Source organism: Zeus faber (assembly GCF_960531495.2).
Source record: "Zeus faber genome assembly, chromosome: 7".
NCBI lineage: Eukaryota > Metazoa > Chordata > Actinopteri > Zeiformes > Zeidae > Zeus > Zeus faber.
This window is the reverse complement of record NC_137203.1, coordinates 32,082,678-32,226,856: the sequence shown is the minus strand read 5'-3', so window position 1 is coordinate 32,226,856 and position 144,179 is coordinate 32,082,678. Positions and strand designations below refer to the sequence as shown.

Genomic DNA, 144,179 nt, shown 5'->3' with positions numbered 1-144,179 from the left:
ACTCTGGATGTCTATTTTAATTATGTTACTTAACGCCCTGCAAACCGCAACGTAAAAAAACTACAACCTGTAGAGTAGTTCCAACTCGTATCAGCAGCCTGCCGGCTTGAAACGTATTTGCGATCTATTTTGATGGATTTTTTTTAATGTTCTAAACCGGCGGGGTTTTATTTCGGTTGTTTTACACGATTGTCTATCATCTGTGTTTGTAACATGTGTTTTGATGAGTTTTATATAAATAAAATGATTATTTACTACATGTGCTTCTTCTACGGATAAATACGTGATTCATCCCCAAAGGGAAATTGCGGTGTTAGAGCAGATCACATAAAAAAGATATAGGTATTTAATAAGTAATAATGTACAAAATGACATTATGTAATAAGGCTTAAAAATCAAAATAGGTTGGGAATATACAATAAACGTACACAATTAACAATAACCCTCTATCAACAATTCACAAAAAATAGGAAGTTCTGCAAGTGTGTACTAGGTTGGAAAACAAAATGGTCACTATTATAGTTGCTGAAAAGTTGTTGACACGTTTAAACTCTTTATGTATTCTTCCGTAGATTTCACCTCCTAGTTTCACAGCATTTAGCTTAAACTCTAGCCGACAGTGATGGATGAAGAGCCAGAGAGGGCCAAGCGGTGGGAAGGAGGCTATGAGAGGACATGGTGAGGCATGGTTATCTGGACATGGTTGGAGAAACTGCTTGCCTTGGTGGACCGATCTGTGTGGACTGTGCGACATGCTGCTGAGGTTTCTGTGTTCTGATCCTACAGGGAAGTACTCAAGGAAGATGAATTTGGGTCACTCAAAGCTACTGTAGAGGAAATTTTGTTCCAGTCCAAAAGGAAAAGGTATGTGAGTGTACAGTAGAGCTGATCAATTTGGGAAAATAATCAAATTGCGATTTTTTTTTTTAATTGCAATTGTGATTTAAAAAAATAAATAAATCCATATTATTCACTAAACACAAGCAATAAATCATGCTTTGGTATGACCAACACAAAAATGGATACAGTCAACATATAAACTGCTCTTTCCTGTAGGCTAGGCCTCCGTGTTATGGTGAAATTAGATGAATTGATGCATGAATTGATATGAATAACATTTCTTTTTTTAAACTATTGAATTGTAAAAAGAAAAACTTTCAATCACAGTAGAATATTCACTCATTGGTTTAAACTTTATGCCTTGTAATTTTTTGAATCTGAAAAGTAACATTTGAAAAATATGCAGTATTTTAGCAGAAATGTCTTATTTGGCATACGGCCACATACACAGAGTGCCGCTCCGTATGCTCAGGGACAGGTTTATGCTCATTAAAAAAAACCTAAACAAACAAAGCAGACGCATTATTCTGGAGGGGGGTCCATCTGGACTCTACAGGTATTCCAAGCTCTATTCCTGCAGTACACGACTTGCACAGCGCACCGTGGCCTGCGCTGGAGCACCAGTTCTCACCGAGGGGCAGCGCAGGAGGATTAAAACAATCGCTATAGGCAGTGGGCATGGAGTAAGTGTCCCCACTGTGAACTGTTTCGTTCAATACGCACTTGTTTCATTCCAATAGGAGACGTAAAAAAGAAAAACACTGTCCCCCCCTAGGCCGCCGCCTCTCATATCTATAGCTTGAGCCAGCCCTGGACAGCCCTATTGGTTAGCTTGGCTAGCTTAATTTTATCTGATAGAGAAAGTGAGGATTGCCATGAAAGAACGAGAATGTTTGGTGGTCACTGATGTTTGATTTTTAATTATATTTTCTTCTTCTTTATCATTATCGTAACCGTGTTCCTTTATTCCCCTGTTAGAGCACAGGAGAGCCATGGACAAGTGCGGCTTGGGATGGTGAGTGATTCTGATACAGCCGATGCAGAATTTTCTTGCTGGCGGTGATAAGAGTTTGTGATTCAGTGGACTCACACTCAAATTTGGAGTCAGTGGCCAGTTCATGAGGTCCACCTATCCAGGGTTGCCTTTTGCCTCCAGAACAGATTTGAACTCATCGAAGTGTTGCAAACACTTAGCTTGGGCCACATTACGTAATATGTTAGGCCGATTTGACGATTTAAGATTGTGTAGTCCGGAGTAGTGGCGCTGTAGAATTATAGCTGTTATTGATATGTGTGTGTGAGTGAAAGACTCAAATCTGTCTCTATACAATCCCAACTGACCAGATCACAATTCAATCAAACATCTTTGATTTTGTCAGGGCTAGTCTTTACAAAATCCTTTTGTGTGTGCGCATCAAAGCCTCAAATCGCAACAGCAATTTTCCACAGCCAATGAAATTGTGTGCCTGCACAATGGCAAAGCCAAAGAAAGCAGCAAGTGGGAGAGTTGAGACTTCTGAAATGGTGACTTGTGGAGTTGTGGCAGACTCATGAGGGTCTGATTAGTGTATAATGTCAGCACTGCCAGTTCGCTGCAAAACAACCACAGTTGTGAGCTGTATGGCATCCATGGTTGTTTTGGTTTCAAAGTATTGCAAGATAATTTGCCTCTCCTGGGAAGAGACATTCTTGCGAGTGCTGGAGTACCACAAAAATCTTTTCTCCATCTTTAGATTTGTGCTCCCCAAAAACAGCAGTTATTATATGTGTGCGCAGACTTCAAAGACTTCTAAAAGAAAAGGCACATGGACCCCCAGCATTTAGCCGCTCTGGGCAAACGGAGCAGCACAGCGGAGCGCTCCACTGTGCGCACATTACGGGTGCGCCGAGGACACGTTCCTCATGAATATATCTTAACCAGGCAATCCGCTACCTCTATATCCATTCACGCAAAAAAAAAATACGTGCCTGATTAAAAGGGCACCAGGGGGCAGGTGCTTGCCCCCCCCCCATGTGCCTGCTGCTTAATATGCAAATGTTGTGATAATATAGCAATATGTTATATAATCTCATAGAGAAAGATTTTGATTTATTTTGTTTCCTTAGTTTCTAATCCCCCTTTCCAACTGCATCAAAAACCCGGTAAAACCCGCTAACATCTGGCATTTTACAGTCACCAGTGAGAAAGGGAAAAACCCGGGTCGTAGTCCTGGGTCAAATGATCCGGCAATAGACCCAGGTTTTAATCGGCTCCACCTTCGATCGGATCATGATGTGAACAGGACACCCGGGTCGACACGCTAATTTTGGCCACATGTGATGTGACGCGCGTTGAAAATTCTGGACATTGCCGCATAAATAGACAGGAATATCCATGTATCATTCGATCATTTCATATCCTATTTAGAATCCAAAATCAGAAGTTATTGACTTTTTTTTAACGTATGGGGAACCAGGAAATGTTGTGAGTGTAGGGAGCACAGGGGAGAACGGAGGATGCTGCTTCTACTGTAATGTTCGGTCATTCATGAGCAATCTGATTCTTTTGAACGGCTCAAAATATATTTTTTTCTCCAAGTTTTACAGTTTTATGTCATTGTTTGTTTAAGTTTCTGTCTCCTCTACTGTTTTGTTCCCGATCACACTGGCACCATGACACACCCCTTTTTCGGCATTTTCATGACGTCGAACGTGACACACACGTCCTGCCAATGTAAACCTAACTCTTTTTTTTTGTTTTGTTTTGTTTTTTGTATCTCCTCCAGGCAGTCGTGTGCGCCCGCTCCCGGGCCTGTCTTTTATTTTTTAGCTCTATTAAATGTCCGTTTATTCAATTTTTTTCAGGATTTGAAAAAGCTTTGAATACATTTAAACAAACTTCAGCTAACAACCATAAGGTGACATTTGTAAAAGCTATGTGGATGAATTCCAGCTCATTAATGCTTCCTTATTTATCCAAACACATTTTTAAATATTTATGTTGGACAGTTCTATTTTTAATCGGCTAAAGTTGTTGGGGCTGTTACCTTTTGAGTACGATATTGTGGAAAATTTAACAAATTCACTTTGTTGTCGTACTATAATTTTTTCCCATTTAATAAATGTTTTTAATTCTGTGCACATTCCATTTATTTATTTAGAGTTGCTTTTGAGGCCGGCCCAAACGAGAGCTGTATAGATATCTTTACAGAACAAACTAGAGTAGAATGTGTCCTTGAATGAGTAACTTAGTTAAGCCTTCATACCGCTGATTAAAGGGGACCTATTATGCTCTTATTCAAGAAGTTAATTTGAAGTTTATTTTGCTGAAACTACCCCTCAGATTATGCATTCTAGCTTTTCTAACATGCTAACCCATCCTGTTTCAGGATGGTCTGTTTAGTGGCTGGAGCCACCCTCCGGAGGCCCCTAGTTCTCTGAGCCAATGGGGTTTGAGCACAAGTTCCGGGTTCTGTAAGCCATTGGGGTTTGAGCTTTACTTCCGGGTTCCGTTGTATTTAGTCTATAAACTTTCACTGATTTCCCGTAATCAGTCAGGAATGCAAATGTGTCACCTTTCGGCGAAATGAAGGTTACGTATGTTTCGTAGTCCTGAAAAAGTCAGATTAGTGAGGGTTGCATTGTGTCGAGAGGACACTGGCATGTTTTGTTGCCACTTCTCACCTGCGTGTTTGCGTGTCTGTTTTCGTTTGTTTCTCGTCTCCCCGAACTTTTGGCTATCGCTACTTCAGTTTTGGCCCACTGCTGCAACTACCTGAGGCTATTTTATTTTAATTTTTTCCGCTGAAACTGGATCAACGGCTTGCCGAGTTGTCAGCTCCCAGGCCTGTCATCTCGTTGCTAGCCCTCCCTGCTAGCTAGCGCCGCTAGCCGTTAGCGGTAGGTAGGTAGGTGCTCACCTGTTGCTGAGATGGCTCCTAAAATACTCTGCATTGGAACTCATGAATCTCTCCTATCACTCTACTCCAAACTGCCTCGAAACTTAAATCCATCCGACTCCTGCGCTGCCCTGCTATGTCCACAGGGCTGCTCGCTGTAAGTCGATTTACTCGGATTGCACTATTCCATCCATAATGTCGAATCGGCGGAGGCAACCTCATAACAAATCCCATGTGCACTCTGTTCTGCAGCTGCTGGTCTGTGTTGACAGGCTAGTTCCTCCCAACTCTCCTGCCTCGCCTTCCATAGTTAAAACTGCAACATTTATGCTACAGAATGCACAATCTCTCAGCAATAAAACACTCCTCATTTACGACATCATCATGAACGGAAAATTTACTTTCTCTGTTTAACAGAAACTTGGCAAGTTCAACAGGACTTTATTACACTCAACCAAGCCAACCCCGCCTCATATGTGTACATACAGAGGCCCCGCTCCATAGGTCGTGGTGGTGGGCTGGCTGTAATACACCGACATCCTGGTCAAAGAACTCTCTGTGCCAAACACCACCTCTTTTGAATGAGTTGCATTCTCTCTCACTACACACCTCCAGGTTGTCCTCATCTAGCCCCCCCTAAAGACTCCACCACCTTCGTGTCTGAGCTGTCTGAACTGCTTACCCCTGTCTTTTCCATGTCCCAATCTACCCTTCTGCTTGGTGACTTCAACATCCACGTGGACTCCACCAGCTGTACGTTTGCCACGGATTTCCTGTCACAGTTGGACTGTTTTAACATTACACAGCACGTTCAAGGTCCCACCCACGCCAAAGGCCACACGCTCGATTTGGTGTGCACCACTGGCACCTCTCCCTTCTATCTTTAGTGCCTGGACCTAGCTGTTTCTGACCACCATGCTGTCCTGTTCACTGTTCCTGTCCCCCTGCCCAGGCAATGCATTAACCACACCATCACGTTCAGGAACCTCAAGTCATTGAGTACATATTTTAATTGCAATTACCAGCAGCACATATTGAGCACTGGGGGGGGGGGGGGTTCCCCCAGGGTGGCCGGTCGCTGGTGGGTTGGTGTGTGGGCATGGTTGGCCGGGGGGTGGTCGGGTGGGCCCCCCCTCCCGGCTGGCTGGAGTCCTGACTGATTGCGCCTGGTGCCTTGGGATGTGCTGCGACCTGGCGGGGCTGCGGAGAGCACCGCTGGGTGCCTTCCGGGGCCCCTGGGTGACAGCTTGCTGTTGTGGGTGTGGGTTGGAGTGTGGGGGGCGGCTGTTGGCCTTTTGCTTCTGCAGGCGGCTTCTCTGCGCCGGGCACCCCGGGTGCTGGGGGTGGCGGAGCGCCTGTATACCTGGCCGCCTGCTGGCATCGCCGGCGGGGGGGTGTAACATCGAGGTGACCCACGCTGGGCGCTCACTGTTACGTGTATGGGCACTTGGCACTCACGCCGGGCAGGGCGTCTGGTCAGCTGCGCTGGGCCTCCCCCTTGTGCGGGGCGTGGGTTGTGCGTGGGAGTCCTGCTGGCCCGCCCGTAAGGCGGGCGGCTCGGGCGGGGTGCTTGTCTGTCGCTGTGGGGCCATGATCCGGGCCCGCGGTCTGTGCCTTGCGCCCGTGGCCTGGGTTCTGTGTCGGCGGCTGCGTCTTGTGCCTGCACCTGGGGGTTGGTTGTATGTGTGCCCCCCTAGGGTGCCGGGTCTCCTCGTGCTCCCTGGGACTGGGTCATGCTCCTCGGGGCTGGGCTTTGGGGTTGCTCCACGGCCCTCTGGCTTCTCTGGGGGCCCGGGGGTCTTCTGTGGCCGCAGGGCAGGGTACCCAGGGATTTCCTGCAGCCGAGGGGTGTCCACGGAGCTGTGGAGTTCGGGGGGGCTTCGGCCCCTGTTTCGCTGCTTGGAGGCGCCGCGACATAGTACTGACCTTCTACCCCAGTACCAATGGGTCATGTACACTCACCGGTGGACATCTTACACACACACATACACATACACACACACACACACACACACACACACACACACACACACACACACACACACACACACACACACACACACACACACACACACACACACACACACACACACACACACACACACACACACACAACTGCTTCAAGTGCACCCCAGCACCCTCCATTCCTCTCCTTTCCTCCTTCATTTGCTGTCATAATTATGACAGGAAGAGGCCACGTGACCAGTTGTAGTTCCATTTTTCCTCGACCTAATTCACTGTTTTTCAATACATGTTGTCATCCAGTGTTCATGTTTTTGTGTAAATGTTGTTTGTTTCTATGTTTATTTGTCTCACCATGGTGATTCTCCCGATCTTGGAGTAGTGATTAGTTGTTTATAGACCCAAACATGATAAATAGTTCTCCAAAGAGGGGGGCTGGTGGTGGCTCTCCATAACCAGAAACTGTGCTCTTGTCATTCTACAGGTCATCCACAGGACAGAGTTATTGCAGCAGTATTTGATGATTTAAGAATTAATAAAGAGTTGCATTGCAGGTTGAGAAGTTGAACTCCACTTGCAGACTAACTTTGTCCTGAATGCAATGACATACAAATACTCTGTGTTGTATGCCCAGCATGCTGACAGCACAGGTAAAAAAAATAAAAATAAAAGAGTACACCAGCCCTGATCAACACCGTCGCGACCCACCTGGTCCTAGATCCCCCTGACACCACTGTGGAAGGCCTGGTTGTCCATTACAACTCTGCCCTCTCCCTCAGCCTCAGTTCTCTTGCCCCCCTCAAAGCCCGGACTGTCTCCTTCACTCACCCTGCTTCTTGGTACACCTCTGAACTCCGCACCATGAAGGCCAACGACCTTCAGCTGGAGAGGCTCTACAGAAGATATTGCCTCACTGTCCACCTTGAGGCCTTCAAACGACATCTGACAACCCTAACCACTACCGCCCGATCTCCAACCTTCCGTTCCGGAGCGAAATCCTGGAACGAGCAGTTGCTGCCCAACTCCAACTGCACATTTCCAACCATGAGCTTCACGAACACCTTCAATCTGGATTCAGAACTCACCACAGCACAGAGACCGCCCTCATTAAAATCACCAACGACCTCCTCATTGCTGCTGACACAGGCTACATCAGTACCCCCTTTTGTCTGGGGATGGTAGCTCAGGAGGTAGAGCTGGTGGTCTAGTGATCTAAAGGTTGCTGGTTCGATCCCAGGCACCTCCTGCTAGCATGCTGTAGTGTCCTTGAGCAAGACACTTAACCCCTCATTGCTCCTGATGGCTGCGTCCGTTGGTGTTTGAACAATTGTAAGTCGCTTTGGATAAAAGCGTCTGCTAAATGACTAAATGTAATGTAAATGTAATCCTCATCCTCCTTGACCTCTCAGCTGCCTTTGACACAGTCTCCCACACTATCCTCCTCAACCGTCTATCTGGTTACCTTGGCCTCTCTGGTACAGCACACTCCTGGTTCCAATCCTATCTAACCAACAGGAAGCAGTTTGTCACTATCGGAGACTCCTGCTCCTCCCTGGCCCAGTTGACCAAAGCGTGCCTCAAGGCGCTGTGCTTTGGCCCCTCCTCTTCACCATCTATATGCTCCCCCATCTATATACGCCACCACGGTCTATGCTTCCACACCTACACCGATGACATCCAGTTATATCTCAGCACAAAACCATGCACCCGGCTGCCTCCACGACATCCAAGTCTGGATGTCTTCAAACCTGCTCAAACTCAACAATAACAAAACTGAACTCATGGTTGTGGATCCCAAGGCACTGCTCAGGAAGGTTGGAGATCTGCTCCTCGTTGTTGATGGCTGCTCTATTTTCCCATCCCCCGAAGTACGCAACCTAGGCGTCATCCTCGATTCAACCCTTTCATTTCACTCACACATCAAATCCATAACCAAATCTGCCTTCTTCCACCTCAAGAACATCTCCAGACTCCGCCCATCACTGTCAGAGTCTGTGGCAGAAACACTAATCCACGCTTTCATAAACTCCCATCTGGACTACTACAATGGAGTCCTGTCCTAGGTTCCAAGCAAAGTCCTGGACAGGCTCCAGTATTTTCAAAGCTCTGCTGCTCTGGAACTCTCTCCCCACTGACATTCAAAATGCTCCATCTCTGGCCACCTTCAAAAACCTGCTCGAAACCTACCTGTTCAACGAGGCCTACTGCCCCTGACCCTTTTTGGTTTCCTTTTTTTTCTTCCCTGTTCTTTATTTATTTTAATTTATCTACCTTGTCTTTGTTTTGTTTTTTTGTTTTCCAATGTAAAGTGTCCTTGGGTTTGTGAAAGGTGCTATATAAATTTCAGTTATTATTATTATTATTATTATTATTGTTATTATTATTATTATTATTATTATTATTATTATTATGTTGTGAACTATTTGAGATAACGCAAGTTTAGTTCTAAAGTGCGACAATCCTCCATGTAACGTGGAAAGTGATGATGACAATGTAAGTCAAAGTTTTTTTGATTAGTATCATTTCATTGTGTTCAGTAAAGTGACATCAACTTGGTGAGAGGGACCCTCTCCGTTGACACGGACCCTCGGGGTGAATTAGGCACATAGAAATTTGCGTAGGGCGCCATGGAGGTCAGGACCGGCTGTGTTGGCAACTGACCACTACGTCCACTGCACACTTAATTCATGCCACGCAACTCAAGGACATGCACTGAGTTGGCGGTGCGTGCCGGCAAGCACCCACACAATTTCCCAGAATTGTCTAGTTTAGCAATGTTGTTCTTGGGGAGTATCAAGTTTTTAATTAGTTATGTACCTAGTGGGGCTGCCTTTTCCACTTTCCAAATTCATAATTTGTATTAAATTTTTCCCAGTAATTATTTTAACTTGTAATCAAGGGGATGGTAGCTCAGGAGGTAGAGCTGGTGGTCTTGTGATCCAAAGGTTGCTGGTTGGATCCCAGGCTCCTCCTGCTAGCATGCTGTAGTGTCCTTGAGCAAGACACTTAACCCCTAATTGCTCCTGATGGCTGCGTCCGTCGGTGTTTGAACAATTGTAAGTCGCTTTGGATAAAAGCGTCTGCTAAATGACTTAATGTAATGTAATGTAATCAAGTCAACCCTAAAGTAATCTTAAAATTAATCACAAATGAGCATTTAGTAACTTACTTTTCAAAAAGGAAACGCCCCTAGAGCATAACCCCGGAACCCCCTAGTGGGTCTGTGTTTTTCTCTGTTCACGCATCCTTCTCACCTTTTTCACCCCTCAACAGTTTGCTTGCCTGAATCTGTCCACCAAATTGGTTTCTGAACAAATTTGAGGCGAGAAATAAGCAATCCAGTTGCTGAATCTTCACTCATATCAGATCTACAAGGTGTAATTTAAAAGTTTGTTCCGTCTTTCATTGCCGACATTTGTTTTGTGTAAACATCTGAAAATAAAATAAATACATCTGCAATAAAAACAGTTTATTTTTTATTTATTAGTTTTGTTTGGAGAAAAGCACAGCGGATTACGCGCCGCAGCCTACGGTCTATCTACCACATACTTTTTTTTTTTACACACACAAAGCAGAATTATTTTTTAAATACTTACATTTCCATCGTCTGCAGTTTTTTCACAGACAGTTGGTATTAATTCCTCTTTCTTTAAAAAGATTTGTGCTGGTCTGTGAAACAAACAGAGTAGTTCCTGGCAGTGCTTGTTATTTCTCGAGTTGTTGGTGGAGTTACTCAGATGGAGGGCAGTTCTAATTCTACTGAGGCACCAAGGGACGTAGGATGGGATCGTAAATCTGAATGGGTTGTTTCATCACATGCTTTCTGAAATAGACAGCTCATAGAAACTGTCTTATTTCACAGTTTGTGCGTTAGTAGGCCTCTCAGAGACTAAAATGTATGTGGTAAGCGCTGCAAAATTTAGTTTTTCATAATAGGCACCCTTTAAACCAGAGGTGGGAAAATAATTTTTACAAGGGGCCACATGAGAAACCTGAGCTGTGTTGGAGGGCCGAACCAACATTAACTTGAACTTAATTCTGCTCAATATAAATTTTCTCCCATTGTAAAAAGCAGTAAATTATATATTTTGATTAGCTGCTGCTGGTAATCAGAAGAATAAGGATATTCTGTAAATATTTATATAAACATATGAAATTGTGGTATAGGTCAAATAGGAAAATACTCCTATAGAAGTAATAAACAGTAAAAACAAAAACAATCATTACATCAGTGTTTCATTTTATTTTTATCATGGTAATCTTCACACATACTGAAAAAATGTTTTGCAGTATGTTAAAGATAGGCAATTGGTCAACTTGATACAAAAAGCAATAAGTGATTTGAATGTTTTTCAGTACATTTTACTTGTTCAGTGGGAAAAATCCAGTCTGTTTTGGGTCTTGAACAAGTGCATTGAAATCGGTCTGATTGTCTGAGGTGGATATGCCAAGGACAGCTGAGAGGTGATCATCAGTGATAGAGGATCTGTATCTGGATTTGTTGAACTTCATCACTGAGAATGTCTGTTCACATACATAGGTAGATCCAAAGAGGACTAGAATCTTCTGAGCATGCCTCCTCATGTGTGGAAAGTTCTCCTCTTTAAGGGAAGAGTAAAAATCAAGCAGTGAGACTGATCTAAAGTGCTCTGCCAGAAATTAGTCAGACTGCAGGTCAATGAGTTCCATCTGAACATCACTTGGTGCATTATTCACACTGCAAGTGAAGGGAGAAGAAACCATGTGCATTTCACTCTCAACTGTTCTAAAGTCTTGAAATTGCCTTGAAAACTCACCATACAGTACTTCTAACATGGATGAGTACCTGTGGAGGTGGTCAGCTGATGGTGTGGCTTCTTTCAGTGTCAGCAAATGGATGGAGCTTTTTAATGAAAGTCTTCACATTTCATGCACAAAAAGGCCCTTGCATTGCAGTTTGACATTTAGTTCATTCATTAGTGCAGTCACATCTACAGCAAAACCAAGGTCTGCCATCCAGTCTGCATCTGAAGGCTGTGGGATGGCATTTCCTTTCTTTACACAGCACTCATGAATCTCTTCTCTCAGGTCCCAGACACTTTTCAGCACTTGCCCAGGCTGAGCCACCTGATAGCTGTGTGGTAGCTTATGTCACGATGTTCATTCTGATTTTTCTCCAAAAGTGCAACAAACTGTCTGTGATTCAATGCGCTTGCCCTGATGAAGTTTACTTTATTAGTTACAACATCAACAACATGGTTAATTTTCAACACTGACTTACACAACACTTCCTGATGTATAATACAATGTAAAAATGTCAATATCTGCTCAGGGTTCATTTCTGTCACTTTATCCTGCATTCTCTTCAAAAGTTCAACATTTTCCCCCGTCAGATTTGGACAACCATCTGTTGTCACACCTGCCAGCTTGTCCCATTTCAGTCCTAACTTGTCCAAATGTGCATTTACCCTTCGTAAACAAATCTCTCCCAGTTGTTGTCCCTTTCATTGACTGTATGGCTGCCAGCTCCTTCGTGATTTTGAAGTCTGTAGTTATCCCACGTAAGAAGATGAGTAGCTGGGCAGTGTCACGTACATCGCAGCTCTTATCCAAAGCCAGGGAAAAAGAGTCAAAGTTGACCGCTCTGTTCTTCAGCTGAAACTCCAGATTTACCGCAATGTCCTCAACCCTCCTCGTTACAGTGTGTCGGGAGAGGGGCACGTTCTCAAATACTCAGTTTTTCTCTGGGCATTAGTGCTGCAGAGTCCAACAAACGCTCCTTAATAAACGCTCCGTCAGAAAACAGTTTACTTTTTCTAGCGATTTTGTGGGCAGCTGCATCTCTGGATGTGCAAAGTTGAGTAAAAAATCCTTGTTGGTTTTGCAGCTTAGCTAGCAAAGCCTCCCACTCCCTTGCTTTCTTGATCAGACAAGTTCTTGTATCTCTCCTCGTGTTTGGTCACATAGTGGTGATTCAAATTGTAATCTGTCAACACAGCGACCTGTGTACCACAGACTAAGCACACGGCTTTACCTTCGACTTCTGTAAATAAATATTTAGCAGTCCATGTCTTCTTGAAAATGCGGCATTCGGTATCATTTTTTCTTTTTTTGGCGTGAGCTGACATTTTGAGGGCTAGCTGGCCAACATCACTTGTAGCTGTTCACCCACACATGCGCGCTCTTACGTAAATTTAAAAAAAAAACACACGCTTTCCAAAATAAAAAGCAACACAGTTGTATTGCGTTTGTTTGTACAGTTGTATTTGTGTTGTAATTTACGATTGACCTCACGCCGGACAGGGATGCCCAAAGAGCCGGATTTGGCCCGGGGGCCGCAAAGTCCCCAGGTCTGCTTTAAACTATTACTCTTGCCATCTAGACTACTCTCTAAATCTCTTTCCTTCCCTTGCCACAGCTAGGTCTGGGATTTATGTGTACAATGGATCACAAGCATTGCAGTTTTGCCGCAATGCTTTCTCTGGTCAAATAGCGTCTAAATGTCCACAGCTATATAAAGTACAACTTCATAAAGTCCAACACCAAGTTGTTACACAACAACGCCATGCAGAGGCTCACAGGCGCCGCTGATTGATTGCGTGAATTGGCGTGTGGTTCATTTTTGTAATTTAACAAAAAAGAGGCCAAAAGACGTACAATTATCGGAGAAACAATGAGTTATTAACATTAGATTTTCCACATAAATCTATGAAAAATGATATTTGAAAATAAGTCAATCCTTATCATACACGCTATGAGTGGGAATTTCCATTCCCATCTCTCAATGCAATACTAAAGAATCGCACTGCAGACATTTCTGTGATACCTGTTGAATTGTAAGTATCATTTGCATTTCACCACAATATTGAAGTGAATCAATACAGAAACATTATCGCTGAAATAGTACAATTACTTTTCTATACAGGAATAAATGAAATGCCTTGTCACTTGTCGTAACAGTAACTTCACCATAGCTATTTGCGATTGGCGCATAGCAAATCGTATGTGCACATATCAATTGTAACAAAGTAATCAATAAAGACAGCCTCATCGCTAATATCCTGTGTATATATTCCTCATACGCAATAACATGCTTTAGCAATGAGAAATCCCAAGTGCAAAACCCGCAGTTACTACTACATGTAACTCAAAGTGTTTACGTTCAAAGAAGGCCATCAAGTTGCGACAATAAAAGCATAGCAGGCAAAATGCATTTACAAAGTAGAATAATAAATATAATGAAAAAAAAAACAGGGTAAGAATAAGCTAATGAAGTAGATATATGCAATTTTGTTTCATAAAAAAGTTTAAATGTTTAATTGTTAATTGTATAATAAAATAATTTAACACTAATTTGCTACATCATTTACTCACAATGTGATCTCTAAACATAAAATCAATACATTAAACTTTGTCAGAAACAATAGCTAAACAGTTGGTAATACTGTGACCTTTCAACCTGTAACTTTAACATAACTTCCATAGCCTGTGTACACAACAGTCTGTTCAGGCACATTTAATGGGGATCCATAGCCATTTTCACTACAGATTTGACAAAAGACTTTCTATTACACTTTGCAGCTGCCATTGTCTCGTAACCAACTAATGCAAGTTTGGTGGGAAAGGGTGGGGGTGGGGCTGGATCTATTGAATAGTAAGTTTAGATAAACAAGGTTTTGCAGTTTTTATTATAAGGTCCTGTACTTTGTGTCCTTCACCTCTTCTTTGTGAGCACTATTGAGATTGCCCTCTTCCCTAGATGCGGCACCTTTATGTTGTGATTGATTCTTCAAGAAGCATGGAAGACCAAGACTTGAGGCCAAGCCGCCTCACCACCACACTGAAGGTAGGGCCCTTTGCACCACAGAGCTGTAAACACAATTATCCGAAACCATCTGCTGACATTGTCTGCAGCTTTAAAGTGTTGCCTTAATATGTTTTTATCCTTTCTTTTCTAGCTTATTGAGGCGTTTGTTGTGGAGTATTTTGACCAAAACCCCATTAGTCAGGTGTGGTACCACTTTTCTAGAGCTTTTTAGAAAATTTTAACTTCTATGATGTTTTATAACAAATATATTGAGGCAAGGCTGTTTCTACCAAATTACCCACACATGCTAGTATGTATATAGCATGTCTGTTTTATATCGTTAGCTCTAGCACTGCCAGCATCATCACTATGGTCAATGGTTGATATAAGTTGGTTTCTAGAAGGCACGTATTACATAGTCATAGTGCAGAAGTATACTGCCATTATGGCAACCATTACTGTGTCGACAGTAGACATGGGACCTATTGAGGTGTTGACTTATGAAAGCTATAGTGATGAAGTTTCCTCTGTCTAGGTTGGCATAATTACTACAAAGAACAAAAGAGCAGAGAAACTGACTGACTTGGCAGGTGAGAAATTCCTATGGCATGCTCTTTTTGCTGTGTTTTGCTATGTGTTCCTTACTGTACCTCAGTCCTGCAGCTCACTTATACCGGACGCTTCTCTTGTCACTCTCTCTGGAGAATGAAGAGCTGCATTCTGTTAACCTCCTGAAAAAATTGTTAAATACATTCTCAACATTCGCACATTCTTGACTATTTCAATGCGATGCAACTGCTACCTAGCACTTTACAAGGGGCTAGTGAGAAACAATTCAAGTTGTACAAAAATTGTATTGGTAATGGGAAAACATGCTATTTTGCCAAATCATTTTTTAAGTAGTAAGTCCCATTTTTAATCAAATGGTCCTTTTTTTTGACGCACTTGCACAGGATGTCAGGTGTAGGTTTTCAAGATTCTGAATTGGAGGTCTGGAAAGAGAGCGTAAAAAAGCTACTGGTAAAAAAGTTACTTGCACAAAAGTTCGTTTTGTTTTTTTGTTTGTTTTGTTTTTGCTGTGAAGTACATTATTACTAGCTAAGTGAAGTAAAACAAGTATGCATAGCTCTGAGTCCAGTACATCTTTTCCAGTAATTCTACAGGGTGATTTGGACAAACTAAAGTATGTAAAGTAGGGTAAGCAGAGTGAGCCGAAGTGAAGCCTTTACACTCCTTTTTTTTTTACATTGTTGAGAATACCCAAGGTTCAGTAAGTACTGCTGCTTTGCTTCAATAGGTTTGACAAATAATACAACTTTGTGCTTTGTCGAAGCGTGACCGGTTTTTGTCCTGTGCTCTCCCGCCCACAGGAAATCCAAGGAAGCATATAGCCACCCTGAAGAAAGCGGCGGACTCCACTTGCATCGGAGAGCCCTCGCTCTACAACTCCCTCAACTTGGCCATGCAGACTCTCAAGTACGTCTCCGATGATGGTTAAAATAAATATCTTCCTCCATATTACAGTGGCTTGGTTTATGATCTTCATCGGGATTTTGTGTCATTGTCTGAAGGCACATGCCCGGCCACACGAGCCGGGAGATTCTTATCATCTTCAGCAGCCTCACCACATGTGACCCAGCAAATATCTACGAACTGGTCAAGGTAAGGCAAGGGATTGTTTGAGCCCAATGCCGGTTGTTTGTAACATAAAATTAGTGAAGCGAGCAACGCTTCCTCTGGGTTTAGTGACCCTCAGAATCGAAGAAAAAAAACTAAACATTTTTCTCCCACCATCCATCAGTGTCGTGGAATATTATCTAATACGGTGTTGAGGACTGCATAAATAGAGTCCTAATTTGAATTTATTCTTATAGCTGCTATGCAAAACCAAATTTCGGGCTGTGTTGTATTTTAGAGAGTGAACACATTCCAAGGATAGAAGGTCTGTTATGTATGTTGTATTGTTGGATTGGCCTGTCTTATCCACCTTGCTGAAAGGGATGTTCAGGTGTTTTTTGAGAAATTGTTTTAATGTCTAATCTCACCCAGATTCAGACAAGATGGTGTTATCGGTAAAAAGGTCTGTAACAATTTCATCCCTGTGTGAATCACAGAGTGCTAAATGTTAGTTCAATACAAGGCTGCAGAGGGGATCAGCCTAGCTCCTCTGGGAAATTAGTAAAATACCAGCATCTCAAAAGCTGAGTTATTTAAGCTTGACGCGAGGCATTGCGGTCCGTACCTACCAACCCCCCCAACTCACTTGAAGCAGCACTTTACAGCTTGTAATTTCCCCCTGCAGCCTTGCATTGAGATAACACAGTTATCATGACGCCTATTGCTGTCTCGGGCGTGGATATACCAGGACTAAATTGTATTGACCTTGTCCGAATTGGGTTAAGATAGACCAAAAAAGAATTTCACCAAAAAATGGGATTCGTTTTTAAAGTTTAGTTGTCGATTGCCCAGACTTTGAAAGAGCTGAAGATCCGGGTGTCCGTCATCGGTCTGTCGGCTGAGGTGCGTGTGTGCACGGTGTTGACCAGAGAGACAGGGGGCACCTATCATGTCATCCTGGACGAGAGTCACTTCAAAGAGCTGCTCATGTTCCATGTCAAGCCGCCTCCAGCCAGCGCCTCATCGGAGTGCTCCTTGATACGCATGGGTTAGTGTGCGCCAAGTCATGTCATGTTCATTTCACTGGGCCCATAAACGATAGGTTTGCTATTTCAACCCAGGCCTAGGGGTGTAAGAAAATATTGATAAACTTGAGTATCGCAATGTTATGTTTTGTGATACTGTAAAGATTCTCAAAAACACTATTGATTTAATTTATAGTTTATATGCAAAGATTTGTGGCAGTGGTTCATTTTGTGTTGTGTTTAAACCCCGGACCGATCAAGTTATCAAGCTTGACGTGTCAGGCGTTGCAAGAAAAATATACCCCATCACTACCGAACAATGTCAGCACGCTGCTTTCGTCTTATCCACTTGCAACTGTCACCAAACAGGATAAGGGGGGGTCTTCAAGCTCTGGCTTCTCGTTTGCAATTTTCCATGACGTTTGCCAGCCAGATTCTTGCCAAGACCCGCCCCAGGCCCTATTAAAATGTTGGCTCCCATTCATTCATAACTCTTCATGGAACAACTTCGCTGAATGCTTTACTATTCGAGAAACTTACCATTCTGCTGCAACTTCTCACTGTGCTTAAATGCAGTCCAATGGGGCAACCGTTTAGGCCTTAAAAAATGGAAAACAGTTGTTATAGTCATCTCTTTTTTTCTTTTTTTTTTTCTTTTCGTTTTGAATAACAGAAATGTCACATTTTATTAAGAACTTTTTTTGCAATTGCCGCTGTACATCGCAAGCACAGCTTTGGCTTCAGTAGATTACCAATAGGAGGCAGCGTGACTTCCTGTTTCTAGTCTCTAGTCTATAATGTAAGCTTCCAAGTATTACTGTGCTCTGCATCTTTGTGTGGTCCAACTTCAGTCCTCCGTCTCTTCAGGATTCCCCCAACACATGATTGCTTCTCTGTGCGACCAGGATGCCAAGCCATCGTTCAGCATGTCGTAAGTGAGACACGAATCATGTGATGTCAACTTGGGGGAAAAAGGCTCTCAAATGTAGCGAATTGCAGCACTTTTCTGGATAAAAATATCTGTCATAGGAATGTAAACAAACCGATCACATTTACCTATTGAAAAAACTGAAACATATGGAAAAAATTCCCTTCGGTTTTGCATGCCACTGTCTCACACTCTAGCTTGTATTTCTTGTCCCCAGCCACTTGGAAAACAGCAGCGATCCAGGCCTGTCTCTTGGGGGCTACTTCTGTCCTCAGTGCCACGCCAAGTACACTGAGCTACCTGTGGAGTGTAAAGTCTGTGGTATGAGTTTTGCTTTGGAAGCTACAATAGAACCTTGTTTATCTGAACCCTAAGACAATGATGGCCCTTAATAAGACTGGAATGTTCAGCTGACGAAACCTGAATGAATATACATGAAAGTGTTCAATCCAAAAGTCAATCCAAGTGGTTTATGTAGCTGCCAGAAACAAACACATGAATGTCTGACGTTATTTACTTGCATTATATACTTGCATTATTACTTGCAAAATATGCATTGTAATCATACTATCAATACATTAAACCTGCATATAGAATACTCCTGTCGGGAGCATTAACCGGAAGCTATAACTTTTTTTGATAAGACACAAAATTATTTTGTGCGTTGCGACCGCCATTGCCTACCAGCAGACCGACGTAGCTGGTGGGGAAAAAAGCAGTTTTTGTTGACCCATAAAAGTTTGGATGAATGAGATGAAGTGCTTCTGCTGGGGCTTTGATCACACAGACAATTAATTATATTATATAATTATATAACCCAGAATCACGATTGTGGTGCTGCCCCTTCCATATCTCTGTCGCAATGTAGCTGAATGTTATTCTCCCTTGTAAGTCGCTTTGGATAAAAGCGTCTGCCAAATGACTAAATGTAAATGTAAATGTAAATGTACAATATATGTATGTGACAAATAATCTCTTGAACCTGAACTTGATCAGCGTTCTGTTCCCAGGTTTGACCCTGGTGTCAGCGCCACATCTGGCGCGCTCCTTCCATCATCTATTCCCCTTGGAGCCGTTCATGGAGAGCCCAGTAGAGGAGCACCAGGGAGAAAGGTGGCTTCCACACCCTCCCTCACACAGCACACCCATTGACTGTCTCCCTTTCTTCGCTGCCTTAAATTCTTTTGCACGTTTCTGAACTTTTACTGCTTCTGTCGCAGGTTTTGTCAAGCTTGTCAAGGAGAGCTGAAGGACAAGTGTGTAAGTTGTACATCTTTTGCAAAATTCTCTCCTTTTCCTATTAGTAGGACACCATTGGCAAAGTCTGTATTCTCACTTATGGAGGAACATTTAGGATCAAATTTTATTTATATATATATATATAAATCAAAATAAGGAAGGGTTAATGTTCCGGCAGCTGGTCGTTTTTGCAAAATAACCCCTTTGAGGTGATATTGCGCATGACTGGCTGTTCGCTATCCTGCTTATTACACAGCTATTTGCCAAATAAATGATCCATTGCCACAATATATTGATTCAAAATTGTTTTATAACTAGTATTCCTAGTTCCAGAGCTTCCTCTAAGTGAAATAGTCCGCTGCAATTTAGCTAACACTGTGATGTAGAAGTCAAAGTCTTCTCCCTACAAATGACTAACCTATTTATGGTTATTCATGTTAAATTTGACATTTCCATGCATCATGAAATGAGACATGTTGAATGGCACATTAATATTTTGACCAAATAAATTGAAGTTGATATTAAAGTCTTCCATTGTAGTTTGTGTGTTACAAGCGTCACAAGATGTCACCACTAGCTAGTCTTAACAAGAGTGTGTAGGCCGAGTGATGGGACATGAAACCAGGCACAGAGGTGGTTGCCCGTGGCACAGTTATTGTTAACAGATCAGCGGTCATTATTCAGATATAACGGCCTGCTTATTTAGCGCTATTGACCAATTGGAATGGAGTATTTCACAGAGCCTTGTAGTGTTTAATTATATTGTTGATGTGCTAGTATACAGTTTAAATAACACTACAATTAGATGGGAGCTTTACAATTTTAAAGTAGCATGCAATGTATGTATTGTTTATGTTTTATAGTATATTGTATTATTTATTTCAACGATGCTCTGCACAACATGAAATAAGACTTGCAAATTAAAAAAAAAAATCTTTACTTAAATCTTTACTTAATTACTTGTAAGTAAACGTTTATTTGTATAGCACCTATTGAGACACAGTTACAGAGTGCTTCAACACATTGATATCAACACAATACAAAGACAGACCTAAACCAAATGCAGTCTGGACAGAGGGGTCTTTAGCTGCTTCTCAATGCATCACTTTTGATTCACAGAGCTTCCTGTGGAAAGTGAATATAGTATATGCAAGTTGAATTTCATCTCACAAGCAGCGTTATTGAATTAAATTATGTATACAATCTTGTACCACATTTAATTATCTATGCACATATGTAATTTTCAGTATAATTCATGTGTTTTTCTGTCTAGGTGTTCACGTGTCCTTCATGCAGCAGTGTGTTCTGCACAGAATGTGACCTCTTCATCCACAACTCCCTGCACTGCTGCCCCTCCTGCATTCACAGTCAAACCCCCCGTTGAGAATCAGAGAGCACAGCACACAAATTATTATTGTCATTATTTTGTATTTTTATGTTCTATATTATCATAAACATTTACAATAAAACCATAAATGGTGTGTGTTTTTTTTTTAAATATTTGTATACTGCAGACCTGCCAACCTCGGGAAAATATTCAGAGTACCACAACAGTGTATCAGGGGCTCCATGGCGGAGTTACTGCAGCTAAATGACTCCATCAGTTATTCACACCGTAGCTGTCTTGTAATAAGGCTCATCACATAGTATGCAAGCTACTGCAGCTAACTATATACAGTATACAAATTCATATCATTAGGATATACCCCTTGAAATGCATCATCTTGTAAAGTTACCGAACATGTTTACCAATTGGAGATGCACCGACTGCAATTTTCTTGGCGGATTCCTATTTCAGATTTTTTTTTAGGTGTGACCTGCAGATTCCGATTTCCAATCTGCTGTACGTTGATGTCAAATACATCCTGTGTTCTAATCACGCTCACGTGATAGGACACCTGCACATACGGTCTACACTGCAATTTTCAGTTACCACAAGAGTGAGATTGCTGGTTATTATTGTTCATTATTCATTGTAGAACAATAATAGAACAGGAAACTCACTGAGTTTCATTAAAATTGTATATGGGACTGTCACCAAGTTTCAGTATAATAACTGACAGTTTTTGTAGGACACAATATAAAATAACTCACTTTAAGTGCAAATATACATTTATATTATATTTATATGGTACTTCGCAAATAAATTGCAGTCATTACAAAGAAATTAACAAATAAAATAAATGGTTGACTCTTCTCACTCTCGTTCACTGGAAGTCCTCCTTCTCTCACCGTGCATTAAACCAAGTTAATCAAATCCAATGTAAATAAAAAATTAAATTAGATAAATAAAAAAATTATCAAATCTTCTTTGTTTACCGTGAAGTACCGCTAAACACCTGACATTTTCTTTCTTTCGTTACATTACGTTGGTCTCGGGTTTGAGTATTGGAGCATTTTTACGAGTACAGTACATGAGCACAGTATAGGGCGTGTAAATTTGACCGGCACAGAATGGGAAAATATGTCTGACACTGATCGGCAGATGAAAACAGACCAATTCCAGTCTCCGGCCGATTGATCGTGCATCTCACATTTTATATGTTAACATTACAGCGATTTTTGTGCTTTATTATAAATATCCTACTTCCCATTTTACCTCACAATGCAACGTTACACCTCAGTGGACAATAAAGTACTGCTTAGTGTGCTGTGTATCCTTAGATGTTGAGTGAGAGGAGAGCGAGGGGAGGGGATACAGAACCGACTTATTTTTAATATATGGTATTGTAGTCAGTGTTTATGAAGAAATTACCAATGATCCATGTGTTAGATTAAATAATTTATGACCAATTCTTATAAATGTGCTAACCCTCTTCTGCCCTATGCATAATTCTGAAATACATGCCTAAATAACACCCAAAATAAAAATAAAAATTCTCCTGAAATCCTGAACTATATGGACTGCAAGCATAAATGTGGTACCTACAGAGAAAAAGCATCTGTGAAACTGCAACTGTAGTGTCAATACAGGAATGTGGGCATTCCTGAGTAAGTTCAACGGCGATAAACCATAGCAGAAAATACTCAGTATTTTGCCCATCCCCGCACAGGCTTGGGTAGAACAAGTTAAGGCGTTTGTCCTTGTGTTTGTTCCCTGTTAACAAAACTCAGGTGAGCAAACTCATGTTTTTTAAAGTTAAATTTTCTAGCTAACTGGTTTTCAATTAAAAGCATGGCAAGGCTGGTCAACCTGTCTGGGCACATTGTAGATCTTAAATAGTTCTTTATAAGTTTCAGCATACTGAAGGCAAGTTCACCTCCAGCAACTGTTACAGGCATTGTACAGAAGATTCACAGTGCAATCAATGCACACCTCTACAAAATACTCTAGCTGCATCTTGTAGATGGCATTTAGGAGCTTTGCAGGAGAAAGACCATCTGAAAAAGTGGCACAATATATCCTCTTTAGATGTTGCACTTAATTTTCAAATCCATCTGTGAGATCTTTGGAGTACTTGTCTCTCAATTTGTGGCAAGGTCTATGAATTTTGTCTGTCATTTTGGAAAATGAAAGTATTTACATTTTACTTTAGTATTTTCTGGTCGGACCGCAGCAATACACGCACGCCATCGCGTGTCTGAAAGGCGGTTAAGACAGCAGCCTGTCTTCTCCTTGAGAAAAGCACATCGCCCTGGGCTGCCATTGAACAGATTGTAAAGACGATTCACAGCCAAAAAAGGTTGATACTTCTGGGGATGACTGAGATGCATGTACACCCTCAAGATGTAGAGTATGGGAGGCACAAGGTGAGTATGTGGCAACCAGATTCTTTTGCAATATGTGCTTGAACTCCCTTTACTTTCCGACATATTTGCACTCTATTTTAGAAATCTTTCGGTTCAGTTATTTCACATTCTGTAACGTGGTATGCTGAGTGGACCCAGGTGCAGAGAACAAGGCAGAGATGCAGTGGCAAAAATAAAGGTTTTACTTGTAACAAGCACAATAAAAACAGACAAAAGACAAGCAACAATTTCATGGGCTTGGAAACAAGCGCTTTGCCATGAGTCTAGACAAACTCTCAAGACTCAGCAAGGAGGGACACAAAAGACGGGGTATAAATAGGAAAGACAAAACGAGACACAGGTGAAACATATGACATAATGAGGCTGGGTAATCAGAAACAGAAACAGGTGAAACAAAGCAACATTGATGAGGCAGTACTGGCAGCATCTAGTGGCCGATGCCAGAAGGACCCGGGCGAACCCTGACACATTCACCTGTTCCCTTAACTTTATCTTTGTGTACATACCTCATTCAATCAATAATACACTTTGCTCAGTATGGGAAATGTTTGGAGTTGCATCACATATCACCGAGTAATAGATTCCATCTTCTCTTTCATAGAGTATTGTTTTCAAAACCCTTTGACCACATATTCCTATGAACTCGTTTTGGCTCTCAGGGTTGAGGTAATGAGTCAGTCATGCTCCTTTCTTTTTGTCCCTGACTTTCTGTAAGTGATCACGTAATAGCGGATCATAATTTGACAACAGTTCAAGTAAGCCAAGGTAAATGTCCATCATGCACATCATCAAGATTGAGTGAGATTTCCTCCGGAATGGCAGATTCTTAGATGTGAAGTATAGTGTCACATCCAAAATCCTTTCTAGAAGGATCCTAACTGTATTTGTTTCTGCAGCTGACTGTCTATACCTGTTGCTGTTGTCAAGGTATGCTGCAGATTTTTCCATTTCCAGTAACTGTTCTTGTGAGACAAACCATCCTCATGCACTGGTAGTTCTCCGTCATTTTACTGATGACATTGTTGAAAGTTTCACAGCTGAGGTCTGTGAAGGAGAGAGCCTGCACCTCGGTCATTAACAAAACTCAGCCCGAGGTTTAAAAACACTCAGTCTCGGCTCGGCGCTCTTATCTTACTCTGACCTTCAAACTTGGAAGAAATCACTGGAACAAAACAGAAGCTGATGCATACAAGTTTTATTGTGTATCAGAAAAGTACAGACACAACAATGAAACTCTTCCTTCCTCTGCCTATCTCGCCTCTTTTTGTGTCAAAAAATAATCAGAAATGTGTTATGAGCCAATCGTAGTCTTGTTTCTTTATTTAGCAGTTCTCTGATGGTGCTTCTCAGCCAGCCAATCACAGCCTTCATAGCCGAAACCCCCCTTCTTTCGAAGATGGTGTTCATTTGTTGTTTTCTATAGACAGCCAGTTTCCAAAATAACAGAAAGACTGATTTCTGCTGACTCTTCAGTCACGGCTTGTTCCTTACATGACCTCGGGAGATAGTGCCCTCTATTGGTCATACATGGCTCCATTGGGTGGTTGACAGAGTGCACTACTTTTTAAAGGTATTTTTAAGAGATAGTTTTATATTACATTTGGTATTAAATTTGGCTGTTCTTGCATCAATTTTAGTATAACATATTGTGGGTTTTCATGTGGGGTGACTGAAATTTAACCATAACAGGTTACTAATTATACCACAACATTATGCTATAGCCATCCTTACTATTCCGAGAACTGGGTGGGGGTTTACTTTGCTCATGAGGTAAAAAAAAACCAAATGGAATGCAATATAATGCCTTTACACTCTTACTATAAATAAGCCAGTCTCTCTGCACCTTTTCACTTCCGTTTGCTGACCTACTGAACTGTAAATAGTTGGGGAATGGCTTGCCTTCTGAGTCTTGGGGCATGATTTTATACAGTTCTGTCTCCTAACCACACCGGTTGGCAAGTCTGCGAACAATAGCTTCCCTTTCATGGTATTGTACTTTCTCTGGCCACAGTGCCGGATCATCTAAAACCTCATCTTCCTCACTTCGAATCTGTCCATACTCTTGCTTTCCCTTATTACTTGCTTGTTCAATCTCTTCTGTCACTCCTTCACGGGCACTGCTGCTACTATTTAACTCCTCTTCCTCCACACTGCTCTCCTCTGCAATCGAACATGTCTGGAGATCTTTCAGTTATCAAAATCAACATTTCAGATAGGCGAAAGCTGTTAATAATACATTGTGCACAAAGCCACTAGTATTCACATTTCAAAAACAAGGCAATTCAAAGTGCTTTACATAAAAGATCAGAAGCATTAAAACAATGTGCAAAAAAGAAACACCTTGTAAAAGGAAAGAGCACATTATAAAGTTAAGAAATAGAATACAGCGAATGCATAAAATGAAGTCATAAATGTTCCAGTGCAGTGAAGAAATGAATATTTGGTTTAGTAAAAGGCAGCAGCAAAGATAAAGTCTTCAGCCTTGTTTTAAAAGAGTGGAGAGTTGCAGCACACCTGCAGTTTGTCCAGGTATGTGATGCATACAACCTGATTCTCCATGTTTAGTTTTGACTCTGGGGACGGAGAGCAGATCAGTCTCAGACAAAGGGAAGAGAAGAACCTTTAATTGTCACACAGCACACCACAATACAACACATGCACGCACACACACACACACACAAGCACACATGCACATGCTTTGGATGGTGGCCGGTGAAATGAGGCCTCTGCGTTTAACCCATCCTGGCTTGTCCTTCATCTGGGGGGGCAGCCAGGAGCAGTGGACAAGTGTCCATCATCCATCGGTGGAGGAAACCCCATGTGAGCACGGGGAGAACATGCAAACTCCACACAGAAAGGCACCTGTTTGGGAGATAACCCACCCGGAGAACGGTGCCAACAGCGCCCCAGGCGGGAATCGAACCCAGGACCTTCTTGCTGTGAGGTCTGGATGGTTCATAACGTAGCAGAGAATCAGAAATGTGTTTCAGCCGTAAACCATTCACTTTATTAACCAACAGTAGTATTTTGAAATAAATTCTTGCATCGACAGGAAGCCAGTGTAAAGATCTGAGAACTGGAGTACTATGATCTACTTTCTTGGTCTTAGAGAGGACTTGAGAAGCAGCGCTCTGAATCAACTGCAGCAGTCTGATCCATATTTTAGGGAGACCTGTAAAGACACAGTTACAGTTGTCTAGTCTACTAAACATGAATGCATGGACAAGTTTTTCAAAGACTGGTGAGACATAAGTCCTTTAATCCTTGATATAAACTTAAGGTGATTGTAGGCTGACTTTGTAATTGTTTTCAAGTGACTGTTGAAATTTAAGTCCGAGACCATGACTGCACCGAGATTTCTGGCTTGGTTTGTGCTTTTTAATGTTATCGATTGAAGCTGAACACTGACATACTGACTAGTCGTTCTTCCTTGGCTCCAAAAACCAAGCATGACAAGAGTCTGGATTGAGAACTCATTTCACACAGTGGAGGCACCACCAGCCTCCGCTCTTTTGCAGGCCTCAGAGAGCGGGTTGGGGCATATGGCCTGATCGTGGTGCAATGTATGGGTGCAGATCCAGTTACTTCCCTGTAGGCCAGCATCAGGGATTTGAACTTGATACGGGCAGCTATAAGCAGCCAGTGGAGAGAGATGAAGAGAGGCGTGACATGTTAACACTGCAGAGATTTAACAGTGCGCGCTGGTAGACCAGCCAGTAGAATGTTCAGTACTCGTGACATTACAAGCGCCTGGACAAGGAGCTGCTCCCACTGGTACCGTCTGATCTTCCTGATGTTGTACAGAGTGAATCTGCAGGATCGGTAGACAGAGGAAATTTGATCAGAGAAAGTTAGCTGGTCGTCAATCACTTCCCCAAGATTTCTCACAGACTTGGATGGAATTAATGATGATGAGCCGAGCTGAACATTTACAGTATGTGGTATTGAATGGTTGGATTTACGGATGATGGATGATGGATGAGACGACATGGATGAGGAATATAGTCACCTATAGTCACCAGGAGAAACTAAGCAGCTGGATGACAGATCCCAGTGAGGCGGTAGAGAAGAGGAGAGAGAAGAGGGTCAAGCACAGATCCCTGTGGGACACCGGCCTTTACCTGGTGTGACTTGGACACCTCTCCCTTCCACGACAACCTGTAGGATCTCTACCCGAGAGGTAAGACCCAAACCATCTGTTCGAAGTCCTTGTAAAACCCAGATCAGAAAGACTAGACATGGTGGTTAACAGTGTCAAAGGCTCCAGATAAATCAAGCTAAATCGGAACAGATATGTTACTCGAGCCTGCTCAAATGTGTCTGGGAATGTTCAATGATCAATCATCAATGATGTGTATGAGTGAGGTTATGAGAGGGTGGAAGAAATGGCCTGCAGAATGTGAGGGGATGGGGTCAATGGGACAGGTAGTAGGGTAGCTACAGATAATATCTAATATCTAATCTCCTCCTCTCTAGCCACCCTACTATCACATGTCAGCATCGGATAGGGGGGGAAAAGAGTGAAGAGAGTCAGGTGTTGGAAGGTTAGGTGTGAGAGACATGAGGTGAGTGTTGAGCAGAATGTGTCTGTGGCATTAATAACATCAAGTGAGAAAAGGTGTTCAGTAGGGGGGAGGGAAGAATAGACAAGAATGGAGAATTGAGCTGGGAAGAGCGAGCGAAGGTTTTGACGGTAAGAGACACAAGGAGGGGGAACCGTTGGACATGGAGGCAGAGAGAGTGAGAACTTAATAAAAAAGTGATGTGAAGTCTGTAGTGGGGTGACAAGAGTGTTGACAGTGATACAATTACAGTATGTGCTAAGATGAGGTTCAGTTTGTTGCCTGCTTTGTGTGTCCCTGGGGTGTGGAAGAGGTCGAACGAGGACAGCAATGTGAGGAAGTCAGCAGCTTGAGGTTTGTCCAGGTGGATGTTGAGGTCACCCATGATACCAAGCGGAGAGCTGTCCTCTGAAATGGATGAGAGCAGCATGGCCAGTTCCTCCATAAAGCTCCTTCCTCCTCACCCAGTCGAGCAAGGGGTGTGGGAGAAGGAGAAGTGGGACTAGAGGGCAGCAGGGGTTGCTGTGTTCTCTGTGGAAGCCCAAGTTTCTGTAAGTGCCAGAACTTGGAGTGCAGAGCGGGTTGCGAAGGTAGGAATGAAGTTAGCCTTGTTGACCGCAGACTGGCAGTTCCACTGTCCCATGGAGAAGGAGGTGGCAGCAGCAGATGCTTTCTGAAGCGGACGTAGGTAGGCAGGGTTGCAAGTTCTACTGGGAAAGGAATGACATGTCTATCTATTCGTGCGGGCTGGCCAAATCGGTAGTTTGTTCCGACTACATGATTCACGAGAAAACAAACGTTGTTAGATAAATGTGTGTGTATAAACGGCTCGTTAGGGCTTCCGTAACAACAGGAAGCCTCCATTTTTTTGTTTTTTTTAACTTTTTGGCAAAGTCACATGGAAAAATACCCAAGTTTTGTGTGCGTTTGCGGGAGACCCACCGGAATCACGTGGCCATAAACAGTCAGGTGGTGTGAACCATAGATATACAAACATAGATACCTCTTTGGCCCCTGCTGTATGTCACCGCTATGCGTCTGTGAGTCCGCCATATTGGGGCGGTCAAGATCCGCTATGAAACAAATACAATATGTATTGAGAGATGCGGACTTCTCTAAAAAATCTCTCCAAAAGACCAGACACAACTGGTCACTCACCAACAACTTGATTGTTTTACTGTGTATTGTTTTCTTATTTAAAAAAAATAGATTATATTTAGTATTTGGCATTCCCTGGGGGCGCTGTTGGCACTGCACTCCAGAGGGTATCTCCTTATTCTGGGCCTCTCTGTGTGGAGTTTGCATGTTCTCCCTGTGCTCAAATGGGGTTTCCTCCATATAACATTGTTAGAACCCCACCAAAAACATGCACAACAAACATTGTTTGACCAGCAATGGACATGGAAGTTGGTCCCCAGGCGCTGTATTGTGAGCTGCCCACCGCTCCTGGCCTGCCCCCCGGAGGAAGGACAAGCCTTGATGTGATAAATGCGGAACAGGCATTTCACGGCCTCCATCTGCGTGTGTGTGTGTGTGTGTGTGTTTGTGTGTGTCGGCCGTTGATGCACGTAATGCATGTGTTGTGGTGTGTTTGGGACAATAAAGACAAGCTAAGCTTGTCCTGTTTAATCCTTAATCTATTTAAATAAAATCGGCTCTGGCTCTTGTTGTACAGGGGGCACAGTGGCTCAGTGGTTAGCACTGTTGCCTCACAGCAAGAAAGAACCACAGCCGTCCCAGGTCCTTTCTGTGTGGAGCTTGCATGTTCTCTATGTGTTTACATGGTGTGGCAGACCAAGGGGCGTGGTCAAGCCCGGGCTGCAGACAGCAGCACGGCTCCCTTTCCTGCGGCCACCAAGCTGCCTAGAATCGGTTGAATCAGCGCCTGTGCAGCGCTGATTGGTCCGCCTCAGGGCAGGACGCTTTCTTAATGTTTGTCTTGTACAGGCTTGTCAGCTGACCAGGATCAAGCTCGGAACACCATTCATCTGGCGCTCGTCGCCGATTTATACTCGTGTCCATCGAGCCGTTCTGTTGAGCGATTTAATTAAAAACTCTCGCCATGTCGGGAAAACCACGGCCAGGAAGACTCCATCTCCGTCTCTAAACCCCTATCAATGGGCAGAGACTCCCACAGGTGGGTTTCCTCCCAACATCAAGACATTTATGTTGGGGGTTAATACTCCTGTCAGTGCCCCTGACTAAGGCACCGTCAAAAGAACTGGAGTTGGTCCCCCGGGCACTGCACTGCAGGCAATGCCCACTTCTTCTAGGAAGGGTCAAATGCAGAGGATTTGGACAATAAAAAAGATGTTCTATTCTAACTAGTAATGTAGAGGTTCTTTGGAGTGGGCAGGACTCGGCTGAACATTCTACAACTGTGCTTCTATCATGAACAGAGATGTGCTGGGGCGGCTGCATCAAGGCAGGTGGTGCAAACAGACTGAATAAGCTTATAAAGAAAACTGCTTCAGTCCTTGTTGTGTTCCTGCACTCTGGAGGAGATGGCAGGAGGATGAGGAGCACTGTGTAAGGATCATCATTTTTATAATCTATTGTTAGGTTTATTCTTGTTTGTTGTCCATTTTTAGGTATTGTCAATATCCTTAATGGGCTGCAATTGATAAGACAAGAAGATTCATGTACCATGACGCTATACTACTTTTGTAAAAATATGAGCTGGCAATGATTAAACCTTTTCTAATGGTAAGGGGTTTAAATGTCTTCAAATTCAGAGAAGGGTCTTTTTTGATCTGAGGGCAATAGGGAGGCTCACAGAGTATGTTTAGTCCTAGCATGTTCACACAATTTATAAGTGCCACCAAACCTGCCATAGCACCCCACACTTCCACTGATACATGTGATGGCACAATAATTCGGAAGATGTGCTTTCTGAAGCACCTGGTATTATGTGCCACAACACCACCAAGACCTCCAGTGGCACCCGGAGATCCAGGAAAAAGTATATTTTCCTCTCTGTGACCAGTCATTGTACTTCAAAAAATTAAAGATGCATCTTATCAGAAGGCATACAACAACAGAAAAGGACATAAATGCAAAGATTCCGTTACAAAGTCAATGTGTTTATCCTGATAGAGGAGTCTATTCTGAATTAAAAGCCTTCTGGGGATCTCTTGTACTGATCCATGTAATAAGGAAGATGTGGGGTTCAAACCCCCAGCTATACATGTGAAGTTGATGATTGCCATGTAAACATAGAACTGTCAGAAAGAAAGCGTCATTGTTGTCATCTTAGGTCATTAGGTTACTCCAAACCATTTCAACCCACAGAAGACCTTAAGGAGGGCACTCTGACCAAAATGGCGCCAGCCAAATGGTTTGGTGAGGTCGAGAACAACCTTTGTCGTCAGCTGCTCGAAGAGGATCTAAGGATTTGTTAAAAAACAATCTTTATACTCGCATACATATATGTATATGGTAATACAAAAAATAACCTAGGTGCTATTTAAGTCCATTGATGAAGTGAAAAATGTACTTACTTCCCAAACCACTGTTATCAACAACCAAACTTACAAAGAGCAAATTGTATTGCACGGATTATTAACTTTTACTTAAAAAATTGTTTTATTCTTTATTGGTTGATTATTTTTTTTTTTTAACTCAAATAATTGTTTAACAGTTATATTTTCCATATCCACACAAAATAACGTACTTTGGAAGAGAATGTTACAATTTAATATTGAAGGTTATTAAAAAAATTAAAAAGGTTCTATTCAGGGTCGTCATCAAGCCGCGACGAAAGGAAGAGTCGCGGCTTTGACGTAGCGTAAACGCGCGTTTCCTCGTTGTTGTGTTTGGCCAAAGGGCGTTTCTCCTTCCGGCGTCCGGCGGGAATAGGAACATAATCGCCGTAGTGGTAACCCTAACCCTAACAGTCCAAGGTAAGAAATTACTGGTCTTATCTTTGAATTCATTTACTTTTCTTTTATTTCGTTTCAAACGGTTGTAGATGCATGTTCGCGTTCAGTTTTTTTGTATTGTACAATGGGCGGTAGGTTATGGTTACGCTGTAAAGACGTAGGGGACATATTTGAGGGATCCTATTTGTTGTAAATATATACAGTATGTGTGTGTATGTACATATACACTACTCACAAAAAGTTCGGGATATCTGGCTTTTGGGTGAAATTTATGGAAAATGTAAAAAGTTCACGCTATTATGTCATGAAAGTCGGGCATTTAAGTAGAAGCATGCAATGGTGATTTCCTCATCTCAAAGAATTTATTGAAACAAAAGCCAACAACAGTGGTGGGTATACCACAATAAAAATGTCTCAATAACTTGTCATGTTGCCTTGAGCATCAATTACAGCTTGACAACGACATCTCATGCTGTTCACAAGTCGACCTATTGTCTGCTGAGGCATGGCACCCTTCTCTTCTTGAAGGGCGGCCCTCAGGTCATTGAGGTTCTGGGGTACAGAGTGACTAGCCTCTGTACGGCGACTCAGTTGATCACATAGGTTTTCTATGGGATTCAGATCTGGAGAGAATGCGGGCCACTCCATTTGAGGTACCCCAGTCTCCAGCAGCCGTTCCCTAATGATGCAACCTCGATGAGCTGGAGCATTGTCGTCCATGAAGATGAAATTAGGCCTGTGTTGTTCATGCAGGGGCACAATGACTGGATTAATGATGTTATTCAGGTTGTATGGGCTTGTCACTGTACCATTCACAAAGTGTAGGGCAGTTCTGTATTGACTAGACACACCTGCCCACACTGTAACACCACCAAAGGCTCGTCTGGTAACAACAGTGGCTGATGTATAGCGCTCTCCTTGACGTCTCCAACATCGTTGGCGGCCATCATTTCTGCTCAACATGAATCGACTTTCATCAGAGAACAGCACTGAGGCCCACTGGTGCCTCGTCCAGCGTAAATGCTCCCTGGCCCATGCAAGACGATGATGCCTGCGCCTGGTGGTGTGGTCAGGTACCCTTGCTGGTCGTCTAGCATGCAGACCACGCTGATGTAAACGGTTTCGAATGGTCTGACTTGACACTTGGGTGCCTCTCACCTCCTTTAAATGTGCCTGGAGTTGAGTGGCATTCATCATCTGGTTCCGCAGGGCACTGTTCACAGTGAAGCGGTCATCGGTGAGGGATGTGGCCAAAGGACGTCCACTTCTATGCCTTTCTGTGACTCTTCCAGTCTCTCTGTATCCCTGTTGGAACCTGCTGATGACACTGTGACACTCTAAGCTCAGTGGCCACTTCCCTCTGAGAACATCGTGTTTGAAGCCTCACAATGGCGAGGTACTGTTGATCAATTGTTAGGTGTCGTCTTCGTCTCATGATGTCAAAATGTGAACAGCTTGATGAAGAGGACTGTTTAAATACCAATACTAACTGAACCAGTAACTGTATTGGTCGATTCATGGATTAAACACCTGTTGTGAATTTGCCGTTCAGCTCCTTGTTAGAGAACAGCAAGTTGTGCAAAAAGTACTGAGTCATGAACAGTTGGACATGTGCATTTAAAAGTTTAGAGAAGGTCAAATTAAGTTCACCTGTAAAGGTTATCGTGCATTTTAGGTCCATCCTGAAATTTCACCCGAAAGCTGAATATCCCTAACTGTGTGTGTGTGTGTGTGCGTGTGCGCGTGCCGATCGGCTCTGATGTGAACAGGACACCTGGGTTAACCCACTAAATTTGGCCCCTTTACCTACTATGTATGTATGTATGTATGTATGTATGTATGTATGTATGTATGTATGTATGTATGTATGTATGTATGTATGTATGTATGTATGTATGTATGTATGTATGTATGTATGTATGTATGTATGTATGTATGTGTGTGTGTGTGTGTGTGTGTGTGTGTGTGTGCACACACACTATATCTTTTTTTTTTCCTTATATATATAACATAAGCAATGCGGATACCATGGCTAAGCAGCTAGCAGCATTGATTAGGCCTACAAAGTTCAACATTTGTTTTACTTGACTAATATTTCCATATTACTTTGTTACGACAACCAAAATCCCTGTCTGTCTCGATATTGCCTTGCTATAATTAATCTGATATCTAAATGCTGCGTTTCAGCTGTAGCTATTGTAGAAGTTAACATTAAATGTTGAGGCTGTCCGATTGTTACCAAGTAACTTAGTTAAATTGATAGATTTAATTAATTAAAAAGATATGCATTGCATTAGCCTAATTTTATGAAATGTATTTGTTTATTTATTTAATAAATTGCATAGACCGAATAATCGAAAAGAAAAATTTAAACGGAAGAATCTTTTACAAGAATAATTGTTAGTTGCTTTCTATGTGTTTTTAGGGGATATTTGTTTTGAGGATGAAAACTGTTCCAACTAAAGCGATTTTCTTTAAGCAAAGATACAAGACAACACAGGTATCTGAAAATAAGTGTGTGTGTGTGGTCTGCATTTCCGCCACAGATTATGCAAATTAGTCTGCTGACGTATGAAAACGCCGTTTTTTGCGCGTAATTTTTGCGCCCATACAACAAACTGCTCCATTCCAGTAGGTGGCAGTAATGACTATACGACAACAAGAATGAAATGGATAAAGAGAGACAACCAAAGTGAGTATATTATCACTTTGGTTGTCTTTCTTTATCCTTTTTATTCTTCTGTCCTTGTATTTACTGTAAAAAAAAAAAAGAAAATCAGGTCAGCAAAAGTAGGCTTTTATCCTCAGTCATTACATGTTACTTCATTGTTTTTCCATTTTTTTTATTATCAAAAAATGGAAAATGGGATGACATCCGTTTTTAGCACAAACTGAAAATTTTTCGTACAGAAAACAAACTGTACACACAGTCGGTTTGCGCCCACAGATTGTTTTTAAATGGTTAGAGTTACAACACAACTATTGTGCCATTCACCTATTGTTGACGTTCTGTTTTATCTTCAGCCTTGACCTTTGAATCCTGACCCAGCACCATCTGAGATCTACTGTGTAATGGAGGACGAGGCCAGGTGCTTTCTGCGGAGGTTTGTGGAGGAAGTCCAAATCGGCCCCGATGACCCTCTTCCCGTGAGCCCTCTGAGCCGTGCCAGAGTCAGCCAGGATGAGCTCCCTGGGGAGAGTCTGGAGCTGGGCCTCCGACTCCTGTCTGCCAGGTGGGGCCGTGCATGCTACCCATTTAAAAGTGCCTTTGGAGTTTATACTCACTCCGCTCAACTGGTGTCTGGTTGTGAAGACTCTTTCTGCATGCTACAGCAGGTTGCCAGTAGGAATCGGTTCATGTTCTTCTTTCTACATTCGCTGTAGCCAAAATAACTGATTTGCGGAAGCCCAAAATAGTCTATATATCCTGAAAAAATGATAAAATGCATGGTTTGCAACCCTTTTTTTCCCCCATTACAATTTTGTGAGATTCCCATTTTAGATTTTGTTTAAACGGGTAAAAGGTTTGCCCCATTGGACTGCATATAAGCACAGTTCAAGAATACACCTTCTGGTGCTACTTGGACACGTCTTCAGTTATAAACCCTGGGTCATAGAGTGTTTCGGGTCTTAAATCAGACACCCTCACTCGGGCGACCTAGCCAGAGATGATCGGACCCCCGACTTGTGTCCAAGTTGTGTACTGCTCCAAAGATCCCCCCCTCCGGATCCACAGCCACTGCAAGGCCTTTTCAGCAGCCTCCAGAATGCTCTATTGGCTATACTGCACTGCAGTCTTTTTACTCTAAGGAGTTTGAGAGTTCGCTGTAATGAATGACGAGGAAAGCCCAGGCACCCAACTTTGACTGGCTCACAGCGGGCTCTCCAGCCATTACTCCAGCACTCTGTAACAAGATCTGCGTATTTACCCCTCTTGCGCTCATTGGCTTCTACCATCCAGTCTTCCCAGGGGACAGTAAGTTCCAGCAGGACCACTTGCTTCGTAGACTCCAAAGTTAACACCATATCTGGGTGGAGCGGAGTAGTTGCGATGTTCTCTGGGAACTTCAGCTGCCTTCCTAGGTCGACTTGGAGCTGCCAGTCCTGTGTGATGGCAAGAAGCCCTCCCAAGGAGCTAGGCTAATGTTGTGCCTTCTCACCATCTCTGATGAAGGTGATGGGCTGTTTCGGGGTATGCTGATTCTTTCTGTTTTAAATAGCTAATATAGTACTGATTGTGTCCGCCAACGTCCAAGGGTGTTTCGTACACAAAAAGGCAGCATAAGTACAATATAATTGTAGCCGGCTTGCTAGCCTGGTTCAGGTAGAATGACAGGAGAGAAGCAGGTTTGGATGGAGGGATGCCGGCACACCGGGTTTTATTTGGGGAAAATTCAACATAAGGTGCTCCAGTAGGGAGGTAATAATAATTGATCAAATAAAACAGACACAGAAGTGTAATTTCGGTCTTTTCCTGGTGGCAGTTGTGGAACGCTCGGTTCAGGAGCGCACCCTCAGCATCCCTGCCCGTGGGTCTTCCTGACTGTAAGACAAATGGACACATAAGAAAACTTCCCAGCTGCCATGATTGGCCAGTCAGCTCAACTAAACACAGCTGATACTTAAGCGGGGAGCGTCAGTCTACCACTCTGACTTCCCCTCGCCTCCCGGCACCGGCCCGACCACGCCCCCATGTCAGCCACAATAACAGTTGTTTCTTTAAACAGAACAAAGATTTAACATTTCCAAACATTTTGGAATAAATCATATAAATGTTTATTTTTACAGTGCTAAACAAAGTAGACCATGTTAAAACAAAACAAAAGAGACTGGCATTGCCTGTCCAGAGCATCTTTCCGACTGCGACGGTTCAATTGAGTCAAATAAAATTTAATAGCCTGAACATTCTCAGATATAAAATGTGAAATAATATAACATTGAAGTATGGTAGTGTTACATAAATAATACAAAATCAATAGATCAGCATTGCCTGAAGGGATTTGGCCAAAATACACTTTTCTGGGACAGTCCCCATTTATTCCTCTTGTTCCTGTTAAATAAACAAACAAACAAACAGTTTACTTTGTTGAGGTTCCATTCCAAGAAGACCAGCATATTCATCTTTTGAGGCACGGGGATTTCAGCTCTGCTAAAAACCTAAAAGCATGGGGGTCCCTCCGGCAGTTTGGGCGCGGTGTTGGTCTGTCGGTGCGTGGCCTGGATCCAGGCCTGCGGTCCATGCCTGGCGCCCATGGGCCGGTTTCTGTGCCTGCGGCTGTATCTTGTGCATGCACTTGGGGGTGGGTTGTATGTGAGCACCCCTGGGGTGCGGGGTCTCCTCCTGCTCCCTGGAACTGGGTTATGCCCCTCGGGGCCAGGTGTGGGTGTTGCTCCACAGTCCTCCAGCTTCTCTGCGGGCCCGGGGGTCTTCTGTTGCTGCAGGGTGGGGTGCTCGGGGCTTTCCTGCAGCCATGGGGTGTCTACACAGCTGTGGAGCTCGGGGGGGCTTCGGGGCCCTTTCTGCTGCTTGGAGGCGCCACAACATAATACTGACCTTATACACCAGAACCAATTGGGATAAGTCATGTACACTCACCGGTGGACAGCTTACACACACACACACACACACACACACACACACACACACACACACACACACACTCTCAATGTTGTCGTCCAATGTTTATGATTCCATGTAAATGTTGTTGGGTTCTGTGTTTAATTGTCTCACCTGTGGTGACTCTCCCCCTCTTGAAGTAGTGATCAGTTGTTTATAGACCCAAACATGGTAAAATAGTTCTCCAAAGAGGGGGATTGGTGGTGGTTTTGTATAACCAAAAACTGTGCTCTTGTCATCTTATAGGTCATCCACAGAACACAGTTATTGCAGCTGTTCTTGATGATTTAAGAATTAATAAAGAGTTGCATTGCAGGTTGAGAAGTTGAACTCCACTTGCAGACTAACTCTGTCCTAGATACAATGGCATACAAATGCTCTGTGTTGTATGCCCAGCATGCTGACAGCAAAGGTTTAAAAAAAAAAAAAAAAATTATAACTGGGACGTTGCAAACACCTCGTGGTTAAACTTTGATCTATATCGATCCACATGCGGACCAAAAATTAGGGGAAAAACTGACCAAATTTGACCCAAAGTAGCCAGGCGGGTGTGTCACCGACACGCCAACGTTTGAAAAATAATGGAACAAGATGAGTTTTAATAGTAAGACGCATTGTGACATTATCATACTATGTGCTATAAATATGTTCTTATTATGTTTGTGAAATCACATGTATTTATTATTATTGTTATGTAAAGTAATTATAACGCTTGTGTTTATTCTTGTTCCAGATGCAGAAAAATAGCCGAAAGTCAGACAGTAAAGAAGCAATTGTCCAAAAATACAGCCCCCAAGGTTAGTTGCAGTATTCTAAAAGAAAATACTAAAGAAAAATACGGTGGAAAAAACATATGAAACCGAAATTGTAAAGAAAAATATCAGGGACAAAAAAAGACAAATCAGATATTGAAATTGTATCTATCAAAAGAGTTAATGTTTATTATTTATTATTATTTAATTAAAATGTAAATTTATTTGTTTATTTTTATTTAATTTTTTTTACCTGTGCTGTCAGCATGCTGGGCATACAACACAGAGTATTTGTATGCCATTGCATCTAGGACAGAGTTGGTCTGCAAGTGGAGTTCAACTTCTCAACCTGCAATGCAACTCTTTATTCATTCTTTAATCATCAAGAACTGCTGCAATAACTCTGTCCTGTGGATGACCTGTGGAATGACAAGAGCCAACCTTTTTGTGACACAGAACCACCACCAATCCCCCTCATTGGAGAACAATCTTTCCATGTTTTGGTCTTTAAACAAGTAATCACCACGGGTGAGACAAATTAACATAGAACCAAACGATAACAACATGTACATGGAAAAACAAACATAGAAATGTCAGAGGACATGTATTGACAAAATTGAGTTAATTAAGTCCAGAAAAACTGCAACAGCAATTTGCCATGTGGCCTCTTCCTGTGATAGCTATGGCAGTAAATTTGGTGTGTGTGTCCCCACCGGTAAGTGTACAGGACTTGTCCTAAGAAGAAGAAGAATCTTTAATTATCACGCAACACAACACATGCACATGCTTTGGATGGTGGCCGGTGAATTGAGGCCTCTGCATTTTACCCTTATCTGGCTTATCCTTCCTCGGGGGGGGCAGCCAGGAGCAGTGGGCAGCATTCGTCGACGCACCCGGGGACCTGGTGACGAGTGTCCATCGCTGGTCAGATGATGATGTGTGCATGTTTTTGGTGGGGGTCCTTACTGACGTTAGGTGGAGGAAACCCTATGTGAGCACAGGGAGAACATGCATACTCCACACAGAAAGGCTCCTATTTGGGAGATAACCCGCCCGGAGCACGGTGCCAACAACTGCCCTCGAACCCACGACCTTCCTGCTGTGAGCCAGCAGTGCAATGCACTGCACCACCGTGCCACATGGTGGCATTGGTTCTGGTGTATAAGGTCGGTATTATATCGTAGCGCCAACAAGCAGTGGAAAAGGCCCTGAGGCCCGGGGCAGTATAGACACCCCACGGCTGCAGGAAAGCCCCGAGCACCCTGCCTTGCAGCCAGAGAAGACCCCCCAGCCCTCAGAGAAGCCGTAAATCCGCGGAGAAACACCCACGCCCAGCACCAATGAGCATACCCAGTCCTGGAGCGCCCGAGGAGACCTTTCACCCCTGAGGCACATACACAACCCACCCCCACCTGCAGGCACAAGATGCAGGTGCAGAATCAAGGCTGCGCACGCCAGGCATGGACCATAGGCCTGGAGCCATGTCCCACGCCGACAGACCGACACCCTACTTGAACCGGCTGCCCTGCTGGCTCCCCCACACCCACCAGCGCCCCATGCAAGGGTGAGGCCCACTCCACCACAACTGGCCAGATGCCCTGTCCAGCCGCAAGCCCCGGTGGCCCACCCATGAAGCAGGGTGTGCTCAGCGCAGGACACTTGGATGTCAGCCCTCCCCCTACACCAATGCCCGCAGGCTGCCAAATATTTGGGCCCTCCACCACCCCGGGCATCCACCGCAGAGAAGCCACGCAACTCAACCCACACCCACGACAGCAAGCGGCCTCCCAGGGACCCTGAAAGGCACCTGGCGGGGCTGCGGAGAGAGCCGCCGGGTCCCAGCATGCCAGAAACTACCCGACACCAGGTGGAAGCCGACAGGACTCAAACCTAGCTGGCAGGGGGCCCACCCAGTCACCCTCCGGTTGTTGCAGTAGCTCTAGTCAATGTCTTGTGTTTTTTGTATTTTCTTTTGTTTATATTGCGCTCTCTTTTCTGTCAAAACACTGCATAAGGTAGAATTTTTCAAGCTAATATGGGTACTGTGTGTCTTAAAGGATTTCTGCTGATACTCTTGGCACTTTTAACTTTTGTTGTGCTGGGGCACTATGCCAATGGGAGTGGGGTATTGTTTACCTCAGCTGATTGCGCTCTCTGAGCCTACACTACTGCCCGGAGCGAGACCCCATATCCCTGACGAGTTGAAGAGGAGGCGTCGGGGATGTAGGGCCGGTGCCAAACGGAGAGCAAGGAGGTGGAAATAGAAACCATTTCTTCCTTCGATTGTCATGGGGAATGTGAGGTCCCTGGCGGATAAGATTGACGAGCTCAGAGCGCTTACGAGGACACAGCGGGAATATCGGGAATGCAGTATTATGTGTTTTACCAAGACGTTGCTGCAAGAACATATTCCGGATGCTAATGCCACTGTCCCCGGCTTTCAGACGGAACGGGCTGAGAGAGATTGCAGACTGAGTGGTAAGAAGAAGGGAGGCGGGATTGCAGTGTTTGTGAACAACAGATGGTGTAATCCCGGACATGTTACTGTGAAGGAGCGTTTCTGTAGCCCAGACATTGAACTGTTGCTGGGAGTTTTCATCCATATTATCTGCTGAGGGAGTACACATGTGCCATCTTTATTGCTGTTTACATCCCACCATCAGCTGTTGCCGATACGGCTTGTGACGTCATCAACTCAGTCTCTGCCAGACTAACAACAAAACACTTGAATGCATTCATAGCAATTTCTGGAGACCTTTTACGACACTTCTCTCTCTGCTAGATTTCCAACTTTTCAACAATTTGTCAACTGCAGACCAGAGAAAATAAAACGCTGACTTTTTTATGAAAATTTAAGGGATGGATACAGCGAGGCTGAGGGAGAGCAAGGAGGCATAGAGGCAAAAGCTGGAGAGCAAGTTCCAGCAAAACGTGTGGGATGTGTGGTCAGGAATGAAAAAGATCAGTCTGCAAGGTGAAGGGTGGTCAGGCTGAGGGAAGCCTGTACAGAGCAAATGGCTGCCTTCCCCACGCTGTCTACAGGAAGGGGCAGAACAGACTCCTCTACTTGAGGAAGCTCAGGCCTTCAATGTGTGAAGAAAGATGTTGCATATCTTCTACCAGTCTGTTGTGGCTAGTGCAATTTTCTCAATTTTCTTTCTTTCTGTTGTGGCAGCAGCACTAGAGCCAGCGACTACAAGAAACTGAACAAAGTGATACGCAAGTCCTGCCACCCCACCCATGGGGTGGGGTCGCGACCACGGGGCCAAGCCCTGAACCTGCAGTCCACACCCCCGACCGAAGCCCCAAACCAACACACAGATGCCAGCCAGCCCCCCTAACACCCTCTTGGGGCCTGGGAACCCCCCATGGCCACAGCACCAAGCGCCACAGACGTCCCAATAGCTGCCGGGAACCTACCCAACCGCAGAGCCCTGATGAGACCCGAGGGACCCCCACATGCTGCAAAACACCACGACATTGCCCCGATTTAGGAAGACTGAAGTATGATGGTTGAAGTTGTCAGTGTATATAAGCAGCCCATATTCCATTAAATGAATCAACATTGTTTTTTGATATTGCCAATAGTTTTTCCATTGAGATGTATTCTGTTAATAAATGTAACCATTGGGATGTGGTGAGATTATCTGTTTTTCCAATTGAGTAATATTTTCTTGGCAATTGTTTTTTTTTTTTTTATTTATTATTATTTTTTTAAACCTGTGCTGTCAGCATGCTGGGCATACAACACAGTATTTGTATGCCATTTGCATCCAGGACAGAGTTAGTCTGCAAGAGGAGTTCAAGTTCTCCACCTGCAATGCAACTCTTTATTAATTCTTAAATCATCAAGAACTGCTGCAATAACTCTGTCCTGTGAATGCCCTGTGGAATGACAAGAGCACAGTTTTGGTTATGGAGAGCCACCACCAACCCCCCTCTTTGGAGAACTATTCATCATGTTTGGATCTATAACAACTGATCACTACTCCAAGAGGGGGAGTATCACCACGGTGAGACAAATAAACATAGAAACAAACATTTACACAAAAAAATGAACATTGGATGACAACATGTATTGAAAAACTGAATTAGGTCCAGTTAGTTCCAGGAAAACTGGAACTACAACTGGTCCCGTGGCCTCTTCCTGTCAAAGTTATGGCAGTAAATAAGGGAGGAAAGGAGGTCCACCGGTGAGTGTACATGACTTATCCCCATTGGTACTGGTGTAGAAGGTCGGTATTATGTTGCGGCGCCTCCAGGCAGCGCAAGGGGCCCCGAAGCCCCTCGAACTCCACAGCCCCCCTGGCTGCAGGAGATCCCCGGGTACCCGGCCCTGCAGCCACGGAAGAGAAGCCAGGGGGCCGTGGAGCAATTCCCGCGCCCAGCCCAAGGAGCATGACCAAGTCCCAGGGAGCACAAGGAGGCCCTGCGCCCCAGGGGCGCACACATACAACCAATCCCCGGGCTCAGGCACAAGACGCAGGCCGCTGGCCCGGATCACGGCCCCATGGTGACAGACCGACACCCCGCCCAAGCTGCCCGCGGGCCGGCAAGACACCCACACACACCCACACCCTGCACAACGCACCCTCACTCGCATCCCTCCTGTCTCGTAGACCCTGGTTCGATGGAGTGTTGTTGTTGTTGTTGTTGTTGAAGCATGCTTGGGCAGGAGCGTGACAGGCAAGATGGCAGCTGCCCGCCGCATCCCCACCCACATAGCCTGCACCCCGCCATCCTGCAAGCCTTTGGTCTATTGTGTGGTGTATGTGCTGAGTATGAGTTTTGGCACTGGGAGAGATAGGCGATCAAAATGGGTGGATGGTGAACTGAGAAACTGGAATGCTCTGACCCAGAAGGGATGATAGCTCTTGGTGATGTTGGTCCAGAATGTTTGGATAGGTGGGCAGAGCCTATTAAGGGAACAGTGAGAACGTACTGAAACATTGAACAGTTGGACAGAGAAGGTCAAATTAAGTTCACCTGTAAAGATTATAGTGCATTTTAGGTTCATCCTGAAATTTCACCCGAAAGCCGAATATCCCTAACTTTTTGTGAGTAGTGTATCATCTGCATACAAACTGATTTTGTGAACTGTTTCCTGTTTCTATGCCAATTATATTACTGTTTTGACGGGTGGCCACCGTGAGGGGTTCAATAAAGATGGCGAATAGTAAAGGGGAGAGTGGACACCCTTGTCTTGTGCCATTTTGTAGAGTGAAAGGCTGTAAGGTGTAACCATTGGTGATGACAGAAGCAAATGTTGAGATGTACAGAATTCTAATCCATTGAATGGGTCTATAACTGGAGGTGAGGGTTGGGTCCTTATTGGGTTTGAGCGAAAACAAAATTAGAGCAGTATTCATGTGCAGAGGTATGGTGGAGGTTGTCTTCATCTCCGTAACCATTCTGATGTATAGTGGGGATATAAGTGGCCATAGAATTCCAATGGCAAGCCATCTGATCCAGGTGATTTATTGTTAGGCATAGAGAAGAGAGCTTCCCCGAGTTCTTCTAAAGTAAGTGGTTGATCTAATATTGTACTGTAGCCTGCTCTGTGGATAGTTTAGGGATGTCGATATCATCAAGGAATGAGTTAATGTTTGATGTATTTGATTCATTATCTGAATGATATAGCTTATTATAAAAGTGTCTGAATATTTTATTGATGTCTTGCAGGGTGTGTTATCCTACACTGTGCATCTTTGATGGCTGGAATAAGTTTTTTCTCTATCGTGTTTCAGTTGATTGGCAAGAAATGTACCTGATTTGTCATTGAATTCAAAATAATTCACTCTTGTTCATTGCATGAGGAATTGTGTCTTTTGATGGATAATATTATCAAGGTGATTGTCCAGATCTCATTTCAGATTTGTTCAGTGGGTGAGTGGGCTTGTTGGGAAAGCCAGTCTTTTAATCGTTGTAGTTTATTTTGGCATGCTTGTCCTTTTTTTTTCTTGTAAGAGGAGAATTAAACAATACTACCTCTCAGAACTGCCTTTGCTGTTTCCCAAAGTAAGGGTGGTGATACTTCTGGAGAGTCATTTAAGTTAATTAAGAATGTCCATTCTCTGGAAAGGAAATGGTTATGAACCGTGGTGTTAATGGTGTTAACCGGCACCTGCCAGGGGGGTTCGGGTTAGTTTCATTAATGAGGCTGAAACTAATTGGCCTGTGATCAGAGATTACAATAGGTTACGATAAGATTTCAGGATTAGCAATTTAGGACATTACAAAAAAAATCAATTCTAGAGGAGCTTTTGTGGGGTGGTTAGTAATATGTGCATTCTTTATGTGTATTATTTCACATAAATATTAGCTATGGTTAATTTGACGTCTCCTAAAATTCTGTTAATCATTCTGTATCGCCCTTCTGTGTCTGATATTTTGGTTTTATTCTGAGATGGGATACTTTTATTGATCAATATAGGAACACCTCTTCTTTTATTTATTTATTTATTTATTTATTGATTGATTTATTTATTATGTGATGCAGAAAACATCCAATTAACCCATTTAGCTTTGAGTTTGAGGTGCTTGGATGCAGTGAGGGGAGTTTTTTGCAGTAGACTGAAGCTGGGGTTCATCCTGGTAAGGTGACTGAAGATTTTGCTACGTTTAGCTGGTGAACCTATGTGATATACGCATTCCAACTAACAAACCTTATGGATGTCATGGAGGTTAGCTGTGGGGTGATGGATATGGATTTGTACTTTTCCCATGCACCAGCACAGTGCATCAATGCAATAGCGACACTATTATGCCAATGTTTTCCCATAAATAGGTCAAGTTTTTCTCCTTTACATTCCTTTTTACTGTCCTAGTATTGCAGGAAATTTGTAGGACACAACAAATGACAAATAAACAACGATAAACAAAGAACATTGCAGAGTCAGACATACATATGGTGAGAGAGTGGATAGAGTGAGTGATGTATGGAGGGAGGATTAGGAAGGTGATATGATGAGATTGAGCAACAATCTTGACATAGGATGCTAATTTCTACATCTCACATATCGGAATTACCAGAATAACCAGGGTGTGGTGGAGGAGTCTCGGAATAACAGACACTCTATATATAGTTTATCAACAACCAACGATACCCGTTTACCCTTCTGCCGGTTCTCCTTCAGTATGCGGTACAGCACCTTCTGTCAGTAGTTGATCTCCTGGGGGAATTGGTCGTTCATACCCAGCGTGGTTCCTTTCCTTTGCTTTTTACCAGCTCATTGTGCTTGAAGTGTTCAAATTTAGCAATGATGGAGCGGTGACTGTTCCCCACGCGGTGGAAAGTGATCTGCTTCACTGTGTCTCTAGGGAGTTTTAGGGCGGTGTGGAGGAAGTCTTTCACCATCTTTTCCGGGATCTCGGTGTTGTTCTTGGGGAGCCCAGAAAAGATGAGGTTGTCCCGCATACTTCTGTATTGTATATCCAGGAGAGTCTCTTTCATTATTTTATTTTCTTCCTTTACAACCTCCATCTCCGTTGTGAGACGCTTCACAGAGGTTTTTAGATTCGTGTTGTCTTTTTGCATCTCGCCGACCGTGCAAAATCAAGGCTGGCTTTAATCTCGGAAATGTCTCAAAGGAGCAGACCAAGCATGTCCAGCTTCTTGTTAATCACATCCAAGACACTGACCTCTACGGCACTGGGAATTTGATCATTTGTATCTGTAGCTGAGTCTGCCTTCTTCCTCTTGGCTGGGCTGTTATGGTCCTGGTACTTCTCCAACATCTACTCGTTATAATAATAATCGATATAACCCTCAAGCTCAATTTCATCAGGATGATTCACAGTTTGGAAACCCCAGGAACAAGCAGTGTGCGGCCATCAGTTTAACAGCAGTTCTTAAAAACAAGATTTAGAATGTTTGTAAATGGACACAAATTGACCTAGACGATGTTTTTAGGCATGCAAACTTGTCACCTTTCAGCGAAATTTGCCACAAAATTGGCCACCTACGTGATTCGTGGAGATCCGATGAGAAAATATTTAGGTGGAGGGGGGGGCCTTCAATCCATCTGTTTGTAGATCTCTCAAAATGCACAGGCGCTGCTGTCACCTGGCTTCAAGAAAAACTAGGGCACGGACATGGACATACAAGCTGTGTCCCATTTCAGGGGCTGCAGCCTTGTAGGCTGCATTTTAAGACTGAATGCGTCACACTGGTGCGACTAAGTGCTGTCCCATTCTGGAGGCTCCTTCAAATGCGTTCTAGAAATGCAGCCTTGTTTTCCCTGATTTTAAGGCTGCAACATTTGAAGGTAACACGTTTCGTAGTCCTGAAAACGTCACCTTAGTGACAGTCTCATTGTTGTGAACTATTGGAGATAACGCAAGTTTAGTTCTAAAGCGGCCCAATCCTCCATTTAATGTGGAAAGGGATGATGACAATGTAAGTAAAAGTTTTTTTGATTAGTATAATTTTCTACAATTTTCTATAATCTTTTTGTTCAGTAAAGTTACTCAACATCAACTTGGTGAGAGGGACCTGCTCCATTGACATGGACCCTCAGGGTGAATTAGGCACATAGAATTTTGCGTAGGGCACCATGGAGGTCAGGACCGACTCTGTTTGCAACCGACCACTACGTCCACTCCACACTTAATTCATGCCACGCAACTCAAGGACATGCACTGAGTTGGCGGTGCGTGGCGGCAAGCACCCACACAATTTCCCGGAATTGTCTTGGAGAGTATCAAGTTTGGAATTGGTTATGTACCGAGTGGGGCTGCCTTTTGCACTTAATAAATTCATAATTTGTACTTAATTTTGTGCAGTCTTGTAATTCTTTTAACTTGTGATCAAGACAACCCTAAAGTAATACTAAAAGTTATCAAAGGTTAGCATTTATTAACTTACTTTTCAAAAAGGAAATGGCCCCAGAGCATAACCCCGGAACCCCCTAGTGGGTCTGTGTTTTTCTCCGCTCACGCTCATCATCTTTTTCACGCATCAACAATTTGCATGCCTGTGTTTTGATTAAAGGAAATAATGTTTATCAGGATATGAAAAGGTCTGATAGAACGTATGATAATGTTTTGCAAAAACAGAATTTCCAAGATGACAAACTATGTTTAATGCAACTTTCCAAATAACGTATGCTGAACCGTTTACTGGCTGCATATGTATGTATAGTATGTATGTCTGCATGTGTGTGTATATATATATATATATATATATATATATATATATATATATATATACATACATACACACTACTCACAAAAAGTTAGGGATATTCGGTTTTCGGGTGAAATTTCAGGATGAACCTAAAATGCACTATAACCTTTACAGGTGAACTTAATTTGACCTTCTCTAAACTTTTGAATGCACATGTCCAACTGTTCAGTGTTTCAGTACTTTTTGCATAACTTGCTGTTCTCTAACAAGGAGCTGAACGGCAAAATTCACAACAGGTGTTTGATCCATGAATCGACCAATACATTTCCTGGTTCAATTAGAATTGGTATTTAAACAGTCCTCTTCATCACGCTGTTCACATTTTGACATCATGAGACCAAGATGACACCTAACAACTGATCAACAGTACCTCGCCATTGTGAGGCTTCAAACAGGATGTTCTCAGAGGGAAGTGGCCACTGAGCTTAGAGTGTCACAGAGTGTCATCAGCAGGTTGCAACAGAGATACAGAGAGACTGGAAGAGTCACAGAAAGGCATAGAAGTGGACGTCCTTTGGCCACATCCAACACTGATGAGCGGTTCATTGTGAACAGTGCCCTGCGGAACCGGATGATGAATGCCACTCAACTCCAGGCACATTTAAGGGAGGTGAGAGGCACCCAAGTGTCACGTCAGACCATTCAAAACTGTTTTCATCAGCGTGGTCTGCGTGCTAGACGACCTGCAAGGGTACCTGACCACACCACCAGGCACAGGCATCATCGTCTTGCACGGGCCAGGGAGCATTTACGCTGGACGAGGGACCAGTGGGCCTCAGTGCTGTTCTCTGATGAAAGTCGATTCACGTTGAGCAGAAATGATGGTCGCCAACGATGTTGGAGACGTCAAGGAGAGCGCTATGCATCAGCCACTGTTGTCACCAGACGAGCCTTTGGTGGTGGTGGTGTTACAGTGTGGGCAGGTGTGATTAGTCAATACAGAACTTCCCTACACTTTGTGAATGGTACAGTGCCAAGCCCATACTACCTGAATAACATCATTCATCCAGTCATTGTGCCCCTGCATGAACAACACAGGCCTAATTTCATCTCCATGGACGACAATGCTCCAGCTCATCGAGGTCCCATCATCAGGGAATGGTTGCTGGAGACTGGGGTACCTCAAATGGAGTGGTCTGCACTTTCTCCAGACCTGAATCCCATAGAAAACCTATGGGATCAACTGAGTCGCCGTGTAGAGGCTCGTAACTCTGTACCCCAGAACCTCATTGACCTGAGGGCCGCCCTTCAAGAAGAGTGGGCTGCCAGGCCTCGGCAGACAATAAGTCGACTTGTGAACAGCATGAGACGTGGTTGTCAAGCTGTAATTGATGCTCAAGGCAACATGACAAGTTATTGAGACATTGAAATTTTTGTTGTGGTATACCCACCGCTGTTGTTGCTTTTGTTTCAATAAATTGTTTGAGATGAGGAAATCACCATTGCATGCTTCTACTTAAATGCCCTACTTTCATAATATATCACTGTAGCGTGAATTTTTTACATTTTCCATAAATTTCACACGAAAGCCAAATATCCCTAACTTTTTGTGAGTAGTGTGTGTGTATATATATATATATATATATATATATATATATATATATATACACTCACACACAGTATATGTGTGTTTATCATATATATACACAAACATGTGTGTGTGTGTGTGTGTGTGTGTGTGTGTGTGTGTGTGTGTGTGTGTGTGTGTGTGTGTGTGTGTGAGTGTGTGAGAGCGAGAATACGAGGGAAATAAATTGAATATTTTGTGAGAAATATTCATATTTTTTTCAGAAAAGACACTCATTCCCTAGGTGGTTGACCCTGGAACTTTCTCAACCTCCAGAGTTGGGGGTTGGATTTTGCTAAAGCTTGACAACTAAGGTATCAGAAGATATTGTTTTGATAGAGATCATCTCTACGAGTCTATAAAAAGATCTTGCGGCCTTTCTGCTGAAACAAAAGTCTCTTATATTTATATATATATGTGTATATATATATATATGTGTGTGTGTGTGTGTGTGTGTGTGTGTGTGTATATATATATATATATATATATATATATATATATATAAATGTTATGTGGATAGCTATATGGCAACAGGGCAGGTGCAGCTTTCCAGCAGCGATGGTTTTAGATCAGTGGTATTTAAACTCTGAGGTTGAAGAAAGGAATTTAACCAACTTGGGTAATAAACTTCTGTATATAAAGCCACGGTGTGCCTCAAAACTCTATGGTATCATTTAAATTCCATCACTACCAGAAGAGCATGGGATTTCCCACAGCCACAGTCCACACTATGACCTATGAGACCTATGATCTTTGAAAGGGAAGTGGGGGGGCCGTGTGCCATTTCCTGCTCTCTTCCTCAGGGAAACTTCCTGTCAGAAAGGCTTTTTTTTCTTACTGAAATTGCGTGCGTGCGTGCGTGCGTGTGTGCGAGCGTGCGTGCGTGTGTGCGTGCGTGCGTGCGTGCGTGCGTGCGTGCGTGCGTGTGTCAGAGCTCCAGGCTAACTTTTTATATTGGTGGCACTGGTGCGCCTAACTTTTTAATTAAGGTGCACCCAAAAACTTTCAGGTCAGATTTGCCATCATACCTCCGCCGATGATGTCGGTCTGGGCTGGGTCTTTCACAGCTGGGGACAGGTGTAACAGGCACTGCAGCATTTTTCTTGACCAAACAATTATCCATAGTTAGTTCTCTTCATTTTGAATTAGGCTGTGTTTTAAGGTTGTGATGTTGCTCACAATTTCTCTTGTTTGTGCGTAAGGAATGTGGGAGGAGTATAGGGCGCAGTCTCACACATACACACAGAGACATGCACGGCAGATGTGCAAGATGTACATAAAATCCCGCTATACACCGACAAAATAATCCATAGAATATAGGCTTTGTTCATAGTATTCGTTCAAGCAAATATCTGCGCACCCAGTTGGTGTTTGTTAAAAAATATTTTGATATATATTGTTTATCAGACTGCTAAATTTCAGGTGCACCGGGGCGACCAATTATAATGTTTAGTCGCCCTTGACCAAATTTCGGTCTCACCCTGGTGGGGGGGGGGGGGTACGGGGGGTACGTGCGCGCCCGCCAACCAGCATCCTGGTCACAGGGTTGAAAAAAAAAACCCTGAGGTAAATCCATTCTGAGCTGTGACATGGTTTCTCACCACGTGTTATGTTGTTTGTTTGTTTATTTATTTATTTGTTCAGGGATGCCCCTCAGGCGCTAAGCTCCCTTCTGTGCCAGGCGGCACTGTCAGAGCTGCTCAAGAGCGACCTTTCACCATTCCGCTGCACTCAGGAGAATGAATCCGGTGAGGAAGAGGAACACGGAGTCTGTGAGTATGCTTTTGCTGAGCATATGCGGTCAAGTCATCACTATGTGGTTATCTTAGATTCATCCAGTCAGAAGGTTGGAAAAATGTTTAGCGGTCTTAAGCATTTAACAAGTATACCACAGAGTAGACAGGGGTAGAATTGAGACCTCCACGGGCCCCTCCACGTGGAAGGGCGACTAATTTGTGATCCCCCTGGGTCTACTCTACTTGAGATGGCTACAGACATGGTTTATTTGCCTGCACATAGACCCTGTGCACCGACGGAGACGCATGATCTCCATACCTCCCTAACTGGCCCCCAACCTAGCTAACTGGAAAAACCTGCACGTCCTGTCAGAAGGATTATGAGGTCGCTATTTCATCCTGTCACCAAGGTTTAATTGACAGATTGGTGTTTAGTCATCCGTTATTGAAACGCATTCTAAAGGGTGTGCGGAGACACAGACCGGTGTCACGCTTCTTAGCTACTCAGTGGGAATTAGTACTGGTTTTACACACGCTGGTTAAAGCCCCCTTGGAGACCTTGGATCAGGTTCTGCTTTAGTTTCTGTCAGCCAAAACTGCTCTCTTATTGGCTCTGACATGTGCAAAGAGAGTTGGTGATTTATCTGCGCTGTCTGTGGCTCCTTCATGCCTCAGGATCCAAGGAGTTGGTAAATCGGCAATTTTTTTTGCGATGCTTTGAGTCTCAAAAACCAACTTCTGACAAAAATATGAAGCAGATTGTGTGTGTGTGTGTGTGTGTGTGTGTGTGTGTGTGTGTGTGTGTGTGTGTGTGTGTGTGTGTGTGTGTGTGTGTGTGTGTGTGTGTGTGTGTGTGTGTGTGTACACATATATATCTGTGTATATATAATGTGTGTGTATATATAAATATATATATATATAGAAATGATAGATGTGTGTATATATACTGTATGTGTGTGTATATACAGTATATACAGTGGGGCAAAAAAGTATTTAGTCAGCCACCAATTGTGCAAGTTCTCCCACTTAAAAAGATGAGAGAGGCCTGTTATTTTCATCATAGGTACACTTCGACTATGAGAGACAGAATGGGGGGAAATAATCCAGGAAATCACATTGTAGGATTTTTAATGAATTAATTGGTAAATTCCTCGCTAAAATAAGTATTTGGTCACCTACAAACAAGCAAGATTTCTGGCTTTCACAGACCTGTAACTTTTTCTTTAAGAGGCTCCTCTGTCCTCCACTCCTTACCTGTATTAATGGCACCTCTTTGAACTCGTTATCAGTATAAAAGACACCTGTCCACAACCTCAAACAGTCACACTCCAAACTCCACTATGGCCAAGACCAAAGAGCTGTCAAAGGACACCAGAAACAAAATTGTAGACCTGCACCAGGCTGGGAAGACTGAATCTGCAATAGGTAAGCAGCTTGTTGTGAAGAAATCAACTGTGGGAGCAATTATTAGAAAATGGAAGACATACAAGACCACTGATAATCTCCCTCGATCTGGGGCTCCACGCAAGATCTCACCCCCTGGGGTCAAAATGATCACAAGAACGGTGAGCAAACATCCCAGAACCACACGGGGGGACCTAGTGAATGACCTGCAGAGAGCTGGGACCAAAGTAACAAAGGCTACCATAAGTAACACACTACGTCGCCAGGGACTCAAATCCTGCAGTGCCAGACGTGTCCCCCTGCTTAAGCCAGTACATGTCCAGGCCCGTCTGAAGTTTGCTAGAGAGCATTTGGATGATTTAGAAGAGGATTGGGAGAATGTCATATGGTCAGATGAAACCAAAATAGAACTTTTTGGTAAAAGCTCAACTTGTCGTGTTTGGAGGAGAAAGAAAGCTGAGTTGCATCCAAAAAACACCATACCTACTGTGAAGCATGGGGGTGGAAACATCATGCTTTGGGGCTGTTTTTCTGCAGAGGTCACCAGGACGACTAATCCATGTAAAGGAAAGAATGAATGGGGCCATGTATCGTGAGATTTTGAGTGAAAACCTCCTTCCATCAGCAAGGGCATTGAAGATGAAACGTGGCTGGGTCTTTCAGCATCACAATGATCCCAAACACACCGCCCGGGCAACGAAGGAGTGGCCTCGTAAGAAGCATTTCAAGGTCCTGGAGTGGCCTAGCCAGTCTCCAGATCTCAACCCCATAGAAAATCTTTGGAGGAAGTTGAAAGTCCGTGTTGCCCAGCGACAGCCCCAAAACATCACTGCTCTAGAGGAGATCTGCATGGAGGAATGGGCCAAAATACCAGCAACAGTGTGTGAAAACCTTGTGAAGACTTACAGAAAACGTTTGACCTCTGTCATTGCAAACAAAGGGTATATAACAAAGTATTGAGATGAACTTTTGTTGTTGACCAAATACTTATTTTCCACCATAATTTGAAAAAAAATCCTTTAAAAATCAGACAATGTGATTTTCTGGATTTTTTTTTTCTCATTTTGTCTCTCATAGTTGAGGTTTACCTATGATGAAAATAACAGGCCTCTCTCATCTTTTTAAGTGGGAGAACTTGCACAATTGGTGGCTGACTAAATACTTTTTTGCCCCACTGTATGTGTGTGTATATACAGTATATTTGTGTATGTATATGTTTGTATATATGTGTATGTGTATATATATATATATATATATACACAGCGTATCAAATTATTATACAAATTATATTTTTCTTTGATTTTCCTAAATAGTCGATGCAAATGACATTCAGCATAATTTTCAAGTCATCAACCGTTAGGGTATAATTTGAATGTTATTGAACAAACCTCCCAATGATAACAGTATTGTTTTCAAAAATAATAAACTCAAAATGCACTGTTCCAAATTATTATGCACTACAGAGTTTCAAACATTTTATAGGTTGTATAGAACTGAAAATGGTCATTTGTTGAATTTGCAGTATTAGGAGGTCATATTTACTGAAATCAAAAGCTATTTCAATCAAAAACATCTTAACAGGCCAAGTTACATGTTAACATAGGACCCCTTCTTTGATATCACCTTCACAAATCTTGCATCCATTGAACTTGTGAGGTTTTGGAGAGTTTCTGCTTGAATTCCTTGCAGGATGTGAGAATAGCCTCCCTGTTTTGCTGTTTTGATGCGAACTGCCTCCCACCCTCATAGATGTTTTGCTTGAGGATGCTCCAAAGGTTCTCAATAGGGTTGAGGTCAGGGGAGGATGGGGGCCACACCATGAGTTTCTCCCCTTTTATGCCCATAGCAGCCAATGACACAGAGGTATTCTTTGCCGCATAAGGTGGTGCATTGTCATGCATGCAGATGATTTAGCTACGGAAGGCACGGTTCTTCTTTTTGTACCATAGAAAGAAAGTGGTCAGTCAGAAACTCTATATACTTTGCCAAGGTCATTTTCACACCTCCAGGGACCCTAAAGGGGCCTACCAGCTCTCTCCCCATGATTCCGGCCCAAAACATGACTCTGCTACCTCTTTGCTGACGTTGCAGCCTTGTTGGGACATGGTGGCCATCCACCAACCATCCACTACTCCATCCATCTGGACCATCCAGGGTTGCACGGCACTCATCAGTAAACAAGACTGTTTGAAAATTAGTCTTCATGTATTTCTGGGCCCACTGCAACGGTTTCTGCTTGTGAGCATTGGTTAGCTTGAGATAAATTGAAAAACCAAAAATTTAATTTTTATGACACTTAAATACATTTTGCATAATAATTTGGAATGCGGTGTATATGTATGTGTGTGAGTGTATGTATATATATATATATATATATATATATATATATATATATATATATACACACAGTATGTATATGTGTTTCTATGTTGAAGTCATTGAAAATACGACCTGGGATAGCTGAATCAGCAAAAGAAAAGTATTTCAAAACAAAATTGGAAAATATCTGTCGAATATTTTTTACAGTGCTCTCCTCTGAGTCCATCCAACGCTTCTTCCTCAACAAGGTGAAGGAGGTGGCTGTGGCCTGGCAGCGGGATTTACCAGCCTTCCCCGCCGGTGCGTCCCAACCCCCCAGCTACGCCGTCCACGCCATCAGGAACGTGCGGAGGAAGATGGAGGACAAGCACGTTGCCGTGGCTGAGTTCAACCAACTGTTTGGCTTCCAGGTGAGCATGCCGCGGTTGATATCTGGTGATGGCTAATAAATGTCAATAACGAGTCAGGGTTGAGACCGTGAGGCAGGGATGGATTTTTAGCCTTGGCATGTACTGTGTGTAAATAGCTACATAGCTCAACCCTTGGACATGTTCCGTCCAAGAGTTATTTTCATTTGACGTTTGTCTCCTTTTTATGCCTTGGGACAGGATGGTGTGGACCGGCGGTACTACGCTGTGTTCGATGGCCATGGCGGAGTGGATGCAGCAACCTATGCCGCTACCCACCTCCATGTGGCCCTAAGCAAACAGGAAACGCTACACAGTGATGTTGCGACGGCCTTCAAAGCAGCCTTCAGCCACGTGGATGAAATGTTCAGGGGCAAGGCCAAGAGAGAGGTACTGTAAATGCTTTATTTTACATAAGAACATAATTTGTCTCAATCCCTTGGGTATGAAGGATGTTGGCGAGACTGAAGCATGCTTGTGACTGAAACCTGATAAATGAGGGGCTTGGCGGCTCAATGATTTGCACTATTGCCTCACAGCAAGAGGGTTCGAACCCAGAATGAAAGGAGTCTGCATGTTTTCCCCATGTTCACGTGTGTTTCCTCCGGGTGCTCCGGTTTTCCCCACCCCAAAAAACCTGCGTACCAGGGTTGCTCTGCCACTCCTGCCTCCTGTCCTCTAACCGAGGCATCAGTCAAAATCTGGAGTTGTTGCCCGGGCGCTGCTGGCCGCTGCCATGGCAAACTACTGCTCCTAGATACATTAAGATAGTAGATGAAGAGAACTTGATTAATAAAGTATACAAAATTAAAATAAAATTAAAAACAATAACAAATCAGTCCAAGTGGTTTATTTAAACTCTAGAAGAAAACTTTAACCTTACCATAACATATATCATACATACTATATGTTACCTAAACACAAAATCAATACATTCAACTTTTGATAATACTTCAATAATACTTCCATCTGTACCTGTGAATCTGAGTCTGACTATGACTTTAACTGTGACCTGATTACGGTATGAAATAATCCTGTCAGGTGCATAATCAGAGAAGCCAATGACAATAGATAAGTAAGACAAGACATTTATTTTGTGATTTCAAGGTGGCGTTACCTCACACCTGGAAAACATATTTGGCACGGGAGGGTTGGTTAAGGAGGAAATTCGCACATTATAAATTAAATGAGGGTAAGACGCAGTGGATAAAACTCTCAAAACTAAGTCGAAAAAAATGTTAGTGTCATGTTCTCGAGCTGTTTTCAGCTATTAAATCCCCCTGCAGGGACATACACCAATCAGTCATAACATTAAAACCACCTGCCGAATATTGTGTAGTTCCCCCTCGTGCCACCAAAACAGCTCTGACCTGTCGAGGCATGAACTCCACAAGACCTCTGAGGGTGTCCTGTGCCATCTGGCACCAAGATGTTAGCAGCAGGTCCTTTAAGTCCAGTCAGTTGCTAGGTGGGGCCCCCATAGATCTGGCTTGTTTTGCAGAACATCCCACAGATGCTCAATCAGATCCGCCAGATCCTGGGGAATTTGGAGGCCAAGTCAACACCTCAAACTCCTCTTGTCATGTTCTTTAAACCATTCCTGAATATTTTTTGCAGTGTGGCAGGGCACATTATCCTGCTGAAAGAGGCCACTGCCATCAGGGAATACCGCTGCCATAAAGGGGTGTATATGGTCTGCAACAATGTTTAGGTAGGTGTTACGTGTCAAAGTTGAATCCACATGAATGCTAGGACTCAAGGTTTCCCAGCAGAACATTTCCCAAAGCATCATACTGCCTCTGCCAGCCTGCCTTCTTTCTATAGTGCATCCTGGTACCATTCTTTCCCAGGTAAACGATGCACACACACCCAGGCATCCACATTATGTAAACAAAACATGATTCATCAGACCAGGCTACCCTCTTCCATTGCTCCAGTTCTGACACTCGTGCCCATTGTAGGCACTTTCAACGGTGGACAGAGCTAAGCATTGGGCACTCTGACTGGTTTGCGGCCACGCAGCCCCATATGCACCAAGCTGCGATGCACTGTGTGTTCTGACACTTTTCTATCATAGCCAACATGAACTTTTTCAGCAATTTGTGTTACAGTAGCCCTTCTGTGGGATCGGACCAGACGGGCTCGACTTCGCTTCCTGCGCGCATCAATGAACCTTGGGCGCCCCTGACCCTATCGCCGGTTCACCGGTTGTCCTTTCTTGGAGTGCTTTTGGTACGTACTCACCACTGCATACCGGGAACACCCATCAAGACCTGCCATTTTGGAGATTTTGTCCCTTGTCGCTCAGATCCTTATGCTTGCCTATTTTTTCTACTTCCAACACATCAACTTCGAAAACTGACTGTTATTCACTAAACCCGTCAGTGGTTTTAATCTTGTGGCTTATCGGTGTATGTTCCAGGCAAAATTGCCACAATTTTGCTCAACGTTGTCCTGATGTTAACAAAAAAGCTCTGTGTCTTTGCCAAAATAACTATTCTCTTCCTCATTGCCTCTCACACTTGTCACACCTATTCTGCTGAGGAATTTATAATCTAAATCAGAATCAGTTTCTTCTGCCAGGTACATTTAGGTATATACGAGGAATATGATCTGGTGAGGGTTGGTGCACTACGATGGTGGTGAGGGGTCGCCACAGCGGATCATCTGCCTCCAATACCTTCTGTTCTGCGCATCTTCCTCCCTTACACCAACCGCCTGCATGTCCTCCCTCACCACATTCATAAACCTTCTCTTTGGCCTTCCTCTTTTCCTGTTGCCTGGCAGCTCCATCCTGAGCATCCTTCTCCCAATGTAACTCTCATCTCTTCTAATCACGTGTCTAAACCATCTCAATCTCGCCTCTCACTTTTTCACCAAACTGTCCAACCTGAGCTGTCCCTCTAATGTACTCATGTACTCTTCTTAATCCTCTCAATGAAAATCTCAACATCCTCAACTCTGCCACCTCTAGTTTAGCCACCTGCCGTTTTGTCAGTGCCACTGCCTCTAAACCGTACAACATAGCTGGTCTCACTACTGTCATGTAGACCTTCCCCTTCACTCTTACTGGAATCCTTCTGTCACAGATCACTCCGCACACTAAATTTAGAGAATTTAGGGTTAGGATAGTTAGGGTTAGTTATTTGTAGAATAAAAATAATAAAATATAATAAAAAAGTGAAGTAAAAATACAATTTTATAAAAAAAATGTGAAATATATATACAAATAACCAAAGAATACAAAAGAAGAAAATAAATAATCATATAGAAAAATATACAGAATATACAAAATGCGATACTATGCACGGGACAAATTATTATCATGGGTATATGGAGCTAATAAAGGAAGGAATCTCTATGTATGTTTGTATGTATGTCCTTCCATTATCTCAACAACTGTTCTACCGATCTACTTTACACTTAGCGGGTGTGTTGCTGGGGAATCAAGTACGTGCAGTGTCGAATTTGGTGCAGTTTGGTCGGGCTGCCCCCTGATTGTCGATGAGTTGAATCATCAGTCGGAAACCAATCAGTCGACTGAGATTCCTCAAGTCGAGCATTCAGTCGTTTTCCTTTTGTAGGTCAATCAGTGTACATTACAATAATAGTATAAAACAGATAGAAGCGTACAAAATGCACATGGATAACATTTCAATTACGAATTATAAATAACGGGAATCGTAAATATATTTTTATATGTGTGAGTGGTCTGTGTCCGAACACAGACGCGAACGTGGCTCTCTGTGCCCCCCAATGGCGGAGAGCAATGTGAAGAGCTGAACCCCGTTCCTCCAAATAAAACAACTAAAAACAGTGTGGGAACAGGGCACAGAGGAACGGGGAACGACTCGTAGACTCGTTACGATTATTTTCTGGGCATAACGCATTGAGAGGGGGTGATTGGGGAGAGAGTTACGTAGAAGATGTTTGCAGCAGGAATGCATTACACACGGTTTCGTTGCCATACCCTCATGTTTCGTTCCATAAGAAAAATAAATACACTGTCTTGGCGCGCCAATGACGGGCACCCCGATCGCGGGCACCCCAATACTGGCTCGGGCATTGTCTGTACCGTCGGAGAGGAAGACAGGTGCCCAAAGTGCCTGATCGCCAAAGTGCCCTCTCCTTGCCCCGCCTCTGGATGGCGGCCGCCAATCTAGCCAAGCTGGTTCAACATGGCCTTCTTCCACCCCCAACACTGCCGGCCAATAGTTTATAAAAATTTGGAGTCGGGTACAGCCCTATAATTTGGAGACACCACACGTGTAATATCAGGGCTCCAGACTAATTTTTCCACTGGTTGCACTTGTGCCGCCAGCATGGTATTATCAATGACCTTTCATGATGATGAATAAAAGTACAGTCAAAGAAAGTTTGACTGAGCCAGTGAGGAAGAAAAAGTACTACCTTTAACCGCAATGGTGCAGAAGTACCTGTGTTGGAGGGTCACCAAAACATGGCTTTCAACAAGAATATGGAGTAACCAGCTAATTTTTGCATATTTTAATGAGTTTGCCTACCCGATTGTAAACATGTAGTGAATTCTTGTGAAGGAGAATCAGGCTTCTTGTGCGTTTTAGCCCAAATAGTCTGTAAATAGCGATTCATATTTAAAACTACGGCTATTCCTGACTGATCAGAACCTTTGTAATTACGAATCGGTAGACCTTATTTATATTTTTTTATTTCCACAGCATGCGCTGTTTGGATTCGCCACTTTCCCCATGCTGTTTTGAGCATTAGCAGCTCATTGTTTTGGCGGCGGGCACAGTCGCAGTGGTTCATGGCTCTCCAATTTGGTGCATTTTCTATGTGTTTTGGTTTTGTTTGTAAATTTTTGTCAAGCAAATTATGTCATTACTAATTACAGTCACCAAGACTTGTTAGACATTGGATTACATTACAACACAGCTGTCACAAGCGACTTTCAACGGATTCATAACATACTGAAGGACATAGCAAGACCACTGGGATTATACCCGGGATTGTTATCAGGTCCGTCAGGCGGCGAAGATGGCGGAGGGAGCACCCTTCCCCACCTTGACCACCTGGGGGCGGCCTGTGAGGAAGTCCAGGATCCAGGTGCACAGCGGACCATTCAATCCGAGCTCCATCAGCTTGACAGCCAGTCTGGTGGGGACTATGGTGTTGAAAGCTGAACTATAATCGATGAACAGCATTCTCACATAGGCCCCCTTCTGGCCATCCAGGTGCGTGAGCGTGGTGTGCAGTACCTGGGAGACCGCGTCATCCGTGGATCTGTTTTGCCGGTACGCGAACTGCAACGGGTCCAAGGTGCGGGGAAGGGAGGCGCAGATGTAATCCTTAATCAGCCTCTCGAAACACTTCATGACCACCGAGGTGAGGGCTACCGGACGGTAGTCATTCAGGCAGGTTGGAGAGGCGATCTTCGGGACAGGAATGACGGTGGACCTCTTGAAACAGGACGGGACCACTGATTCAGCCAGGGAGATGTTGAATATTGTGGTGAACACCGGCGCTAGCTGGTTAGCACAGGTCTTCAGTACCCGCCCAGATATGCCGTCTGGACCCGCAGCTTTCCTGGTGTTCACCCGCATCAAAGCCCTCCTGACCTCGTGCACGGACACTGAGGGTGCCCGCTCATCCCCAGCGGTGTAACTCCAATTAGCCGGTGAGCTAGCGGTGTTGCTGCCAGACTGGAACCGCGCATAAAAGGAGTTCAGTTGGTTGGCCAGGGAGGCGTCCGCACTCGTGGCTGGGGAGGAGCTCCTCTTGTAGTTTGTTATTGTTCGCAGCCCCTCCCACAAGCGTCTTGTGTCCCCCCGCTCCATCTGCAGCTCCACGGTGTCTCTGTACGTCCGTTTGGCGTCCCTCACCGCCCTCCGCAGATTGTACGACGCCGCTTTGTAATTGTCCATATCACCAGATACAAGACCGTCGTTGTAAGCGGCCGTGCGCGCATTCAGAGCGCAGCGGATGGATTTATCAACCCATGGTTTCTGGTTTGGAAATATCCGAACTTTCACCGTGGGAACGATTTCATCCGCTAGCGTAGCCACAAAACTTACTACAACCTCCGTAAACTCGCTGACGTCACTTGAACTTGTTTGGAACATGTCCCAGTCTACTTCAGTCAGAGCATCCTGAAGCGCAGCCTCCGATTGGTCTGTCCACCGCTTCACTTCCCTCGTCATCACCAGATCCCGCGCGATCAGAGGCCTGTAAACAGGAAGCAGCGAGATCGCGGCGTGATCTGATTTCCCGAAAGCAGGGAGCGAGACGGGCTTGTATCCATTCTTGTAAGGTGTGTAACAATGGTCCAGAGTTCTGTCTCACTGGTGGCACACGTGATGTGTTGGTGGAAATTCGGCAGAACTTTTTTAAGGTTGGCCCTGTTAAAGTCCCCAGTCACTCCCAGCGGCTCCATTCTTGTTGTTGTTGTTGTTGTTGTTGTTGTCGTTGAGAGTGTTCCCGCGCAGGATTTCCGCCGGCCACTCTGCTCCCACGGATAAAAAGTCCCAAAGTTGTTCGTTTAGGGAAATTTTTATAGCCATGAGTGCATGAGTATGAGTTAACTGTTGATGTTTTTTTGGCGGACATTATGATAAAAAAGGAAAAAAATACTAAAAAGTAAGAAAGTAACCGGAGCGCCAGCACAGGCGACCGCTAGAGGCGGCGCCACTATCGCCAAAGAGGATAGAGAATAGAAGAGAATAGAATAGTAGGAATAGAATAGAATAGTAGGAATAGAATAGAAAGCTGTGCGTGCGGAAAAGATCTCCCCTTCGCCACACAGTGACAGGCACCAAGAAAGCGCAAGTGAGGAAATATATCGAGAGAAACGGATCCCTCTTTTGGTATCGATTCTATTGATGCTAGAATTCATCTTCAAAACGAGATGTAGTATCAGTATTATAGATACTTTTGGTATCGATCTCACCCACCCCTACAATGAAGCCTGTTCCGAACAGGCATGTTTTGAACGGGCACAGCACTAGTAAGATATAAATTATTTATGACTAAACTATACTTTATGACTGTACTAACTTGCTTATTAGAGTATTGCACATATCTAAACGTGCTGGTATGGAGGAATGCCTTGTTGGCCTCCCAAAAAATATAAACAAATTTTCAGTAGTTAATTGAGCTGACAGATTTCGATTATAGTTTTTGTGATGGCCAAGCAAATGTTTGAACAAATAAGCAAATTCTGTGATTGCCCCGGTCGGCCCTCTGGTGAAAGAGGGCCAGGAAGTGAACTTGTTCCTGTGTTGTCTCACAGCGCCTGCGCAGTGGCAGCACTGGGGTTGCGGCGTTTCTTCAGGACCAGTGTCTGAGCGTGGCCTGGCTAGGGGACTCTCAGGCCATGCTGGTCAGACGAGGGCGGGCGGTCACACTCATGGAACCCCACAAACCAGAGCGAGAGGTAGGGGTAATGCACATGCAACATTGAAACACACAAACTTCATTCATAGGAGTGAAAATTCTGGCTGCTAAGATCCGGAAGCTGTATCGTAGAAGGCAGTGGTTCCCAACCTAGTTAGCTCTACCTTAATCAGGGCCAAAAACTAAAAATTTTGATGAAACTTTAGGGATACTGTTTTCCTACTGGATGTCTGAGACTCTGTCCCACCCTCTACCCTCCTCCAATTTGCCAAACCCAGGATGAGAAGCAGCGCATCGAGGACCTTGGCGGCTGTGTCACCTTCATGGGGTGCTGGCGTGTCAATGGGACCTACGCAGTGTCCAGAGCTATAGGTGAGTGACTCAAGCAAGTGGTCGGAGGGCTTCGAAAGCATCATCTATATGATTGTGGACTAGGTGTGAAGGACGCTTTAGCTAGCTGAATTATCAGAGCGGGGAACAAATGTAAGCAGCGGTTTTTAAGTTAAATCCTTTTGACTTTTCCTCCTCCACGCTCAGGCGATTTTGACCAGAAGCCCTATGTGTCGGGCGACGCGGACTGTGCCACCGTCCAACTCAGCGGAGACGAGGATTACGTACTGTTGGCCTGCGACGGCTTCTTCGACATGGTGAAGCCTGCCGAGGTCCCCCAGCTGGTGCTAGAAGCGCTGCGGGAGCCTGGCGACCTGGATGGGGCTGCAGCTCCCAAGGCCACTTCAGCAGACGCCGTTGCACAGAAGCTTGTGCAACATGCAAGGGCGGCGGGTTCCAGTGATAACATCACAGTGATGGTGGTGTTTCTCCGCTCACCCGAACAGCTGGCCCAAGACATCGCCAAGAAGGCACCTGCGGAGGCAGCTCAGGCCTCCGATTCCCAGTCTAAATCAGGCAAGGAGTGAGGCAGGGGAACAACACAGATGCGTAAAACAAACTGTGCCAAACTGCCAAAGTCCAGCCTTTAAGTCTTGTCTGGTGCTGGTGCTAATATGCTAAAGTTCACCGTAGCTTTCACTGGTTCATCATCCGAGGATGATATGTAAAGGTTGTATGACCACAATATGCGCTTTGTAAACAGACATCATTGGCCTCTTAAGTAATAATCCATCAAATTATCCAGTCCTTTTTGTATAAACATTAAGAATATGTCTTGGTTAAAGGACTCGTGCAAAGTGACCATGGTCTATCAGCAGGTGTTTGCAAATGTTGTTGATCAAGGCCAGTCACTCCGCTGTTACCTCTGTGACTGCAGAGATTTCCAATTCTTGAAACTGGAAGTACTGTTTTTGTCTTTATTGAAGAAAATGCCCCTCACACCCAGACTTGCTATGAAGAATAAGAAGCCTCGTTCTAACCCCTGGGCCCCACCAGAAGCGACACGTCATCGTCAGTGTCATTTGACGATTCTTCAATTTCTTCCGTGTCCGACTTCATTCCGTCTACAATGCGCTCGTGTGAGCAGCATTCTCGAGACATAAACTTCAAATTGTGAAATTTCTCAATTTTCAATGAGTAAGTGAATTTCGCTCACACTTTCGACTTTAGTTTTCAACCTTTTTCTTTTGATATATATTTCACACAGCAGCTTCTGGCTTGAATTCAGTATGTTTATAGTTTGAATAAGTAAAAATTTTGACAGAAGGAAGGTGGTGCCGGTTCTCCGTGAGTCCAAAGGAGAAGGCATTGGGACTGCTGCAGTGGGTTCGTCCCATTAACCAGAGGAGGATGCAGGAGATTTCCACAACCTACGTTCACTGTATTTATTGAGCTGTTTCTGATTACTTTTTTTTATCAGTTATTTGTGGATCCATTATTAAATGAAGAAAAACATGCAATGTGTTAATTCTGGTACATTTGATAAACCATAATACCTAAAAATGATCCTTAACCTATAAACAAATCAACAGATTTCTCTACTACAAAAATCTATTGCTTGACAAATCAGTTTGACTAGAGCCCACACCTAGTTGACCACAAGCAGCAAGGAGACCGTCCCACTTCCGTTTTGCTGACAGGTATACGATATACCAGGCGAATAAAGTTCATAAAACTACTACTTTTTTTCCTGCTGGAATGATAATATTTTCTTTACATGAATGAGGTTTAATTTGTTCTGGGGGAAAATTTATGAATTTGTTAATTTAACTCAGTAATCCACATTTGGACTGCACTAACATTTATATATGTGGTTGATGCATACCAGGCTTGGTAATTAAATAGAAATAAAAAAACGTGAGGAGTTGTGAGCCTCAGGGCATGCTGCTCTGCTACGCTAACGTGTCGCTTCTGGTGTGGCCCAGGAGTAAGGCCTGTACCACAAACTTTTTTCTTAAGTTTGCAGGTTTTTCTAAACCTTTATCTCTTTATATCATTGTATTATATCATATATAACTTTTTAGCTTGACATTGTTGAACATACCCTCCTGGGAATCATAACCTTAACCTGGTGAAAGGGTTTGTGTGCCCCATTGAACCTGGGGGTTGTGCCATCCATGGCATATTAGCCTCAGGTGAGCGACCACACAAATAACAATTCAAACAACTCTATCAGACAACATCCAAAAATGGCTATAGAAAAACCACGAACACCACCTGCTCTGGAACCAAACTTCTGAATTTCAAAACTCCACCTGATGACTTCATATTTCTACAGGGGGACTTCAACACACATGTGGGGAATGATGGAAAGACCTGGAGGGGCGTGATTGTGAGACAGCCTGTCTGATTGGAACCCGAGCGGTAATTTGCTATCGGACTTGTGTGCTAGTTATGGACTGCGCATAACAAACACCATGTTCAAACACAAGGGAGCTCATGAGTGTACTTGGTACCAGATCACCTTGGGGTGAAGGTCGATAATTGACTTGTGGTATCATCGGATATTCTGGGCACTCTGGGGAAGAGAGGAGCAGAGCTGTCTACCAATCACCAGTGATGGTTTGCTGGGAACAACTGGTAGAGGACTGTGTCCGTGAATTAAACTCACACTCAGGAAGGAAAAGCAGGACACTGCCCAAGCTGTAATCAGCAAGGGTGAGGAAGTGCTGACCGCGACTGAGGATATCCTCCTTTGCAGGGTGGCTGGGTTCAGTCTTAGAGATGGGGTGAGGAGCTCATTGTCCAGGAGGACCTCAGAGTAGAACGAGAGCCTCGTCTTTTTAACTCGATGCTGATGTTTCAATGTTGTTTAGTGTAACTGTGTTTTTAGGATTGCATTCCTGTACTTTCGCAATTTTAGGTTTATTCTTAAGTGCAAGGACCCAAATGCCATCCTTTAATTTTTTTATTTTTATTTTTTTAATTAACCCACAAGCGTGTGTATTAAAAATGACCTGTGCTCCAAATGTCGAGAAAACAAAACACAGAAACCTGTTAACTTTTGTGGGAGACAGACGGGATGACTGAAAATTAAGATTTTTTTCCCTCCAGTGTAGCTGCACTGCTCTCTGTACTGTCAAGTTATTGGGCCTGTGAATCAATTTAAAATAACAAACTTAATCGTGCAATTTCTGAGTAGCGCATACGTGGTTGCTAGTCTTTATCATTTACCATTGTTTGCCTTTGCTCTTTTTGTCATGAACAATGATTAACATTAGCATTAACATTACCCAAATTTTGAAAGACTTTTTTTCTTTCTAGTAAACTGGTTTTTTTTAATAATTCCTCTGTCTTTTCATGATGAAAAATGAAAAAAATGGTGCTGCGGCAATTGCTTCAATTTTTTTGAATACGCTAAACATTTCTAATTAATGCGTTGTCTTCCCTATAGGTTTTTGTTTTGTTCTCACATATCACTCCGACAGTAACATTTTTTTTTTTACTTTTACTGGCTAATAAGAAAAAAGGCTGCTGATTTTTCTTTCTCTTTTTACAGCTGACTAGAATAACTGCTTGATACCGAGCTTTTGACGAGACAAATTTTTCTATTAGGAGTTTTTTTTAATTATTTTGGAAAATGTGATCAAACTTCACACGTTACAATGTGATAACATACAAAAATAAAGTGTGAATTTCACTGGATTAAACTCTTTGATTTTTCATTCATTCAGTTTTACAGGGCAAAGGTCAAAATAAAAAAAAATTATATGCCACACAATTGGGGCACCACTGGACCTAACACTGTGAGGCGAGAAACCCAATCTGCTTATTAAATCTCTACCAGGGAGGGCATGATGTCCAGACATTCAATGTACAAACAATTTTTATTATTTTTTGTTGACATCTAGTAAAAATAGCATGACATTGAAAGTATTATGATCATAAGTAGTATGTACATTTTTATTCACATTGCATGTTTTAGGACCAGAGGTAAAACATTTTACCCAACCTTCCATGTAATTTATTTAGGAAACATTTCCATTTTCAGTGCAAAGAATCAATCTTCCCAGGAGAGCAGATCATACCCTCTTATGGCCGGTTGTGGTGGTGTTGGTATGCAGGTGTTGTGGCCACATTGTGCCTCTCATTCCTGCAACAAAATATGCCAGTGCTCTTTTACTGAAGGAACGAACAGTAAAGTAGTTCCAATACCACTGATGAGAGGCAAACTTAATTTCGATGTTTCCTGCCTAAAGATAATCACGTACTGTAGCCTTACCCGTCATTCCATGCCTCCACGAGAAACCAGCCCAACTTTGACTTGGGATTCACACACTGTTTGCCCCTCGCTGTTGTGATGCTATAACATAAATAACAGTAATGAATTGAAGAGACATTTGAATAAATCCATACTTAAATCCGCTGTTTTGTTTTGAAATTCTCCCATTAAAATGTTATTACTGTTTATTCTGTGAAGAGCCTCTAAAGTCTCAAAGTCTTCTGGATGTTGGGAAATTTAAATATTGTGAAAAGGGAAATTTTGGAATCCTGGAGTTTAGTCATGAAATTAAAATGTATAAAATGCATCAGAATTATTTTCAAAATGACTATATGGAAATATTTGTAATAATAATGATATAGCTGCAGGCAGCAATACACGGGGTCCAGTTAAGTCGTATCAGGTACGTGTTAGAGTTTTCCGGGTTCTGTGAAACGCAGCACAAGTTACAAAAGTTACACCGTGGACTTATGTCTGGAACAATCAGAGTGCAACTAAATCACTGCATGTCGCTCTTTTGGCGTTAAGTTTAAATATCCCTGAAGAACGGTGTTTTAGGAATTACGATCGTTCCTGTGGTGCGAAAATGTTTTCTTTGAACAGTTATAGTTTCCTTGGTTTTGTAAAACATGGAACGAGTTACAGTTTTCCAAGTTTCCTTTAAATGCAGCCCTGGCTCAAGGTGTCTCTGTAGATGTCATACTCGCACGTGGCCGAACGACTTCCGAGAGATGAAGCTTGGATTTATATAACTTCAGATGATGCTGTCTCAAAGCGGCCGCCCCTCAAAGTAATTAAATTACAACCGTTTTTCACTCATTTCTACGCCAAATGTAGATTAATATTCATCAAACTCAAACAACGTTCTGAAACGTCCCGTTCTAACGAGACCTCAACCATGTCTGTGCTTACTGTGGTTGTAGTGTTTCAGATACTTTTAGCCCAAAAAACACAGAGATTATAAAGTGCTGCGCGCTGGACCCATAATAATAATCATAACTTTTTGGTACTGTAAAATGTGATGATATGTAAGCAGAGCTACTTACACAATCTCGAGGCGTGGACAGAAGGCACTCTGGTTGTTCACCACATAATGCCTGATCAGTTTGGGCTTTATGAGGCTGATGCCCTCATTTAAACATTGGCATTTACGTCTGGCTGGTCGTTGACCTAAACAGAAGATGGGGTCATTGTTATGACGTAGTTAGTTTGTGCCAAGTCAGTGACGTGTGTGTGTGTTGAATATACAGTATACACACATATTGATGAAGTTAACTATAAATTTATCAGATTGTTAACTATATACTTTTGCCTTTTCAATCTTAGCATATTTGACAAGGCAATTTTCCTAACTTCACATGACTATTTCAATACAGCAGTTTAAATCCAACCTTACCTTTTACATCAAGGAGCAGTAGGGAGGCGAGAAGGGTGAAGGCTGCGGCAGCTGACTTCATGCTAGACGTGGACAGAGATGATGTCTGATGAATCTGAATGGAATAAGTTTCTGCTGGAGAGGAGAGATGGAGAGCTTGTCTCTCCTCTCCTCCTTTTATGTTGGGTCACCCACCTCTCAGCACGCACACACACACACGCTCACAAACACGAAGGGGACTTCCCCCAAGAGTACACTTTCTTTTCTCCTTCAGATTGATTTCCTGAAATCATTTCCTTATGACTAAATCTCGACTGTTTCACTCAGACAAGTAATTCAGGCTTGCATAATGCGCGCGCGGGCACGCACGCATATATCTATATACGTATGTATATGTGTGTGTGTGTATGCGTGTGTGTAAAAAGGAGCTAACAGTGATTTTAATCGTGTTTTTTTTCTCTGATTAATTTTTCATTTTTTTTTCTCTTAATTACAACTAAAGAAAAAAACATCTAGAGAGACTGTGATCTTGGCTAATTGTACCAAGATAAAAACTAGTTTTCTTCAATTGAATTGTATTCATTCATAATGAAGAATCGATTGATGCGTATTGAATTGAGATTTGTACAATGACATGTATAAATATTTTTGTAGAACTTTCCAATGAGTGACGAACACAAACACCAACACACACACAAAAAAATAATTCTGCTTGTTCATTTTTTTTTATTTTACACTTTAAGGTGATAGCTTCTGCATTCTTCAAATTTGGGTTAGGTCTTGATTAACAAAGTACATTAAGTGTGTAAATGTATTTATTTTATTTTATTGACCCTTTGTCCTGTTGTATTGGACAGCAATCCAAGTTGGGAAATTCCCACTGACTACATGTCTTCCGTCCAGTGCTTTTGGTTTCAGTTCCCATTTCCCTATGACGGTGCTAAGGAAAATGAAATGAAAGTGCTGAGAAGATGTTAGTCTGTAGCTACCGTGTGTGTGTGCATATACACACACTACTCACAAAAAGTTAGGGATATTTGGCTTTCGGGTGACATTTATGGAAAATGTAAAAAGTTCACGCTACAGTGGTATTATATTATGAAAGTAGGGCATTTAAGTAGAAGCATGCAATGGTGATTTCCTCATCTCAAACAATTTATTGAAACAAAAGCCAACAACAGTGGTGGGTTTACCACAACAAAAAATGCCAATGTCTCAATAACTTGTCATGTGCCCTTGAGCATCAATTACAGCTTGACAACGACGTCTCTTGCTGTTCACAAGTCGACTTATTGTCTGCTGAGGCATGGCACCTCTTCTTGAAGGGCAGCCCTCGGGTCATTCAGGTTCTGGGGTCAGAGTTACGAGCCTCTACACGGCGACTCAGCTGATCCCATAGGTTTTCTATGGGATTCAGATCTGGAGAATGGCAGGCGACTCCATTTGAGGTGACCCAGTCTCCAGCAGCCGTTCCCTAATGATGCGACCTCCATGAGCTGGAGCATTGTCGTCCATGAAGATGAAATTAGGCCTGTGTTGTTCATACAGGGGCACAATGACTGGATTAATGATGTTATTCAGGTAGTATGGCCTTGCTACTGTACCATTCACAAAGTCAATGGTACAGTAACAAGGCCTGCCCACACTGTAACACCACCATCACCAAAGGCTCGTCTGGTGACAACAGTGGCTGATGCATAGCGCTCTCCTTGACGTCTCCCAACATCGTTGGCGACCATCATTTCTGCTCAACGTGAATCAGCTTTCATCAGAGAATAGCACTAAGGCCACTGGTCCCTCATCCAGCGCAAATGCTCCCTGGCCCGTGCAAGACGATGATGGCTGTGCCTGGTGGTGTGGTCAGGTACCCTTGCAGGTCGTCTAGTACACAGACCACGCTGATGTCAACGGTCTAGAATGGTCTGACGTGACATTTGGGTGCCTCTCACCTCCCTTAAATGTGCCTGGAGTTGAGTGGCATTCATCATCCGGTTCCGCAGGGCACTGTTCACAATGAAGCGGTCATCAGTGTGGGATGTGGCCAAAAGACGTCCACTTCTATGCCTTTCTGTGACTCTTCCAGTCTCTGTATCTCTGTTGCAGTCTGCTGATGACACTCTGTGACACTCTTAGCTCAGTGGCCACTTTCCTCTGAGAACATCCTGTTTGAAGCCTCGCAATGGCGAGGTACTGTTGATCAGTTGTTAGGTGTCGTCTTGGTCTCATGATGTCAAAATGTGAACAGCATGATGAAGAGGACTGTTTAAATACCAATTTGAACTGAACCAGGAAATGTATTGGTCGATTCATTTTGCCGTTCAGCTCCTTGTTAGAGAACAGCAAGTTGTGCAAAAAGTACTGAAACATTGAACAGTTGGACATGTGCATTCAAAAGTTTAGAGAAGGTCAAATTAAGTTCACCTGTAAAGGTTATAGTGCATTTTAGGTTCATCCTGAAATTTCACCCGCAAGCCGAATATCCCTAACTTTTTGTGAGTAGTGTATATATATATATATATACAGTATATCCTGGTCTGTAGCATTTCCTAATGTAACATTTGTCTATTGAAAGAGCCTTTACCTTTGAGGTGCTGTTAATGAAAATTAACAGACGAAGGTAAACTTGGATGTTGAAAAAAACAATGCTGTTTTCAATGGAATTCTAGGACATGTAGGGTAATCCAGCCAACACAAACTATTTGTTTGGATTGATTGGATTACTACTTTAACATAGACATAACATTGAAAAATGTATAACATCACTATTGTGTTGTTGGTAGACTTATAGTGCTTCTATGTTTTTTTAAAACCTAGAACTAAATCAACACTTATTATCTTCAGAGTGCAGTAGTGTATTACAGCGTCAGGAGGCGGGTGGATACACGTCAAGGTCAGGGGTCTCGCCATTGGGCCAAGACGTGACATGAGTGGCATCAAGGTTTATAAAAAAAAAAGTAATATATTCCTACCAGATACGCCTAATAGTCACATGAGTAAAGCTTGCTTCACACAGAATAAGACAAACAACAAGAACAAACCGGAAGTCCATTAACTCCTATGGAGAGTTGGATTCCGCACGTGAAAGTGATGACCCGCTACTGTGCAGAGGTTACGCATCGGTTCCAGGCTCTGGGATCCGATATGATTACTACCGAAACTGACCTTAGTCAACATTTTTTACAGGAATGTGGCTTAAAAGTAAGTAAATAACTTACAACTTAAATAACTTAATATATAAAATAATGACATTATGGTTAACATTCTTTGGATGTCAAAATATTCACTATCAATAAATCTCTTTTTAAATAAGTGAATTGTGTGTATTTTCTTTCTGCACATTGTAAAAACTATATAAAGTAAAATTTTAATTCTCATTCAGGAACATAGTAATTGTCCTGCAGAGCAAACTACTCGCTGTTGTAGAGGCAAATTAAGTCTTTCACTGATAAAATCAGACCAGCGGCTTATCAGGCCATTCTTTAAACTATGAGCATATACAGTATAAAGGTAGGTGTTCAGGGCTCAGGGCATCTCTCCCCTGACAGAGCTGTGTCTCTTGCGGCCCCCATATGCCTGCCTCTCTGTGAACAGATAGCAGAGCATACACCACACACTCTCCTCTGGAGCGATCTGCACTCCACTGCTGTTCCGGAAAGGCTTCAGAGCGCAGGAGCCTGTTGCATGGAGGAAGAGAAGGAAAGACAGTAAAGTAGTTGATCATGTTGATGACTTACTTTCCTGTAAAAAAAAAAAAACACACACACACGCACAGACACTAGCAGGAATTCCTAAGAAGATTTTGCCTTTGATGTTGCAAAGCAAGATGGTTTGGAATTGCTTGATAGCCAACCATCTGCCAGAAAGCACTCCCTTCATGCCACCTTCAATAGCTTCCAGAGTCAAGCCATCTATGGTGCATCTCGCAATACTTGCACACCTTTTATGGAATACCGTTGGGCCCTGGGGCTGAACTGCCTTGGCCTTCTTGAGAAAAATCAATCACTTACTTCAAATGGGTTCCTCTGCAACAGAGGGTACGGTTGGTTCATCTGGTTTAATGAGCTTTGCCAAAGTTCTTTCTTGTAGGGTTGCTGTGGACTTGCCAAAGGTGCTCCTCCACTTCCTCCTTGGTTGCCTTCAGCTCTCCTGATCTTTTGTCCCCCAGCAGTTTTAAAAGATACTTGAAGGGGTTTTTGTTGAAGTCCAGAAAGTGGACTTATGGTGGCACTCAGCCCAACGCGAGGTCTTGATGCACACTCTGACTGTCCCAGATTTCTGTTATGGCTGGTTTATCATACTCTGTTGCTTGGCGTAAAAACTTCCTCAGCTGCCACAAATTGCCTCTTTGGTTTGAAATCTCCTTCAGACGCCTGTTCTCCTTTGGCTTGATGCTTCCTCTGGTTCTCAACTCCTCCCAAAGTGGTCTGCTCCCAAATTCCAGATGATTGTTGACACAGCCCTGAGCTTCTTCCCTGTGTCTCCTGTGATGGCTGCTTCGAGCACCTGATCCACGTCACGACCAATTCGATTACCCCGGCCTTTCCATCGTCTCACCAGGTTGACCTGAGCATTACTAGAGGGTTGCGAACACTTCATCTTTGCCAGATGTATCTTCAGAACCCCCTTATTTTTACAAATCTTCCCACACCTGCAGACTCTGGATAAAACACTTAGCTGTTCCGTAGTCGATTGTCCATCGTGGGTGGTCATAACATTGGTCAGTCCTGTTTGTCGATCATCCTCCCCCTTTCTGCCTCTGCATCTTTGCTCTGGTCTTTCCCAAATGTCAGCAGTTTTCCCTAGCTGACACCGTTCTTCCACAGATGCAAACTAGTCTTTCATAGTTGTCACTGGGTCTACCAGAAAAATAATATGTTCACCTTAGAGGTACTGGCTCCTGTGCCTTCTGTAAGCTGGATGGCACAAGGATCAAGCCCGCCTCTCCTCCTTTCAAGAACTCTCCTGGGACAGAGTTGACTGGCTTCCAAGGTTTTTCAAATGGCCACCTTCCTTCATCAATGTTTCATCGATTAGTCCATGACATCTTGAAAGGGCTCGATGGAAGAGCCAGCGTCCCAGGTCTGCCTTCCATTACAAGCAGTCCAAAGGCTGTTGGTTTCCTGGAGGACTTTTAAATCCCTTGCAGTCAACTTCCACCAGCAGATTCCAGGCCTTCTGTCCCTTCTGGTGGCTCTCAAGGATGAGTGACTGGTATTTCTTGAGCTTCCACTTGTGTGCCTCCTCGATCCTCTCTTCCCAGGGCACTTGTCAGCTCAATAAGCACCACCTGCTTGGAACCTTTAGACCAGAGGACGATCTTCGGTCCGGTCTGAGGTTTGTACGGGCTATCTCGTGAATCTTTGGAAAGTTGTTCTGGCGTTCTTCTCGCCTGCTCTAAACTTGCAGCCAACTGTGTCAGAATCTGGTCATATCACCACCAGTATTTTCGTCCGCCAGACTTTTACTAATAACATTGGTAATATTTTATTATATTTTTAAAGAGTTTGGTTTCTAATATTGTCAAATAACTCAATATGAAATTTGTATATATTACCACTTCGCCAAACCTCGCACAGAAATTTACCAAGGATGAAGTAAGCGGCTGCGCTGATGCAGAGGACGATGAGGAAGATGGTGCCAAGCCCCAGGTCTCCCATTGCACAGGCGTTTGCACAAGCACAAGGGCTTTCCACCCAGATCTGCAAGGGCTCGTCTGCGGCGAGCTCCTGGGGGGACCGGACGAGAGATGTGGACGTATTGGGACTGCAGTGGTAATGTACTATAGTCAGTGGCGAGTCATCATGAGACGGGACTGGGGAGAGAATGAGAGATTGATTAGGTCAAAGAGGCTATGGTGTTCAGGTGTGGAAACTAACTGTGCGGTTGTAACTTACCAAAGTAGGAGACAGACAGTGTCTTGGCACTGCCATTGTAGTGAAACACATTCCCTTCGTGAATCCCGTAGTTCACGTAGCTGCTCACATATCTGTTGAGCTTGTGAAACCTACATTTCAGAATCAAAATTTGTAAATACAAAGGTTAGCACTGTTATGGCGACAAGAAACATTTGAGTCTTGAGCCAGCAACATATACAGGGCACCGAACCGTGTTATAAGTGAAAGAAAGTGATTTTTCAAATTTGAAACAAAACTGCTATTAACGACATGAAACTGCAGAGTCTGGCCAAACAGAACAAAAAGCCTGTTAACCGGGGTACACCCTACAAGATAATCAAGCTGTTTTTCGGTTAGATTCCCCAGTTGTGCTGATGATGAGCAAAATCATGATTTTTTTCATGGTTCTAAAGATTATTGTGGCGGACCAAGGGGCGTGGTTAAGCCATGGCTACAGACAGCAGCATGGCTTCCTTCCTCATGATCGCCCAGCTGCCCCGAGTCGGCCGAATCAGCGCCTGCGTGGTGCTGATTGGTCTGATCCAGGGCCAGGGGCTTTCTTAATGTATGTGTCTTGCGGAGAGGGATCGGCGCACAGGCTCGTTAGCCAACCAGGAGACAGACTGGAACGTCATTCCTCCTGCGCCCTCACGCATTATTCTTTATCCTGTTGGCCAATAAGCCTTTTGTTCAGTTTTATAATAAAAACTCTCGTCATGTCAGCAGCCCAGTACCAGGAAGACTCCAACTCTCTCCCTAAACCTGTACCTGTGGGCAGAGACTCCCACAATGATCTTGCCAGATTTTCCCCTGATCTGATCAGGAGTCGGCTATATATTTACGATACGATATCTTGTAGTCCAGGGGGAAAACCCAAGTGCAGCTGAGGAGGCAGTCTGTGGATTGTCACTGGGGAAAAACCGATAATCAATTGGGATCCAAGCTGACTGAAACAGAAGAACTCATAAACACAACAGCAGCCGTGGCAGCAAATGTTTGCTCCATCTCCATGACTTCTTCCATTGTTTTTTCTTTTTTGTCCTATTGGAATTTCTGTAAAAAATAGTGCATGACTTAGCACAGCTAGTGCTTCCTGCCCATCATCCGCCATGTTTGTTTACTCTAAAGTAACGTTTGATCGTGAGAGATTTGCCAGACTCCCATTTTTGAGAATCGTGACACTGGTTGTTGGTGAATGGGATCGGTTAGTGTGTGGTGTGCTGTTTAGGCCAAATCGTTGCTTGCAAAGCCTTTAGGGCCGCCGGATCAAATCTAACAAATTAAGCCATTAAAACTGGACCACAAAACCTGCATCCTCAAAATGAAACAACTAAGCATAGCAAAAAAAATCACTGCAAAAAGCTCTATTCCCATGTGTTTCCTAATAAAGTAGCACGCCAATCAACATCTAATTGTGGACACCTGGGAGAGAGGATGCGGGACAGAGCATGGAGCGTGTAACAAGCACAAATTACGGGAAAATGTAAAAAAAAGGAACATCAAAATGATTGACAACACAGCATCATGTAGGCCACTGCACCAAGTCCGCCTTTCTCCGCCTGTCTCTCAGTGTGAGTTATAACACACAGTAGAAGGATTTCTTAAATGTATAGATTGGTACATTGTCGTTTATGAGGGGAGTTTGGGACAAACTTCACTCTGGTAACTTGTATTTTCTGACCCACTTGAAAATCTCAAAAATGATCAAGCTCAAAGGAGCACCACACAGAGAACGAGCACAGGTATTTGTCTATCAATGTAGGGTTCCATAAGTTCTTATCTATTGGTTTAAACGGTAACGGTTCATTTTCTAATTTGTAAAGAAAAATTCAACAAAATGTATATTTTGAATAATAAGAAAAGTACAATGAAAATACTTTTTGAACATTTCTATAAAAAAATGATTATATTATGTTTTGCCAACGATTTTATGGCCCAATTGGAGTACCTACTTGCATTTAAGCGTAGCCACCTGTAGTACCCTCACAGATCACTATGGGAATGCGGCTCACATATTTAATGGTTGAAGATATATTTTTCTCATTTACAAAATCCTATCATAAAAATAACACCTCCTTGACGGATGTTTAAGCTTGGTTCAAAGGATTTTTTTCCCCCAAAATTTTGTTTTTCTACTTTTCTGACATGGTGAAAATAACAGCAAAGAATCATATTTGAAAAATGCTTAAATGTGAATTAATCTGCAGAGGAGACACTGTAATCATCAATAGAGCTTCCTGACCACTGCTGCATTTCGATCATTAGTCTCCTGCCAGTCTAGAGGGAACATTCGACAGAAAAGAGAACAGTGATTGGAAAATAGGCCCACAAATTTTAAATTAAGTGGTTTATTGGAAGAAGGAACTGTTAGTGATGCAAAAGTAGCCTCAAAGGTTTAGAAGGAGGGCGGAACAAAGCAGGACTAATGGGCCCAAGGACCTTTCATTTTACTGTGTCCACTTGCCAAATGATGATAGGTTGTCATTGTTTATAGAGGGCACTTTTGCCTTGTGAATGTGTTGAATACTAAAATATTATCATATTATTTAATGTAAGAAAATCTATAGCTTTTATACAAGGTATTGTGCATGTGACTGGGCCTAAAGATAGTGTACTGCTGCCTGGTGACTGGCCTGCTGTAAGATATCTGAGCTCCCAAATTACATAATTAATTTCCGGTCGGTTTGCATTGAATGCCTTATGTTTCCCTCTATCTCACGTTGGCAAAAAAGCATCGACACTACTTTGGGCCATGATCTTTGCATGCAAAGCGGTGAAGAGTGCACAAGCAGGACTGTCTGTGTAACACCATCTTTCCCAGAGAATAGAAGGTGTCACAAACCCCTTGATGAGATTACAGAATCTGTAACATATTGTCTGCATTACCAAACAATGGAAATGCCAATTAGGACTGGATAAGGGGGCCAAATGACTGTTTTGCTGTTCCGGCTGAGATTGGATGAACTCACCCTCTCTCCCCCCCTCTTCACAAGTAATCCACATCCTTACCTTTTTGATCACGGAACCCCAAACACGAGACCTTTGTGTTTAACTATTGTCTGAATCTTGACAGACGGACAATCACAGCCGATGAGTAGATCACCAGGAGGAGACATAAGCACTCAAGGACCCAACAGGGGTCAGTGGACCAAACAATGAACCCCTGTATCCCCTTGATCAAGGCAGACCCTCATGGAGAGTCTGTCTCCAAGACACATCTGGAAGGAGATCCACTAATGTGCATCTGTAATCCCTCCCTTGTTAAGGAGTCTGAATTAATATGAACCAATGCCAAATTTGTTCGTAATTGAAGTTACATTATTTCTGCCATTGTTTCTCTCATCACGGCACGATATAAATTGGTGAAATTGCACAACCCCATTTAAAATGTATTCATTTGTCATGTAGCCATGCTACCATCTAGTGGCCAACATGTCAAAATCGCAATTATTATTATTTTTTTTAATAAATAAAAAATAACCACCAAAATTATAATCTCCCTTGCATGTGATGATTGGATTAATGATAATGATCATAGGCCATCAATTAGGAATGTTAAATTTCAGTTTTAATAGTTAGTAATTAGAAATTGTCTTAGTAGTTAATTAGTCAATGTTATGTTTCTGAGGGACTAGTTTTGAAGATGACCAATGTCTGAACCATTTGTATGTAAACATTATCACAAGAGATTTGAAAGTATTAATTGGTTTGAACATAGTATTGTGTGAAGCTATGTGACTTTTGTGTGTAAGGAATTACATTCCCTAGTTAGAAAGACATAACAGCCAGTAGGAAAGGAGGCGAACAAAAACTCTGCCTCCTCCACCATTTTGAGGAAGGGAGATACGCAAACTCCTCCTCCTCAGTCTAGTGCAGGGGTGCCCAATTGGTCGATCACGAAGTGCGGGTAGATTGCGTGCCAATCAAAGATTTTGTTTTAGATTTTAGCCTATCATCTATTTGGCATTTGCCACTTGATTGACGTACAGGGCGGCCGGTCTAATGTTGCTTAAATCTTTGTTTATTGGGTTACAATCACAGCTACTTAGATCTCCTCTCTTCTAACACACGGGTCACCACGTGGAAAACGCGTGAGCTACTGCAAAACTTCAGCGAGCTATGTGACCTAGTTAGCCTTCCAATTTATATCTACTAAAGAAGGGATATAAAAAATGAGTGGGGAAGCCGGACCAAGTAAGAAACCAAAAGCTTACCACTTTCATGCAGAATGGGAGGAGGACTTTTTTTTTTTTTTAACCACATCATACTCAAAGTGCGTTTATCTGATCTGTCAATCTACCATTGCTATTCCGAAAAAGGGAAATGTGGAAAGGTAATTTTGAACTGTTCATAAAAAATACAACACTGATTTCCCTCCGAAGAGCGAGCTGAAGAGAGAAAGGTGACTGAACTGAAATCGCAGTTTATCGGACAGTAGTCATTTTTCACACAGCTGAATCTAAAAGCAAGGGCAGCCACCAAAGCATCGTTCCGGGTGAGTCACTCCATCATTAAGTGTAAGAAGTCCTTCCAAGATGGGGAGATGGTAAAAGAGGCCTTCGTTGAGGCAGCTAACTTGTTGTTTCGGGACTTTAAACATAAACCAGAAATATTATCTTCAATCAAAGCCAGTGGCGGGCTGTGAATTTTACACCTAGGCCTTCAGTGGCCTCCTACCTAAATCAATCCACCTCTTAATACCATCATTATGACACCATGCTTTCAGACACCATCGATATTATACAGAAACGCAGTAGAACAGGACGTTGCATCACAGACAGGTATTTTATATAGCAAGAATGAATGCCATTATTAAAGCAAGAAACCTAATTAACTAAATTCAACAGGTTTCCTTTCACTGCAGTCAGAGCTGCGCCACATACATACAGTATATAGCAGAAGCATCAATATCAACCTGATATGATGACAAAATGACAAAAATAAAGCTTTGAGGCCCCTTGAGTCAGTACTAAATTTAGTTTTTTTTTTAGTTTATGTCTCCTTAACTTTAGCCTGCACTCCATCTAGTCCAGATGACATGACAGATGCACCATCTTAACACTGTGCCACAACTTTATCCAGACATTCATTTTCCTGCATTCACGCACCTGTGTCCATCACATAACGCAGGACCAGTGCGAGCTGCGCTGCCTTATTGACGTCTGTCGCCTCGTCCACCATAACAGCGACAAAGGTGCTTTATTAATCTCCCTTTTTATCTCTTCTCCCATCACTTCAGCAGTAGCAAACATCAGGTCCTTTTCTATTTTGCCTGATGTCCCACATGTGTGCACTTGTTCGTTGAGCTGCTGGTCCCCTTGGGTTTCTCCAAACATTTTCAAAGCACCGTCGCTTGTAAGTGTCCGGCCGTGCTTTGGTGTCTCATCGCTGCCTTGGTTAGACAACTCAAGTTTGCAAACCCAATGTGGTTCCAAATACAGCAATACAATGTGCAGTGTTCCTCAGAGGCTGTGAGCCAAAGCACCGCTCGTAGTTCCTGATTTGAAAGTGGCGGACAAATCCTTTCCCCTTCTGGGACAGGCTTGCAGGCTGTGGTGTTGGCCGACCTTTTCCTACCATGTCCAGCTTTTCTTAAAAAGTCCGTCTTGAAAATGGCATTAAAATTACATCTGCGACCAAATTAATTTCTTCTCCTCCCTCAGCCATTGTTGGTTGAAAAAACTATTAAATAACGGAAATATTTTAGCTTGTGAAGGTTGCGACGAATGCGGTTTAGCTAGTTCCTACACTCTCTGCCCATCCAATCAAAGGACGGGAAAATGCCGACCTCATTGAACGCCTCCTCGATGGCTCTGGTGTCGCCAACTCTAAATCTGATTCATTAAAGGAAGCTTCGTTGCCATTGATTTTAAGTTACAAGCGCCAGCACTGTTGATTCTGAAGGCCTCAAGGCAGATTTCTTTGACGTGGCAACACATGATGGACTAAATATGATTGGATAATAGCGCTAACATAAACATACACTACTGGAAGCAGCGCAAACAAGAGAAAAACGATGAAATAAAGATAATTAACATTTGGGAATAATTAAATGAAGAGAATAGACATTTGGGAATAATTTAATACATATTCATGAAAATATATTAAAATGCAAGTCAGTGATCCTGATAGTGTTTAGGCCAGCAGAGAAGGCCTTGCTGGCCCTGACGGCCCACCACTGATCAAAGCTCTTCAGCTATCAAGAAGTACAGTTACACGGCGCTGTGAAGTAATGGGTGATGATTTGACACAGCAGCTTTGGAAGGACATCGTGGACTGCGAGTGTTTTTCATTGCAAGTGGATGAGTCTACGGACATAAGTGATACAGCACAATTGTGCATTTTTATGCGGATGGTGTTTACAGATATGACTGAAAAACGGGAGCTGTTAACGATACTGCCCATGAAAGAACACACGTGGGGAGAGGTCTTTTTTTTTGTTGTTTGTTTGTTCTTGGGTTTTTTTTACCTGTGCTCTCAGCATGCTGTGCATACAACAGAGTATTTGTATGCCATTGCATTCAGGACAGAGTTAGTCTGCAAGTGGAGTTCAAGTTCTCAACCTGCAATGCAACTCTTTAATTCTTTAATCATCAAGAACTGCTACAATAACTCTGTCCTGTGGATGACCTGTAGAATGACAAGAGCACAGTTTTTGGTTATAGAGAACCACCACTAACCCCCCTCTTTAGAGAACTATTTATCATGTTTTGGTCTATAAACAACTGATCACTACTCCAAGAGGGGGAGGATCACCACGGTGAGACAAATAAACATAGAAACAAACAATATTCACACAAAAACATGAACATTGGATGACAACATGTATTGAAAAACAGTGAGTTAGGTAGAGGAAAACTGGAACAACTGGTCATGTGGCCTCTTCCTGTCATTATTATGGCAGTAAATGAGGGAGGAAAGGAGAGGAATGCAACCAGGAGGGTGCTGGGGTGCACTTGGGGTGCACTTGGGGTGCACTTGGGGTGTGTGTGTGTGTGTGTGTGTGTGTGTGTGTGTGTGTGTGTGTGTGTGTGTGTGTGTGTGTGTGTGTGTGTGTGTGTGTGTGTGTGTGTGTGTGGGGGGGTAGGGCGGTGTGTAAAGATTCTTCTTCCAAGCACAATGCAATGCAGCCACAGAAGACCCCCAGGAGCCTGTTGAGCAACACCCACACATGACCCTGAGGTGAGAGAGAGCACAAAATGTCTCTGCACCCCTGAGGCACATACATACAACCCCACCCCCTTGTGCAGGCATGAGATGCACCTGCAGGCATAGAGCCCAGGCCATGGGTCCCGTGGCCAACGGACTAACATGCCCCCCAGCCACAAAGGCAAGGCTGGCCATACCATAGCCAAGTGCGCATGGCGTGGGGCACCCTAATATATTTTATATTATTCTTATTATACATGAATATTATTATTATATATTTTTGAATGAAAGTAAAATCACATTTAATTTATAACTACCTTTTGCAAGTACACCCAAAGCATAACCTTGGCTGCATAACCTAGGTTGCCTGTCTCTAGTCTTTAATGTTAGCAGAGAGGTCCAAAAGAGTAAATAAAACCCTCACATTGGACTACTTAAGCCAATTTTAATGGCCTGGGTTGAAAAATTGTAAAACTCTCCTTTATGCTGTGTCTTCGCCATATGAGAATAATGAACATGAGAATAATGAGAATTGAACAATAACTGAGGGACCAAACCTGAACTATTGTTCTGTTTTTCTCCAAGGCAAATGTATTGTATTTGTAAAGTTAGTCTGCAATGAGTAATATTATGTATGGTTATGTCATGATATTCCAATCAGATTTGGTAATTCTGTAAGGGAGAATTATGTGTAATAAATCCATCCTGTTCACTGACCTACCTATGCAAAAGCAGAATGAATCACCGTGGCCTACCTGATGATGAGGCAGGCGGCAACGTTTTTGCAGTCAGTTACTGCGAGGTCCTCCAGTTCCGAGAGAGGCTGGCAGGGGCTGAAGCGTAGGAAGATATCCGTGTTGGGGGGGGTGTTCGATGGCGGCAGGGGCCTCAGGCATCCCCTGAAGTCTTCCGGATCTCCCACGGCCTGGAGGTTTATCACGCCCGTGCCGTCCTTCATGATGCATTTGCAGCTGTTGACTTTGAAGCAGCCTGTCTCAGCAGACAGACACAGGGAGACGCATCTTAAACACACCACTAAAGCCAGCAGAGCAGTTTGAGAGTCCATGTCTACGGCGTGTGCTGGCGTGTGCTGGCATGCTATGGCGGAGGCAAGTTGTCTTTAAAGGAACGGCGGTAATGAAAACTGGAAGAACTTTGCACCATGGTGAAAGTTGGGGGAGTAATTAGAATTAGAGCGATGGGTCATTCCAGGCATTCCAAAAGCTCAGTAGGCTGAACATTAGACACAGAATTCAAGCCAGAGCTGTTCACTGCAGTAACAATTCTCTACACACCCGAAAACGAATGCTTTTTTTTTTTTAATGGATAAGGTCACCGTTTTTCAACCTGTAAAAATGTTGGTTCCCATTATTGATTTGTAACTGACTTTTGCAAATCAGCTAATTTGGCTTCATACTGTATTTCAAAAAGGTCAGAGACAAGAAACAGGGAGTTTCAATGCTTCCAATGTTACTCTTTGGATGTTGTAATTGTAAAACAATGTGATATTCCTGTCATTCAAAACATGTTAAGAAGAATACCCTAAGCCACATACATACTGGCACAAATGAGAACATTACATTTACATTACATTTAGCAGACGCTTTTATCCAAAGCAACTTACAATTGTTCAAACACCGACGGATGCAGCCATCAGGAGCAATTAGGGGTTAATTGTCTTGCTCAAGGACACTACAGCATGCTAGCAGGAGGAGCCTGGGACCAAACCAGCAACCTTTAGATCACTAGACCACCAGCTCTACCTCCTGAGCCACCATCCCCTATAGAGAACATGAACATGAAATGAGAATTAGCTGAACATAAAGCTACAAGAGAAAGATCAGTTTGTACACTACATGTATTCAAACGTGAAAGCCTACATGGTAAAATTGACTTTGTTCTCTAAATCATTTGTGCATTTCCCCATGCTAGCACCACTGAAAGAAGCCCCCCAACATGTGAGCAAATACAGTAAATCGCTGGACGACCTGCATGGAGAATTCTGCCGTCGATTCTCTGATTTTGAAAAGTTTGAGAGGTCGCTTCAGCTGGCGTCATGTCTCCTGTCATTGGATTATGAGGCAGCGCCACAGGAATTAGAGTTGGAGCTTTTGATCTCCAGTCTGACTCTCTCCCAGAGGAGAAGTTCAACTCCGTCAAACTGGATACGTTTTATGCTTCACTGAATGAGACAAAGTTTTCAAACATCCAACAGTTGGCACAGAGGAGGCTGGTGTTATTTGGTTCTACCCATCTGTGTGAACAGATGTTCAGTGTGATGAACATAAACAAAAGACGCCACAGAGCCCAGCCTACTGATTTACACCTGAGCGCTATCCTACGAATTTTCAAAACGAAAATTGCACCAGATTTTGATGCGCCGGAAAAAGTGGGTGACCAGCAACAGTGTTCTCATTAAATCCATCAATGGTGAGTTGTTGTAGTTTTTATTTAAAAATTAATTTGTGAATTAAAAAATGGTATGAAGAAATTGATTTCACATATATTTTACACTTTATACTTGATAATTTTTCACCACCCCTACTAATGGTCTGGCCCGTCAGTCAGTTTTAAAAACTAAATGTGGCCCTCGAGCCAAAAAGTTTGCCCACCCCTGGTCTACAGTCTGTAATCGTTTTTTTTTTTTTAGTTTTTTTTTTTACTCAACCTATTGACCAACATTTCCCCTCATATCTTAGCTTTCCCTCTGTAGTATTAGAAGGCCACACCCATACCGTACTCGTACACCTTTCCTGTTTTAGGTGTGACACAACCTGCAAAGCTTGTCTAACCTGCCTGGAATGCGGCAGTCCTACAAGGCTGACTGTCGGTGACGCTGAAGACAAGGTTGAAGTTGAATTACAAAGATAAATCTGCATTGGTTTATTGTATTGCAGTATAAGCCCCTCTGACTTTAATCTCTTGTCTTGTCCAACCGGACTTTGGAAACTAACAACGACTGGCAATCAGGTAAGAGGCATTTCCCTTTCAGTTTCTCTGTCTGCCTGTCTGCCTGTCTGCCTGTCTGTCTGTCTGTCTGTCTGTCTGTAGAAAGAGAGATCTTATGTATATGTACATCTGATATCTACAAAGCAAAGTGGGTTACCTCATGACATGAGTGCAAGACTTAATTGCTACTGTACTTATTTAAGCTTTTAAAGGAATGACTGCTCACAAATGAAACGTATGTAATAATAATTAAAAATAATGATAATATTCAAATTGCCATTGCTGTAATGTATGTGTGTGTACTTTCTGGCTTTGTTTTGAAAAGAAAGACACTGGAAAGTCATTCCAGATGCCTCAAAGAAAGGGCAATGGCTCCTCTGGGACAGCCATAAGAAGGCGGTGGTGGCATTTGAGACAGCATTGGGGGATGCTGGGAGTGTTTGAGATTAACCCAGAGCACGAGTTCTTCTTCCTTACATCCGTCATGAAAAGAGGCCTGCATGATGCCATCCAGACCAGCATGGACACCCCGAGCCCAGTGAGAACACTTGACACTGTACTTCAGAATTTCAATGATAGATACTCTCTGTAGCCACAAACTCATTAGTGTGTTTGCCTTTCTACTTTTTATATTATTATTATTATTAATAATAATAATAATAATAATAATAATAATAATAATAATAATGATGATGATAATTATATTTATATATGATTTATTTATTTTTGGATGATCAAGGATGAACTCACTCCAGAGCACTTCAAAATGGTGGAAACTCAAGTCCAGGAGGCAAGCATTGCATTTTACTGCTCTTTACCGTTCAAACAGCTTGTGATGAACACTTTTCCAAAAATAAAATGTTTAAACGGTTCATTTAAACATAAAAGTTCACGTTCAGTTCCCGTTCCACCACATGACAATTCATTGGTACTTCTGGGCCAGTTTGCTTGTGTTAATTCACATTTGAAACCCATGTATACCACATTTGAAACCCATACAGTATATAACACATATGAAATCTATATATAGCACAGTTTTCATGTGAATTCATGTGACAGGGGAGATAGCTATTTACATTTGTGACATTTCCAGTATCTGCGTATTGCGTATAGAGCACCAGTGGTCCTCAATGTGAGGTCCGGGAACCGCCGGGGGTCCTGCAAGAGGTTCTAATAATGACTAATAATTAAATTTCACCATAATTTATTTTAATTGTTATTTCCCTAAACATATTACAGTCATACAATTTTAGACTAAATCATATCTAACAATAAAAATCCTCTTCAACAAAGTGAAGTGTACTTGATATGAAACAGGTTGAGAATCACTGCACTACACAATTTCTTCAACTTGAATCATATAATCAGTTCTGTTGGGAGTCAGAAAGGGTGGAGTGTGAGCTCACAATGATTCAGGTAGATGTCAGATTGAATTTCGTCAATCCCACAAAAGCAAATGGAATTGCCATTCCATGCCATTCTCATTGCCATTCCCGCTATAAACATTTCTGTAACTAATTATGTCCTGTTAACTACATGTTGCCATGCACGCTACTGATCCAGGTCTGATCTTTCCCCCCTGCCCCCCAGGACTTTGAGATGCAGACTTTTGCCGGACCGGTGTTCGCCTCCCTGAGGTGTTCCCAGGGCATCATGGAGGAGGAATATCAGATCTCTGTCGCCTCAGAAGGATACTATCTTCAGTTTGTTAGCAATTCTAAGAGCAAGGCTGACTTTTTCATCACGTTAGTATTAAAAAAAAAAAAAGTGAATTAAAATCTGATAAACAAATATCCATACATATACTGTATATACACATACTGATTTGCATACTAATACGTTTTATTTGAGAGAGAAAGAGAGAAATACTTTTTTTTTTCTAAAAATCTGGCCTCAAAATGTGACTATTCTATTTAAACGGTGACTGAGGGAAGTGCAGGTACTCCATTTATCTAAATTTATCAAAAGATATCTATTGTTTATTTTCAAGATTTTACTGCTCGGTTTCACGTTTGGCACCGCATGCTCCTCTCTCCAGACATGACAAGAGGTTCTTCCTAAAGACACAGAGCCGGCGCGAGGTCACATTTCTTCTGTCCAATCTGCAGCTATACCTGGACCATCTTGAGAAATACCCCCATTCTCTGATGGTCAGGTTCCTAGGTAAAAGCTGTCAAAGCTAAAACAATCCCGGCAAAACATGATGTATGTCAATTCTGAGGCCACCCCTTTTCTCCTTTCAGGTGTCCATAAGATTGTCATCCCAAATCAAATTAAGGTGAAACACTTATTTTTATTAAGAAATAAAAAATACAAACACGCTAATTCTCATATTAGAAAACAGGAAACTCATATTATGGTCACACGTGTCTTAGTATATTTTGTTTAACATGTTTTGAATGATAATATCACTGTGGGGGTCTCTGCCCACAGGTAAGGGTTTAGGGAGGGAGACGGAGTCTTTCTCGCCGTTGTGCACCAACATGGCGAGAGTCTTTAATGTCACCTTACACATAAAGTACGCTGGCCACAAGTATAAATAACAAATGGGTTAAACCCTTGTTATCATAATGCAGTTGATTATAATTATCTCGGGCGCAGGAGAAATGGCGTTCCGCTGCTGGGCTGCTGACGAGTCCGTGCGCCGATCCCCTCTGCAAGACAGACAAAAGATTAAAACAACTCCCTGCCTCGAGTCGGACTAATCAGCGCCGATTCGAGTCATTAGTTCAGATTAAGCCAAAGAGGTGATTTGTATAAGTGCAAAAGAAAAAACTAATAAAATACACTGTTTGCAATCAATTTCTTTCAGCACAACCTGTAAAGAATGCCTGACAATATTATGAGCATCCCATTTTCGAAAAGGAGATATTTAAGAGAATTAATAAATTATGGCAAATGGCACTTTAACAAGACCAAGATTGAAAAATAGCAGTTTTCACCAATGCTCATAAATACAGACAATCACTGTTACCTGCTGTTTTTCAGAAGTACTTCATTGTGATGCAGAGTGTGTTTTACCCTGATGAGCGGATCAACATCAGGTACATTTATTCTATGTGAAATGTCATTGTAGTCTTCCAATTCTTAAAGAAGAAATCTATATTGTAGCAATATATTTCTTAAAAAAAAAAAGTCTACATAGTAGCTCTCTTTTAATAACTATTTCTACAGTGATGTTTTGTGCTGATTTGCTCTTCTTCACACTTGCATACAGATATTTAATCGCCATTTATTTTTAACCCAGGCCATATTAAAATGGTGGCACCCATCATCTGCCACAGTTTCTTGCCGTTCTTAGATGCAGTCCAATCGGGAAAATGTTTTTAAATTTAAAAAAAAAAGGTTAAATCTCTTATTCATCTACAAATCAGCTCTCTTGGCTACATCAGTACTATGAACAGTGAGAAATTATGGTAACCAACATTTTAATAAGGCCTGTGTTATAAATTAGCAAGGCTAACCTTAATAAGCCATCCAAATAATAAGCCATCCAGTTACCGTCACATGATTCTATCCACTTCAGCCAAGATGTTGCTCAGTTACACATTTATATCTGAAAAATAAAAATGTTATAGACGTGGGAATACTATCCGTAATTATATAAAATATACCTTTGTATAATTGACATACACCAGGTTAACTGCAACGCACACAATAAGGGAAGATCTAATAAAAGTGCCTCTGCATTCTAAAAGGATACCCATAATAATATATTGTCCCCACGACATATCCGTACATCCACATATCTTATTAGGAAAAGAAAAGCTCATTGTAGCACCAAAATATACACCGATCATCCATAACATTAAAACCAACCACTGAAGTGAATAACATTGATCATCAATGGCACCTGTTATGGGGTGGGATGTATATTGTATGTGGGGGCGGTAGCTCAGGAGGTAGAGCTGGTCGTCTAGTAATCTAAACGTTCCTGGTTCGATCCCAGGCTCCTCCTGCTAGCATGCTGTAGTGTCCTTGAGCAAGACACTTAACCCCTAATTGCTCCTGATGGCTGCGTCCGTCGGTGTTTGAATAATTGTAAGTCGCTTTGGATAAAAGCGTCTGCTAAATGACTAAATGTAAATGTAATGTAATATTAGGCAGCAAGTGAACAGACAGTTCTTGAGGTTGATGTGTTAGAAGAGGGGGAAAGTGGGAAAGATTAAGGATCTGAGCGAGCGTCTTTGACAAGGGCAAAATTGTGATGACTAGATGACTGGGTCAGAGCATCTCCAAAATGGCAGGTCTTGTGGGGTGTTCCCGGTACTCAGCAGTTAGTACCAACCAAAAGTGATCCAAGGAAGGACAACCGGTGAACCCGTAACAGGGTCATGGGTGTCCATGTGCTCATTGATGCACTTGAGGAGTGAAGGCTAGGCCATCTGGTCCGATCCCACAGAAGAGCTACTGGAGCACAAATTGCTGAAAAAGTTAATGCTGCTATGATAGAAAGATGTCAGAACACACAGTGCATCGCAGCTTGCTGCGTATGGGGCTGCGTATCCACAGACTGGTCAAAGTGCCAATGCTGGCCCCTGTCTACCGCCAAAAATGCCTACAATGGGTATGTGAGTGTCAGAACTGGACCATGAAGCAATGGAAGAAGGTGGCCTGGTCTGATGAATCATGTTTTCTTCTAAATCATGTGGATGGTCGGGGTTAGGGTCCGATCTATTGGACAACCCCGCCCAATCCATGGGGGTCCCACCTTGCAACTTACAGGACTTAAAGCATCTGCTGCTAACATCTTGGTGCCAGATACCAAGGACACCTTGGGAAGTCATGTGAAGTCTTTTTTGGTGGCACGAGGGAGAGCAACACAATATTTGTGGTTGGTAGTGGTGGTTTTAATGTTGTGGCTTATCGGTGTATAGTATACCAAGTATAAGTCATGTATGATCACAAGAAATGGTTTCCGATTAAAGGAATAATCCAGGTTTTGGGAAATTCACCAGATTACACTTACATTCAGAATTATTTATTAACTATCCCTCACTTGGCGCAGTCATTAGCCACTGTGGAGAACCGCTTCAAGTGCGTTGGGGGTTGCCAGGTATGAACTGCAATACTTTGCGTCAGAACATTACTGTCAACAAAACTCAGTTGACTAAGCTGAACTGGCAACCCTGCAGCACGACTGCACAAAATTGATAAGCATTGTGCCCAGCAGGTGGTCAAAAAGTTCCAAATGTAGCTGCCATAATTTCACAACAGCTAGGCTAGTTGATTCCCTGTACAGTCTTGTACTGAGCTAACAAGGTTAGCATGCAACCCGTCAATATCTTGGTTCACGCGATGAAAATTATATTAACCTTTTGTCTGATTTTGGGTAAGATGGACAAAAAGTCTATCGTAAGTCTATCTAATTTCACACAAAGAAAGTGTAGTATCCCTTCAATGTCTTCACTCAGACCTCTTTGTGCATGAATTCCTGAGTGTATCGATCCAAAAACATCAACAGTTCCCGCTCTGTGGGGGCACCTGAGATCAGACATGAGTTTTGGACTTTTTGGTAACCTACAGTGGGGCAAAAAAGTATTTAGTCAGCCACCAATTGTGCAAGTTCTCCCACTTAAAAGGATGAGAGGGGCCTGTAATTTTCATCATAGGTATACCTCAACTATGAGAGACAGAATGGGGGGAAAGAATCCAGGAAATCACATTGTAGGATTTTTAATGAATTAATTGATAAATTCCTCGGTAAAATAAGTATTTGGTCACCTACAAACAAGCAAGATTTCTGGCTTTCACTGACCTGTAACTTTTTCTTTAAGAGGCTCCTCTGTCCTCCACTCCTTACCTGTATTAATGGCACCTCTTTGAACTCGTTATCAGTACAAAAGACACCTGTCCACAACCTCAAACAGTCACACTCCAAACTCCACTATGGCCAAGACCAAAGAGCTGTCAAAGGACACTAGAAACAAAATTATAGACCTGCACCAGGCTGGGAAGACTGAATCTGCATAGGTAAGCAGCTTGTTGTGAAGAAATCAACTGGGAGCAATTATTAGAAAATGGAAGACATATAAGACCACTGATAATCTCCCTCGATCTGGGGCTCCACGCAAGATCTCACCCCGTGGGGTCAAAATGATCACAAGAACGGTGCACAAACATCCCAGAACCACACGGGGGGACCTAGTGAATGACCTGCAGAGAGCTGGGACCAAAGTAACAAAGGCTACTATCAGTAACACACTACGCCGCCAGGGACTCAAATCCTGCAGTGCCAGACGTGTCCCCCTGCTTAAGCCAGTACATGTCCAGGCCCGTCTGAAGTTTGCTAGAGAGCATTTGGATGATCCAGAAGGGGATTGGGTCATATGGTCATATGGTCAGATGAAACCAAAATAGAACTTTTTGGTAAAAACTCAACTTGTCGTGTTTGGAGGAGAAAGAAAGCTGAGTTGCATCCAAAGAACACCATACCTACTGTGAAGCATGGGGGTGGAAACATCATGCTTTGGGGCTGTTTTTTCTGCCAAGGGACCAGGACGACTGATCCGTGTAAAGGAAAGAATAAATGGGGACATGTATCGTGAGATTTTGAGTGAAAACCTCCTTCCATCAGCAAGGGCATTGAAGATGAAACGTGGCTGGGTCTTTCAGCATGACAATCATCCCAAACACACCGCCCGGGCAACGAAGGAGTGGCTTCGTAAGAAGCATTTCAAGGTCCTGGAGTGGCCTAGCCAGTCTCCAGATCTCAACCCCATAGAAAATCTTTGGAGGGAGTTTGTGTTGCCCAGCGACAGCCCCAAAACATCACTGCTCTAGAGGAGATCTGCATGGAGGAATGGGGCAAAATACCAGCAACAGTGTGTGAAAACCTTGTGAAGACTTCCAGAAAACATTTGACCTCTGTCATTGCAAACAAAGGGTATATGACAAAGTATTGAGATTAACTTTTGTTATTGACCAAATACTTATTTACCACCATAATTTGCAGATAAATTCTTTAAAAATCAGACAATGTGATTTTCTGGATTTTTTTTTTTCTCATTTTGTCTCTCATAGTTGAGGTTTACCTATGATGAAATTTACAGGCCTCTCTCATCTTTTTAAGTGGGAGAACTTGCACAATTGGTGGCTGACTAAATACTTTTTTGCCCCACTGTAGATATGACATCAAAGGCTGTGAGGTGGGAAGATGGACCAACTCTGCTGCAGAGGGAAGCCGGATTATTAAGGTGCTGAAAGACAATAACTTTGAAGGACAGCACATTACACTGGGTAAGGGTCTGCTTTGTTTGAGGCTAAATACAGTACATACAATACAAAGCCCATGAGTGTTACACTGATATATATATATATATATATAAATATATATATATATATTTTTTTTTTTCCACATCAATAAATAAACCCCACCTGTTTTCTTCTGATTTGAAAAAAACCCCCATTTCTGTCATCAGGCAATCAGGGATCCTGGTTTGTTGAGCAGGTGAAAATTGACAGTACCTTTCTGCGCGGGCTAAATGTCCTCGATTACAGTCTCCTTCTGGCACATCAACCCCTGCACCAAGATGAACTTGACAGGAAACGCTCATTTGCAAACCTCATTATTCGCACTACAAAGTAGGTATACACACATGCACACAGCATGCGTTAACAGCCTCCAAAAATCAATGGTGTATGTGCTATGATGCCTTTTTCGGGGCCCCTGGCAGTTGCTTAACTTTCCTAATGGTAAAGTCCGCCCCTGCTCATAAGATTGTTCTCTAATCCCTACAATTAACCTAGAAGCCACAAAAGAAGAAGAATCTTTTAATTATTACGCAACACAGCACACTACATGCACACACACTTTGGATGGTGGCCGGTGAAATGAGGCCCCTACATTTAACCCATCCTGGCTTGTCCTTCCTCCGGGGGGGCAGCCAGGCGCAGTGGGCAGCAATCGGGCCCGGGGACCGGGAGTGTCCATCGCAGGTCAGACGATGATGTATGCATGTTTTTGGTGGGGGTCCTTACTGACGTTAGGTGGAGGAAACCCCGTGTGAGCACATGCAAACTCCACACAGAAAGGCTCCTATTTTGGAAATAACCGGCCCCGGAGAGTGGTGCCAACAGCGCCCCAGGCGCCCCTTCTTGCTGTGAGGCAGCAGTGCAATGCACTGCGCCAACGTGCCACTGGACCTGCCACAGGATGGCTACTTAGCGAACTCAATGCAATTTAGACAAATAACATGTTATCTTTTTTTCTCTATTTGATAGCCTTATGTTGCCCTAATATCCCCTGAAGTTCTTGTGACTTTTTTGCTCCAGGTCCATGGACCTAGATGACAGTCCCAGAGAAGCACATCCCCCTACCATTCCCTTACTCGAGGAAAAATCAGCCCGGACGGTTCAGGATACAGACACTGCATCAGATCCTCCACCACAGGCCTCGGGAGAGAACACTGGCGATAGAATTCCCCTCCAAGAGATGAAGTGCAGTGCAGCGAGATCTAGCCCTGAATCAGAACTGCAAGAGTTCCAGGCCCACCATCGTAGACTGCTTCCTAATTCCAAGAACTCGGTTCACGTCATTGATGGGCCGGACAGCCGATACTTTGTGGGAATTATTGACATCTTCACAGTCTACAGCTGGAGGAAAAGGTTGGAGAATCTGTGGAAGAGGCTTCGATTTCCTGGTCGGGCGTTCTCCACAGTCAGCCCCCCTGTCTACTCTGAGAGATTCTGCCAGTGGGTGCAAAGCCACACTCAGTAGGAAGTCGGAGGAAGCAAATAATTTGCGTTGAAGCTGCAAGAGATGCTGTGCTGTTTTTTTGTATCCATATTTCCTTTTGTTCTCTTGAATTTTATTGAGCTTGAGTTAAAGTATCTTTTTGCATAAATTATGTTGTTATATCTGTATACATGAGAGCAAATCCATACCTAAACAATTCAAACAATACACAATTTTGGTGTCAATTGTGACATGGAATCTGTTTACTGAAAGCTTATTTCTTGACCTCCAATTTGCATTTTCATACATTGTACAATGACAAAAATTAACATGTTCGGTAAATAATAGATGGATAAAAAAAAGTGTCTATATGGTCTTCGGTCTACTGCATACGTGATAAATTGAATAGACCCACAACTCAGGCAACCAAGTCTGTAAACTCTAAACCGTACTCTAAATATTCAAACTAGGCTGCATCTCAAAACTCACTGTTGAAGTGTTCAGACAGCCCAGTAAAACAGTTTCAGGATCATTAGTGACCTGGGCCAATTACAACTTTGAATGAATAGATAGGTTTGCTATTTCTTAACCCAGACCTTAATGAAATGTTGGTTTTCATCATTCGTGACCTTGCTGAACAATAGTGGCAAACGTATAAGGACAGAATACAGCTGGGATTGTATTTATTTATTTTGTTCTGCATAGGTTTGTATGACTAATGTTAAATAGCCTACTTACAAACATACAGTTTTCCAAGCAAAATTTGTGTCTTTAAAAGGAGCTTGACTTAACGGCCCTTGATGCATTCAATAACACAGACATCAGAGACAAAACAGCTAAAGTTGAGGATGGTAAATATATTTGTAATTATAAAATAATGTTAAATTAATAAATATTAAGTTTATACATGGCACTACAGTCGAGTATTTGAGTATTTCATCTTGATTTATTACAGCCTTCACAGCCGAGTTCTCCAGAAGTATTTATGGCCTGAAAGATGATCCTTGTGAACGATAGTCCTAAATTTGAAGCTTGTAGTAACCATAGCGACAGAAACATTTCCTCTCAATGTTCCTCCACAATGATGGTTCATGATTTGAAATGACTCAATGTTTTTTTAAATAGCTTTTATATGACTCACTAACTGAAAAGAATCACAGAGGGCTTCATCAAAGTCCAAAGCTTTCTGCGTAATTAATATTGCATTTCCCTGCCAAAATAAATATTTTTGAGAGAATGACACTAAAAGATTCTTCTGCATTCTCAAATGTGACCGAACAGGATGCTTGTTGTGAGAACCAACCGACTCTTCTGCCTCGAACTCTTTTTACTGTGTGACTTGAGAACCGAATCTGAAAAAAAGATTCGAATCTTTCTTCACTTCGTACGTCACGACGATTGTCTCGTCGTTAGTCGCTGGATTTGACGTGATCTCAGATTACGCTGTGTAGATAAACCGGCGGCGCCGCTTTGGGGCCGGGCACCGCTGCCTGGTCGACCTGCCTGCTGCTCACCAGACACCAGAGTGCCGTCCACAGATGCAGCAGGGACTGAAGTTAGCGTTAGCACACACAGAGAATGGATTTCAACGTGAAGAAACTGGCCTCCGACGCCGGAATGTTTTTAACAAGAGCTGTGCAGGTGACAAAATTCAACTATCCGCGATTGCCAAAAAAGTTGAGCATCCAGCAGAAGCACGTCGCTACATGTAGATTGGCGACGCTAGCTTGCTAGCTTGTTAATGTTTAGGTTAGCTATGAGGAGATCGACATTTGCAGGGCGATCGAAAACTGGTGTTCTTTCATGTTTAAAGTGGTAATCCCTGATATTATTTTGTTTATGAAAAATCTCGTATTTTATACTTTACTCAGCCGACACTTCATAAGAAACAGCCATTTAATGTATTTGTGTAATGCATGTTCGCATAATATAAGCTGTTCTCCATTTTTCGGTGGCGGGGTCCACCTTTCCCGCATTGCCTTGGTTTGCATCAATGCAAAGATCGTGCAAGCGTAAGAAGTGGATGTGATGTATCAGTGTAGTTAGCTGTGATGAGGAAACTATTGATGGCCATTCACTAAAAAACAACAGCACCCTCAGATAAATAAATACCCTCCTTACTGGAAGTGACCAAGGAAAACTGGAAGTGACCAAGGAAAACTGGAAGTGACCAAGGCAAAAAAACAAATCAGTCGGTCAAAAGAAGCCATACTTTTGAGACAACAATTTGACTGTACCCAAACCACGATGATGGGGGTAAAAAAGTTGAAGCGTAATCCACCCAACACTCATGGATTTATGGATTACCACTTTTAAGTGTGTAGAAAACAGCCCTACTGAGTTTATAGTTGGGTCTTAGTCATTAATTACCAAGTGAGTGTGGGTGTCTTAAACTTTTTGTAACTTTAGTGTCTCTTTTTATATGTTTTTCACTTCTATGCTCTTTACTTTCTCTTTACTTTTATGAAACCCATTATGTGTGTGCTTTACAAATACATTTGCCTTGCCTAAAACTTCAGAATTGACAGCTGGCTGCGGTGCTATCAACCGGATTTAAACGGAAAAAGTGTTGAGCGGAGGTAAAGGTGTTCATATCATTTCTTGACGTCTCCCATTTCATCTGCCCCAGTTCACAGAAGAGAAGCTGGGCCAGGCCGAGAAGACCGAGCTAGATGCTAATTTTGAGAACCTGCTGAGACGGGCTGATTACACCAAAACCTGGACCGAGAAAATATTTAAGCAGACAGAGGTTTTGCTGCAGCCTAACCCAAGTGAGTCGGAAACTAAACCTGAACTTGGAACAATTCATTCGTTCCCTCTGGCGTGGTTAAACAGTGGTATATCAAGGCAAACTTACCAGTTAAGGTTCTAAAGTCAACACCCAATTGTATTTCACAAGACCATAAGACACTCTGTTGGAAGTAGTTTGGTATCAATATATATATACAAGGTTGCCTCAGAGATTAGAGGGCATCTAACTTGTGACTTTTTAATTCTCCATGCTACAGTTGATCACACTGGTGAGTATTGTATATGCCTTCTGCTTTGCACCCTGGACTGATATTAGCATAGAGATGTGGTCGGTAGAAATGAAACGGACCAGGTAAATTCACAATCTTTTTTACCGTTTGATCAAAGACAGCTGGTTCTCAACCAATTCTTGACACTGTAATCAAAAGCTCTCAATTAAGATTGTAGATCTACTGTAAATCCAGTCACTCTCTCTCTCCTGAGCTAGTCTTGACCAGCATGGGCAAAGAGTTATCCTCTTTGGGCAAAGCTATGAATGCCCCCCCATTATGCCAATTGGTATTAGATTCATCTAGCTAATGCCTGCGCCACATTACGTGAGTTTCAAGGTGGATTTAGCAACGAATCACTACCGCGACTCATGGATCAGTGTCATTCATCATTATAATGGTAATGACAACATGGTAGACAGGTTGTCGCGTATTGTTTGCTGTGTGACATATTTAAGTTTAGATATAACTGTTTGTGTGTTGGGGGGGCACTGAATGTGGTCCCAGCTTTAGTGTGGCATGGAGTGATTGTGTGGTTATGTAATCTCCTCTATGAATCATTACGGTGACTCATGGATTAGTGTCATTCATCATTATGATGGTTATGACAACATGGTAGACGGGTAACCCACTTATCATGTATTGTTTGCTGTGTGACATATTTAAGTTTAGATTTACCTGTTTGTGTGTCATTGTACTCTGTTTTGAAGTCATGCCATTAAACCCCCACGTCCTCCTTCACAGGTGCCCGAATCGAGGAGTTCCTCTACGAGAAGCTCGACAGGAAGGCTCCGTCCAGAATTACCAACCCAGAGTTGCTTGGTCAGTACATGCAAGATGCAGCAACGGAGTTCGGTCTGGGAACTCCATATGGTGAGTGTGATGTTCTGTGAAAAATGTAATCCGAAGGACTGCTAAATACTGTAATTCACCCGGAAAATTGTCCCCCTGCTACAGGTGCCTGCTACATGGCAGGCACCTCAGAACTCCATGGCACGGCGCCCAGTTAGGCTGGAAAAAAAGAGTACACATACCAAAAAAAAGTTTGCTGGCTGTGGGGGGGTGTTCTGGTACAGGGCCAGGGAATGAGGAAGAGGAGGCAGGTGGAGGCAAAATAGCGCCGGTTGGTGTGTATTTAATTACAGTTTTAAACAAAAGGTGGCTCGTGGGCCAAAATGTTCAATCAATTGCTCGCAGGCCAATTTAAATATAGGCCGAAGTTCGGTGCTTAAGTGCGCTCCTGCCGTGACGTGTCCGGCGGCTTGCGTATCGGGCTCGTCTTGCCCAGTCCAGCATGTCCTGCAAGCATGCCGATCCTCACTTCGGGGACGACAAAATATTTAAAATATCCGTCCATACGTCCGCCCGCCCACCTGCCCGCAAAATAAAACCCATTTAGTTTTGCATATCAGCGCCGACATTTATCAAATAAAAAAACAAATTTGTAAGCGTGTTATGAATAGTTAGTCGGATGCTACAAAAGTGTAAGTGGCTGCTTGTGCACGCACAGCAGAGTCGCAGCACAGTCTGCTTATCACGGGAGGAGAGGAGGCTATAGGAGACCTTTGATCAGGTATAGAACGGGACCTGTCTCCCTCCACTTGTAATTAGCACCCGTGTATAACAGGGACACTTTTGAGTACCCCAAGCACCCACCCGTGTTGTAAAATGTCCAGTGTTACCGTTAACACCGGTATTGTGATGAGCTAATTAGCGGTGGGAAAAATTCCTCACTGTAGCATCCCTACTAATTAGTCCTGGTAATATCATCTCGTCATTTTGATTGATCTTTCTCAGGAATGTAACCTGATGACTTTCTCATTCCTCTTCAACAAATGGTTTTGAATTGAGTGTACAAATATATTTCCTTTCAAATATTTATTGAGACGCTCAATAAACAAACAACATGCATGGATGGTCTTTTTTTTGCTGTTGTTGTTGTTGCATCCGAAAATATGTAGGAAATCAAACAACTATAACTAACTAAATACCACTATTTTTTAGTTTACGACTAGTTTGCAGTTTTCAGCTTCTTTGACCAAGAAAGACATAATCACGTCGTACATTGCAGGATATTGCAATACAGAAATAACTTTTGCCTTTTGCCTTGCACTTGCAACACGCTGCAAAGAAGGCTCCCAAGACTAGCTAAATGAAAAGCTGACAGGGTTTAGCAACTAAACAGGCTTTGCCTTAAAGGGAACCTATTATGGAAAAACTAATTTTTTCAGTGCTTGTGCACATACATACATTTCCCGGCTCTGATGGGCTTACTAACGCACAAACTGTGAAATAGACAACTCAGTCAGTTTTTTGTGACCTGTCTATTTCAGAAATCATGTGGTGAAACAACCCGTTCAGATTTGAAGCCCCTTCCTAATTGGAGCTTGAGTAGAATTATGGTACGTTCCATTTACCTCGGAAGTCGAAGCTAGGAATGACTTCATACCCAAGTTGACTGCATTCCACTACAACACAAAAACCAAGATGGACACCTCCTTTTGTTGTGCTTGCTCTTTTGGAATTCAGACAACTCGATTCAAGATTCAAGAGGTTTACAAAACAAACCTGTGACCGGGGAATGCAGTGCTCCTCTGGGGTCCACGAACATGTCCATGTTCATGTCCAAATAGACTTAATAAGAAAAACCGCGTACCGTGTCCCAGGGCCGGTGTTGGCAACAAAGGTCAGAACAAACTTTTAAATTAGGCCTTGTAGATCTAATATGAGTGAAGATTCAGCAACTGGATTGCTTATTTCTTGCCTAAAATTTGTTCAGAAACAGATTTTGGTGGACTGATTAGGGGAAATCAGTGAAAGTTTATAGACAATACAACAGAACCCAGAAGTAAAGATCAAACCACATTGGCTCACAAAACCCAGCTTGGAACTTGTGTTTTAACTCCATTGGTTCCCAGATCTAGGGGCCTCAGGAGGGTGGCGCCACCCCCCAGAAGCACACTGTCCTGGAACAGGATGTTTTAGAATGTATACACCAATCAGCAACAACATTAATCCCACCTGCCTAATATTGTGTAGATTCCCTTGTGCCGCCAAAACAGCTCTGACCCATTGAGGCATGGACTCCACAAGACCCCTGAAGGTGTCCTGTAGTATCTGGCACCAAGATGTTAGCAGCAGATCCTTTAAGTCCAGTAAGTGGGCTTGTTGTTCCAGCACATTCCACAGATGCTCCATCGGATTGAGATCTGGGGAATTTGGAGGCCAAGGAAACACTTTGAACTCTTTGTAATGTTCCTCAAACCATTCCTGAACAGTTTTAGCAGTGTGGCAGGGCACATTGTCCTCATCAGGGAATACTGTTGACATGAAGGGGTGTACTCTGTCTGAAACAATGTTTAGGTAGGTTGTACGTGTCAAAGTAACATCCACATGAATGCCAGGACCCAAGGTTTCCCAGCAGAACATTGCCCAGAGCATCACACTGCCTCAGCCAGCCTGCCTTCCCTTCCCTTCCCTTTCCATGCTTCATGGTCCAGTTTTGATGCTGACTTGCCCATTGTAGGCGCTTCGGTGGTGAACAGGGGTCAGTATGGGCACTCTGACCGGTCTGCAGCTATGCATCCTCATACTCAGTAAGCTGTGTATGGGGCTGCGTAATGCGTGTGTTCTTACATCTTTCTATCGTAGCTAGCATTAACTTTTTCAATAATTTGTGGCACAATGGCTCTTCTGTGGGATAGGACCAGATGGGCTTGCCTTGGCTCCCCATATGTATCAATGAGCCTTGGGCACCCATGACCCTCTTGCTGGTTCACCGGTTGTTCTTCCTTGGACCACTTTTGGTAGGTACTAACCACTGAATACTGGGAACACCCCACAAGATCTGCCGTTTTGGAGATGTGCTAACCCGGTCCTCTTGCCATCACAATTTGGCCCTAGTCAAAGCTGCTCAGATTCTTGCCCATCCTTGATCCGCTTGCCCATTTTTCCCGTTTCTAACACATCAACTTATGAACTGAGTGTTCACTTGCTGCCTAATATATCTCACCTTGAATGGTTAATTTTGTGGCTGATCGGTGTATTGTGAGTGGTATTTTCAGCAAAAAAACAAACAAAAAAAACCCCATGTTTCCCGGACCTCAGAGACCTATATCAACTTCTTGGAAAGGAGCATAATCGGACCCCTTTAACTGCAGATTCTTCCCAAAACTGGACATGGAATCTTACCGCTGACGGTATTTTCACTGCCTACGGCTACATTATGCGCTGCAATTTTCACTTTAGAATGTGAAATGGTTGCTGTATTGACATGACATGACATGACATTACTTCATTTAGCAGACACTTTTTTCCAAGGCCACTTACACTAAGTACATTTGTCACAGTATCAAACCAAATATATGTCCCGGGTCACAGCCAGCTAAACATTTTTTAGAAACAAGCAGTGCTAGTACAGTAAGGGTTTTTTCTTTTTTTTTTTTTTTTTTTTTTTGGAATGAAAATATAACAAAAAATCATGGCTGATGTTATTGAAGATGCATCAGAGACCTCGGTGCAACAATCTCCTCAAACCAAAAATTCACAAGGACAAACACCATCTCTGTGAATCTCTGTCTGCTTTTCTATAAGTGATACCCCTTTCCCACTGCAACAAAAACCGGGTATCACCCGCTAAAATCCAGCATTTGTAAAATGCCGTATAAGTATAACCGTATAAGTTTCATATTGCAGCACAAAGAGACATCTGAATGTCTGCAATATCTAGCTGGTTTTTTTTTAGGCAAGCAATTTACTCAAGGAAGTGTACTTGGAAGTCCTCTGGGAACATCAACAGTAGAATATTGCTTCACCGGTTTTAGCCTCAACTTTTTTTGGTTCGGGTGTTATTTAAATAAAAATGTAATTGAGAAAGAAACTTAAGCATACACTACAGGCAATTTGACTTCTTTACTTGGAGCTCAGTTAGCAGAGATCTTTCCTTGTGAACAAATTAACATTTGATATGCAAGACCGCGGGTGTTCTTGTGGCCCCACGCTTAACTTGAGATAAGGTATGGATATCGGCACATGGGATTTTTGAGTGCTTAGTAGTACAAGTATCCTAGAAGTATGGTGATGCCAGATGGAGCTAAAGAAAAGGCTTTTCTGCAGCACATGATTTTCAGTATTGCTGTGTTGACGATACCAAGTATGATTATATGACTTTGCCTTCCCCTAAAGCATGCCTCAGGGTCTAATACTTAAGCAAACTCCGCTGTTTACACTTTGCACGTGGGAAAGAGAACGTATCCACATGTCTAAAGTCTTGTGGCTAACCTGTCACGAAGCTGGAGAGGAAGATCCCATTCTAGCTCTTCCTTTTTGCACGCAAATAACTTTGGTCACTTTGATGATCACAATATGATAGAGCTTAATCGCCCAAATATAGTGTCATACCGAGCCTTTTAAAATGATTCTTTATTTGGTTACTTTTACAATTCAATCCAGCAGCTTCCGGCCGATGTTCGGTTTAAGCCTGAGCCATACTACAAGATTTTCCAAATCTTAACAGATTTAGAAAGTTTTGGAAACCCCACACGTAACAACATCATGGTCAATTTAACAGTTATGTTCCTGTAGTCTTTGGAGAACAACGATTTGCCAAAACAGCACATCACACTCGAACAGATTCCATTCACCAACGATTTGACAGGGACGTGTGGCTATGCGGGATTACCAAAGTCCCCACTCTCAAATCCAGAAATCTTGTGCGTTCGAACGTGACTTTAGAGTAAACAAGTGTATCCAATACAGAAGATGTCACTCTAATATGCTCCCTCGGAAATGCGATTGTATGCAACAATTTGGAGACTGGTCAAGCCATTAAATCCAGTGAAATGTTTTTTTCAATAGCATGTCACTGGGAACATTTGATAGTTTAATACCATTACTAACCACATGATTTATTTTTTATCTGATTGTGCAACAAACCTCTTTTAAAGCTGTTGTTTTGGTACCTCCTTTGGTAGTGAAATTTTAGTGAGTTTCACATTGCAGTACAAAGAGACATCTGCATGTCTGGAAAATCTAGCTGTTTTTTTAGGCAAGCAGTTTACTCAAGGAAGTGTACTTGGAAGGCCTCCGGGAACATCAACAGTAGAATATAGTTTCACCTGTTTTTGCCTCAACTTTTTTTGGTTGATGTATTAATTAAATAAAAATGTAATTGGGAAAGAAACAGGAGCATATGCTACAGTCAATTTGAGTTCTTTACTTAGAGCTCAGTAAGCAGAGGTTTTTCCTCGTGAACAAATTGACATTTGATATGCAAGACTCCATTCACCAGCACCAATTGAATCAAAACGCTCTTCACACACACACACACACACACACACACACACATACATACATACATACATACATACATACATACATACATACATACATACACACTGTTAATATCTTAATATCTAGCTCACTTGCACTGTTAAGGCTGCTTTTATAGTTCTGGATTTAATAGCCGCCGTAGGTACGCCGTGGGTCTCTGCTTCACAGGCGGAGCGCGCAGAGGCCGCTGCCATAGCTTACGTGCACCTCTCTAGAAATGTAAATACAAGTCAGTGCGGTACAAGACCACATGGTCCGCTTTTTCCCACTACGTGTTTCTGGTTCATTTCCGCCAACAGTGGAGGGGAATAAATGGAGCAGATCGAAGAGAGGCTGGCTGAGGAGATTCGAAAATATTTCAATTTATATGATCATTATCTTTATTTCGTTAAAATTTGTGATGTGAAATATCTGAACATTGGATATGACACCATCTTCCATTTTTAATACGTGCCAAAAAAGACCGCGACTGCAATGTAGCGTTTAGGCATTCTAGGTGCATAATCAGGTATGTTTCACTTATGGGGATTATCCAAAACAGCACTATTTAAGCAAAAAGACCCCTTTAGAACAAAAACTGTAAAAAAGGATGAATGAAATTGAACCTGCTCGAGGGGTGAAAGTATACCAGTATTATATAAACTCCAGTGTTCCAAACTCAAAAAAATAAATAAATAATCCTGCCAAGCCTAATTCTGGATCCAAAACTAGGATCTAAAATCTAAAAAGCAAGGTGCATGTGCGTGTGTGTTTCTGGTAGGGAGCACTCTGACCAAGGTTGGTGAGTGTGAGAGGCGCCTCGGCTGGGCAGAGAGGGAGTTCTACCAGGAGTCTGCCATCGGCTACCTCAACCCACTCAGGAGCTTTCTGGAAGGAGACTGGAGGACCATCTCTGTGAGTTCAAACATGTACATAGACACAGAAACCTGGTGTTGGTATATGATAACACTTAATTAATCCTTGCTGCAGAAATTAAGCAAGAAATTACTTGAACTTGAATTACGATTTGTTTTTTCACTAATATCAGCTCCAAATGTATATCGGTATTGATCAAACTTGAACAACCAAACGTCTGGTTCTTCTTATGAGGCCTCAACCATATCTGTGTGTTCTGCCGTTGTGTGTGTGCAGTGTTTCAGATCATTTTAGCCCTGCGGGCTGGACCCTTGAATATAGCTGCAGGCAGCAATATGCAGGGTCCAGGGTAGTCGGCCCTTAATTAAAGTTTGATGGACGAGTGTGCTTTGGCTCTCTGTTCCGGTGTATTTGTGACTGCAAAAGTTCATTTGTTCCCTGGTTACAGTAGAATTTTACGATCAGGCAGTGTGTGGGTTTTCTAGGCCGCTATTAATGGTGGTTATCATTCTGAAGTAGGGCTGCATGATTATGGCTAAAATTATAATCACAATTGTTCAAGATTATTTATCACAATTATTCACCTGCTTCATGCTGATTCATTCATAGCGGTGATATTTGCTTCCAGTTATTTTGTAAAGTAGCAGCAACATAGCGCATTGCGCTTCAGACTAAAACACAGCACGCATCTGTCTTGTCTATCTTCTATTTGCTGCAACTTTGCATTGAGATTTATGGCATTATTGCTTTAAAAAGTAACCACGGCAGTATAACTGTACTTCACTAGGATGGTTACATTTTGCAATTGAGCCGAGGTTCACATGCGTGCTGAACCATGGGGCTCGATCCGTACGGATCAGGGATCAATTATGTTCCGTTACACCTTTAACTTCTGACAGGGGTTTAAGTGTTTTTTATTTTGTAGAACAGCTCTGGCGAATGTCAGTTGTCCTCCGAAGCGTATATCTTCATGACGTTTAATACGCTGCGCTTTGTTTAATCTAATTGACTTCTGGTAAAATAATACCTGTCACTTTCTTACTTTGTATGGTTAAGAATTTGTATCTAATATTCCTTTAGTTTTAGCCCCGTTGAGATTCCATCTGTGCTTGACAGTATCTTGGTAAGGTTTAGGTTACTGACTCAGGTGATCTGTGTACTCCGTCATCTATCACGCAACGATTTCTTCATTATAGTATACGTCTATGTGTGGTGTCATCTTGGTGCAGGAGTCATTGTTGATCACAAATTCCATCCACAATACTGAACCACCGTGTTGGAACTGCCCTGAATACACATCTTATTCAGATTGTGTGTGGGTTTGTCGGATCCATAATATCCATTAAAGTCTGATGTCAGTCCCATCTGTTCCTGCCACTGTCTTGGTGAGGACCCGTTGTTGTCCAATCAATAGACTGCAATGCTATCACGTAATCTGTGCGAGCTGTCATTTGCACATGCGCAAGTTGCGCCGATGACAAAAAGTACAGGTTTTTTTAATCCAAATTATTCCACAATAATAGACCGATCTGGATCAAACTTAAATGACGGCATGTTGAAACGGCCTGTGATACACATTTTATTCATCTTGTTTGTGAGTACAGAGCATCCATGAGATCCTTGATTACTGATGTCAGTTTTCCATTAACAAAAATATGGTAGTGGTAATACCTAGCAAAACATTATGCAAATTAACATTGTGCAAAATATTATAATACCCTATAAACCTGGATATACATTGCCCACGGGTAGTCAGAAAAAATTCTAAATGGACTGTTTTATGGACAATACCACCTTAACCTGGATGATACTTTCTCTGGATGTTATAATTTTTAACTCTGCATTATACAATTTTAATACTGTACTATGTTATTACCATATCATCATATGTTTATACTATGTTATTTCATTCTATACTCGACTTCATACTACTATTATATTTGACTTGGTGATTTTAATATCACCTAGTATTATAATATTCTTAATAGTAAAGAGTATATACTTGCTATATAGTTAACTATACTTTTATAATTATTGCAACTGCTGCTTTCACTGGATTGACAATTTCTGCAATGCTATTGTAATTGCACATTGCTTCTACAATGCTGGTACTTCTATCTTAGTAGTAAGATGCTTGCCCTCTATTCCGATCTAATTGCAAGCTGATGCTCACTTTGTCTTATTGTTGAACGTGCAAATTATTTAATGTTTTCTGCGACTTTGTTCACCGTAGAAAGAACGGCGACTTCTGGAGAACCGCCGCCTGGATCTGGATGTCTCCAAAGCCCGTGTGAAGAAAGCAAAGGCAGCGAAGGCCAAAGCCGCAGTGAGTCACTCTAGTCCACCTCTTTTTAAATAGCATATTTACTGCCACAATTTACGGCCACAATTTACAGGTTTACACCTGACTACCTGTAAATTGTGGACAGATGAACCTTTGTCTTGTTGACAAATAATTTAAGGGTTTACAATCCAGTGCTATGGGTGGAAGCATTTCTTGAAAATAGACTGTGGGGGGTCTCTGCCCAGAGGTAAGGGTTTAGGGAGGGAGACGGAGTCTTTCTGGCCGTGGTGCGCCAACATGGCGAGAGTCTTTATTTAGTCTTTATTGTCACCTCGAGTGGGACCAATCAGCGGCAATTCGAGGCAGCTTGGCGACCGCAGGAAAGGGAACCGTGCCGTCATCTGCAGCCTGTGCTTGACCACGCCCCTTTGTCCGCCACATACCCCCACTGCCCGCCCCACCTCCCAGAGCGGGGGAGAAGGAAGGTCAGCCACGACCATCTGCACTGCCGGCCTATGGACTGTCCGGAAATTAAAGGGCTGTAGAGCCAGGTACCATCGGGTGGTCCAGGCTTTTGTGTCTTTCATGCGGTGGAGCCACTGCAGCGGGGCATGGTACGAACAGAGGGTGAAAGCTTGTCCCAGGATGTAGTAGCAGAGGGAATCGACTGCCCACTTGAACACTCCTTCTCCACCGGTTTGTACCTCGACTCCCACTCTGAGAGTTTGCGGCTGAGGTATAGCACCGAACGCTCAGTCCCCTCCACCTCCTGGGACAAGACTGCGCCCAGCCCTCTGTTCGACGCGTCAGTCTGAAACAGAAAGGGAGAGAAAAGTCAGGGTTAAACAGCGCTGGCTTCCCACAGAGAGCTGACTTTATACTTGCAAACGCCTGCTGGCACATCTCTGACCACTGGACCGGATCTGAAGCACCCTTTCGGGTTAAGTTGGTCAAGGGACTGGTTAGCTCTGAAAAGTTGGGGACAAACCTCCTATAGTAGCCGGCCAGCCCCAAGAACTGCCTCACCTCATTTTTGGTATTGGGTCTCAGCGTGTTTGCGACTGCAGCAGTTTTATCAAGCTGGGGTCGGACTAGGCCTTCACCCAAGTGGTACCCAAGATACCGTACCTCCCGACGTCCCACGGAACTCTTTGAGTTGGCCCGCCTCACGGACTCAAGCACAGCGCCCACATGCTGCATATGCCGCTCCCATGTATCGCTGTGAATGATTACATTTATCTAGGTAGGCTGCAGCATATGCTACATGCGGATACAGGACACAGTCCATAAGTCTCTGAAAGGTGGCTGGGGCACCGAACAACCCGAACGGAAGTGTGCAAAAGTAGTGTAAGCCAAACGGTGTGGAGAACTCCTATTTTTTCTTGGACTCCTGAGACAAGGGAATATGCCAGTATTCCTTGGTTAAATCGAGTGTCATGAAAAAACAAGAGCTCTACCTAACTCATCGAGAAGTTCATCAACCCGGGCCATCGGGTAGGTGTTGAACTTGGACACCGCGTTCACCCATTGGTGGTCCACACAGAACCGGACTGACCCATCGGGCTTAACCAGCACAATGGGACTAGACCAGTCACTTGTGGACTCCTCTATTATGCCCATGTCCCTCATGGCCTCTTAATTCCGCCTGCACGATCTTGCGTTTGTGCTTGGGCAGTTGATACGGCCGAGAGGGCGCCGTAACCCCCGGGGTTGTCTCCACATGGTGGTGTATAAGGGATGTGAAGCCTGGCAGGGAGGAGAAAACATCAGAGAACCAAGGCTGAAGTGCAGTTACGTCCGCCCTCTGGGACGGAGAGAAATGGTCACTTAACAGGGCCACGGTACGATCGTCCGCTTTTTGAATCCCGGCCCCAACTCATCCCGCTCAATGACCGGCGTGACCAGAGCCATGGACACCCCCTCCCTCCATTCTTTTAAGAGGTTAAGGTGATAAATCTGTGTTGCCCCCTGCCTGTCAGACCGTTCCACCTCATAATCGACCTCGCCAACCCGCCGTGTGACCACAAAAGGCCGTTACCACTTGGCGAGCAATTAATAGCTGGACGTAGGGAGCAACATTAACACCTTGTCTCCGGGTACAAACTGTCTTAGTCAAGGCCTCCGGTCGTATAAAAGGGCCTGACGTTCCTGAGCCCGAAGCAAATTCTCCCGTGATAACGGCCCAACCAGCGTGTGTAACTTTGCTCTCAGGTCCATAACATACTGTGTTCCATTCTTACTGGTGCTAGGACCTTCCTCCCAGTTTTCTTTAATTAGGTCTAGCACTCCCCCGGGGTCTCCTGCCAAAGAGGAGTTCAAAGAGAGAAAATTCTTTGGAGACCTGGGGAACCTCCTGCACCACAAACAACAGGGGGTCTAACCATTTGTCCCAATTACGGCTATCGTCGTGAACATCATCAGGCCCTCGGTCTGGGGATGGTAAACACTGGTCCGAATTGAGCGGATGCTCAGTAATTCGTAAAGCTCCTGAAGTGTACGTTACATAAAGGTAGTGCCCTTGTCGGTCAGGATTTCCTTCCGAATCCCGACTCGGGAGATGACCTGAAAAAGCGCCTGCGCCACACTTTTGGCCGTAATACTGCGCAAGGGCACTGCTTCTGGGTACTGGGTTGCATAATCCACTAGGACTAACACAAAACGATACCCATGGACACTGCGGTCTAATGGCCCGATGAGGTCCATACCGAGTCTTTCGAATCAGACCTCGACTAGGGGGAGGGGCCTCAACTGCGGTCTTGGCTTAGCCGGAGGGTTGGCTAACTGGCACTCAGGACACGCAGTGCACCGTTTATGCACTTCTGCCCAAATTTCCGCCCAATAGAAGCAGGCCATTATCCGCATTATCCATCATGTTTTCTCGTGACCGAGGTGACTGACCATGCATGGGGTTATGGTGACCCGCCTGGAAGAGCATTTCCCGGCGACTCTTTGGCACCAACAACTGGGTTATCTCCTCTCCTGTCTGAGTGTCACAGCTCACTTGATATAACTTGTCCCTAATCACTGAAAAATACGGATGAGTGAGCACGGCCTCTGCGCCCGTCAATACGGCATTGATTTTAACTACCTCCTCAAAGGCCCTGCATAGCGTGCAACTTGCAACTGCTCCCGTGGAAAATCGTTGATAGGGAAGGTTAAAGGGACCTGGGGAGATCCTACTTGGGATTCCGCTGCCCCTGCACCCGACATGCCCGCCGATGACCCCTCCGCGTCAACGTACGCCACGCAACACTCACATTTCCCTACTGACCGTGAATGCACTCCCCCAGCCTCTTTCATCGACGCATCAAACCCTGGCCAATCCATGGCCAAAATCAGGCAAAGCGACAGGCGGAAACTAACCGCAGCCTGTACCCTATGCTTTTTTCCCTTGTAACGAAATTCGAGCCGGACCATCGGATACATGTGAATGTCCCCATGCACACAACGAACCTCTGCCTGTGACGCCTCCACCAAAGCCCCGGGTCGAACCAAGCGTTGCTTGACCATCATCTGCAAACACCCCGAGTCCAGCAAAGCCTGATGTCTAGCCCTTTGTAGCCTTACCGGTACTTGGTAGGCCCCTTTCGTACCGGGGGAGGCGTCCGGCGGGCCGGCAACCCGGACCACCTAGCCAAGTTCCATTCGAAGACAGTCGTGGCGTTCGTGGCCGGGCGGCCTGCATTGTCTGCACCCCTGCCCAGACTTCTGCGCAGCTCCCTGACTTCCTGCGGCAGCACCGCCCTGGGAGCTGAGGGGGGGGCAGAGAGGGGACAGCACGGGAAGGGGAGAGAGTGTCCCGCGGTACCACAGAACTCGGCGAATCCTGTGTAGGTCCTGGGGTCGGATGTAGCGCCCGCCCCCCCCCGGACCTTGTCCTCCAGGTCATCGGGACGGGCTGAGGACCCAGCGAATCCTGCATGGGTCCGAGGGTTGGACGTAGCTTACCACCCCCCCCCCCCCCCCCCCCCCCCCGACATTGTCCTCCGGGGCATCGTGACGGGCCAGGAACCTGTCGAATCCCGCGTGGGTCGGACGCAGCGCCCCCCCCCTGACATTGTCCTCCGGGCCATCGCAACAGGCTGGGGAGCTGGCGAATCCTGCGTGGGCCCTGGGGTCAGCTCCCGGGATTTCACACTGGCGAGGACGCACCCCAGCTTGCAGCACAAGTGGCTTCCAACATGAACACAGGAAAGGGAACCGTGCTGTCGTCTACAGCCAGTGCTTGACCACGTCCCTTTGTCCGCAACATAGACGATAATACATTCTTTACTCATAAGGCAAGGCGAGGCATCTTTATTTATATAGCATATTCCCTACACAATTCAAGGTGCTTTACATAGTGCATAAATAAATTACATAAATAAAATAAATGAAAGACAAATAAAACTAACAAGAATAACATTATATGTGACCCACCAAAGCAAAATCCGCATTGTCACGCATTTCTGAATTCACCAGGAGCAGCCAAATAAGTTGGGAAAAAACCCCCAAAAACCTTCATTCTTTCTAGAAGGAAAATTAGATTTTTCCAGATTCGTGTTCCTTTGTGTTTTTTTTTTTCTCTCAACTGATTTTCAAAACCGACTTTGATTTATAAATAGTAGAAACATGTTATACCGTGGAGTTAAATAGATTACATAGGGAAATACAGTTGACTTACCGAGACGCTGAACAACGCCGATCGATAGTTTCCTTTAAAGCGACCGTTCAGGTGAAGATCATTCCTCCATATTCCATGTGATGTGAAGTCACAATGTGAAACCGTTTTGATAGAGTTTAACCTTTAAATCGTACTACTTTGACACACCCACACAGACATTATTGTATAGGGGGCGTATACCGACGAAGAAGTAGTGCTGACGTCACTTCCATAAACAAGACGAGGATCCTTCGGTTTCACTTGTCTGTGAAAACTTTCATCTCCATGTTGTTATGGATTACGAGAAGCGGGTGGTGGAAGATCTAAATCATATCGCGGACCTTCATCTGACCAGTGCGAAAGCTTCAAGTCAGTGTAAGCAGCGCATACTAAACTTCATTTTCCGCAATGATAGTCAGTTCTCAGACAGCGATGCTGAATCTGATACCGGCATTATCCCGGGCTTGGTGAACATTTCAAACAGCAGATTTCAACCTGAATGTGACCGCGAAACTGAATATTTTCAAGAAACACCGGAGAAGACCAATGACACGCCCGTTGTTGTTACAACAAAAGAAGTTGATGACATGATTAAGTCCGTTGAGGTTGGTGATGCAGATTTTGAACAAGTAGCAATGCACACGATTCTCAAATTTACCTGCAAATGCAGCCAGAGCGAATAGAAAATGAAAAGAGGCAGCCCCAAACAGGCTCTCAGAATGTAGCTGGGGTAGGGTTAGCCCACATAATAACTCCAAGAGCGTTTAAGATATTTGGCATACACACATTTAAATATTAAATGACACACCAAGGCTGATTTACAGAAACTCATATTATTGATAGACTACATTTTGTTGTGTTGTCCGCACTTTTAAACTCCTAAATAATTCCGCTTTCATAAATCATGTACATTCTTACTATTAAATCAAAGCTTTTAAAAAACAAAAGATTTAGAGTTATATGTCAATGGCGCTGTTCAACATTCCCTCAAAACACAAGAACAATGCAGAGATGTCCCCATTCAGCAGGTTGTCAGGTGGCCATGTGACAAGTAGCCATGTTGTTGTTGCTGTTGGTCCTCAAAACCATTTGCATCCTTGGAGCTGACTGAATGAAGCCAAGTGTGGGGGAAAACTTTGAAGGTGATTATCTCAGAAACACAGTTTGCCACACCCTTGTCATTTACAAGTCATAGCTTTTAAAATATTTGCTTGATTTGCACAAGTGACACATTTTTTGAAGCTCTGTTTCTTCACTTTTAAATGATGCAAAAAAGAAGTCAAAAGCAAACCGAATGTACCTTAAGTCTACGTTGGGTCACATATAGGCGGAAGCGGCCATTATTGTGCTACAAGCCATGGTTTCTTTTTTTTTTTTCTCTACCATCATGGAAATCTTTGAAAATGTTCTTGTCGTGCAAACACCGATCAGCCACAACATTAAAACCACCTGCCTTATATTGTGTAGATCCCTCTTGTGCCCGCCCTGACCCGCCTAAAAATGTTTAGGTAGGTGGTGCTGGTAAAGTAACATCAAAGCCAGGACCCAAGATTTTTTCAGCGGTGGACAAGGGCGCATGGGCGCTCTGGTCTGCGTCTATGCGGCCCCATATGCAACAAGCTGCGATGCACTGTATGTTCTGACACCTTTCTATCACAGCCAGTACTAACTTTTTCAGCAATTTGTGCTACAGTAGCTCTTCTGTGGGATCGGCCCAGACCAGGCTAGCCTTCACACCCCACGCGCATCAATAATTTTTGGCCGCTCGTGGCCTTGTTGCCGGTTCACCGGTTGTCCTTTCTTAGACCACTTTTGGTAGGTACTTACCACTGCATACTTGGAACAACCCCCCAAGACCTACCGTTTTGAAGAGGCTCGGACCCAGTCGTCTAGCCATCACAATTTGGCCCTTGTCAAAGTTGCTCAGATCCTTACACTTGCCCATTTTTCCTGCTTCCAACACATCGACTTCAACAACTGACTGTTCACTTGCTGCCTAATATGTCCCACCCCTTGACAGGCGCCATTGGAATGTCAGATGAGTAGATTTGGGCCGATATTCGATAATAAAAGAACTGAAAACACACTGTTTTAGATGTATTATTATGAGGAATGGCTCTCTGCGATCGGGGCAAATGGAGATCTGTGTTTGCGTATAAAAATATTTTTATGATTCACCTTATTGATAATTATAATTTTTAAAGTCCAGTTAAAAAAATATTTATTTCATTTTCGGGTGACAGTGGCATAATTTCTTAATATTGTTGGATAACTGTTAATGAGGGTCAGCTATCAGTCAGAAATTTTTTTTTTTTAAATTAGCATCCCTAGTGAATACCTTTTCGAGGTTACTCATTGTTTTGATGTTGGGACCAGTCTCATTAACATGCCTCTGTATTCAAATCCTCCACAGTGCGAGGGAGATGTAAGTTTATTAAAGAGTTGTTGCACTCTTTCATAACTTGTATTCTTTCCTTCTATCTTTGTTTCCTCCATTTTCTGATGCCTTTCCTCCATTTGACTATCCTGTAACCAAAATGCAATTCAACACAAAGTTTGCTCATCAAGGCCTCTGTGAAAGCGGGCTGATCTGACGGCACATTGTGGGAAAGTAAGGGATAACTTCAGTAGGACTTTTGAATCCAGGCATGATTGGACAAAATGAGTAGGAACAGTTTCTCGTTTTCAAAATAAAAATGCAATGATCATCATTTGACATCATCATTTGAGTTTAATTCCCATTTAATAAGCAAGTCATTACGGTAATATCAGTCACTACGATTCCTTTTGTGTTGGACTTCGTCGATTGACATACAGTCATTCTACTTAACGTGGAAGAAATATTGCAATGGTGTAGCGATGGACAGGAAATATACCTAAAACCTAAAGGATTGGTTCACAATTTTTCACCGTCGGCCTTGTTGAGTCCCATCATCTATACCTGCTTGTTGCACAACCTTGTTGAATGCGTCACTATTCAGAGACGTATCACTCTGCTGTAGCTTTTGGATGTGTTTAAAATGCAGTCAATTGGGGAAACCATTGGACTCATAAATCTCGTTCAGGAAACAAAAACCGAAAAAATAATATGCATTATCATTCTTTCTGTGACGATCTTTCTGATCACCAGGCAGCTCAAGATACTTCATCTTTCTCAGGTATTCATTCTAAAGAGCTTGACAGTACATTGGCCATCATTTCTTCTAAATTGGGGAAGATGTTTCAGGCTTGCACAGGTCAATTTCATGATTGTGCTGCACATGAAAAGTAATTTTAGCCGGTGGGTCATTATGTTTTAATCAGTGCCAAGTGAATTGCCTGGACTAGAAGGTCTTAACGGATATCCGTTAGCCTAGCCTCATTACACTAACTAGAATAAGTTTCGCCTCCTCAGAGATCTGCGGGCTCTGTCGCTGTTTCATCCTTTTGGCTGTCAGAAGGTCATAAGCGCAGATAAATTTCAGTCCGACTGTTGAAACCATATGCATGCCAGTATGTCTATGACAGTCAATAGGATGCAATGTTTTTAAAGTTTTTTTTTTTAAAATATATATATATATATATATGTTATGCTGTAGAATTATTTTATGTTTATCTTTGTTGATAGATTTAAAGGTGATTTTTCATGGCAATCCAAGGAATGCCCTGATACCATTTTGTCAGAGGTTTTGAGTTCTGGTTCTCACTCCTGTGTCCTTGCCAATGCTGAGTGCCGATTACACAAACTGAAATATTCTACGGCAATAATAGTGAAATCACGTCGATCGTTGGATTCATGATCGAAAATCATCTCGATGAATCAACAACCTCACTACATTGGATTCACGTTAAAGTTATTTTCTCATGTGGCACTCCAGAATTCTTTAAAGGGGAATAGCACCCATTTTCAGCATTTACTCGGCCAATATCTTATTATGTGGTCCATAGAACCAATTTGTACGTACCCTTCTGTTTCCGATAACTTCTGAGACTGCTGGAAATGGTTTGTATTATGTATTGTATTGTATTGTATTGTACTGTACTCTTTCAAGAATAATCGACCACCACATACACTACTCACAAAAAGTTAGGGATATTTGGCTTTCGGGTGAAGTTTATGGAAAATGTAAAAAGTTCACTGTATGGCACTCCACTCTTCTTGAAGGGTGGCCCTCAGGTCATTGAGGTTCTGGGGTACAGAGTTACGATTCTACACGGCGACTCAGCTGATCCTATAGGTTTTCTATGGGATTCAGGTCTGGAGAAAGTGCAGGCCACTCCATCTGAGGTACCCCAGTCTCCAGCAGCCATTCCCTAATGATGCAACCTCGATGAGCTGGAGCATTGTCGTCCATGGAGATGAAATTAGGCCTGTGTTGTTCATGCAGGGGCACAATGACTGGATTAATGATGTTATTCAGGTAGTATGGGCTTGTCACTGTACCATTCACAAAGTGTAGGGCAGTTCTGTATTGACTAGACGCACCTGCCCCCACTGTAACACCACCACCACCAAAGGCTTGTCTGGTGACAACAGTGGCTGATGCATAGCGCTCTCCTTGACGTCTCCAACATTGTTGGCGGCCGTCATTTCTGCTCAACTTGAATCAACTTTCATCAGAGAACAGCACTGAGGCCCACTGGTCCTTCGTCCAGCGTAAATGCTCCCTGGCCCGTGCAAGACGATGATGCATGTGCCTCGTGGTGTGGTCAGGTACCCTTGCAGGTCGTCTAGCATGCAGACCACACTGATGTAAACGGGTTTGAATGGTCTGACGTGACACTTGGGTGCCTCTCACCTCCCTTAAATGTGCCTGGAGTTGAGTGGCATTCATCATCCGGTTGCGCAGGGCACTGTTCACAATGAAGCGGTCATCAGTGTGGGATGTGGCCAAAGGACGCCCACTTCTATGCCTTTCTGTGACTCTTCCAGTCTCTCTGTATCTCTGTTGCAACCTGATGATGGCACTCTGACACTCTAAGCTCAGTGGCCACTTCCCTCTGAGAACATCCTGCTTGAAGCCTTGCTATGGCGAGGTACTGTTGATCAGTTGTTAGGTGTCGTCTTGGTCTCATGTTGTCAGAATGTGAACAGCATGATGAAGAGGACTGTTTAAATACCAATTCTAATTGAACCAGGAAATGTATTGGTCGATTCATGGATCAAACACCTGTTGTGAATTTTGCCGTTCAGTTCCTTGTTAGAGAACAGCAAGTTGTGCAAAAAGTACTGAAACATTGAACAGTTGGACATGTGCATTCAAAAGTTTAGAGAAGGTCAAATGAAGTTCACCTGTAAAGGTTATATTACATTTTAGCTCCATCCTGAAATTTCACCTGAAAGCCGAATATCCCTAACTTTTTGTGAGTTGCGTAAGAAAAGAACACCTAAACCTTCAGCTAGCATTATGTCCGTGTGTGTTTTGCCTGAGCCTTGTTCTGCATCTGAAATTGGCAAACAAGCATACATTTTAGCATGCCAAATTAGTGTTTAGTGTCTCTGAAACCATATGCTGAAATTGTATGTGAAGTAGTCAGTACCTGTATCAAGTACCTGGATGACTACAAACTATATCTGGTGAAATACGGTAGTGTGCGAACACTGCCCACTATGGGGGCAAGCGTATTCCACAGACACTTGTAAATAAACTTCTATGCAGTGTCTTCTTCAACCCGCAACATGTTGGGTGGAATTTGGCGAGGAATATGACAATGTAGTATGTCCAAGAAGCCGTTGTTATTTTTACGCACTTACCAGATTACGCTGGATGATGGTAAGAACATGTACGTAGCATGCAGCATGCCATTTCGGACACAGCATTTCTTTCAGTCATCATGAAACCATCATAAAATATGTCCTAAATTAACTGATACACATATTGACCATCCCGCAGAATTTAGGCAGCATGTCTCATGTGTGCAATCAAGGGATATTAACATCTAGTCCTACATAACAGATCGCATCATCTGGTGAGCCAATGACTGCAGTGAAAGGGCAGCTGATAACTATGGAAAGTCAGCTGGCAGGAGGGAACACACCCCATCGGGGCTTCCACAGGCTAGCTACCCGCGGAAGCGGAATCCAGCACGTAAGGTGCTTAGGTCCCACCCACCTTCAGCTACTGAAACCTTAAGAAGAAATTACTCCCTGAGTGAGGGACAGTGGGGGCAGAAGATGACTCATCGGCAGACAGCTCCACAACCAACACAGGAACGGAACAGACAAGTTGGATGATCAGCATATATGAGGCTGCAGTGGGATACAAGCTCCAGAGTTGCATATGCGGCTGGGAAAAGGTTACTTCCACCACAGGCCTGAAAATACATCAGGGCAGGAAATTGTCCATAAAGAAGGGGCAACAGAGTACTGCATCGACACCTACTTCCTGAGAAGCAGGTCAAGTCAGTCGATTAAAGTTCAGGACAGGACAAAAACCGAAGTCTGGAGGACATGAACAACCATGTCAGCATAGGATGAGCCAAGCACAGTAGAGCAACCCAAACACACCCTATTGCGACCTGTAGCTGGGAAAAAAATCCAGGGGCAAAAGCAGTTGATAATGTGGCCAAAGTCCGGTGAAAAGGCAATGTGGGTAGAGGTCAACGCTGACCTCTGCAACATCTTAGAGACGCTCAGAAGCACCACCATGAAAAAGTTGGAGAGAATGGGGAAAACTGTGCATTAAGCAAGGGCCTCATCAGCTCCAGGTCCCAATCACGTTCCATATGGGCTCTTCAAAAATCCACAAGATGTCCTGTGGTTTCCACTTGAGACTCATGAAGTTGGGAGGGTGCAAGCAGGAGATGCCAACATGCTGGCGGAGAGCTGGAGGAATCCTGATCCCAAAGGAAAAGGACTCATCATAAATCGGCCAATTCCGCCAGATCAGCCTCTCAAATGTCAAGGGCAAGCTTTAGCGTGGTGGCTCACAGGCTGTCAGGATACCTGTAAAGAAACCATCTGATTGACACATCAATCCAGAAAGCAGGAGTCTCAGGCTCCTCCAGTCGTCTGGAACACGCTAGCCCCCTCTGGCATCAGATCCATGTCTTTGTTACTGAAGTTATTTTCTATAGTTCTTAAGTTACAGTTTAATTTTTTTGAGATAATCGCTGAGCAATGTAATTTACGAGGCCCCAAAACGCATCGCAAGCGCATGCACGGAGACGATAGAGCACAGAGCATAGACGAATTAGGAGACGCAACTGCAATGGTGGTTTGAAAGCGATATATATCTATTTACATATATATAATATACCTAATGTGGAAAACACCACATTGGAGACAGGAAAACTGGTGAAAACTTCTGGGGAGAGTTCCGGACAGTGCTTTCTGAGGAAATAGACAGATTGTCCTGGTGAGTTAACTCTTCTGGTTAGCTAATTAGCACTGGGTTAGCCGCTTGACATGACCTTTTTGTTGCTATAATAAGTAATTGTGTGTTGGATTGCCTGAGATATGTGTGTAAGACTTGTCAGGATATAGTGTGTATGTGATGTGAACTGAATATGGTGTTAACTGTTTAGCCATTTAGCATCGAAATGAATGTGTATTGCTGCCTTGAAGCGAGGTTAATTTGCATGTGCAGCGGCGGTTTGTGCCTTGTTAATGGCCATGGCAGTGTGTTAACTACAGGCAATATGTACAGTATGTTAGAACATGGTTAAACACATTTACATGTTTGGAGAAATAAGTTAAAAGATTGTTTAATTTAATGGAATGGACAGTGGAACAAAAGCATTCAGACTGTTTTATAACTGCGCTGCACACTTTTGTGCAGGCTGGGTTTTTTTTTTGAGGGTCGGACTGTCCACTGGATCCAACTGGATTCGACTGCTTCCGCCATCGTCGTCGTTCCTGGATGCCATCACCTCTCGTCGGACGTCCGTCACATGGACATTGTGCTCGGGCCCAGGGGTGGTAGGAGCGAAATACGGGAACTAAACTGAGGAATATTTTGTTTTGATGTTTTTTTTATTCTGAGTACTCAGTTTTTTCTTTGGGTTTTCTTTTGGTTCTTGTGGCCAAGACAAGCAAACTTTCATATAACTTTTTTTCGGAATGTGATTCTGGCTCAATGTTTACCTTGTTTGCTGCAGTGTTGAGAGAACATATACATTTTTATTTATTTCTTGAAGGTATCTTTGTAAATATATAACTTTTATTCTCTCAAGTCGTGGTCACGTGTTGTTGTGTGGGTTGGAGGTCTCATAAATCTCAATAAGCTACAATCAATCCCCTTACCAATTAGATGTGAACCTGGAATCTTAAGTAACCTGAGCCAACCTTAGACATAGACTTTTAGCATAGGTACCCCCATCACGTAGGGGTCACTAGAAGGTTACATCTTCAAGAAGGAGGGAACAGACCTTCACATGGTGTTCCTGGATCTCCTACCGCTCATTCCTGTATCATGCCCAAGACCTCTCCAGAACTGCTGAAAAGGTAGTCAGTGGCTCTGGATGAAGAGAATGAGAAGAGAAAGATGGCATCTAGTGTGTGAGCCCTGGACGCCGGGATTCACTGCTGAACCCTCTGAAGGTGCCGTGGGCCGATCAGTGAAACACCAGAGGAGGGGGCCCATTTTATAACTCACAAGACCCTCACTCACTTGACCATCCCTAGTCCAGGTAGCATGTCTCACGTGTGCAATCAATTGAAATTAATATATAGTCCTGCATAACAGATTCACAGAGACTGTGAAATAATTCACTATAAGAGTGAAGACCTACTATATGTATCAACAATTTACATTCTGACAAAAAATAGGAAAAAAGGGGAAATAATTATTATAAAATAAAAATAAAAAAATAATAATGAATAATTTCATAGAATAAATACATTGAATAATTATGAAATATGAATAAAAAGGTTTTTAAAATAGTACATTTAGCAGTAGCAACAACCTAACTTCTATTTTATTCGGTTTATATTCTGAAAACGTTAAGTAAAATTGTATGGCTTAGTTAAGCAATTACCATTGATTTAAGTGTCAAATTTAATAATGTATTATAAAGATGTAGCGGGTCACATCAAATTGTGTGGTGGGCTGGATGTGGCCCCGGGGCCTGTAGTTTGGAACCCTTGTTTTAAAATTTGATATTCACATTCCCTGTGAATATCTATCAGTTCATTTCGGACAATGTTTTATGGTGGTTTCATGACAATGACCCACATGCTCAGCGAGGGAATGACCACACATTTCTGTTAACCTCTGAAACTGCCAGTGATCACGCCAGATGGCGGTGTTTCCCTTGGCTCATAATCTGGGCTGTCTTTGATGCCGTTTCTTGGTTCATGTACAGCAGTTGACTCATTCAATTGTTTTTTGTTTTTTTTCTGTGTAGTCTACACCCGATTTTCACGATACCAGACCTCGGAACTATGTGCTGTCTACCAGTGCCTCTACGGTAAGGAGTTAACCTAGTTGTACCAACACCAGATGTGAACTTGATTTAAAACACCTTTTGTTCATTTTTAATTCTAATAAGTAGAGAGTGTTTCCGTATGTCAAAGCTAGTCAGTCAAACTTTTCAGTTTAACACTTTTCAGTTTACTGTGTGTGTGTGTGTGTGTGTGTGTGTGTGTGTGCGCGCGCACACAATGTTTTATTCAATTTCTAATCAAACATTTTAGACATCATTCCATCACAATCATTCAATACACCAGACTCTTGATGAGAAAGCACATGCTGTGATGTCTCCCTTGTCTAGTCATCATATTCATTTCTTTCTTCTTTGGGGGGGTCACACCAACTCAGCTCTGGATCCAGGAAGTTGAGAAAGTGAGTTTGATTTCTTGAACTTTTGCTTCAGTCATGAGACTTAAAGTCTTGTTCCAGGAATCTTTGCTCCTGTATGGAAGCTGCAAAGAAAGAAAATAAAGAGTTGTATGCTTAGGAATGCATGTTAATATGCTGTTGAATATAGAGGTTAAACATTGTGTAATTAATTACATATATTATATTTATTGTGTGTGTGTGTGTGTGTGTGTGTGTGTACATATATATGTATACTGTATACGTGTATATATATGTGTATGTATATATTTGTATGTATATATGTATGTATATATGTACATATATACGTGTGTGTGTGTGTGTGTGTGTGTGTGTGTATGTATGTGTGTGTGTGTGTGTGTATATATATATATATATATATATATATATATATATATATATATATATATATATATATACGTGTGTGTGTGTGGGTGTGTGTGTGTGTGTGTGTATGTATGTATGTATGTATATATGTGTGTGTATATATACACACACACATGTATGTAGGTAGGTATGTATGTATGTATATACGTTTGTATGTATGTATGTATGTATATACATATGTATGTACGTATATACATATGTATATACGTACACTACACTATATTTGGCTTTAGGGTGAAATTTATGGAAAATGTAAAAAGTTCACGCTACAGTGATTATATCATGAAAGTAGGGCATTTAAGTGGAAGCATGCAATGGGGATTTCCTCATCTCAAACAATTTATTGACATAAAAGCCAACAACAGTGGTGGGTTTACCACAACAACAAATGTCAATGTCTCAATAACTTGTCATGTGCCCTTGAGCATCAATTACAGCTTGACAACGACGTCTCATGCTGTTCATAAGTCGACTTATTGTCTCCTGAAGCATGGCATCCCACTCTCCTTGAAGGGCGACCCTCAGGTCATTGAGGTTCTGGGGTACAGGGTTACGAGCCTCTACACGGCGACTCAGCTGATCCCATAGGTTTTCTATGGGATTCGGGACTGGAGATAGTGCAGGCGACTCCATTTGAGGTACCCCAGTCTCCAGCAGTCATTCCCTAATGATGCGACCTCAATGAGCTGGAGCATTGTTGTCCATGCAGATGAAATTAGGCCTGTGTTGTTCATGCAGGGGCACAATGACTGGATTAATGATGTTATTCAGATAGTATGGGCTTATCACTGTGCCATTCACAAGGTGTAGGGCAGTTCTGTATTGACTAGACCAGGGGTGGGCAAACTACGGCCCGCGGGCCACATCCGGCCCGTTGGTCTTTTTAATCCGGCCCGCCGAAGATTGGTACAGAATTCATAATTATCACTGCATTCGTTTGACCTTGACCTGTAATGCCTGGTGTTTCACCAGGTGCCGCATTAGGCGCAGTGACTTGATTTTGCAGAGCCCGAGCTACTCTGTTATTACTCTGCTACTACTCTGAACCCATCTGCAACAATGAGTGGGCCAAAGAAAAGAAAAGTCGACAGCGAGTGCTGAGTGTTTAATAAGGAATGGACAACTAAATAATTTTTTAACTTAGTCTGGTCAAAGGCTGTTTGTTTTTTTTGCCATGAAACGATTGCGGTTTTAAAGGAATACATCAGCCCTCACTTTTCTACCAAGCATGCTAATTACGCTTACAACCAATCAACGCAAGAACAGACGGCTACCGTCAGAGGTTGCCTCTCACCTCCCTTAAATGTTCCTGGAGTTGAATGGCATTCATCATCCGGTTCCCCAGGGCACTGTTCAAAATGAAGCGTCATCAGTGTGGAATGTGGCCAAAGGACGTCCACTTCTATGCCTTTCTGTGACTCTTTCAGTATCTCTGTTGCAACCTGCTGATGACACTCTGTGACACTCTAAGCTCAGTGGACACTTCCCTCTGAGAACGTCCTGTTTGAAGCCTCGCAATGGCGAGGTACTGTTGATCAATTGTTTCGTCTTGGTCTCATGATGTCAAAATGTGAACAGCACGATGAAGGAGACTGTTTAAATACCAATTCGAATTGAACCAGGAAATGTATTGGTCGATTCATGGATCAATTATTAGAAAATGGAAGACATACAAGACCACTGATAATCTCCTTCGATCTGGGGCTCCACGCAAGATCTCACCCCGTGGGGTCAAAATGATCACAAGAACGGTGTGCAAACATCCCAGAACCACACGGGGGGACCAAGTGAATGACCTGCAGAGAGCTGGGACCAAAGTAACAAAGGCTACCATCAGTAACACACTACGCCGCCAGGGACTCAAATCCTGCAGTGCCAGACGTGTCCCCCTGCTTAAGCCAGTACATGTCCAGGCCCGTCTGAAGTTTGCTAGAGAGCATTTGGATGATCCAGAAGGGGATTGGGTCATATGGTCATATGGTCAGATGAAACCAAAATATAACTTTTTGGTAAAAACTCAACTTGTCGTGTTTGGAGGAGAAAGAAAGCTGAGTTGCATCCAAAGAACACCATACCTACTGTGAAGCATGGGGGTGGAAACATCATGCTTTGGGGCTGTTTTCTGCAAACGAACCAGGACGACTGATCCGTGTAAAGGAAAGAATGAATGGGGACATGTATCGTGAGATTTTGAGTGAAAACCTCCTTCCATCAGCAAGGGCATTGAAAATGAACCGTGGCTGGGTCTTTCAGCATGACAATGATCCCAAACACACCGCCCGGGCAACGAAGGAGTGGCTTCGTAAGAAGCATTTCAAGGTCCTGGAGTGGCCTAGCCAGTCTCCAGATCTCAACCCCATAGAAAATCTTTGGAGGGAGTTGAAAGTCCGTGTTGCCCAGCGACAGCCCCAAAACATCACTGCATGGAGGAATGGGGCAAAATACCAGCAACAGTGTGTGAAAACCTTGTGAAGACTTACAGAAAACGTTTGACCTCTGTCATTGCAAACAAAGGGTATATAACAAAGCATTAAGATTAACTTTTGTTATTGACCAAATACTTATTTTCCACCATAATTTGCAAATAAATTCTTTAAAAATCAGACAATGTGATTTTCTGGATTTTTTTTCTCATTTTGTCTCTCATAGTTGAGGTTTACCTATGATGAAAATAACAGGCGCCTCTCTTCTTTTTAAGTGGGAGAACTTGCACAATTGGTGGCTGACTAAATACTTTTTTGCCCCACTGTACATACATACACACATATATACATACATATGTATGTATGTATGTGTATATGCATATATGCGTATAAGCCCATACTACCCTAATAACATCAATAATCCATTCATTGTGCGCCTGCATGAACAACACAGGCCTAATTTTATCTTCATGGACGACAATGCTCCAGCTCATTGAGGTCGCATCATTAGGGAACGGCTGCTGGAGACTTGGGTACCTCAAATGGAGTCGCCTGCACTTTCTCCAGACCTGAATCCCATAGAAAACCTATGGGATCAGCTGAGTCGCCATGTAGAGGCTCGTCACTCTGTGCCCCAGAACCTCAATGACCTGAGGACCGCCCTTCAAGAAGAGTGGGGTTCCATGCCTCAGCAAACAATAAGTCGACTTGTGAACAGCATGAGATGTCGTTGTCAAGCTATAATTGATGCTCAAGGGCACATGACAAGTTATTGAGACATTGACATTTGTTGTTGTGGTAAACCCACCACTGTTGTTGGCTTTTGTTTCAATAAATTGTTTGAGATGAGGAAATCACCTTTGCATGCTTCCACTTAAATGCCCTATTTTCATGATATAATATCACTGTAGTGTGAACTTTTTACATTTTCCATAAATTTCACCCGAAAGCCAAATATCCCTAACTTTTTGTGAGTAGTGTATATGGTATATTCTGTGGTTAAATCTATGTCAAGCAAATGACATTGAACTGAACAGTATGTTGAACAGTCTTTCTTTTATGCCGGCATCAAACCTTCAGGCGGAACATGAGCTTCGTGTGGCTCAGACAGAGTTTGACAGACAGGCCGAAGTTACTCGACTTCTTCTGGAGGGCATCAGCAGTACACATGTATGTCCCTACACATCTGCTCACACAAACACAAATCAATCGTTCATCGCCTTCTATATATATTAGTTCCTCCCTCCCAAAAGTGCCGTCTATCTCTACGGAGGACAATGTGAGGGAGCAAGAGAAATGTGCGCTCTTCTGTAATGTGACACTCCAGTTTTTGGGGAAATTCGCTTTTTGTATCAGCCCAGACTCAGATGCGAAGGTCACTATCAATTTCATCCTGTCCAGAACTGAGATATTGATGGGCTGTGTTAGCCCAATCCTAACCCAAGTAGCATTCATCTTTAATCCATTTTTTTTTTTTTATCAAAGGTATATTTGTCATTTTTTGTCTGTCCACTATAACTACCAAAATGTTAATTGATTATGGCTGTTATTTTTTTTTTCTTTTGCATGGCAATTTCCATACGGATTACGAGATCAAATTGCATGTGCCTAAAATATTGAGCTTAGACTTTGGCATTTATATATTTCTACCCAAATCCTGAATGATATCTGCATTTTTTTATTTTTTATTTTTATTTTTTTTATATACCTAGGTGAATCACTTGCGCTGCATGCATGAGTTTGTGGAGGCCCAGGCAGCCTACTACAAGCAGTGCCATTTGCACATGCAGGATCTGCAGAGAGAGCTTGCAAGGTGAGGACACCAAATACACCGGTGTTTGTTTTTTTGGCTGTTTTTTTTAATTAACTGTTGCGACTCAGCTCAGTTAAGAAACTTCAGCAATGTCAACCGGTTATTAGTCCCAATTGGAACTAAGTTGGAGGTGCCGTTGAACTCTGTTCTGTTCATTTGAAAGACCTGCTATTTAGCAGGATTCACAAGTTTTACGTTTACTTATACGTTTGTCTCTCTAATGGTACGTTATCAAATAGTATCAACTATACAATAACGATTCTATCAACTTTGAATTCAATTTTTCATACGTTTGCATTGTCAAAATGAATGGGAAACAAAAAGAAAAATATAACTAGAAATTAAAACAGCACAATGTTTATGTTGCAGTCATAAATAGTGAATGTTACCTGACATACTAATACATTTTAAACATTGATGTTAAATTGATATATATAAATAAACATACATATACAGTGGGGCAAAAACGTATTTAGTCAGCCACCAATTGTGCAAGTTCTCCCACTTAAAAAGATGAGAGAGGCCTGTAATTTTCATCATAGGCACACTTCAAGTGACTATGAGAGACAGAATGGGGGGAAAGAATCCAGGAAATCACATTGTAGGATTTTTAATGAATTAATTGGTAAATTCCTTGGTAGAATAAGTATTTGGTCACCTACAAACAAGCAAGATTTCTGGCTTTCACAGACCTGTAACTTTTTCTTTAAAGGGCTCCTCTGTCCTCCACTTGTTACCTGTATTAATGGCACCTGTTTGAACTCGTTATCAGTATAAAAGACACCTGTCCACAACCTCAAACAGTCACACTCCAAACTCCACTATGGCCAAGACCAAAGAGCTGTCAAAGGACACCAGAAACAAAATTGTAGACCTGCACCAGGCTGGGAAGACTGAATCTGCAATAGGTCAGCAGCTTGTTGAAGAAATCAACTGTGGGAGCAATTATTAGAAAATGGAAGACATACAAGACCACTAATAATCTCCCTCGATCTGGGGCTCCACGCAAGATCTCACCCCGTGGGGTCAAAATGATCACAAGAAGGGTGAGCAAACATCCCAGAACCACACGGGGGGACCTAGTGAATGACCTGCAGAGAGCTGGGACCAAAGTAACAAAGGCTACCATCATAACACACTACGCCGCCAGGGACTCAAATCCTGCAGTGCCAGACGTGTCCCCCTGCTTAAGCCAGTACATGTCCAGGCCCGTCTGAAGTTTGCTAGAGAGCATTTGGATGATCCAGAAGAGGATTGGGAGAATGTCATATGGTCAGATGAAACCAAAATAGAACTTTTTTGTAAAAACTCAACTTGTCGTGTTTGGAGGAGAAAGAAAGCTGAGTTGCATCCAAAGAGCACCATACCTACTGTGAGATTTTGAGTGAAAACCTCCTTCCATCAGCAAGGGCATTGAAGATGAAACGTGGCTGGGTCTTTCCGCATGACAATCATCCCAAACACACCGCCCGGGCAACAAAGGAGTGGCTTCGTAAGAAGCATTTCAAGATCCTGGAGTGGCCTAGCCAGTCTCCAGATCTCAACCCCATAGAAAATCTTTGGAGGGAGTTGAAAGTCTGTGTTGCCCAGCGACAGCCCCAAAACATCACTGCTCTAGAGATCTGCATGGAGGAATGAGGCAAAATACCAGCAACAGTGTGTGAAAACCTTGTGAAGACTTACAGAAAACGTTTGACCTCTGTCATTGCAAACAAAGGGTATATAACAAAGCATTAAGATTAACTTTTGTTATTGACCAAATACTTATTTTCCACCATAATTTGCAAATAAATTCTTTAAAAATCAGACAATGTGATTTTCTGGATTTTTTAATTCTCATTTTGTCTCTCTTAGTTGAGGTATACCTATGATGAATCTAACAGGCCTGTCTTGCAACTTGCACAATTGGTGGCTGACTAAATACTTTTTTGCCCCACTGTACATACATGCATATACAATATATATATATATATATATATATATATATATATATATATATATATATATATATATATATATATATATATATACATGCATATACAGTATGTATATATGTGTATGTATGTTTATATGTATGTGTGTATATGTATGTATATTTGTGTGTGTATGTATATATCTTTGTGTATGTATGTATATTTATGTGTGTATGTATGCATATATATGTATGTTTATATGTTTGTATGTACTGCATGTATGTGTATATGTGTGTGTATATATATATATATATATATAGACGTGTATGTATGGTAGTATATTTATATGTATGTATGTGTATGTATGTCTGTATATTTGTATGTATGTGTATGTATGTATGTTTATATGTATGTATATATGTGCGTGTGCGTATGTATATATATATATATGTGCGTATGTATATGTATGTATGTATGTGTGTGTGTGTGTGTGTGTGTGTGTGTGTGTATGTATATGTATGTCTGTATATATATGTATGTATGTATGTATATACAGACGTGGACAAATTTGTTGGTACCCTTCGACAAAAAAAGAATAACCCACAATTTTCTCCAAAATAACTTGAAACTCACAAAGGTAATTGGCATCCATCATTGTTTATTCCATGTTTAATATAAGTCAGACTTTGCTTCTTGATTCAGAAGAATATTTTAAATAATAAAACAAATGAAAATGGCATAGACAAAAATGATGGGACCCTTAACCTAATATTTTGTTGCACAACCTTTAGAGGCAATCACTGCAATCAACGATTTCTGTAGCTCTCAATGAGACTTCGGCACCTGTCAACAGGTAGTTTTGCCCGCTCTGTTTAAGCTCTTTCCATCGATGTTCGATAGGATTCAGATCAGGGCTCATAAAATGGAAGAAGAAGAAGGCCACTTCAGTATAGTCCATGTTTTGTTCTTATCCATTCCTGGGTGCTTTTAGCTGTGTGTTTTGGGTCATTATCCTGTTGAAGGACCCATGACCTGCGACTGAGACAGAGCTTTCTGACACTGGGCAGTACGTTTCGCTCCATAATGCCTTGATAGTCTTGAGATTTCATTGTGCCCTGCACATATTCAAGGCACCCTGCGCAAGACGCAGCAAAACAGCCCCAATACATAACCAAGCCTCCTTCATGTTTCACAGTAGGTATGGTGTTCTATTCTTGGAAAGCGTCGTGAACCTAGAGCTTATGTGACTTGCCAAAAAGCTCCAGTTTTGACTCATCTGTCCAAAGGACATTGTGGCTTGTCAATATGCATTTTAGCAAATTCCAGTCTGGCTTTTTTATGTTATTCTTTCAAAAGTGGAGTTCTCCTGGGTCGTCTTCCATGGAGCACACTATCACTCAAAAAGCAACAGATGGTGCAATCAGACACTGATGTACCGTGACCTTGGAGTTCAGCTTGTACCTCTTTGGAAGTTGTCCTTGGCTCTTTTTCTACCCATTGCACTATCCTTCTGTTCTGTTCATCTGGGGTCGATTTTTCTCTTGCGACCACGTCCAGGGAGGTTGGCTACAGTCCAATGGACCTTAAACTGCTTAATAATATTTGCAACTGTAGTAACAGGAACATCAAGCTGCTTGGAGATGGTCTTATAGCCTTTAACATGCTTGTCTATCATTTTCTTCCTTCTCCTCAGAAAACTCTCTCCTTTGCTTTCTCTGGTCTCATGGTTAAGTGTGGTGCACATGATGATACCAAACAGCAGAGTGACTACTTTTCTCAATTTAAATAGGCTGACTGATTGATTATAATATTGAAGACATGTGATTCTAATTAAAGAAAACAGTTTGTTTGAAATATCACTATAATCCAATTATTTATAATCTTTTCTAAGGGGTACCAACAAATCTGTCCAGGCCATTTTAGAATATAATTGATCTCTTAAGCAATAATTTATCTCTTTTCACAGTTTCTTTGCTTTACACTATGACATACTAAAGGCATGCAGGTATACAAGTGCGACGGTGGAGCGGGTCGTCCAGTAATCAGAGAGTTCCTGGTTCGATCCCCCGTTCCTCCTGGCAGCACGTCAAAGTGTCCTTGAACAAGACAATGAACCCTATGTACTCTCGATGAGCTGGTGTGCACCTTGCATGGTTGTTGCTGCCATCGATGTATGAATGTGTGTGTGAATGGGTGAAAGTGAGGTGTATATTGTAAAGTGCTCTGGGTGGTTGCAAGACTGGAAAAGCGCTACAAAAAATGCAGTTCCCATTGCATGAGAAAATTGCTTTGAATTTCATCACTTTTCAGGAGGAATGAAGCATTGTTTCAATGAGCTGTAAGAGTACCAACACATTTTTCCACATCTGTATGAATATGTCTACTGTATGTATGCATATATATGTGTGTGTGTGTGTGTATACACATTTTTTTATATATATATATATACGTGTGTATATATATATATATACGTGTATATATATATATACGTGTATATATATCTCACTTTCAGTAAGTAATTGGATGTTGAGAACCAATGACGTAGATTTGTGACAGTCTGAGAGAAGTAAATATTGATGACCCTTTGTAGTCCTTAAAAAGTTTTTTGTTTTTTTTTGAAGAACACATGCAACCTTGTCTGATGGGACAAGATCTGAATATGCGTGTCCCATCTACGACGCCTACAAATCTTGGGAAACCAGTGATTTGCACAAATATGTGAGGGATGTGGATTAATTTATCTGTGTATTATTGTCTCTTTAGGGCAATTTCATTTTGAATAATGATTCTCACAAATTGTTTGGAGTGATGGATCTAAATCATCACTGTTGCAACGTTGTTGTTGGTCTTTGTGCCCACAACATAAAATTACAAGAGCTTTCGTTTCTGCAGAAAGGGCAAAGGATCCTCTTTATAGATGGTGGAATGGCTTTCCATACAGGATCGATCACACAAAACAGCGATTTAGTCTCTCAAACGATAGAAAAGATGTGTTGCAAAGGCTTGATGTCAGTCAATGTATCAAGGAATTAGTCCGTACCAAGCGATGTGTGTGGTCTTGTCTGTGCCAAAACAAAGAAGCTGCCTTTATGCCATCTGCCTGGAACCCCCAAACGGGTTAGGACAACGTTAAGTCCCGATGAAAGATAGGATTAGTTCCGATTTCAGGATGTCGATAAAGTATGCTTTAAGTCCTATGCCTAAAAGTAGAACCAAATTTAGACTAATGGAGACATGCAGCCAAGTTGGGTACATGCTGGTTTGAAATGCAGACACGGGACACAAGGCATATTGTCCCAGAATTAAGAAGCAACCAAAACTGAATGTGTCACACATGCAGCTTTTAACAATTTAATATCACATTGCACCATACTATTTAAATTGTGTGAACAACGGAAGCATGTTTGATCATCTTTTTTTCCATTCTCTCCTTAACACACTCAGTTCCAACACGGATGTGTGAGTATGGTTAACTATTTCTAAAAGCGCACTGACTGAATCTGCTGCTTGAGTACATCTGCCCCTGTTTTTAGGTTGTTTAAACATGATACCATATTTGACCTTTTACCCTTCTTTCTATTGTACCTTAACATGCTTAGAGTACATCTTGTGCATGTCATAACCTTCACATCTGTCCCTGTTCCACCACGCCACTCCTTAATTTAGGCTCCCTAATGCATTCTCCTCGTACTCCGGCCACCTGGCGTACACCACCAATGACCCTCCGTCGCAAGTGTGGCCGCCCCAGACTCTGCCCGCCGACACCACCTCCTCCACCAGCATTCCCGGCGAGGGGGAGACCCTGCAGATCGAAGAAGTGCAGGCACCCGCCACAGGGACACGCAAGGCCAAGGTCCTCTACGATTACAACGCGGCAGACTCCAGCGAGCTCTCACTCCACGCAGATGAGGTGGGGGCAACGGATTCTCATGCATTAGTAAATCAGCATAATTGGTCATATAATTACGGGAAGTGGTTAGCGCTTTAATCTCAAATACACACACATCCTGCAGTCATCGGGCCTTTCATAAATTTTCTCTTACTTTTGTTCTCGAAAAAAGAACATATCTCAACAAACAAATCTCATGACTTGCTTGTACATGCTTCACAACTCGTGCAGAGCTCCAGTTGAACTTTTTTTTCCACCATCACCAATTTAAAATGTTTATTCACATTATAATTGCATCATAAGTTTGTTGACCAATAACTCAACTGCAATGCTATCATGTGACCTGTGCGAGCTGTCATTTGCCCATGCGCGTGGGTTGCGCAGATGACAAAGTACAGTTTTTTTACTAAATTATTCCACAATAATGGACCGATCTGGATCAAACTTGGACGACAGCGTGTCGGGACTGGCCCAAATAAAGATTTTATTCATTTTGTCTGTGAGTAGAGCGGATCCATGAGATCCACACACTACTTTTTTTTTTTTTTTTTTTTTTTTAAGCCTGTACTGTCACCCTGCTAGGCATACAACACAGAGTATTTGTATGCTATTGCATCAAGGACAGATTTAGTCTGCAAGTAAAGTTCAACTTCTCAACCTGCAATGCAACACTTTATTAATTCTTAAATCATCAAGAACTGCTGCAATAACTCTGTCCTGTGGACAACCTATAGGATGACAAGAGCATAGGTTTTTGTTATACAGAGCCACCATCAATCCCCCTCTTTGGAGAACTCTTTTACCATGTTTGGGTCTGTAAACAATTAATCACTACTCCAAGAGAGGGAGATTCACCACGGTTGAGACAATTAAACATAGAACCAAACAACATTTACACAGAAAACATACATGTATCAGAATGTATTGTGTTGGAAAAACAGAGTTAATCAGGTCAGAGAAAACTGGAACAGCAATTGGGCACGTGGCCTCTTCCTGTCATAGTTATGGCAGCAAATGAGGGTGGAAAAGAGCGGAATGCAACCAGGAGGGTGCTGGGGTGCGTTCAAAGCAGGTAGGTGTGTGTGTGTCTGTGTCTGTGTGTGTGTGTGTGTGTGTGTGTGTGTGTGTGTGTGTCTGTGTGTCTGTGTCTGTGTGTCCGAGCACCCTGCCCCGCAGCCACAGAAGACCCCTGGGCCTCCAGAGAAGCCGGAAGCCCGCGGACCAACCCCCACGTCTGGCCCTGAGGAGCATAACCCAGTCCCAGGGAGCATGAAGAGACCCTGCACCCCTGGGGCACACACATACAACCCACCCCGAAGTGCAGGCACAAGATGCAGACGCAGCAGCCGGGCACAGCAGCCGGGCCGGGCCACGGGGCACCAGGAACGGACCGCGGGCGCCAGGCACGGACTGCGGGCGCCAGTCACGGACTGCAGGGGCGGCAGGCACGGACCGCGGGCGGCAGGCACGGACCGCGGGCGGCAGGCACGGACCGCGGGCGCCAGGCACGGACCGCGGGCGGCAGGCACGGACCGCGGGCGCCAGGCACGAACCGCGAGCACCAGGCACGGACCGCCGGCACCAGGCACGGACCGCCGGCGCCAGGCACGGACCGCCAGCGCCAGACATGGGCCGCGGGCGCCAGACATGGGCCGCAGGCGCCAGGCACGGGCCGCAGGCGCCAGGCACGGGTCGCAGGCGCCAGGCACGGACCGCGAGCCAGGCCCCGCACTCAACAGACCGACACCCTGCCCACATAGTAACTCACACCCCATCTATCCTGTATACCATGCACCTCAGCCATGCCGGGCAGCTCAGCGCCCCCATCAGGCCCTTGGTAAGCCCCCGGCCGCTGAGCATGTGGATCACAGAACAGAGGGCAGTAGATGGCCCCCCCCACAGCCTGCCCCCCCAGCGCGAGCGCACCGGGAGCGCCAGAGGACAGGTACCCCAACAGCGCGCTGTGACGACAGCAGTCCACCCCCCACCATAGGAGGCTACATAGTAAGCCCCGTGCTGAGCACACCCGGCCAGGCTCAGACTCCCGGGTCACAGGACCAGACGGAACGCCTAACCAGCCCCAGCACAACGGACCACCCCCCTTTTCCCCCCACGGGACGCAGAAGGACTGAGGGCAGAAGGACAGAAGGATTTTCTTGGCAATTGTTAGGGCGATAAAAATGGGTTGGTGGAATTTAAGTAGTGGGTCAACTGAGGAGAGGTCACCGAGGAGACATGCAGTCGGGGAGGCTGGAATACTGCGACCCAGAAGGGTTTATAGGTTTTGCTGATGTTGGTCCAGGATGCTAGGATAGGTGGGCAGAGCCAGATGGCATGAAAGTAGTCATCTCTGGTATTAAGTGAACAGTGTGAGCAAACGTCTTTATCCATAAAACCCATTTTGAACCTTTTGTGTTCTGTGATATCGAGTTGCATTTTGGAGTTGCGCATTATAGAAAAGGTGTTGTCGCAAATTAGCTTCCACAGGTTGATATTGGTGGAAATAGCAAGGTCTCTTTCCCAGTCCAAGGTAGGTAAAGATAAAGTGTCATCTGTTTTTAATAAAAGTTTGTATATTCTGGAAAATGGATGTGTTTAATTACCGATATGAGTAAGATGTTCAATTATCGGAGGTGGTTGCAGGATGTTGCTTGTGAATTTTATTTTGACTTTTAGAGACTGCTGTCGTTGAAGGAATTAAAGGAAGCCGTGGCCACCGATATTATTACTTTGGGGTAGGGTTACGAAGGAGATAAGCAAATTGTTTTCAAAAATGTGTTCCAGATGAGTAATTCCTTGTCTTTTCCAAGAGAGAGTTTGAGCAATCTTGATCAATCCAGGCTGACAGTCATTGTGATTAATGGGTTATTAAAGCAATTATGGTTCCTTATTCATTCAGTAAGGAATGGGAGATCAGATATTGATAACTCCTGACATTCTGTTTGTTCAATGTCTCGCCATCCATGGCTCAGTTGTTGCTCTCGTTGTAACCATTTAATGATATATTGAAGGTAGTTCGCTAGATAGTAGTATCTGAAGTTTGGGGCTACTAGGCCCTCACAGTCTTTGTTTTTCTGTCATGTTGCTAGTTTAATTCTTGGTTTGTTGTATTTCCAATAAAATGTATTGATTATTGAGTCTCAAATATTAAACCAATGTACTGTTGGTTGCACTGGGGTCATTGAAAATATATTGTTTATTGTAATTGTCCAGATCTCATTTCAGATTTGCTCAGTGGGTGAGTGGGCCTGTTGGGGATGCAAGTTTTTTAATCGTTGTTCGAGTTTATTTTGGCATTCATGTCCTTTTTTTTTTCCTTGTGAGTGGAGAATGAAATAATACTACCTCTTAGAACTGCCTTCGTCCTTTCCCAGTGTAAGGATGGTGATATTTCTGGAGAGTCATTCAGTTCAATGAAGGAAGTCCATTCTCTGGAAAAGAAATGGTTAAATTCTTTATCTGTCAAAAATAAGGTGCTAAACCGCCACCTGCCGGGAGGATTCCTGTTGGTTTCATTTATGAGGTTGAAACGAATGGGCACGTGATCAGAGATTTCAATAGGGTGGATTTCAGAATTTGTGATTTTGGACATTAGACATTACAGAGTTACTTGTCAAGAAAAAGTTGATTCTAGAGAGGCTTTGGTGTCGTGGTGAATAATATGTGTATTCTCTTTTATTTGATCGCCAAGAGCAAGATTACTCACATGAGTCATTTTATCATCATGTTTTCCTGGACTCTACCCTCTCCTTTCAGTCACACATCAAATCCATCATCAAGTCCGCCTTCTATCACCTCAAAAACATCTCCCGTCTCCGTCCCTCACTCTCAGACTCCGTGTCAGAAACCCTCATCCACGCTTTCATCACCTCCCGGTTGGACGACTGCAACGGAGTCCTGTCCGGGGTTTCCAACAAAGCCCTGGACAGGCTCCAGTATGCGCAGAACTCAGCTGCCAGGGTTTTCACTCACACCAAGCCCTGGCAGCACATTGCCCCCACCCTCATCCACCTCCACTGGCTCCCGGTCAAGTTCCCCATTTCTTACAAACTTCTCCTCCTCACATACAAATCCCTTCACCCACTCGCCCCCAATACCTGTCCGACCTCCTCCACCAGCACACTCCATCTCGGAACTTGTGGTCCTCTGACATGGGTCTGCTGTCCATCCCCCGTACCAGATTACGAACTTTCGGGGACAGAGCTTTTAGCGTGGCAGCCCCCGCCCTCTGGAACTCTCTCCCTCCCGTAATCTGTAACGGCCCAACCCTGGACACGTTCAAAACAACCCTCAAGACCCACCTTTTCAGCATGGCCTTTCCCCATTAGTTAGTTAGTTTAGCTCTTTGTTTGTTTTTGTTTTGTTCCTCTCTCCCTTAATCTGCCCCCCACCCCACCCCTTGCCCCATGTTCACCCCTTGTTTTTTGAAAGGCGCGATACAAATTTAAGTTATTATTGTTATTATATATTGTTTTATAGTGTTCGATGAACGCCAGGGCTTGTAATTATTTCTGGTTTGTGAATTTGTGTAAACTTGTATCCAGTACTGTGTTGCAGTCTTCTCCCAGTATAATAATTGCGTGAGAGAATTCTAAGAGTTTTGAAAATATATTGTGAAAGAAATTTCGGTCATCCTTATTGGGGCCATAAATATTAGCGATGGTTAGTTTGATTTTACCTTAAAATTCTGTTAATAATTATGTAATGCCCTTCTGTGTCTGATATTGTGGTTTTATTCTGATGTGGCATACTTTTATTGATCAATATAGAAACACCTTTAACCCATTTAGCTTTGAGTTTGAGGTGCTTGGATGCAAACTAACCAGTGAGTGAGTTTCTTGCAGTTAAACAGAAGCTGGGGTTCATCCTGGTAACGTGACTTAGGATTTTGCTACATTTAGCTGGTGAGCCCAAGCCTCTCATATCAACTAACAAACTTAAAGGGTGTCATTGAGGTTAGTTAGGGGTGATGACACAGTGCATCCAAGGCAATAGCTGTACTACCGTGCCCATGTTTTCCCATAGATAAGTCTGAGTTTTCCTCCTTTACATTCCTTTTTACTGTCCTAGTATTGCAGGAAGTTTGGAGGGATACATATCTACACAAACAAATGATAAATAGACAGAGATAATAGAAGAAGATACATAAGATAATAGAAGATAGAACATTGCAGAGTTAGACATACATATAGTGATTGACTGAATAGAGTGAGTGATGGGAGAAGTAGGGAGGGTGGGATTAGGAAGGTGAGATGATGAGAGTGAGCAATATTTTAAATCCTGACATAGATAGCTTGCTAATTTCTACATCTCGCAGTATATAATTACCAGAATTACCAAAATACATACATAATTATCAGAATAAACAAGGTGTGATGAGGGAGTCTCAGAAGAACAGACCGTTTATATATAGTTTATCAACAACCACCGATACCAGTTTACCCTTCTGCCGGTTCTCCTTCAGGATGGGTTACAGCACCTTCCGTCGGTTGTTAATCTCCCCGGGGAGAATTGTTCATTCATACCCAGCGTGGTTCGTTTCAGGTCCCGTCTTTAACTTTTAACCAGCTCCTTGTGATTGAAGTGTTCATACTTAACAATGTTGGAGCGGGGACAGTTCCCCACACAGTGTCCCAGTCGGTGAACCTGGTGGAAGTTATTTGCTTCACGGTGTCCGTGGGGAGTTTCAGGGTGGTAAGGAGTAGGTCTTTCACCATGTTTTCTGGGAACCCGGTGTTGTTCACTGGGATCCTAGAAAATATGAGGTTGTCCCGCCTACTTCTGGATTGTATATCCAGGATAGTCTCATTCATTATTTATTTTTATATATTTTTTTAAACCTCCATCTCATCATTGTGAGACTGCGTAGTCCAAAGACCACTACTATCTTATTTTTGACGACCTGAGAACGTGGTTTAAGGCTTTGCATCCAAAGCACACAGATCCCTCCCCCAACCTTGGGCAGTGGCAACCTCACCGCCGTTACACGTAAAGTAATCGTCTCTCCATGTAGGGATTCATTACTTCCCTTCTATCAGATGTCCAAATATGTGGCAATTGTTTTCTTGTGGTTTTCCATGCGATTATTAAAAAAAAAAAAAAAATATATATATATATATATATATATATATATATATATATATATATATATATATATATATTTTTTTTTTTTTATATATATCTATTGAATGCTCTCGTGAGACACTGCCACACTGAACAACAACTCTCTCCCTCCCTCCTTCTCCCCTCCAGCTTATCACTGTTCACACTGTGCCCGGAATGGACTCCGACTGGCTTGTTGGAGAGAGGGGGAACCAGAGAGGAAAAGTACCTGTCACATACCTGGAGCTGCTGAGCTAAAGGGGACGCACTGGCTTTTTTACACACACACACACACACACACACACACACACACACACACACACACACACACACACACACACACACACAGCAAAAGAAGCACTGGCACAGGCCTAGCCTGTGTGTGTGTGTGCGTGCGTGTGTGCCTGCACTAGTTTCAGACACAGACACACACTTATGTACAAACATATATACATACATACATATTGCATTCAGAAAGTATTCAGATGCCTTTCCTTTTTCCCCATTTTGTTACATTACAGCCTTACTCTGAAATGGATTAAATATATTTTTTCTCCTCCTCAATCTACCCACAATTTCCTGTTAGGAAAACAGGTTTTTGTGTATAAAAAAGGAAAGCTGAAGCAACGTGTGTCCCGAGTATGCACTGTTTAAGTATTCGGAATGCACTGTATATGCATACAGTATATGCATATGCACTGTATTTATACACACGCACACACACACACACATGAATCGATCCACTCCATTCTGAAAATGACATTCAATAACTACACTGGAGAAATATTGCAAACACTGGCTACTAAAGAATCCACTACTGTGAGGTTGTATGCAAATTCAATTGGTTATTTGGTGGAGGAGGGGGAGGTTAAATCATTTTCATTGACGAAGGCCCCTCCACACGTATATGGGTATTTTTAAAAACAGTGTTTTCTCTCCATTTTGGCCTCCTGCCACACCAAAATGGTGTTTCAGGTCACTGAAAACTAAGCTTTTTAAATACTCCTTCCAGGGTGGAGATTTTTCAAAACTGCCTATTCGTGTGAGCCGGAGAAACTGAGGTTTCGCCAGACCAGATAGCTGTCAACCCTCTCGTTTTTCCCCAGGATTCTCCCTCTCTCTCTCTCTGTCCTCTCGGTTTTTTATTTTCCGGTTAATATCCCATTTTTTTATCCTTTCTTTAAAAGGTTGGCAGAGCCGCCCATCTCCCCTCTGATGACTGTTGCACGATCCGCTGTGTGTCCCTGCTTTCTCCAAAAAAAACGAATAACAATATAATAATGTTTTTATCGTAGGTGTATTTATTGTAATTGAATGAAACAAAAAAAAAATGGTGTAACCGTGCATAACGATGAGCTTGAAACTGGGACAAACCGGGACGTCTGGTCACCGTAGAGTCATTACATGTTTATAAGTCAGCCTAATGTTACGTCATCATAACACCGGCGTGCGGCGCATATCAATACACTGGTCCCAAAAGTTCTTAATCCACCTCTCAATCTGCGGTTCAAAGTACCAATGCCGTGCTGTGTTGTTGTATTCACCGCTTAATAATAAGCCCATCAATGCGCATGCTACCAATGTTCTTCTGTGGTGTTTGACATAAAGTTTTATTGCCCCCATGGCCTGGCATGATTATTCCAGCGTTTTCAATCACCTTTCTCAATCCGTGTTCTCTTGTGGACAGAGATATTTTCAAAAACACAGTTGGTGTGGACAGGAATTTTTTTGAAAATGGAGGTCGAAAAAATACGTTTTTAAAAAAATACCCATATAGGAGTGGACGGGTGGAGTCAATTTGATTGACTCTGCCCTGTTGTTGTTGTTATTATTATTATTATTATTATTATTATTATTATGAATAAAGGAAACATTACAATTCCAACCTTCTTTACAATTTTTTTAATGTAAATTAATGTTATCAATCTTGCTGTTTTGTTGTTTGTTGTTTTGTTTTTTAATTTGTGAACATTCCAATGCTGTCCCAACTTCATAGCACCGAAGATTAAACATTTCAATGGTTGATTCGATAGCAAATTTAAAATAGCTCCCACGCCGACTGCCTTGAGTCGTGGACCCAAATATAATCGTCAAGGTCATGTGCTGCAACCCGTCAAATTCTTGGCAGCCCGTCTCACAAAGCTCCACGTAGTAGCTAGCATGGAACTAACTTTAAAATGCTCAACCTGGATCTTCTGTTTTACTCTGGTGGATTGTGTGGGTTGGATGTTATTTTTATTTTTTTTGTTTCTTTTACTCTTGTCAAAAAAAGTTTGAACTTTCAGAAACGTGCTCCTGTCATCATTGTGGCTGTTTTTTAAACCGACCAATCACAGATTAAATGGAGACAAGCCCTAACCTGCTCTGGGGGAAGGGTCAAGTTCAGGATGAGGGCTGAAACCGCTTTTAGCCTTGTCTACTGTCATAAAACAATTTTGTCCCTGATGCATAAATTTTCCATGTATGAAGGCCTAATTTGTTGACATTCTTAGTTTGTCATTAGTCAGTCAGACGAGCTGTTCCACATTAAGATTAAGATTAAACAGGACAATTTTAGCTCGTCTTTATAGTCACAAACACACCACAACATACATGCATTTCGTGCAGCAACGGCGACACACGTGAAATGTCTCTTCCGCATTTTCCCATCATGGCTTGTCCTTCCTCCAGGGGGCAGACCAGTAGCGGTGGGCAGCTGACAGTACAGCGCCCAGGGACCAACTTCTACATCCATCGCTGGTCAGATGATGTTTCTTGTTCAAATCGTCATATAGCCGCGCCGCTTTCTCTCCTCTCAGCATGTTGCGGGTTGATGATGACTGCATAGAAACTTTTACTCATGTCTTGCCCTCACAATGCATTGTGGAGCACGCTCGCCAGCCTAGTGTCAAGTGTTTGCATACTCTTGCATATCTTTTACTGGTTATGTTACATAGTCTGAGCACGTACCACATGCTAAGGTTTCCTACATGTTAAAGATTCTCACACTATGTGCAAAAAATGTTCACTTGAAAGGCTTAAACAGACGATATGTGAAAACACCCCTAGTCTACTACATGTGTACTAGGATGCTAGTGTGTGGTTTCCAACCTGGACTGATTTCAACAGGCTTTGTGAGACAGGTCCCTGCTCACAATCAACTGTCCATACCCACATAAACTGTGCACCAATGTCATTGCATGCCAGAGTTTAACTATTAAAAATTAATAAAAAATAAATACATTTTATATACTCTCACCGGCCATTTTATTAGGTACAACTGTTCAATTGCTTGTTAACACAAATAGCTAATCAGCCAATCACATGGCAGCAACTCATTGCATTTAGGCATGTAGACATGGTGAGGATGACTTGCTGAAGTTCAAACCGAGCATCAGAATGGGGAAGAAAGGGGATTTAAGTGACTTTGAACGTAGCATGGTTGTTGGTGCCAGACGGGCTGGTCTGAGTATTTCATAAACTGCTCACCTACTGGGATTTTCCACGCACAACCATCTCTAGGCTTTACAGAGAATGGTCCGAAAAAGAGAAGATATCCAGTGAGAGGCAGTTGTATGGATGAAAATGCCTTGTTGATGTCAGAGGAGAATGGGCAGACTGGTTCAAGATGATAGATTGCCTACAGCAACTCAAATAACCACTCTTTACAACCAAGGTATGCAGAATACCATCTCTGAACTTACAACACGTCGAACCTTGAAGCAGATGGGCTACAGCAGCGAAATACCACAAGGTCCCACTCCTGTCAGCTAAGAACGGGAAACTGAGGCTACAATTCACACAGGCTCACCAAAAATGGACAATAGAAGATTGAGAAAATGTTGCCTGGTCTGATGAGTCTCGATTTCAGAATTTGGAGTAAACAACATGAAAACATGGATCCATCCTGCCTTGTATCAAGGGTTCAGGCTGGTGGTGTAATGGTGTGGGGGATATTTTTTTGGCATACTTTGGTACCAATTGAGCATGGTTTAAATGCCACAGCATACCTGAGTACTGTTGCTGACCATGTCCATCCCTTTATGACCACAGTGTACCCATCTTCTGATGACTACTTTCAGCAGGATAATGCACCATGTCACAAAGCTCAAATAATCTCAAACTGGTTTCTTCAAGATTCAAGAGATTCAAGATTTTTTATTTGTCACATACATATACATACTTTCATACATATATGCAGTGAAATGTAATGCAACGCACCCGGTGATAGCACACAATATGTCCTAGGAAAAATAAAAATAAATAAAAGTAAAGAATTCTTCTAATAGACCGAATAACTGATTCCTAAAACGTAATACAGTAAGTTGAATACTTATAGAATAAGATAAAAATATATAGAATAAAATACAATAAAAATAAAATAAATAAATAAATAAAATGAAATAAAATGGAATAGATAGAGGAAATATGCCTATGTATGTACAGATGTGCAATTAAAGTGCACCTATCGACAGAAGTCCCATTAATCCACAAGGGCGCGTGCGTCCTCGAGTGTGATCCACGCCTAAAGTCCACAATCAGCTCCTTGGTTTTGCTGACGTTCAGGTGTAGGCTGTTGTCCTGGCACCAGAGTGACAGGTCAGCCACCTCCTCGCGGTAGGCCTTCTCATCGCAGTCGGTGATCAGGCCCACGACAACGGTGTCTTCAGCAAACTTGATGATGGTGTTGGAGCTGGACCTGGCCACACAGTCACGTGTGTACAGGGAGTACAGTAGGGGGCTGAGGACGCAGCCCTGGGGGGATCCTGTATTCAGGGTGAGGGAGCTTGACATGTACTTCCCCTCCCTGACCACCTGGGGGCGGCCTGTGAGGAAGTCCAGGATCCAGGCACACAGCGGACCATTCAATCCGAGCTCCATCAGCTTGACAGCCAGTCTGGTGGGGACTATGGTGTTGAAAGCTGAACTATAATCGATGAACAGCATTCTCACATAGGCCCCCTTCTGGCCATCCAGGTGCGTGAGCGTGGGGTGCAGTACCTGGGAGACCGCGTCATCCGTGGATCTGTTTTGCCGGTACGCGAACTGCAACGGGTCCAAGGTGCGGGGAAGGGAGGCGCAGATGTAATCCTTAATCAGCCTCTCGAAACACTTCATGACCACCGAGGTGAGGGCCACCGGACGGTAGTCATTCAGGCAGGAAGGAGAGGCGATCTTCGGCACAGGAACGACGGTGGACCTCTTGAAGCAGGATGGGACCACTGATTCGCCAGGGAGATGTTGAATATTGTGGTGAACACCGGAGCTAGCTGGTTAGCACAGGTCTTCAGTACTCGTCCAGATATGCCATCTGGGCCCGCAGCTTTCTTGGTGTTCACCCGCATCAAAGCCCTCCTGACCTCGTGCACGGACACTGAGAGTGCGCGCTCATCCCCAGCGGTGTAACTCCAATTAGCCGGCGAGCTAGCGGTGTTGCTGCCAGACTCGAACCGCGCATAAAAGGAGTTCAGTTGGTTGGCCAGGGAGGCGTCCGCACTCGTGGCTGGGGAGGAGCTGCTCTTGTAGTTTGTTATTGTTCGCAGCCCCTCCCACAAGCGTCTTGTGTCCCCCCGCTCCATCTGTAGCTCCACTGTCTCTCTGTACGTCCGTTTGGCGTCCCTCACCGCCCTCCGCAGATTGTACGACGCCGCTTTGTAATTGTCCATATTACCAGATACAAGTCCGTCGTTGTAAGCGGCCGTGCGAGCATTCAGAGCGCAGCGGATGGATTTATCAACCCATGGTTTCTGGTTTGGAAATATCCGAACTTTCACCGTGGGAACGATTTCATCCGCTAGCGTAGCCACAAAACTTACTACAACCTCCGTAAACTCGCTGACGTCACTTGAACTTGTTTGGAACATGTCCCAGTCTACGTCAGTCAGAGCGTCCTGAAGCGCAGCCTCCGATTGGTCCGTCCACCGCTTCACTTCCACTACTTGAATATGACAATGAGCTCACTGTATACCAATGGCCTCCACAGTCACCAGATCTCAATCCAATAGAGCACCTTTGTGCTTGGGATGTGGTGGAACGGGATTTGCATCATGGATGTGCAGCCGACAAATCTGCAGCAACTGCGTGATGCTATCATGTCAATATGGACCAAAATCTCTGAGGAATGTTTCCAACACCTTGTTGAATCTATGCCACGAAGAATTAAGGCAGTTCTGAAGGCAAAGGGGGGGTCCAACCTGGTACTAGGAAGCTGTACCTAATAGAGTTGCCAGTGAGTATATATGTACGTGTATGTATGCATATATGTGTACATATGTGTATATATACTGTATATGTCCATATATATATATATATATATATATATATATATATATATATACAGTACATGTGCACTCCAGCACATAGGCACAGACGACGATGGGTTGTCGACATCAGTTTATTATAGAGAGGAGGCTAGGTGGGATTAGCCTGGAGCAGATGGAACATGTCATGACACGGCTCCTATCCTGAGTGTAACCTGCTGTTTGTTAGCCCAACCAATGAACAACTGGTATGCAGCCACCCTGCCCCAATCACCTAGATCTAGGTCAGGTGTGGCTGTTCAAACCATCCCATCCCCACACCACATATACATATACGCTACTCACAAAAGGTTAGGGATATTCGGCTTTCAGGTGAAATTTCAGGATGAACCTAAAATGCACAATAACCTTTATAGGTGAACTTAATTTGACCTTCTCTAAACTTTTGAATGCACATGTCCAACTGTTCAATGTTTCAGTACTTTTTGCACAACTTGCTGTTCTCTAACAAGGAGCTGAACAGCAAAATTCACAACAGGTGTTTGATCCATGAATCGACCAATACATTTCCTGGTTCAATTAGAATTGGTATTTAAATAGTCCTCTTCATCATGAGACCAAGACGACACCTAACAATTGATCAACAGTACCTCGCCATTGCAAGGTTCAAACAGGATGTTCTCAGAGGGAAGTGGCCACTGAGCTTAGAGTGTCACAGAGTGTCATCAGCAGGTTGCAACAGAGATACAGAGAGACCTTAAGAGTCACAGAAAGGCATAGACGTGGACGTCCTTTGGCCACATCCCATACTGATGACTGCTTCATTGTGAACAGTGCCCTGCAGAACCGGATGATGAATGCCACTCAACTCCAAGCACATTTAAGGGAGGTGAGAGGCACCCAAGTGTCACGTCAGACCATTCAAAACCGTTTACATCAGCGTGGTCTGCGTGCTAGATGACCTGCAAGGGTACCTGACCACACCACCAGGCACAGGCATCATCGTCTTGCATGGGCCAGGGAGAATTTACGCTGGACGAGGCACCGGTGGGCCTCAGTGCTGTTCTCTGATGAAAATCGATTGATGTTGAGCAGAAATGATGGCTGCCAACGATGTTAGAGACGTCAAGTAGAGTGCTATGCATCAGCCACTGTTGTCACCATACGAGCCTTTGGTGGTGGTGGTGGTGGTGTTGCAGTGTGGGCTGGTGTGTCTAGTGAGGTGTCTGGTTTGAGGTGAATAGGTCACTGAGCTCCCAAAGCAGAGATATAGTGCTGTAATAATATGTATGTTACTGTAGATTTATTGCCTCTGTCATACGGAGAACGAAAACAACAACGGGTCTATTCAGAGGCCCTCTGGGAAAGGGAATTGTGTTGATTCTTCCAGCTTGACCAGAGGAGGAAATGTTTAAATTTATGGCAAGACAGAGGCTGAGCGGGCACCTATGGGTTGGAACCAGATGTAGTGTGTTATCTCTGTGCAGCTTTAAAAGCGAGTGCCGAGTGCCGCTTGCCAGAGATTCCATCCGGCTCAGGTCTCTCCTGGATGTCCTAGGCAAGTCTGGTTTGATGCTGATTTGTGTAATAAAACTATTATTTTAATCAAGTCAGCGTCAGCGGTCACTCCTTCATTCATCAACACATCAAAATCATCCAGAAACTACAAAGTGGCGTCACAAATCAGGATCTGTTGGGCCTCATCTGCCGATGCTGCCTGCTCCAGCGAACTACAGCTCTCAGCATGAATGACCTCTCACAAAATTGAGCTGTTATGTGGTCTGAAGCGGTTGTGTTTGTGCAGGGAGGCTGCACTGACAAGAGCAAATTATGCGGAAATGGAGATGATGTGTTGATGTGTGAAGTGAGTTTCCGTCTAAATTGGGGTTTATTAAGTTGTAAAAGACGTAAATAAGGGAAATAAGAAAATAATAAACGAAGAAAAATAAAAATAGAGAATGAAGACGAGAAATAAGGTAAAAGAGAATGAAGTTGAAGTAAAAAGTAATATTAGAATGGCAGAATTAGTAACTCAAACAC

At 43.1% G+C, this 144,179-nt stretch overlaps 4 protein-coding genes across 5 annotated transcripts in view; all 4 read left to right on the top strand.

Annotated features, from left to right (window-relative positions):
• Positions 1 to 20,726, top strand: part of gtf2h2 (general transcription factor IIH, polypeptide 2) — a 20,785-nt gene extending 59 nt beyond the window's left edge. Inside the window, exons 2-15 of the mRNA XM_080003197.1 lie at positions 573 to 678; positions 787 to 864; positions 1,819 to 1,855; positions 14,419 to 14,505; positions 14,618 to 14,668; positions 15,002 to 15,056; positions 15,837 to 15,942; positions 16,038 to 16,128; positions 16,936 to 17,131; positions 17,976 to 18,039; positions 18,254 to 18,357; positions 19,047 to 19,149; positions 19,257 to 19,296; positions 20,549 to 20,726. Coding sequence (XP_079859323.1) covers positions 623 to 678; positions 787 to 864; positions 1,819 to 1,855; positions 14,419 to 14,505; positions 14,618 to 14,668; positions 15,002 to 15,056; positions 15,837 to 15,942; positions 16,038 to 16,128; positions 16,936 to 17,131; positions 17,976 to 18,039; positions 18,254 to 18,357; positions 19,047 to 19,149; positions 19,257 to 19,296; positions 20,549 to 20,659 — 1,179 coding nt within the window. The 5' untranslated portion in view covers positions 573 to 622 and the 3' untranslated portion in view covers positions 20,660 to 20,726. The remainder of the gene's footprint in view (positions 1 to 572; positions 679 to 786; positions 865 to 1,818; positions 1,856 to 14,418; positions 14,506 to 14,617; positions 14,669 to 15,001; positions 15,057 to 15,836; positions 15,943 to 16,037; positions 16,129 to 16,935; positions 17,132 to 17,975; positions 18,040 to 18,253; positions 18,358 to 19,046; positions 19,150 to 19,256; positions 19,297 to 20,548) is intronic.
• A 10,696-nt stretch (positions 20,727 to 31,422) lies between these two features.
• On the top strand, positions 31,423 to 65,868 carry ppm1f (protein phosphatase, Mg2+/Mn2+ dependent, 1F). Of its 2 annotated transcripts, none has more exons than XM_080003440.1 (8): positions 31,423 to 31,489; positions 34,493 to 34,701; positions 50,236 to 50,363; positions 54,258 to 54,460; positions 54,659 to 54,847; positions 61,725 to 61,868; positions 62,107 to 62,200; positions 62,366 to 65,868. In XM_080003440.1, the coding sequence occupies exons 2-8, from the start codon at positions 34,541 to 34,543 to the stop codon at positions 62,743 to 62,745; spliced, it is 1,299 nt and encodes a 432-aa protein (XP_079859566.1). In that variant the 5' UTR covers positions 31,423 to 31,489; positions 34,493 to 34,540; the 3' UTR covers positions 62,746 to 65,868. The 2 variants fall into 2 exon arrangements, with proteins under 2 accessions (XP_079859566.1, XP_079859567.1); XM_080003441.1 differs by lacking the exon at positions 31,423 to 31,489 and adding an exon at positions 32,783 to 32,864.
• A 17,843-nt stretch (positions 65,869 to 83,711) lies between these two features.
• LOC307232807 (phosphatidylinositol 4-phosphate 5-kinase-like protein 1) lies at positions 83,712 to 92,526 on the top strand (the record flags this gene model as incomplete). The annotated part of the gene is made up of 10 exons (XM_080003981.1): positions 83,712 to 83,828; positions 84,133 to 84,345; positions 84,547 to 84,597; positions 85,398 to 85,552; positions 85,846 to 85,970; positions 86,051 to 86,085; positions 86,796 to 86,851; positions 90,934 to 91,046; positions 91,229 to 91,391; positions 92,082 to 92,526. The coding sequence occupies exons 2-10, from the start codon at positions 84,157 to 84,159 to the stop codon at positions 92,524 to 92,526; spliced, it is 1,332 nt and encodes a 443-aa protein (XP_079860107.1). The 5' UTR covers positions 83,712 to 83,828; positions 84,133 to 84,156.
• Positions 92,527 to 93,965: 1,439 nt separating this feature from the next.
• Positions 93,966 to 138,702, top strand: LOC307232274 (endophilin-B2-like). The gene is made up of 11 exons (XM_080003216.1): positions 93,966 to 94,125; positions 95,114 to 95,255; positions 96,249 to 96,377; positions 102,595 to 102,728; positions 104,923 to 105,015; positions 118,943 to 119,005; positions 119,356 to 119,379; positions 123,264 to 123,353; positions 123,896 to 123,996; positions 129,576 to 129,819; positions 136,051 to 138,702. Exons 1-11 carry the CDS (start codon positions 94,063 to 94,065, stop codon positions 136,156 to 136,158), a joined length of 1,191 nt encoding a protein of 396 aa, XP_079859342.1. The 5' UTR covers positions 93,966 to 94,062; the 3' UTR covers positions 136,159 to 138,702.
• Positions 138,703 to 144,179: the final 5,477 nt, after the last annotated feature.

Bases quoted from the DNA above. Each gene is read 5' to 3' on its own strand.
- LOC307232274 (XM_080003216.1), top strand. From the start codon at position 94,063: ATGGATTTCAACGTGAAGAAACTGGCCTCCGACGCCGGAATGTTTTTA. The intron at 105,016-118,942 runs GTGAGTCACTCT...TTTTCTGTGTAG, and splicing joins CAGCGAAGGCCAAAGCCGCA to TCTACACCCGATTTTCACGA. The intron at 119,006-119,355 runs GTAAGGAGTTAA...ACACCAACTCAG, and splicing joins TGTCTACCAGTGCCTCTACG to CTCTGGATCCAGGAAGTTGA.
- ppm1f (XM_080003440.1), top strand. From the start codon at position 34,541: ATGGAGGACGAGGCCAGGTGCTTTCTGCGGAGGTTTGTGGAGGAAGTC. The intron at 54,461-54,658 runs GTGAGCATGCCG...GCCTTGGGACAG, and splicing joins ACCAACTGTTTGGCTTCCAG to GATGGTGTGGACCGGCGGTA. The intron at 62,201-62,365 runs GTGAGTGACTCA...CTCCACGCTCAG, and splicing joins CGCAGTGTCCAGAGCTATAG to GCGATTTTGACCAGAAGCCC.